This window comes from Temnothorax americanus, unplaced genomic scaffold (assembly GCF_048541705.1).
Source record: "Temnothorax americanus isolate GAGA-0224 unplaced genomic scaffold, ASM4854170v1 Scaffold23, whole genome shotgun sequence".
Classification (NCBI taxonomy): domain Eukaryota; kingdom Metazoa; phylum Arthropoda; class Insecta; order Hymenoptera; family Formicidae; genus Temnothorax; species Temnothorax americanus.
In genome coordinates this window covers 1-134,696 of record NW_027509371.1, presented here as the reverse complement: position 1 = coordinate 134,696, position 134,696 = coordinate 1, and the positions used below count along the sequence as shown (strand labels likewise).

Below are 134,696 nucleotides of genomic sequence, written 5' to 3'. Positions count from 1 at the left end.
TTTCGAACTGCTCACGGACATTGACATGGTCATGTTCATCGAACGCGGTATACGCGGTGGTCTGAGTCAATGTTCCGGCAGATACGCGCAGGCCAATAACAGGTACATGCAATCTTACGATACATCGAAACCATCGTCATACCTGATGTATTTCGACGTAAACAACTTGTAAAGCTGGGCAATGTGTCAACCATTGCCTTATGCAGACTTTCGATGGGTCAAAGACGTCTCGAATTTTGAGTTTAGCGCGATCGCTTTGGATTCGCCCACGGGTTACATTCTCGAAGTCGATCTAGAGTATCCGCAGAATAAACACGACGCGCACGCTGACCTACCGTTCTGTCCGACGCGCGATAAACCACCCGGCAAACGGCAGGACAAACTTCTCGCCACGCTGTACGATAAGAAGCGTTATGTCATACACTACCGCAACCTACAGCAATGCACGCGCCACGGTCTTCGCGTCACAAAAATTCATCGCGTATTGCAATTCGCTCAATCTCCATGGCTTTGCAATTACATCGAACTCAATACAAAATTTAGAACACTGGCCAAAAACGATTTCGAGAAAAATCTGTATAAATTGATGAACAACGCGGTTTTCGGGAAAACGATGGAGAACGTTCGAAATCACGTCGATGTAAAATTAGTGACAAAGTGGAACGGTAGATACGGCGCGGAGGCACTGATCTCGAAATCAAATTTTCACAGCAGGAGCGTTTTTTCAGAAAATCTGATAGCCGTTGAACTGCGAAAACTCGAGGTTAAATTTGACAAACCTATTTACGTCGGCATGTGCATTTTCGACATATCAAAAGTCTGTTCGTACGAATTTCATCACGAGTACATGTCTCCCCTGTATCGCGACAAGTGTAGAATTATGTATACCGATACGGACAGTCTGATATACTACATCGAGTGCGAGGATGTGTACGAGAACGTGAAACGCGATATCGCTAGATTCGACACGAGCGATTACGCGATCGACAACGCGTACGGTATAACGCTCGAGAACAAAAAAGTGCCGGGCTTGATGAAGGACGAGAATAACGGTGCGATCATGACCGAATTCGTCGGACTCAGGGCGAAAATGTATGCCTTGCGAGTGGATGGTAAGAAAGACTGTAAAAAAGCGAAAAGTGTCAAGAGCAACGTCGTAGCCAGGTCGATAACGTTCGACGATTACACGAGATGTCTGCGAGACGAAATTGAAATGAAGCGACAGCAGGCTCGCATAAGGTCCGAAAAATACGAGGTGTACACCGTATCCGAAACAAAAATTGCTCTGAGTCCGTACGACGACAAGCGATACATTATACCTAATTCGACCGATACGTTACCGTGGGGACATTATCGAATACCTTTGTAACGTGTGTATTGTATAACGTATGTATTGTATAACGTATGTATAGTATAACGTATGTATAGTATATGTATGTAACGTAATATATAATGTAGTAGTAGTATAACGTATGTATGTCGTATAACGTATGAATGTACGAATGTATGAATGTAGTATAACGTAACGTATTGTGAGTATTATATTACAGTATTGGAAAGAATAGTAATAAAGATATTACACATGTGTATTTCATATTTTTTTACGTACTTTATATGTATTTCATATTTCAAACATTTTACATGTATTACATATTAGATATTGCATTTTTTATGTTAAGAATAAAAATACAGTTTACACGAATTAAATAACATTGTTCTTGTGTATCCATGAGTTGTGCGATCCATCGAATCCCAGCCATTTAACGTAAACCTCGTCGCCCCTCCTGCGCAGTACTTTCTCCACGAGATACGTCTGGATAAGTCGCGCGATGCAACTCGTGCTCGTAGAACCTTCCAGAGACGGATTTTCCACGATAGTCCTCGAGTAGATAGGTTACGGGATTGGTACGCTGCACTTTAACGATCTTAAACACCTCGGTGGTCCAATTCGGTGTGTAGCCCTTCTCGAAAATTGTTTTGTATTTGCTAACGCGCACCGAGTCACTCACTTTGAATTTTGCCGGACTCGCGATCTTTATTATCGCGCTGTACACCGTAGCCAAGAGTCTTTCGGCTTTCGCGGGAGTAACGTCGACGGGTCGCATGCCGATGGTTCGATGCTTGCGCGCGTTGTAATCCGACACGAGTCGCGGCAACGCGTCGACCCACTTGTAATTTCTGTTGAGCGTAAACATTTTCCACATGTTGTTCTTTAACGTACGATTGAATCGCTCGACGACCGACGCCTTCAACACCGAATACGTGGAATAATGATTGATGTCGTGTTTTTTCACGAGACGTTGCACGTCGGTGTTGTAAAATTCCTTCCCCATGTCGGTTTGTAGATTATTAGGGCACCTCCCGCTGCGTCGAATTATCTCAGCGATAGCGTCGGCTGTCTCGCTGCCGCCTTTACCCTTGAGCGGCACGGCCCACGCGTACTTGCTCAACACATCGATGACAGTGAGTATGTAATGGTAGCCTCCGTTGAAACGCGAGTACGGACGCATCTCGACGATGTCAGCCTGCCACAGGTCGTCGTACCCTCGCACTATGACGTGTCTGCGGGGAAAATTTCTTCTCGCCGGAGCGTGCAGTTCGTCCACCAACCGTCGCTTTTCGATATTTTTATCCGCATCGGTCGATTTTAACGGTCTCATGTTTCGTTGTCGCCGTTTCTACTTCTAGTGCATCGTTCGTAGCAGTTTCCAAACAGTTTGTAACCGCTTCTGAACAGTTCGTAACCGCTTCTGAACCATTCGTAACCGCTTCTGAACCATTCGTGAATCGTTCGTTGTTGCTCGTCATCGTCGGCAATTAACTGCTTCTTACCACTCATCGTCGTCGTCGTCGTCGACGTTCTCTAGCCGTTTGTAGCCTTTCCTGTCCCCGCGTAGTTTGCAGCTGTTTCTAAACCGCTCGTAATTGTTTTTAAGCTGTTTTTGTACCGTTCGACAACCGTCCGACAACCGTTCTCGAACCGCTAGACAACCGTCCGACAACCGTCCTCGAGTCGTTCGTTGCCGTTCCTCGCCGTCGTTAATGAACCGTTGCTTCTCTTCATTCGACGCCTTTCGATAGTCGTTTCTGCTGAACCGTTTGTCCATTCTTGTTCGTTGTCGCGTCCGATTCAACGGTAGTCGAATGGCGAAACTTGTTTATCGCAGTCCGTAACGCTTGCAGATCCTTCTCGAACGCAGTCAGCTTCTCGTCTGATTCTTTTCGTTGATTGTTCAACATTTTAAAGAATTGATCAACGTACAGTTTGTTAACCGCGTCACCGTCAGTCTCAGGTTGCGCTACGCGACGAATCTTGCGCGACTTTGCGTCAAAGTCCGTAATGGCGCGGCACAGAGCGTTATTGCGCACGAAATTTCTCATTAATCCGCTCCACCGATAGTACGAAATGGCGTTCGTCGCGTCTCCGCTGTGCTCGAACAATCCAAATTTGTTGATCGGCATTTCGACGCTGATTGAACGGATCGCCGTCGCATGGTTTAATTTATAATAAGCCCGGCTTCGCGAAGTTCCTCGATAATCGACATGATCTCGTTGTCGTGGGCATTGTTGCCAGCTTGACGCAAAGCGTTGAGCAATCGCAGACGATCCACCAGCTCGTTGGGGTCGTCCCAGTGCACGTAGTCGATCTTATTGTCGGTTAGCGTCATTGCGCGAGGCATGGATAATCCCTTTCCGGATTTTTTCTTCTTGGATTCGGTAGACATCAACGGTGAGATTACAAATCGATACTTGAATCCCACGTTGCCCTTTAGTCGGCCGAGAGGATCATGCTTGTATTTATGAGCACTCGTTGCCAACAATATGCTCCTGTACTTGATCTTATCGTCCTCCGTGTAGATCGCGTCATCGGGTATTTTTTTAAAGATCAACTCGTAAATACCGGGTGTGCCGGCGTATCGTACGCCGTCGATATAAATGTTATCCGCTTTGTCCACGTCAAAACTTTTATTACCGAGCATCAATTTATTATTGCCGAGATAAACGCCGTACGCTATGTCCATCGTTGGACAGGCGCCCAAAACATCTGCGATGTAAATTCGGCTCAGTGGACCCAAGTGATCTTCCAACGATCCTATAAACCATTTTCGACCCTCCGACGTTTGCAACCAATCATGAACGGTCGTCCTGATCGAGTCGTCCGTGGTTTCGAAAACATTTGCGGTTTCAAGAAATTCGGGACTTGTACGTTGCACGGTTCGCGTCGGTGTAGAGGTTATCGGTGTAGAGGTTATCGGTTGTTTCGATTGATCAGATTTATACGGTGTCGATGACAGATCCGGCCAGGAATCTGATCGTTTTTTCTTTCTTTTCGGTGTAGCATCCTCCTCCTCCTCCTCCCCGCGCTGTTGAACGGATAGCAGTTCGATTTTTGCGTCAGCGTCGCTCTCCGTCGGCTCCTCTTTTTTCACCGCGATCAAGCTCAAGTTGTCAACGATCTTTTTCAACGGCCCGATGAGAGGTTTAAAGTGCGTGTCCAACTCAATGTCCTTCTCGATCTTACCGGTCTTCAAAGCGCGAAGTTTCTTGCGAATCGAATTACTCGTCTTTGCAATCTCTTTCACGACCTTCTCGCGTTCGCGAATATTCTCGCTTTCGTCGATCGCAGCCATCGCGGAAAAAAAGCAGAGTGTCGATCTCTCTCTCTGTAATAACGCTAATGTTTCACCTCCGACGAGGTATCGGCAACGACTGATCGCTTTTACGGTATCGCGAACACGTTAAATCCTTTTCTGTATCGGCCGTTCGAAAACGCGCTGTCCTTGTCTATCACTACGAATCCGTACTTTTGTTGCCAACAATCGTGGCACAACGAGCAAAATTTATCGTACGACATGTCGGTATTCACATGATCGTTGTACACGTGTTTCAAATTGGTATACCATCCTGTTTGAACAGGATCAGCAGATTCGCGTTGTCCCGTATCAGATGTTTAGGTATTCTCGCGTACGTCTGACAGAGATAGAAAGAGTCGACGCTCGAGTGCCTGCCCATTGAGAAATACTCTCTCACAGCGTCTTGCTTATCGCACGCCACGTCATCAAAGACGAAGATCGAGTTTGGACGTGCGTCGCTCGGTGGAATGACGTCACTGTTATTGGAGAACGTAAAATAGCCGATTTCGTCGATCAATGTCAACAAATTCTCCAAATATCGATATTTCGGCTGTTGCAGCGATTTCGAGTACACGTACACGTTTTCAAAACGTACACCGTGCGGACTTTCCAGCAAGCTGATCAGAACGTTGGTTTTACCGCAATTCGAAGGGCCGCAAATGATCGCGCGTATAGTAGTCGGTAACATCGTACCGCACTGAGAGAAAAAATAGGGAGCAATCCCATAGAGTTACTCTCCTAAATATCACATGGGCGCGAATCGAGCCTAAGGTCCGACTGCGCCAGTAACTGTACCGGTGGCGCCACCGATTTTCTACTGACAAATCATTGCACTAATATTTCCAGCGAGCTAACCTGAATTTTTCAGTATCGCTCATGGAATAGCTTCGGGTCGAAACAACAGTACTGCAGCAGCAGCGCGCTGAATGTTTTGCATTGTATATTGTTAAACGGTAAGTTATATATTGTTAAACGTTGATTATAGATTAAAACACTAATTTGATCTCACTTTTGTCTTTTTTGGTTATTTTGTATCTAAAACTTATTAACATGCATGCAAGCGTATTATAGACGAAAGTTATTGGATGTCTATAATGATAAATAAACATGTAGAAATTCTCGGCAAAAAATTTTCTAAAAATACTGTATTTGTTACAAATTTCAACAGTGATGGTATTCAATTTGGTGTGATAAAACGCATATTTTATTACAAAAATAAAGTCCATTTTCAAACTCAAATACTTGATAAAATCGGTTTTAACGACTTTTTTCATGCCTATGAAGTAGATTCGAATATAAATAAGAATGAAATTTTAATAGATGCTTCATATATTCCACGTTTACCACCTTGCCTATACTTAAAGAAAAATAATGTTGAATTTGTAGCGTTAAGATATGATTTATAGTATTAAACTATTAGTATATTTATTAAATAATGTACAATAAAATTACTTGTAATCAATAAAAAATAAGAATATTTGTATTTAAATTTATTATCCTGTATATATACATACGAACTTGACGACCCGAAGCTATTCCATGAGCGATACTGAAAAATTCTGGTTAGCTCGCTGGAAATATTAGTGCAATGATTTGTCAGTAGAAAATCGGTGGCGCCACCGGTACAGTTACTGGCGCAGTCGGACCTTAGGCTCGATTCGCGCCCATGTAATATTTAGGAGAGTAACTCTATGGGATTACTCCCTATTTTCTCTCTCAGTGCGTGCTTGCGTTTCTCCACGTTGCCCCCCATCGACCGTGATCTGTCGTCGCAATTTGTCACGCAAATCGCCAACGGTTGTCGCACGAATCTCATTTCTTTCCACACTGCCGACTTTCTGGCTGACTCGAACGCCTATTTATAGGCGAGCGGAACCGCGAATCGCTCAGTAGCAAAAATGTTCGTCCTACTGTCGAGATCTTCAGATATTCGCGATTTGAGCGCCGAACAGCTGCAATTTGTGCCGAAAGCCGTTCTGCTGCAAACGTGCGGCGATCACGTCCACTACGTGTGGGACAAGCTTTCGGAACATTTAAAGCCGGATTTGGATGTTCAAGCATATCGTCGCTGTTACGAACATTACAATCGACCGTGGCAGCGAACGCACATCGACGGTCCCGCGCCAATGATAAAGGATTGCGGCGAATGTCAACGAAAAAAAATGGTGGAGGCCTGTTAAATCGCGCGATAAACGCACTTCCGTTCGAATTACACATTCCCAGCTATCAATTTTGCGGTCCGGGAACTCGTTTACAAGAACGATTGGCGAGAGGCGATCAAGGTATTAATCCATTGGACGTGGCGTGTCGCGAGCACGACATAGCCTATTCGCGTAACCGCGATCTCACCGAGAGACACGCGGCGGACGAGATACTCGCTGCGGAAGCGCGAAAACGTATTACCGCGAGAGATTCGACTCTCAGAGAGAGAGCTGCCGCTACAGCCGTCTGGGCAACCATGAAGGCTAAAACGAAGCTCGGAATGGGTTTGAAAACGAAAAAATCGAAAACTGTGAAGAAAAAATATCTAACAAAAAAAAACGGATACTTTCGACAGCGAAACGAGGCGGCGTATTGCCGATTCTACCGTTGTTGGGAGTTCTCGGTTCTCTGGCCGGCGGAGCGGCGGGAGTCGTAAAGGCCGTGAACGATAACAAAGCCGCGCGGCGTCAGCTGGAAGAGATGCAACGTCACAATCGCGCCGCGGAAGGTCGCGGACTTTATCTCGCTCTGTACAAATACGGACGAGGGCTGTATCTCGGCCCGCACAAACGCGGGCGAGGAGTAGCGTCGAAAATAAAAAAAAAACGTCAAAAAGACGTTAAATATGCCCGCGGGTATTACGACTAACGTACAATTGAATCGATTGGCAAGGCGTATGCGCGTACCGTTCTTCAGAGGTGTCTTCATGCGTGATTCGTTACCGATCGGCGGTGTACGTCGAAACAAGAGCGGTATCGTGAATTTGGACGACGCAGCGGGTCCCGGTAGTCATTGGGTAGCCTACGCGAAGAAGGAAGATCAAGTCGTATATTTCGACAGCATCGGCAATCTTCGACCACCGAAAGAATTGGTGCGATATTTCGGGCCGAGCGTGACAAAGATCGAGTACAATTGCACGTCTTATCAGCGATACGATCAGAACATCTGTGGACAATTATGCCTGCGATTTCTCCGGACGATCGACGCTAATTTAAAGCCTGACGGTGCCCCGTGGTGACTCAGTATTCGTTAACGGTTTCCGCCGACATGTCTATAACGTTCACGCTGACCGGGAAGAGCAGCATTCTCGCGGAGCACTATTTTCCCGCAGTGGATCTGAGCGACGGTGACTACGAACTCGGTCTCACGTGCTTTGAGACTTATCACACGATTCCGAACGTGAATTCTTCGAACAATAAATTTTATTTTGACGAGAATTGTTGGAAATAGAGTATTTAGGCCGTTGCAGTACGAATAGGCTAACCGAAAGTTTCACTGAGCGAAAATGTTTTATTGATCTGTAAACAGGGGGCGCCCTGCTATATCGACGCCCGAGATCGCTCGGTTCTGTGTGTTGACTCTCGAGTCGGACGGTTGTTTTTTTGTTTTTGTCACTTCGTCCGTGGTATCGACCGTGAACGGACGTGTGTAGTCACGCGTTTTCTTTCATTTCTGTAACTGTACGATTTATCTAATAAATTCAGTTAATAATACCACTGTATTGGCGTACTGAACTTATTGTTACAACAGGTTATGGGCCCAGCACGCTTCCACTGCGCCTAGTCTCCGAGTTCGGTAGTGTTCCGTAGTTACGACTTTTGTGGCTCAAGAAAATGGCTGAGAAGGAAGCGTTTAACCTCACGAAACTCGACTTCATTGAGGGGACGGACACGCAGCCCGATAAAAAGACAAGCTTGAAAAAGTAGAAGGAATGGAAGAGGCGTCAATCAAAGGCGTCAGTGATTCTGCTGAGTTCAGTGAATCAGGCGCTACATGTGAATTTGATAAATTGCACAACGCCGCAGGCATTATGGCAGAAGCTGAATGGTCTGTACGGAGATACAACTGAGGATGCGAAACAGCGGTACTGGCAACAGTTTTATGAGTTTCGGATAAGTGATGGCGAGCCGGTGGCAACGCAGATAGAGAAATTCGAGACCATCTGCAGGAAGCCAGCAGACGCAGATGAAACGGTGTCGGAAGCCGCCATAATGTCGAAGCTGTTGAGTAGTTTGCCTACTTGGTATTCGGCGTTTAGAATGGCGTGGGAGTGCACTGCGAAAGCTGAGCAGAAGAAAGAGAATCTGATTGCCAGAATCATTCGTGAAGATAAACGATTGACAAGTGCGGAAGAGGAGGTGTCGTCACTCGCATTGCAGGTGAAAAATCTGCAAGTGAAATCGAAGAAGCAGTCGAAAGCGGCAGACAGTGATCAACACGGGAAGAAAAAAGTGTCTGTCAAGACGATAGAGAAACTAAAGAAGAAGCGACCGTGTAATTACTGCAAGGAGGTAGGCCACTGGTATCGCGAGTGTAAAAAACGTCTCGCTGACAAAGAAGAAAACGAGAAGAAAAAGGATAGCAACGAGAAGAAAAAGGATGAGGAATCCGGGTCGGCGTATACAAGTGACATTTCTGTGTTCTTTTTGGAAACAACAGATAAGGATGATTCTGTGTGGCTGGCAGATTCAGGTGCTAGTATGCACATGACTTCTCGACGTGATTTCTTCCGTGAGATCGGGCCCACGAAACCAGTGCGTTTCGTGAAGGTCGCGGGAGATAAAGTGCTTCCGGTGGTCGGTGTCGGTACAATAGATATTCAAGCGAGTGTAAACAAGAAACTGATAGATAGACAGTTGAAGAATGTGCTCTTCGTTCCTGATTTGAAGCGGAATTTGTTTTCAGTGGGAGCCATAACTGATAGAAAGTTCTCGTTTCATAGTTATCATAACCGTTGTGAAATTCGAGATGACAGCGGGGCTCTATCTGTAGAAGGAGTGCGTCACGGATATCTGTTCCGTATGCTATTCAATGTAAAGATTCCGGTATTCATTAAAATTATGGCACGAAAGGCTAGGCCACATTAATATAAAATCTATCAAAGAAACAGAAGAGGCTGGAGCTGTAAATGGAATGAAGATCGAAGATAAAAACGAGTTTTTTTGTGAAGCATGCATAATGGGAAAGCAGGCCCAGAAATCACATCCTTCAAGCAAACGGGAGAAGGCAGACAAACCTGGTGAAATGATCCACACAGATGTGTGTGGACCATTGAGTGTGGAATCTTATCGAGGATCAAGATATTTCGTTCTGTTTAAAGATGACTGCACTGGTTTTCGAACAGTATACTTCTTGCAACACAAAGATGAAGTCTTTGATAAATTCAAAGAATACGAGGCGTTGGTGTTTAAACAAACCAACAACAAAATTAAAGTACTTTGGTCGGACAATGGCGGGGAGTACGTGTCCAAAGAGTTTGGAGAATTCTTACGGAAAAAGGGAATTCGACATGAAAGATCAACACCGTACGTCCACCAACAAAATGGGCGTGCGGAACGTGAGATGAGGACACTAGTAGAGAGCGCCAGATCAATGTTGATCGCGAAGAATCTGCCAAAGAACTTATGGGCGGAAGCGGTGAAAACAGCAGGATACGTTTTGAATCGCACTGTCTCAAAGCAATTAGATATGACTGCTTATGAAAAATGGTTTAAGCGTAAACCAGAAGTGAGACATATGCGAGTTTTCGGGAGCGTTGCATACAAGAATGTACCGAAAGAAAAAAGGAAGAAGCTGGATCCGAAAAGTGAAAAAATGATTTTCGTTGGCTATAAAAATGAGTCAACAAATTACAGACTGTGGGATGCTGCAACACAGAAAATACATGTAAGCTGTAATGTGGACTTCAATGAGACAACAGAAGAATCAGAAGATTCCAGGGAGGAAGCAGATTTCCAGTTGTCTTTTGGAGATTATTACGGCATGGACGACGAAAAAGATGCTGATTCACAGTCAACAGCTGAAGATCATCCTGATGCTCCACAGCCAACAGTTGAAGATGCTGGCGAGCAACGAGATAATTCGGTTCCAGCGGAGAGACAATTACGCGATAGAAGTAAGCTACGTGAGCCAGACCGTTATAGTGAACACGGATACGCGTTTAATGTCTGTTCGAGATCCGTCGAACTTTCCTACGCGAAACATCGGCTCGAAAACATTATTATATTTCACATCGAGAAATACCGATGTTTATGTGGTTCGAGCTCTTTCGAACTTGTGCGAAACATACGTTCCCCGCGATTCCCGCGCCCTCGAAGCCCATCGATCGCGATCACGCGTTACGAAAGTGCTCCCTTATTTGTCGAAGCACGGAAACGGCTGTTGTGACGCGTGATATGACCATACGGACGAATAGCGATTCAGCTCTCATCGCGCGTTCGTTCCTGAAAAACAACCCTCTTGAGTAAACGGCGAATTCGCTCGCCGGACATTCAGTTGTTGCTGAGGATTCCTAGCCTCAAGTCGTGGGCCAGAACTCATAGCCGAAAATCGTCGCGTATTAATCCTCGTCTAAAGACAGCACGGCTCTCTCCCTCTAAAATCGCGGCTTGAATCGCTACTCGCTCGTTTCGTCTCAAAGTGCGGATCTAAGTTACTTATATTTCTTCATTAAGTGTATTACTTAGCGAGGGGTCCAAAAACTTCCGGTCGTGCTCCGCTCGCGATCGTTCTTCTGCCGCGCACTCAAGATTTCCGTTCGACGCGTACAAGATCTCCGCTCCGCGAGAGGCTTCGACACAAGAAGCCGAGACAAGATTTCCGTTCGCGATACCTGGCAGAAAGTACGAACGACTCAGAAGATTTCCGAATCCGCGGCGCACGATCCGTTGTTCCCCCTCGCGTCTTTTCCGTTCTTGACATAAAGATTATATATTTCTTTGTGCAATCAGTGTTCCGAGTGCTTTAATCCTCATTCCTCCCGCGAATTTACGACTCGCGTTACACACGCTTCTCGCTCAACTCTGAGCGGAATCCAGATTCAGGGCGACCGTCGAAAGCGACGCCCGAACAATGTCGAATCTGTGCCTATGTCATATGAAAGTGCGATCAATAGTGAAGATTGTGATAAGTGGCAAAAGGCAATGGCAGAGGAGATGAACGCTCTCCGGGAAAATAAAACGTGGTTACTTGAAAAACTTCCAAAAGGAAATAGAGTTCTCGGGTGTAAATGGGTATACTCCAAGAAAATGGATTCAGGCGGTAATGTAAGGCGTTAAAGCAAGACTTGTGGCACGGGGCTATGGTCAGCGTGAAGGAGTTGATTATTTTGATACTTTTGCGCCGGTAGTACGTTACGAATCTATTAGAGTCTTATTAGCAATAGCAGCCAAAGAAGATTATAATATCGCGCAATTTGATGTAAAAACAGCTTTTTTATATGGTAATTTAAAAGAGATAATTTATATGGAGCAACCACGCGGTTTTGAGGATAAAGAGAAACCAAATGCGATTTGTAGATTGCATAGGAGTTTAAACGGTCTTAAACAATCTCCCCGCTGTTGGAATACAGAATTTGTTGATTTCTTAAAATTTTTTGATTTTGTACAGTTAGAAAATGATCATTGTGTGTTCATAGGCATAGTAGATGGAGAAATTGTATACTTAGCCGTGTATGTGGATGATGGTCTTATGTTGTCAAAATCAAAAATTGCAATAGCGAAAGTTTTGAAAATTTTGCAGGAAAGTTTTCAAATAACAGTGGGAGATGCGGAGCATTTTGTCGGTATTGATATCGAGCGAAATTGTGAGAACCGTACTATTAAGACTGGGCAGAAAGCGTATATTCAGAAAATGCTTGAAAAATTCATGTTAAAAAAAGCGATTAAAATAATTTAAATCGACCTGACTGGCAATATATATAACGTCTTTCCGATATGAACATTGAAAAACTGTGAGCCAACTTGGTTTGTCGGATTCACACAGCACTTTTTTCAGATCAATATCGAGACATTATTAATTTTGACCATAATTTTGGTCCGTTGATGTAATTTCTAAATTAAATAGTTTTTAATTTTATTGCGAAAAATATTACCCCAGCCAGGGTTTGAACCTGGAACCTCCCGTATACCGTGCGGGTGTCGCGCCAATTCGACCACTGGGGCTGTGGTAATATTTATCGCAATAACAACTGTAAGATGGAGCACCGATTACTAGGTCGACGGTGTATAATAAACAGAATAATAAATTAAAAGAAGCGAATCCGGTAAGTATTCCCTCTGAACCTGGAGTACATTTGGCTCAATATCAATGTCCGAAAACTGAAGCTGAAAAAGAACAGGTGAAAAATATTCCATATCGTGAAGCAATCGGCTCCCTTTTATTTGTTGCAAGAGTTAGTAGACCACACTGAGAGAAAAATAGGGAGTAATCCCATAGAGTTACTCTCCTAAATATCACATGGGCGCGAATCGAGCCTAAGGTCCGACTGCGCCAGTAACTGTACCGGTGGCGCCACCGATTTTCTACTGACAAATCATTGCACTAATATTTCCAGCGAGCTAACCTGAATTTTTCAGTATCGCTCATGGAATAGCTTCGGGTCGAAACAACAGTACTGCAGCAGCAGCGCGCTGAACGTTTTGCATTGTATATTGTTAAACGGTAAGTTATATATTGTTAAACGTTGATTATAGATTAAAACACTAATTTGATCTCACTTTTGTCTTTTTTGGTTATTTTGTATCTAAAACTTATTAACATGCATGCAAGCGTATTATAGACAAAAGTTATTGGATGTCTATAATGATAAATAAACATGTAAAAATTCTCGGCAAAAAATTTTCTAAAAATACTGTATTTGTTACAAATTTCAACAGTGATGATATTCAATTTGGTGTGATAAAACGCATATTTTATTACAAAAATAAAGTCCATTTTCAAACTCAAATACTTGATAAAATCGGTTTTAACGACTTTTTTCATGCCTATGAAGTAGATTCGAATATAAATAAGAATGAAATTTTAATAGATGCATCATATATTCCACGATTACCACCTTGCCTATACTTAAAGAAAAATAATGTTGAATTTGTAGCGTTAAGATATGATTTATAGTATTAAACTATTAGTATATTTATTAAATAATGTACAATAAAATTACTTGTAATCAATAAAAAATAAGAATATTTGTATTTAAATTTATTATCCTGTATATATACATACGAACTTGACGACCCGAAGCTATTCCATGAGCGATACTAAAAAATTCCGGTTAGCTCGCTGGAAATATTAGTGCAATGATTTGTCAGTAGAAAATCGGTGGCGCCACCGGTACAGTTACTGGCGCAGTCGGACCTTAGGCTCGATTCGCGCCCATGTGATATTTAGGAGAGTAACTCTATGGGATTACTCCCTATTTTTTCTCTCAGTGCAGATATAGAATACGCGGTAAATCAAGCGAGTCAATTCTTAACTTGTTATGGCCACGAGCATTGGCAAGCGGTTAAAAGGATCTTTCGGTATTTAAAGGGAACTGTAGATCATGGAATTGTGTATGGAAAAAGAGGGGGTAACGACCAATTACATGGATACACTGATGCCGATTATGCTGGATGTATTGATACGCGAAGATCGACAAGCGGTTTCGTATTTTTATTAAATGGCGGACCAATAGCGTGGTCGAGCCAAAAACAACGAGTAGTTGCTCTCTCGACAACTGAGGCAGAATATATTGCGCTGTCAACAGGTACTAAAGATGCGATATGGTTGCATAAACTTACAACGGAACTAGGTTTTAAGTATGATACAGTTCCCATATATGTTGATAATCAATCTGCTATTAAACTAACAAGTAATTCTGAATATCATAAAAGAACCAAGCACATCGATATACGGTTCCATTTTGTTCGAGATGTATACGAATGTGGTGATATCGATGTAAAATATGTGGACACAAAAATGCAACTTGCTGATATTCTAACGAAGCCGTTGGCAAAACAGCAGTTTGGTTGTCTTCAAAATAAGTTAAGTATTTTAAACGGCTCTAAATAAGTGGGAGTGTTGGAAATAGAGTATTTAGGCCGTTGCAGTACGAATAGGTAACCGAAAGTTTCACTGAGCGAAAATGTTTTATCGATCTGTAAACAGGGGGCGCCCTGCTATATCGACGCCCGAGATCGCTCGGTTCTGTGTGTTGACTTTCGAGTCGGACAGTTGTTTTTTTGTTTTTGTCACTTCGTCCGTGGTATCGACCGTGAACGGACGTGTGTAGTCACGCGTTTTCTTTCATTTCTGTAACTGTACGATTTATCTAATAAATTCAGTTAATAATACCACTGTATTGGCGTGCTGATCTTATTGTTACAACAAGGATGACACGGAAATTACGATTCCCGAAGGATCGTACGAGATACGAGCCATAAATGAGTTTTTGAAACGCGAAATTTCACGAAAACGTCCGCGACGCGTAAATCGTTCCAACGATGATCGTACGTCGGTCGCGAATATCGCGCGGAGCGAGGAAGCGACCCAGCGTCTCACGTCGCGGTAAAAATAAGCACCTGGCTCGCCAAGCCTACTATCCGTGCGTCCCGACTCCTCTCAAGGGGTGTCGTCAACGGCACATGTTTCTAGTCGTCGCCATCTCCCATTAACCCACCTCCTGTTCCCTAGGTCTCCCGCTCCCTATTCGCTTCGAGGTGCAAGATCCCTACGGTTGCTGAGCTTTCCGTCCGCACCCCCTCCTGACCCGAACTTTTTGCGTGCGGATCTTCTTTTTACGGCTTTCTTCCTTCTCCGGGCCGGTCTCTTTACCTACCCTGCTAGCGGCATATGGGGTCCCTGCGTACTTGGGTACGCATTGCGGATCGTCTGCCTCTTCTCGCACTGTCAGGCACCTTCCTCACGTCGATGTGTTCTTTTACTTCACCCTTCACCCGGATCTTTTGTCTTGGCCCTTCCGGCCTTCCCCTTTTCCCGGTCAGGTGACAAGAGCCCCTCCCGCACCTTCCTTTTCGCGGCATACTACGCTAGGAGTGGCAGGCGTGCACAAAGGGAACGTCCAGGGTTTTAAAGTCTAACTTCGCGCTCTCTTCCACTTGCTTTTCGTACAAATCTCCTTTATACGTCTTTCGCTCTCTCATCGGTTCTGGTCTCCTATTTCTTTGCCTGCATCTCGTAACGGGAGCCTCTCCTCTATAGCCCTTGCTCCCTCTCGATGTGGACCTCAATTGTCACCCTCGTTTAGTCTGCTTTCGTACTCGGGTCTTCACCGTCAGATGTGCACGTACGACGGCTACAGCGATAAAAGACGCTCGGACGTATGACATGGCTCGTGTTTACACGCCATCATCACTCCACCAAATCTACTAGTCTGGGTTTCGTCTATCCTGCGACTTCCTCGCTGCTAACCACTCTCCCTCCCTCGGCCCTCGTCATTGGGATCAATGCTTTTCCCCACTTTTCATGACCTCCCACCTCATCGTAGAGTGTAGGAGTATACAATCAGGCTCGTAACCGCATTGCTCAGACGACCTTGTCACGCTTTTTGCCCCTCTCTTTTTCTTCGCGTGTTCCTCCCCACTCTTTCACCTATTCCTTTCCCTTGCTTCGCCCTACGTCAAGTGAGGATGGAGTAAGGGAGGCTTCTTACATGTAGGCTCCGGCCTATTTGTTTTTCCGAGGTATCTCACAAGTGCATATCCCTGGGGCTGTCGCACCCCTCCATGGCTGAAGCCAGTCCCATAAATGCCGCCCGTGTTCGGGGAGAGAACCTTCCCCCCGGCTTAGATGGGGGGATAGAGAGAGGCAGTTGGTGAAATAAAATATTAAAATAAAGAGTTAGGAAATGAAGGACCATCGACAAAGACCGACTTGGTCTCTTGTACTAGCGTCCACTCTCTTCCTCAGTACCCCTCAGATGGGCACCCGCGCCTACGTCTTCTCGTTGTTCTCGCGGACGACTTTTCACGTTCCATAAACCAGCAAGTGGTTTAGCTCCCCAGATATTTGCTGCTTCAACCTGAGATTCTCACTTCCTCATTTCCTTTTCCCCTGACTACCCAGATGGCCTTTGGGTCCCCGCCTCCGTCGGAAGAAGTCCTTTGTCTTTTGTTCCTCCCTCGTGTGCCGGGAGGTAACCCTCATTCTGAGGGGGTGGTCGGCAATGAGAGTGTCTCTGATTGCCTCTCATGGTCTCTCTTAATCTCCTGGCTTCAGTACTTAAGATGGTGTTGTAGTTATTTCGCCTTTGCTCCTATTTCAATAGCGCCTTTCTTTCTGCTCGAACATTCGCCCCTGTGGGGCTCTGGAGCTCGTCCCTCTCACTCCTTCCATGTCTGGTCCGTGCGTCCGGTCACCGCGCCTCTTTATCACATGTCAGTACCTCTACCTTGGCTGTGTAAACCACATAATACGCCTAACTTATACTTGTCAATTTTTTCTTATCCTCACGTCTCAACAACCCTTTCAACTAAGTCTTGCTTTTTTCTGAGGCTTCCACAACCCCAATGGGCTTTTTTCTCCACCCCGTCTTCCCTAAACATGTACTCTTTCTCTCCTCTCGCTCGCCAGTGGGCCATGAGAACGGAAATGGACGCGCGAGAGAGGTAGCTCGAGCCGGAGGCCAAACGGGTGATATATCTTACTTATACCTTCTCCACTACGGTCTGTTTCTCCTCCCACTTGATTCCCAGGCTCTTGGCGCCTCTGCCCGGGGTTGGGTCGCCTTCCGTCCCGCTTTTTCTTCTCTCTTTCCCCGAAATGCAACGGGCTTTTGGACGGGGCTTCTCGTGTGTCTATCTCCCAGCGAGGGGGGGAATTTTTCCCGCACCTACGATACTCGGGCCCAAAACCTTCTCTTCTCTCTACGTTCTTTTGTGTCCGTTTTATCCCTTATGAAAAAGCGGGCTTTTTTTTCCCCACTCTCGGAGCCCGGTTTTGCCTCCCCCCCCATGCGCCTCCGCGCTTGCGTGGGGCCATTAAGACCGCTACTCACTCGAGAAACCGCGATAACGTTCTTCTTCGACTCTTCTTCAAAACGGGTCGGAAAGAACGTCAATTGGTCCGCGGACCCTAGCCTATTCGACTAATTGCACCGTTTTACCCCACAGTCAAACTCTACCTAAACTCAAGTTAATTCTCGATCCTTACAACGTTTGCTTTGGACTTTGGTAAAAAGCCATATGGGGCGATTCTGTACGATATTTCCGCGCGTTTCTCTGCATGGCTATTACGGATACGAAAAAAATATCCTCGAGCCGAGTCTCATCTCACCGTTTTCGTCGACTTTTCTACGTAACTGCCCGTTTCGTTATCCATGCGATTGCTCTCAACCCCCCCTAATCCGTCCCAACGCCCATTTTCCTTTCCCTCCTCTCATGGTCTCACTTGTCATTGATCCCTTACCAAGTAAGTAATCCTCCTCACGCCCCATAAAATCTTACTTGTCTCCCTCCTGTACGGGCCCTCTTCTAATCTATCCTTCTATTCCACCGTAGACCTGTGATGTCACGCCCCGGTTCTTGCGAGCCCCAGTACTTTTCTTTGCGTGTTATTAGGGTTCTGTGCTCGGATTGATACCCCGAGGTACTCGTGCCGCCTTTATCGTCAGTCTCTTTACCCCCCGCGCTCAGTCACCGTTTCTGCGCGTCCCCCCCAAACTCGAGGTTCTCCTCTCTCCCCTCCGCGTGGTCTCAGCCCCTCTCGTTTCCTTCCTGTCTCCCTTCCCGCCTCGAAAAATAAGTATCCCTGCTCTTCATGTCCGCACCAACGTTCGTCGACCTGCAAGGTTTCGTCGTCGGGATGAAATTTGTCGTAAAGGAGGCGGCGGTGCTGAAAAACGGGGCCGTTCTGGCGCATTACATCTTTACATGCCCCATGCCGTGGAATCTCCTCACAAAATCCGACAAATCGTGCGCTTCCTGGTTGATTCGCAATCACCATGGATTACGATGGGAAGACGGAAACGTGCCGTACAGCAAGGTGAAGCGTTTAATTACATTGGCCGTGCTCGGTGAGGAAGAGGACGACAACGATGACGACAAGATGCCGACTCTCGTGTACGTCAAGGGATGCCAGAAACGAGAATGGCTGGTGGATCTGCTTGAGAATAAAGCGAGAAACCTAAACATCGAGACTCTGGATGCGGATTACGAAGATATCGAATCTTTAAATATTCTAGATGCTACCAATACTATGCGATGTGGAAAACACGTTAAAAATTGCGCGTTGCAAAATGTATTAAAAATATTTAACTGGTGGTCAAAACGCCAAAAAGAATTGTCATCTTTTTAAAAAATAAATTTTATATGTTTGTGTAAATTTTACAATGTTTTACTTCCTTTCCCCCATTAGTTGATAGTGTACAAAAAATTAAAAAATAAGTAGGTATCGTGACGAATTCTAACTCGATAGCTTCGAGGGGGGTATCAGTTTTAGACGAACATGTTTGAACATGTTTCGCGGTTGATGTCATGTGGAGGATGGAGGGGGGATATACGTCTTAATAAAGAAAAAAACATCTTACCTTAATACCCCCTCTCCTAAAATTCAGAGCGCTAATTGGGCGTTCCAGAAACATTAATTTCCCCCTCTTTCATCATAGTTTTGTAAGTTGCCGCGTATATTCGATTAATTTTATACGACTAGTCTCGTATCGACTGCTTGTGCGAACGGTGTTCACTTCTCATAACCGAGAGAAAGAATGTATTCCGCTGAAGGAAGCAACGGCGGTAACAGCAGTGGCAGTAGACGTATGAATTATTACGTGCCGATTCCCAATGTTGAAACTCCAACGTGTGAAAACAAGTAAGTTTTGTATAATTTATAAAGCTTTATATTTTTTTATATCTTTTTTGCGAATTGTATTATTTTGAAAGTAATCTCATTATTTTTTTCTATAGCATTTCGTTGGAGCGTCGCGCGGTTCGTATACTAGGCGGACGATACGCATTGACAGCAACAGCTTATAAATATTTGAATATTGGGATCAACGTGGGACCTATGTCCTCTGTGGATATACATATTGGCGATAACCGAGGCAATCGGATAATTCTGCCTCATGCAACGTGGGTGACGTTCATCGAAAGACGTGCGGATATTCAGCAACTCGTGCAGTCACCATCGCATGCAGGACCATCATTGCTAGCGTTTCGAGATCTGGAACTTGTTAAAATACGTGACGCAAATATTGTAAAATTGGCCTCGTGCGACACCAGCTTGTACATGAAACCGTCAACCGTACTCTTCTTGTTCGAACTAGAACATTGCGTCGAGAATGTGTATTTTCAACTATGCCAAAATGTTCATGGCGTAAGTGAAAAATTTAAACAATTTATAATCATTTTACGTCAAAATTGTATCACCGATAAATGTAATGCAGTTAGAATCTTGCGTGAATTTTATGATAAGAATTCAATTATTGATTGTGAACTGTTGGCGTATGCTGTAGATAATATTGTCATGATGCATTACATGAGAAATAAATATATATATATATATATATATATATATATATATATTAAAATGCATATCACTGTATCTAAAATTATATTTTCTTCTCCCAATTATTTATTATAATGAAAAGAAACGCGAGCGAAGGGGCGCGAGCGAGAGAGAACGCGAACGAGAGGACGGTCCTTTTCGAGAGAGACTGCGCGCGAGAGAGAACGCAAACGTGGGACGGGAGCGAGAGAGAACGCGCGCGAGAGAGAACGCGAACGAGAAGACGGTCCTTTTTCGAGAGGAAGACAAAGAAAAGAAAAAAAAAAGAAATAACGCGCAACGTCATAATCGAATGGCGCCGCAAAAACGTGATCCAGTGAACCTGTGACCCACATGTTCACCAAAAAAATAACCTCAATAAATTGCCCTAAAAGACATGTCTGAAGAGGACATTGCGGCGGTATACGTGCACAGCGGGGGTCTCCGAGAGACTCCCAGGTCAACTTTTTTTTCCGGCGTTTTTTTTCATTGTTTCTCTTTTTTTACCCCGTATATCTCGGACAGAAAAAATAAAGAGGAGAGACCGCGACGGTTAAGTCATAAAATTTTTGGTCGAGTACCTACGTCGTCGGGCCATCGACGCTCGCTTTTGAAGTGTGAAATGACATCTGTTTATAAATACTATCCCCCCTGAGATCCTCGCCTAGAACTCTTATTGATATCACTACTCACGACGGAAAAAAGTGGCATTCTGACTGCAGTCGCAGAGCAGTGCACGCGTTAGACGAGTCCGTATTTTTGTGATTTTTAATATTATTTTGTGATGCCTCCGTACGATCTTCCCCCGTATAACGCGAAATACGTAAAAATAAGTGACATTTTAAACGATTCTAATTTTAACGATTTTGATTTCGACGACTTTGCTGGTGCTGGTGATCAGGAGAAGAGGCCCGCTGCTCTCCCGCGTCTCCCGCGTTTCCCGCGTATCCCGCGGACGCTCGGTGTTGGACGCGGCCGGCTTTTCCCCCGCGGGCGGCCTGTGCTAAACGTTAGTATCGCGGAATTTTTTAATTCCGATATTGATATTGACAATTTAGAGGATAGTGATAGTAGTGATAGTGATAGTGAAATTCAAGAGGAGAGGTCCGCTGCTCCCCCGCGTCAGCCACCCGCGCCCCGGCTCCCAACAGCTCAGGTGAGCACGCCACCCGGGATCTCACGCGGGCGAGCGCTGAGGCACGCTCTCGGCCTCCCGGCTCTCGGACGCGGGCGAGCACAAATAAGTGAGATTCAAGAGGAGAGGTCCGCTGCTCCCCCGCGTCAGCCACCCGCGCCCCTGCTCCCAACAGCTCAAGTGGGCACGCCACCCGGGATCTCACGCGGGCGAGCGCTGAGGAACGCTCTCGGCCTCCCGGCTCTCGGACGCGGGCGGGCGCAATCTTACGCCGATTCCCTCGCGCAGGGTCGCGCGTATCGTCCAACACTTGAGGACGAGAGATTGGCGGACGAGCTGGTGTTCGACGTGGTTCAAATTGTGCACATCGCGGGTTCTCCTCCTCCTCCCGTCAACCGCCCTGGCCGCCAAAATCCACGGGAGGCACTATCGGCAGCATTGAGACAGATGTCGGTGGGCCGCGGCCATGGAGCCCTCCCTCGTCGAAATTAAGGTATTTTTTTTCTTTTATTTTACCTAAAAAATTGAAAATGTAAGAGCGAGAGAGAGACCGCGCGCGAGGAAGAGATAACGCGAACGGGGGGATGGGAGCGAGAGAGACAGCGGCTCTTCCTAGAAAAAAACATGGAAGAGGACTCCGCAACGGTTAAATCGTCATCGGTGAGATCATTGCGGAGTCAAGTGTCTAACTCGCTGTTTTATTTATATTCGCCGATAAAAATTCCAGCAGCCGAACGGCGCTTTTGTAATACCCCCCGCGCCGATAAAGTGACGACCCACCCCCCGGCGGTACCTCTTGTCAATACGAGATATGTTTATTAATATTTAATAAACATGTCCCGACACGCTCGCCGACCCCCCCCCGCTCCCCCTCACCAACGAGTCGTTCCCCCCTTCCCGCTCCCCCTCACCAACGAGTCGTCCCCCTCCCCCCGCTCCCCCTCACCAACGAGTCGTCCTCCCCCTCCCTTGCTACCCCTCGCCCTCGAGTCCCTTCCCGCCCCTCACCCCCCTGAGATCCCCGGCCTAGGCTCTTATTGTTTTATCTACTCAATCAAACATAGACTTCGAAATACGTAAAATATTAATTATTTTCAAGTAATATTTTTAAGTAATAATATTTTATGGATATATATATATATATATATATATATATATATATATATATATATATAAGATATTATTTTAGAAGATTTTTGCTTACTGAAAATGAGCGTCGACGTACGTGAAAAGACACCTTTAACATATGTGATTTTACAATCATTTGTATAACTGATGTAATGTTTGAGTGACGCGTCATGAAAATGGAACATAAGAAAATCGAGTAGCGTTATACGACTAAATTCTGTGTTAAATTTCACAAACTTACAGCGATCAAGTTCTATCCCAGACACAAGTTTTTAGGCGGCACAAGGCATTTTCAGATGGCCGTGAAACTATGAAAGATAAATCCCGTTCTGGATCTCCCCCCTCGCCACCAATGACATAAACAATCAGGTGATTCAAATTTAATTTAATTGATCGCTATAAAAAATTTTACGTTTTAGTGAGTTGTTACTTGATGTCTCTAGTCGCATTGTTAGGTGACTGTATCACACGAGCAGTTCAAATTAATGTGTGTTTCAAATATGCATACCAAACAAGAGCAGTGATTGAATTTCTTACCGTAGAAGAAATTAGTTCTATTGAAATCCATTAGCATTTCAAAAATGTTGTTGTCATAAACATTTCTGAGACGCAAACAGGTTTCAATGATTCAGTAGAAAAAACAATTCAGCGAGCAATCAATAATTTTTTTAAATAACTGGTCTTTGCCTTTATTTCTTCTCTGGATCCAAGTATAAAAACCAATAAAAAATTATTGCACGCTCATTGAGCTGTTTTCTCCGCTTAACATCGAATGTGTTCTCGGATACCGCCTTTGCAACTTTTTAACCTTTTCCAATTTACGAGACATTGCGCTACTGAATGTTAATTTCATCGGACTGCTCAGACATTCTTGAATTTTTGTTTTAAATTTTAAATTTAGAGATTTAATTTATTTCAGAAAATGAGTTTCTACAAATTCTATACTCTTCAGTCTTATTAATTATTAATCCATAATGTGGCCAACAGTGATTGCCAAGCTTCGGAAGAAAATCATGCAAAAATAACTTTATTAATATATTGACTATCACTCATATATAACTAACATTCAATCTTGTTGAAAAACTATTAAAGAGAGTAAACATGTGTTTTTGTAATTTATATTTTGTAATATAAAACATCGAAAAATATTTACCCTTACAAACCTTTCCTCAATGACCTTCTCCTTCACATATATTGTAAACTTTATAGACAGTACACATGTAGTAGGCGGTAGCCTCTTCCTCTGCGGCAGAGATTAATGAGGCTGAAACCTCGGTTCGCGTGAGAAGTTGAAAACCCGTACGATGCTATCCAGAGAATCATCGCGAAGCGAAGTCCATCCCACCCCTGCTTATAGAGCGAAACGAGGTCTATCATTGTACGGTTCAGGTTTTCAACTTTCCACATGAACTGAGGTCCACTCTCCCCCCTGCATGTATACTGTTTATACACACATATCAGTAAATTACTTCCCTTAGCATTGACACAAACTGTTATATTTCTTAAACTTTTTGTTCGTAACTTTTTAATAAACAACGAGTAACGGCTAAAACTTTCTGAAGTAAGTTACTCCGGAAGATAAACTCTATAATATATGTGGAGCAGAAGGTTATTCAGAGGGGGGGGGTTCGTAAAAATAAATATTTACCATAACATTATTAGACAAATGGGGTTTTTTAAATGAAAGTGTCATGCTATTCGTATTTGAATGACACAGCGGAAACGACGAATTCAATTATTTATTGGTAATGACTCGTATAATAGTCAATTTATGTTAATAATATGCGGCAGAACGTCATTTGACTAAGGCGAATAAATCAAATGTTTCTTCATAAACATAACTACTTTTCTAAAACGTAAATTCAGTGAAATAATAAGTATAGTAAATATTCAGTAAAATAATAAATTTATATCACATAGTATAGGAGACACAATTAGTAAATAATTTTATACTAGCTTCTATAGTCTTAACTTGCTTGTCAAAAAATATAAGTAACATTTTTTATTTTAAGTAATATTTCTTCTTTTCTTTTTCTCTTAAGGACGTTCTCTCGTCCTTATACTAGAGAAAATCGATTTTCTTGAAACTGTGAATATACGTTAATTTAGATGTACTTTATGCGTGGTATAAATTTCAGTACCTCTTTCGGTATAAAAAATCAAGATACTGAGCCTCAAAGTTTCAACTTTTACTAATAAAAAGGTTTTCCAGGCCAAACGGTAAGAGATACGAGGTTGGCCAAAAGGACCAAAGTTGCTCCTCTCGTCGAGTTCTATAAGGAAAAAATGCCAAAAATAAAAAAAATTAAATTTTTTTTAATAGCTTTTTTAATAGATAAAAATAGCATTTATTTCAGGCAAAAAAATGCATATTGTAGACTTATTATCTAGATCCTTCTTAAGTGAAGCAAATACAGATGATAGTTGGTTGCAAGAAGTGGTACATTCTATTGAAACGGGTCTTAGTATTACAAATGCTAAAAAACAGGAACTTCAAAAAGCCACTATGGCTGATTCAACACTATCTAAACTTAAAGATTATCATTTTAATGGATGGCCTAAAATGAAAAAAGATGTAGATGATAAAGTCAAATTTTACTTTAATCTACAAGATCAAATCACAATAGAAAATGATTTAGTATATCTTAATTTTAAATTAATAATTCCAGTTAATTTTTGACAATACATCTTAAAGGTGTTGCATGAATCACACTTTGAGATAACTAAAACTAAAGCTAGAGCAAATCAAGTAATATATTGGCCAGGTATGGGTAGAGATATAGAAGAAATGATTTCCAGGTGTACAATTTGTGAAAAATATAGTAATTCAAATGTTAAAGAAGTATTAATATCTCATGACATTCCGAAAAATCCCTTTGGAAAAGTAGCAAGTGACATTCTGCAATTTGGAGGAAAAGATTATTTGGTAATTCAAGATTACTACTCTATATATATATAAATAGCTAGAAATATTAAAACTAAAAAATAAAACAGGGACGGAAGTTATTAATAAACTAAAATCTGTATTTGCTACACATGGAATACCAAATATACTAATATGTGACAATCAACCATATAATTCAAACGAGTGTAAAGAATTTGCAAAGAAATGGTGTTTTGAGATAATAACTAGTTCTCCAAACTATCCAAGAAGTAATGGACTAGCGGAACGTGCAGTACAAACAACCAAGAAAATATTAGAAAAGAGCAAACAACAAAACATAGACTTAGAGATTGCCCTTCTAGAATATAGAAATATGCCAACGGGATTAAATGTATCACCTGCACAAATTATGTTCAATAGACGTGTTAAAACTAAAATACCAGTACACACCAAGCTACTACAACCAGCTATACCGCGAAATGTTCATAACAAGCTGATTGAGAAACAAATTCAAGCAAAGAATTATCATGACCTACACGCAAAGAAGCGTGAACAGTTTTGAGAGGGAGAAAATGTATTAGTAAGGACAGGAAAAGTATGGGAGCCGGCTAAAATAATTTCTAAACATAATACTCCCCGATCTTATATCATTATTAATAGTAAAGGTAACATGGTTAGAAGAAATTCGAGCCACTTAAAGAAAACAAAAACCGAATTTAAAAGTAATTATGATGAGGACTTTGATGACCGTACCAAGCGTAATGAGCGTAATGATTCTATTGTACCAGATAATGCGAATACTGTGAATGAGGAGCGACAACAAATGAAAGCTACTCGCAGCGGGAGAATGATTAAACCTCCAGTTAAGCTAAGAGATTATGTATTGTAGTGTTGCAATTGTCAAAATGTTTAGTTTTATTGGTCACTTGAGAAAAAAATATGATTCTGTTTAGTTTTGCGTATATAATTTCATTATAATTTATTAAAGGCTGAGTTGATATTAATGTTACGTCCTGCAGACTCCACGATATCCCTTTTTCGCGGGAATCCTTATGCGCCTAAGATAGCCCTAAGATTAGAATAAACAAGCCGAGTACGGACGGTTATCGATCGGGGTGAGGTTAGATCTCCTCGCATTCCTTTTTTTTATGATCAAACTACCTATTTGCTTGGGCAACTAAAAACAACCTCTCAGATGATAAATTACTAACAGACGGGGGATATGGTGACCAGATTCTCGTCAACCTCGTCTGGCCCATAACTATAAATCCGGCGACACAACGCGCAGAAAGGAGCCTTAACTTCAGACGAGGGATGATGGGGATCTGTATTATATCGCGCGACTCACTCAAAACTGGCCGTGCGATGTTCCGACAAACAGAAACGAAACCTAATACGTGCTTTTAGAAATCTTAAGAGCACGTGGCGGAAGTTTCTGTTTGGAATAAAACTGCACTTAAAATTGAGAAGTATGGATCGTCTGTCAACATAGAAACAGGGTCGCGAGATAAGTAAGGAACCCTAATAAAAGAGAAATCGGCGATAGCCGAAAAACAAATGCGTCACTGGAAAAAACCGATGGGTTACATTCCCAATAAGACAATGGGGCCTTAAGAGAGGACTCACCAATGGAAAACCGGAAAAATCAATAACCGTCTCTAGCTTTCTAGGATAGGCGTAAACTCAAATCTACCTCTTGGGCAAGAAACATCTCGCCCAATAAGAATTCCCTTAAATAATAATTAGAAACATCCTGCCAACCAGAAATCCTTTAAACAAAAACCAGACACATCCCACACGAAATCCACCCCTTCCATCCTTCGAACCTTCTTATTTAAATCGCGACGTCGCAGGACTAGGCACAGAGAAATTTTCTCAGTTCGAGTCTGCATTACTCGGTATTTCTGAACCTCATTCGTTTCGAGTCTCGACTCCGCGTTTAGAGTCAGTGCAGCAGATCCGACGGACCATCAGTCGCCCCGACTCACCCACCGACGAGTCCAACGTTTATTTCTGAGAGAAGGCCACTCGTTTGAACTCAAGTAATCAAGTAGTAAGTCCCGTAATTTTCTTGATCCTTCTTTTTCCGCGTTATCGCCCCCCTTCTTAAACGGTCTATCGATTGTCGGACCCCCGGAAGCTCATTATATATTTGGGGTCGGTCAGTATAGACATCAGGTTCCCAGCGGTCGTTGGCGTTGTCGTGGGCCTGACTTGCCTCCCGGCGTCTCGTCGCTGTCGTGGACTCAGCTGGTCCACTGACCTCCCTGAGCTTATGCTCGTGGGTCGGTTAGTGTAGGCATCGAGTTCCCAGCGGTCGTTGGCGTTGTGGCAGGCCTGACTTGGTTCCCGGCGTCTCGTCGTTGTCGTGGGCCCAGACTGTCCGCTGACCTCCCCCCCCTTAAGCTCGAAGATTTCCTTTTGTTCGCTTCCGACCGGGTCCGAGAGAGATCGACTAAACACGTAAATATTTTTAGTGGACCCGAAAGTCATAGCCCCTCAAGGACCGAATCTCCGCACGATCAGGCGACATAGAAATCGCCAGAACAAGCGGGCGCGGCGGGAGGTCAAACTCCCCCGGGAGCAGCTCAACGTCGGTCCTCCGCGACTCGCCACCCCACCGCCCCTACTAGCTCCTACGGAAGAACCCGGTTGTTCGAACCAGAATCGTCCCGCTACCATCCTGCCCTATTGCCCAGTCGTCCTACCCTCTCGCCCAATCGTCGAACATCGCCCTATTTGCCGCGTGGCTCCGTTTCGCGTGGTCCTCGTTAACCCCGATCCAGCCCGCTTCTTAGAACCTCCCGATTCCCCCCCTCTTCCCGAAGTCCGTCCCCAACCTCTTCGACTGCCTCGACCCTCGATCTCGAGGACATAGCCGATCCCGAGACCATAACATTAGATTAATAACTATAGAAATTAACCTTTATTTTTTTTTTTTTTCATATGTTTTAACTTCATAATTTAAATACACTTTAATTTTAAGGCCGACTTAAATTAATTTACACACATACACAACACTTCACTAAATTCATGTAATCTCACTACTGATTCCGATTGTAATAATAGCGGGCAGGATGTTCATTGTCAAGTAGGTTTTTTTCCTTGGAGATCTTGCCCGATCACCCCCGCACCTATGTGTTACCCGCGAGAAATACACACACATGTTACACCTACATTTAATACATTTACCCTTTATTTGGATTTATTTATTATTTGTACTATCGCCTGATTTTTTCTTTACTCAATGTCATTAGTAAATTCTATGTTAATTCGTAATAAATGTTCTATTTATTTCTAAGATAAACTCGAATGTTTCTTTCATTAAATTGAGACCTCATCCTACCATCCACCTCTTGAAATTGCACGAGGTCCGATCCTGAGTTAAAGGGATTAAATTCTCTGACTCGAAAAAGGACCGACGATCGCACCGCTCACGAAAGGCGTCCTAAGGTCTTTACAGACGTTGACCCTTTCTGAGTCATAAAAGTGCGTTCGGCTCGCGCCACGCGTCTCCGAGCGCGTACCTGCGAGCGACATTTGTAAGTATCTAGCTGCGCCCTCCCTTTCCCCGACCCCTCTGGCTAGCCTTTTCCTTGCTTCCCAGATTTTCATATCCTAATCCCGGGGTTGGACGTAACATTAAGTATAGTTTAATACTTTAATAAAGTTTAGTTTACTGCTTTTAAAAAAGAAAAGGGAGATGTTGTATATCTATGGTTAGCGCATGCGCAGACATGTATGTGAGCGTCAGAACATCAGCGGCGTTGCGTAACACGAGAGACTGAGAGAGTCCGTGATCCAAGACAGACTTGTAGCGTGTATCGTTCAGAGATTATTAAATATATCAGCATAACACCAGTGGTTACTATTTATACAAATCCACATATAGATACAACATTCGGTACTTGTACTGTAAATATATACGTAGGGTAGACCGGGGCACGTTGTCACACATTTTGTTCAATATTTTTTGTATTTTTTACATTCAATATTTAACAGTACTTCAATATGCCAAAATTTCGAGTGAACCCTTAGCTTCAATTAGACAGTATCGATTTTTGTGTGATTGTTACTCTACAGTTGTTACATAACAATAAATAACGACAAGTCGCTTGTGACAACGTGCCCCGTGACCGGGGCACGTTGTCACATCAAATGTAATTGCATGCAAAATGTAATCCAAACTGTATACAACGTAAATATCAATATATTATAGTGCGCTGCAATGTAAAAAAGTAAAATCCTTCACAAAAACATTTATTTTATTTCAAAAAAATACAAAAAGCACAAAGTTTTCGTCTTAATCTAAATAGGCAAGAATTCCACTCGAATGCGCAACTTATTGATAAACATTTTTTCTTTTATAATTATGTCGGTGATTAAACAAAATATTTTTGAAAATCTATTTGTAAGAAAGTACATACGTAAAATTTGATTCTTTACCATAGGAGTGATTGAAAAAATATAATATTCACCATTTTCGGCTTAGCATAACCAAAACTTTCTGGAGTTTTTGAGACGCTTTTTGGAACAAATGCCTTTGATGATTTCTCTTGACCTGAATCTCGAGGCGGAGATGGGGTTTTTGCTGTATTTTCTAGTGATGCGATTCGTTGCTGCGGTGCATCAAACTTGTCACAATATCGATAAAGTGTTCGATAGTTGATTCCATATTTTTTGGCAACAGTTCGAACTGAACCTTTTTTCTCCTTCACATCGTTAACAGCAAGACGAATTACTTCGAGATCGACTACTCTCGCAGTTTTCCGTTTGTAGGAGCGCACCATATTTCGATTGCACCTATGACATTAAAATTTTTAAATTAACGTATTATTTTTGTAGTGACAACGTGCCCCATCAAATTCGTGACAACGTGCCCCGAGGGCATTTTTTTACTTTAAACAGCCTCATGTCCGACACGTTTGAGATATTCGTAAGGTTAGGTACTGCACGCGGTAGGTAAAAGTACATACTTTAAGATAATATAAAGGTCTATTCTGAAAAAACATAAGCTTCATGTCCATTACGTTGAATATTAAACAATAAAATTTTACTTACGGTCGCAAAAAAAACTTTCAAGTTGATTTTACGTCAACAGGGCTGGCGCAATCTCAAGACTGTAAACACACCAAAAATGGGCATACACTAACACGTTTTGGGAATGACGGGTGCTGCCCCCAGGTTATTAGTTTTTTAAATAAAGCCAAAGTGACAATGTGCCTCGCGTGACAACGTGCTCCGGTCTACTCTACCGTATATAATATACTTCGAACATTTCTATAACATCTCTATTAGTATATTATTTCTCATAAATTTTCAGGAAGTACTTGTAATATTTTACAGTAGTATATTACTTTTCATAAATTCTCGTATACTACTCCTCAGAATATACAGGGGTAAGATCCAATTTTACCAACCACGGTTAGCTTAACCGACGATTAAAGTTAGCAGGGTGGATTTATTTTTATTGGTCAATCCTGCTAACTTTAACCGTCGGTTAAGCTAACCGTGGTTGGTAAAATTGGCCCTAAGTCATTAATCGACGCAAACAAATATCTCGAAAAATATGGAGAATACGGAAAAACAAACAAAAGTTGTATGGTCCAAAGAGGGACACATGATTCCGTTATGAGTTATATCGTAGATGTCATTTTCAAAAAATTTTAAAGGAGACTAATTTCTCAAATAAAACGATTTTTTCCTTGAAATAAAAGTTGTAGATTTCGTCGAGACGTTCTCAAAACACTATAATAAAGCTCTGTTTCATTAAGAATTTTTTGAGATATTTAAAATTTTGTAAAATTTATATAATATTTTTAATATAATATATATATATATATATATGTAAAATATATATATATCTCATGAAGTATTCACTTTTTGATGACTTACCTTTATACTTTTATTCGTAGAATAATAAAAAGAATCGATTGTTGTAAAAAAAGAACAAAAAAAATTATTTTGAAAAATTGCATTTTATAGACGCATTCAATTTTGCAAAATTGCAAATGTAAAAATCAATATTATTATTCTCTTTCTTTCATTATTCTACGGAGGGGCTCCTGTTTGCCTATTATACAACCCTGATTGCCAACAGCTTCGTTTGCCGACATTGCCGATTGCGTATAAGTATTATTGCGCACATGTAATAGTTAAAAATACAAACGTACGTTTGCGCACATGGCCAAACACATTGCACACAAGCAGATTGCATACATGACATTATTGCGCACACACACCTTGCACACATGACTATTGCACACATAAAATAAAAAATTATATTAACATTTTGCACACATGACATTATTGCGCACATACACTTTGCACACATGACATCATTGCGCAAATACGCATTGCACACATAAATTTATTGCGCACATAAAATAAGAAAATCATATTAGCACATTGCACACATAACGTATTGTACACATATTACACTTTGCACACATAACATTATTGTGCGTTTAACATCTTGCTTCGCGGAACAGAGCGACACTTTTTTCTGCCAGATTCTTTCGTTTCTCGAAAAACGCCATGTGTGCAATGCGTATATGCACAATAATTACGTGTGCAAAGTGTATGTGCGCAATAATTTTATGTATGCAATGTGCTAATATGATTTTCTTATCTTGTGTGCGCAATAATATTAAGTGTACAATGTCATGTGTGCAAATTGTATGTGAACAATAAGTTATGCGTGCAATACGTTATGTGTGCAATGTGCTAATATAATTTTCTTATTTTATATGCACAATAATATTATGTGCAATGTGTATGTGCGCATAATTTATTCCGATTTATACTTGGCCGATTCTGTTCCTGCTTAAATTTAACTGCTTATATTGTTAGGACTTTTAGCCTTTAAAAGGAACTTTTTGTGTTCGTTGTAGTTAATAGGATCAGTACAAAATTACCTTTTTCAAAAAAGGTAAAAAAAAGTGCCAAGTACACGCAATGTATTTTGTAAATTCAAAAATCTAACCTAAGTGATAGCTTTATATCTTTTTCACAAAATTATAATATCTAACTTAACTCAAGTGACATGTATTTCAAAAAAAAGATGTAAAATCTTTAATTTCTTCTTCACAAAATTATATTACCTAACTTAACTCAAGTGACATGTATTTCAAAAACAGATGTGAAATCTTTAAATTAAATTGCGCCAATTGTAAAGAGAATATGTATATTGCTTTGAAAGATAATTTTGTTATGCAATTACTTTAAAGAAATAAAACCCAAGTGGTATCTTTGTATTCCTATTCAAGGGTCTTTTTGTTCTAAACCCAAGTGATATAATAGCTTCTTAATTCTTTTTAACAAATTTTTAATATTACAAAAAATTATTTCAATTACAAAGAATTAAAGAAATAACAGTACAAAATAAAAATATTTAATTAAAACAAAATAAATAAGTTTTTCTTGTAAAAAAACTTGCCGCTAAACTTTGAAATTTAAACATTAAAATTTAAACATTAGTACTAAGATTTTTGATTGAATAAAAAACAATGAACATAATTTAGGGAAGAATGCGACAGGAGTAAAAAAGCAACGCCAAGTTTTTTTTTTCAAGGAAAATTTATTTATTTTGTTTTAATTAAATATTTTTATTTTGTACTATTACTTCTTTAATTCTTTGTAATTAAACTAATTCTTTGTAATATTACAAATTTGTTAAAGAGTATTAAGAAGCTATTATCACTTGGGTTTAGAATAGGAAGACCCTTGAATAGGAATACGAAGATACCACTTGGGTTTTATTTCTTTAAAGTAGTTGCATAACAATTATCTTTCAAAGCAATATACATATTTTCTTTACAATTGGCGCAATTTAATTTAAAAATTTCACTTTTTTTTTAAATACATGTCACTTGAGTTAAGTTAGGTAATATAATTTTGTGAAAAAGATATAAAGCTACCCCTTAGGTTAGATATATGTCATTTGAGTTAAATTAGGTAATATAATTTTGTGAAAAAGATATAAAGCTATCACTTAGGTTAGATATATGTCATTTGAGTTAAGTTAGGTAATACAATTTTGTGAAAAAGAAATTAAAGATTTCACATCTTTTTTTTTTTTTAAATACATGTCACTTGAGTTAAGTTAGTTAATATAATTTTGTGAAGAAGAAATAAAAGATTTCACATCTTTCTTTGAAATACATGTCACTTGAATTAAGTTAGATAATATAATTTTGTGAAAAAAATATAAAGCTACCACTTAGGTTAGATTTTTGAATTTACAAAATACTTTGCGTGTACTTGGCACTTTTTTTTACCTTCTTTAAAAAAGGTAATTTTGTACTGATATCACCTATTTTGTAGTGTTAAGCAAGGATTTGCAAAACATTTTTATTTTTTAATTATTCACAAAATTAGCAATAACAACAAATACATAAAAATTAATAATATTTAAGTAAAAGTAAATAATACATTTCTCACAAAAATTGAAGAAACACTAATGTTCGAGATTCCGTTAACGTTGCGCCGTCCGATCAGATAGCAGCATCGATCGGGTAACGACGCTCGATCACCGCGGTAGCTCGCGCCCGCACGGGCGCGCTCATCGCCAACGACTTCCTCAATTGTACAAATGGCCGCGCGGTGACTAGACGCATACGTGTGCTCTGTACGGTTCGATCATTGACTTCGGTTAATCGTGCACATCGAAGTGCTCACGCTGTTTTAGATCGTATCATAAACTGTGAAATAGACCGCTCATCAACTCTGGTGCCTCAACACGACGACTCAGGCTCACACGAGCGCGAGTGCCGACCGCCACGTGTCTCACCGGCTCACGGGCGACTCACCACACGAGGAGGGCAATTGATATAATTGTCGCTCGCCTGCAACGAACATACAAGGACTTCTCTTTTATACACCACTCATCGACTCTCAGGTCAGACTGTATATATCTCTTCTCATATTAAAGACGGCTCAGACTGTGGTCTGAGTTACACAAAAAATAAAGTGAATAATTAGTGAACACCTTCCACGCGCGTCCTTCTCATACCGCTCCCATCGCCGGAATTAATCAGCGATTTCGCGAACAACTAAAAAGTATCGGCAAAAAATGCCCGTTTTCGGTACCTCGATTTGTGAAACTTTTTTTATGCCAAATGGTTACTTATGATGACCCAATAATCCCTGCAAAATTTTAAGAGGAGCATACGCCCCGTTTAAGAAATATAGGGGGTCAAAGTTGACCATTTCCAATCAAAAAATATAGCAGCTTCACATTTATACTCCAATAATAATGTCCAAAAAATTTAGCCGAAATGGTTCTTTTAAGATTTTTGGCTGCTGATTACGAATCTGAAGTCAGATTTTAAAAATTCAAAATGGCGGATCCAATATGGCGGACTGATTTTTCTTAAATTTATCGGATTCACTTGAAACTCGTTACTCGGGGGTTTTGGGGGTCGCTGATTACGAATCTGAAGTCAGATTTTAAAAATTTAAAATGGCGGATCCAATATGGCGGACTGATTTTTCTTAAATTCATCGGATTCACTTGAAACTCGTTACTCGGGGGTTTTGGGGGTCGCTGATTACGAATCTAAAGTCAGATTTTAAAAATTCAAAATGGCGGATCCAATATATCCAACAAAGGCAAGATGTAATAATCCAACCAACGAAGGCAAGATGTAATGCATAATCCAGCCAGCAAAGGCAAGTTGTAATAATCCAACCAACGAAGGCAAGATGTAATGCATAATACAGCCAGCAAAGGCAAGATGTAATCGACAATCCAGCCAGCAAAGGCAAGTTGTAATAATCCAACCAACGAAGGCAAGATGTAATGCATAATCCAGCCAGCAAAGGCAAGATGTAATCGACAATCCAGCCAGCAAAGGCAAGTTGTAATGTAGGTTCTTTAGTTTTCTGTTTGCACGATACGTCATGCACAAGACTGATGCAATGGACTGATATAAAAAATGTAATAGCGGATCGTAACAAGGCACGCGTGCACGCGGGACGTCTCTCTCTCTCTTTCTGAGGGCGAATAGAACGGAACCGGATCTAATGAAATTAGATGGCGTATGCGTTGCCGTCTCGAGCGCTGTCGTTCCGAGCGCTGCTATCGTGCAGACCGTCCAGGGCGGCCACCTTAACACAATGGAATGTTAATAAAATGATGATCTGCTGATCGTCTTTTGTTTTCAGGGTTTCGTAACTTTAGGCCAAACTGTTTAAAACGAGACTCAGTCCGCTCGATGCTCACCGCTCCTAGGTAGAATATAGGTCCAATGTAAGGAAAAATAGGTCCATTGTAGGACAAAATAGGTTCTATGTAGATTTAATGTAGTGACAAAGAAGATTTAGTGTTGGTTAAAAGTTAGTTCACCGTTAGATTCATGATCAGCGACCCCAAAAACCCTCGAGTAACGAGTTTCAAGTAAATCCGATGAATTTTGAAAAAATCAGTCCGCCATATTAAATCCGCCATTTTGAATTTCTCTAAACTGACTTCAATTTCGTAATCAGCGACCCCAAAAACCCCCGAGTAACGAGTTTCAAGTGAATCCGATGAATTTAAGAAAAATTCGTCCGCCATATTGAATCCGCCATTTTAAATTTTTAAAATCTGACTTCAGATTTGTAATCAGCAGCCAAAAATCTTAAAAGAACCATTTCGGCTGAATTTTTTGGACATTATTATTGGAGTATAAATGTGAAGCTGCTATATTTCTTGATTGGAAAGGATCAACTTTGACCCCCTATATTTCTTAAACGGGGCGTATGCTCCTCTTAAAATTTTGCAGGGATTATTGGGTCATCATAAGTAACCATTTGGCATAAAAAAGTTTCAAAAATCAAGGTACCGAAAACGGGCATTTTTTGCAGGGGGCTTGCCGATGCTCTTTATCTTTAAAAATAGGCAAAATTCGAGCAACTGTAACTTTGTTAAAAATGAATAAAATTTAAATTTCAAGCTTAAAACCTCTACTTTCGAAAGGTTACTATTATTTGCCCAATTTTTATTATGTCTAGACATAATTTTAATTCAGCAAATTTTTATTATGTCATGACATAATTTTAATTCCGCCGCTAAGGAATTTTTAAGTCGATTTTTATGAATCAAGCTTGAATTCGATGTCCACGTGTTTCAGGTTGCCGATGATGGGTTCCAGATAATGCGCTCTATAGTTTTTAGTGTCCAGGTGTAATAATACGTTGAATTCAATGTCTAGGTGTCTCACGTTGCCGATGACGAGATCCACATAATGCGCTCCGTAGTTTTCGATATCTACGTGTCCTACATTCGGATTTAAAGTTATTAATGCACCTAGATACCAAAAACTACGAAGCGCACTATGTGGATCTTGTCATTGACAACCTGAGACACCTAGTCATCGAATTCAAGGTATTAATATACGTAGACACCGAAAACTACGGAGCTCACTATCTAGACATCGTCATCGGCAACATAGGACACCTAGACATCGCATTCAATGTATTATTACACCTAGACACCAAAAACTACGAAGCGCAGTATGTGGATCTCGTCATTGACAACCTGGGACACCTAGTCATCGAATTCAAGGTATTAATATACGTAGACACCGAAAACTACGGAGCTCACTATCTAGACATCGTCATCGGCAACCTAGGACACCTAGACATCGCATTCAATGTATTATTATACCTAGACACCAAAAACTACGAAGCGCACTATGTGGACCTCGTCATTGGCAACTTGGGACACCTAGACATCGAATTCAAGGTATTAATACACGTAGACATCGAAAACTACGGAGCTCACTATCTAGACATTGTCATCGGCAACCTGGGACACCTAGACATCGCATTCAACGTATTATTACACCTAGACACCCAAAACTACGAAGCGCACTACGTGGACCTCGTCATCGGCAACCTGCGACACCTAGACATCGAATTCAACGTACGATTACACCTGGACACCGAAAACTATGAAGCGCACTATCTGGATACCGTCATCGGCAACCTGGGACACGTGGACATCGAATTCAAGGTATTAATACACGTAGACACCAAAAACTACGGAGCGCATTGTGTGGATCTCGTCATTGGCAACCTGGGACACCTAGTCATCGAATTCAAGGTATTAATACACGTAGACACCGAAAACTATGAAGCGCATTATCTGGATCTCGTCATCGGCAACCTAGGACACGTGGACATCGAATTTAAGGTATTAACACGTAAACACCGAAAACTACGGAGCGCACTATGTGGACCTCGTCATCGGCAACCTGGGACACCTAAACATCGAATTCAACGTACGATTACACCTGGACACCGAAAACTATGAAGCGCACTATCTGGATCCCGTCGTCGGCAACCTGGGACACGTGGACATCGAATTCAAGGTATTAATACACGTAGACACCGAAAACTACGGAGCGCACTGTGTGGACCTCGTCATCGGCAACCTGGGGCACGTAGACATCGAATTCAACGTATTATTACACCTGGACACCGAAAACTATGAAGCGCACTATCTGGACCTCGTCATCGGCAACCTGGGATACCTAGACATCGAATTCGAGCTTGAATCATAAGAATCGACTTAAAAATTCCCTAGCGGCACTTTCTGCCAAGCGTAGAGAACCTTCTTTTCTCCGTTGACTCAACGTCGCGTCGCGTAAAAGAGTCACGGTCGGTCTCGCTCCGCGTGTACTTGGCGCGAGACACTACCGTGTCTCTTGATATATATTATATATATACGTAATTTACCTAAATAGAAATCTTCCTCCTGAACTCCTGACCATCGACATAGAATGGACTGAGCGTTGCGATGGGTAAACGCGCGCCCGCTGTAGAAAGAGAGGTACTACATAGGAGGCCCTATGTTTGTCTCTTTTGCTAGTATCTCATTGGTGATTTTGTCCCTCTCCAGAATTCTCGCAATAACGTAGCGTTGAATTCGGGCACCTCAGTAACTTGTGGTAACTCGTTCTGGAATTGTGTCGTTGTTGAAGTGCTTTCATCGAAATAATCCCATACTTGATCACATATATTTAAAGACAATGGTTTTAAAATGTTTTTTGTGTAAAACTACTTATAAGAACAATGAAAAGGATGTACAAATGCATAAGTAAGTATATTTTATCTTTAGTCCAGTCAAATTAGACAAAAAAAAGGCTTTTGCTCGGAAGTGAAGCGGTATCAATGAAACCTTTTTAAGGTTGTTGGGGAGATGTAGAAGAGCTTATTTCTGAGTTGTCGGGTTAATCGGACCGATAATCGGCCTTAGGACACCTGCGTTATTCTTTGACAGATGTACCGCCCCAGTCAAACTCCCCGCCTGGCAGTGTCCTCGAATCGGATCACGCGGGAGTATTAACGGCGATCGGCCGCGAGGCCTCACGCCACTCTGACACGCTTGGCTCTAGAACACCGTGACCGCCGGGGCACGAAACCCTCGGGGCACGCGCTCCGCCTAACCGAGTAAGTAAGGAAACGATGAAAGTAGTGGTATTTCACCGGCGATGTTGCCATCTCCCACTTATGCTACACCTCTCATGTCTCCTTACAGTGCCAGACTAGAGTCAAGCTCAACAGGGTCTTCTTTCCCCGCTAATTTTTCCAAGCCCGTTCCCTTGGCAGTGGTTTCGCTAGATAGTAGATAGGGACAGAATCTGTCATTTGATTTTACGTGCGGCACCTGCTCGTGGAGCCTCATCCACACGTCCCCCATGGGCGCGGGATTGGGATACGCCCAATCAGCGCGTACCGACCGAGGTCGATACTACCAGTTTTACCGCAGGATTACAGGATCCCGCGGCAACCCACTGGTCGGGGCGAGCGACTATCCACGCTCTACCAGCTAAGCAGGCTGGCACCCGAGCTGTGGGGACGCAAGCTCACCCGTCGGACACCCAAGTTCGTGAACTCGGGTATCCTAGCCAGCATTTGGCTGAACCACTGCCACCACGATGGTCCTACCCGCGACCGGCAGGAGCAAGCTCCTTGGGCGGCCGGTCCCCGTGGTACCAGTCTAGATCACTGGTCGGATCTTCGCAGCCGAGGCCACTCCCGGTTGGGTCTCCTGCAGACCCGGCCCCGGTAAGCCACATTCACACGTCTCACGCATTCTCATTCATTCTTCGCTGAAACACACAAGCCGCAAACCTGCTCAAACTCTCGTATCTTCCCTTTCGCTCCAGTACCTCGCTCACGTCCACTCTTCCATCCTCACTCACCCTGACTCCCCATTCGTCCAGGTTCCTAACATCCTCGTACTTTTCACACTCAACCATCACATGCTTCCAATCCTCGCACTCAGCACCACACGCACAACTTTCCGTCTCAGACAATCCCCTTTTATGCAGAAACTCATTCAAACTGCCGTGACCCGTCAGGATATAGCCGAGCCATAGGCTCGGCTCAAACCCCGGGCAAGCCTCGGCAAACCTCACATCCCGTATGAAGCCATGCGTCACTCGTCCTTTCGCACCGTTATCCCATTCATTCTGCCATCTTTCATACAATCTAACATTCAGCAGTTCCAAACTCTCATCCACGTCTCTCACTCTCACTTCTTCTTCGCTCACAACACCTCTTTCACCCAATCTCCAGCCATTCTTAATTCTCACAGTCATACCTCTTTTCACGCACTCCAGGTCCCACGGAAGACCACCCATCAATACCTGCATGGCCTCCGTGGAGACCGTTCTACAGACACTCAAACAGGCACTCATCGCCACTCTTTGGCACCTATTAATTGCCACTCGCGCATATTTGTACTCCATGGCTTCATACCACACGCTCGCACCATACATAACACATGCAGCAAACAAACCCTTATAGATCACACGCCATGCACTCTTTCGCAATCCCCATTCGCTCCTCATCACACGTCTCAAGTTACCTACTACACTCACACACTTTTGTCTCATACGCTCCAGGTGCGGCTTAAAACTCATTCGCTCGCCCATCCACACACCCAAATATCTCACACACTTCACACACCTCACATGCTTCCCATTCACACTAACGCTCGGGTGTCTCGCTTCCGACATATTCCCTTTCAGGAGCATCATCACAGTTTTGCTCTCTGACACTTTCACACCGACATTCGCACCCCATTCACTCACTATCCTCATCCACTCGTTCCCCTTTCTCTCCAGATCTGCCCGGCTCTGTCCTTCGACAGGCACGAACAGATCATCGGCATACGCCGTCGCCATACATCCATGTCTGCGGAGTTCCCACAGGAGCTTATCCATCTGTAGGACCCAGATTTCTGGGCCACCGATGGACCCCTGCGGTGCGCCCCGCAGCACTCTCTTCCACACTTCTTCATTCATTCCTATCATACATGCCCATCTCTCATCAAAATAACTTCTCCACAACCCAATCTCTTCACATTCTTCCTCACACAGTTTCTCAATCACACATGGCCATTCCAGGTTGTCGAATGCACCCTGGAAGTCCACAAAGATTCCCAACACATACTTGTACTCGGATCCATTCACGCACTCACGCACGCTATTCCACGCACTATCGGTCGAACGTCTCTTCACAAACCCGTGTTGTGCCTCACACATTCTCCCACTCATCAATCGCTCCAGCCTATTCACCATCATTCGCTCCAACACTTTCCCAAGCACAGACAACAGGCTGATCGGTCTGTAAGACCCGGGGTCCGACCGCACTTTCTCTGGGGACTTCAACAGTACAACCACTCTCGCTTTCTTCCACACCTTTGGAAAGCAGTTGGTACTCAGACACACATCATACACTCTCTTCAGCCATCCCGGAATTGCGCGCCAAACGGCACGCACCATTTCCGCAGTAATTCCATCCAACCCGGGTGCCTTACCCACTTTCATCGCTCTCACAGCCACATCCACTTCATTCCACTCGAACGTTCTTTCAGTCATCTCTCTCTCTGCCAATCGTACATCTTCCATTCCCGTGTCTGGGAAGAAGCGATCTAGCAGCACATTCGCACTCTCTTCCCACGTACTCGTTGTCCTGTCACCCACTTTCATAGCACTCAGTCTATCACGTCCGTACTTACCCATGCACACTTTATACACATCACCCCACGGATCCCGATTTCCCTTGTCACTCACGAACTGTCTCCAGTTCTCCTCTTTCACTCTCCATATCGCTCTCTTGTACTCTCTAAGAGCACGTTTGTACACGTTCAAACATCCTTCCACTCGACTTCGATCTCTCCCTCTCATTCGCTGGTAGGCACGCCTACGCTTCCTCACATCCTTCTTCATGCGCTCAAGCTCATTCGTCCACCACACAAGCTTCCTCGCAACCCCACACACTCGCCTTTTCATTCTATTATCATTCGCCCTCAAGATCCATGTTGTGACGCGCTCTGCCAAGCTATCCGCGTCGCAGTCATCCATCACATTCACAGCATCCTCCGACGCATACTCCGCTAGATCGCTCATGTAACCCTCCCAGTCCACGTCTTTACACACCCATCTACGCATACCTTCCATCCGCTCAGCTTTCTCACCATAGGTCATACGTATCAGCAACACATTATGGTCGCTGATACCCCAATCGCTCTTGACTCCCCATTCGTACCGGCACCCCCCAAGCGCATCGCTTACGAGAGTCACATCGATGTCGCTTTCCCCATTGGGTCCGCTAAACGTGTAACTCTCGCTCGGCTCATTCAACACAATCATACCATTCGCGACAATCCACTCCTCAAGCATTCTGCCACGCATTTCGCTTTCTCTACTGCCGCCCCTACCCTTACTGTACCATAAGGGAGAGACGGCATTCGCATCCATACCCACCAGCACACGCTTTCCTCTGGTTACCATTCGCACCCTGTCCATGTACGCCAGGTACGGCTCGATGTCCTCACCGAACCGGCAGTACACGGACACCACATACATCTCGCCGAAGTCTCCCTTCAGCCATACACACACGCCATACTCATCCGAGCACTCCCTTACACACAACACATCGAGACTGGGATCATTCACCACCACTGCTGCTTTAACATACTCGCTCTCACTCACAATCACATCCATTCGTAGCGGGAGTCCAACTACCCTTCCATCCTTCACACACGGTTCCTGCAGCAGTGCCACACTCACTCTACGTTCACACAACATTTCACCCAGATCACACATTACCGCATACGCTCTTTGACAATTGTACTGCACCACATTCATACTCGAGACACCCTGCGGGTCCTGCCTAGCCATGGTCAATGGTGCCCGCATACCTGTCCCTGGCTATCTTATACGAGGGGCACCCCACATCATTAACCGCGTGACTCGCCGGCCGCCCTCGTCTTTTGCAGACCGCGCATACTTTCGGCCCTGTCGCGTTTGGACACTTGTCCTGTCGATGGCCGTCGAGGCCGCAGTGGGAACAGGTATCATTCGCCGCTTTACAATATCTCGCGACATGACCTAGATCCAGACATCTATAGCATCTGGTCAACGACGTAAAGTCCGCGACCCTACAGCTCCTCCAACCTACATAGATACGCGACGCCTTCTTAAACCTGTCGCGCATACCAGGCGTCACTTCTACTACCCAGTTTACCGTCTCTTCGTCGCCTTTACCCAGCTTAAATCTAAATACGACCTCCTCTAAATATGTCCTCTCTCCTATCCCTTGGAGGAGCTCCGGGTTTTGCCTAGCTATCGCTTGGCGGACACCATCGACCTCCAATCCCCTGGGCACGTCATACAAAATGATACGGGGCCTTCTGGCCGTCGGCAGAGCCGCCGTAAGCCCCTTCTCCCTAATAGCCTGATTGGCGACTAACTTATCCACATCCTCTTTCGCATGTGCCTGTACAATGACTCTGCCGTCCCTGGTCTTTCTAACATTTTTTATCCTAATGTTAGACGCTACCGGATCAATCGCCTCCAGCAGTGTCTTTCTCACCTCGTCCACCGATCTACCTTTTTCGGCCTTACTGGCCACGACCACCGAGTAATCCCTATCTCGTGGCCTTGCCTTGCTCGGTTCCGGCACCGCATAGGCCCCGGCCTCAGTCCTGCGACGAGGCTCCTTCTGCCTGTTCACCACATCGGCAAACGTCGCTGGCGGTGGTCGGTTCGCCTCCGACCTCTCTGCCAGGCGACCCCTCAAGAATGTGTTTTCACACCCCAGCTGCATGACCAGCTTGTTGGTCTCGCTGAATAGCGCGGAAACCTTTTGTGCCGCTGTCTTGCTAAACTTCGCATTGGGGTCCGACAAAATGCACTCTAACCTGATTCTGATGTCATGCATCGTTTCAGCAGACATCATCTCCCTTTTCGCCGCACCGTCCTGGACAAAGACGTCGTCGTCATCAGACTCGCTGTCTTTCGCGTTCTCGTTGTTACCCAACATGAGCAAGACCGAGTTCGCCCGCTGCTGGCCGGTCTCTCTGGCCATCCCTCCTCCTACAACTTCGTTTGACTCGCTCTGCGTGTCCCTAACCGATGTCTGAGAGCCAGGCGGGCTCCTCCTCAACTTCCCACTACGTGGGAACGTACGTTGAAGGGGATCACCCACCAAACTCTCATCGTCCGTCCCTATCTCATCTAACATTTGCGTATTCGCCCACTTTCTAAGTTCGTGCGTGGGTGTCTTATCCGCGACCCTCACGTCAACTTTAGTCAGTGCCACCGACACTGCCTTCGTGATCACTTTCTGTCCAGCGACCTTGTCGCCGCCTGTCACCGTCTTTGTCACAGTCTTATCCGTATCCGTAGCCTTGTCCGTTTCCGTTTTCGCCTTTTTGTCAATAGTCTTTTGTCCGTCCGGGTTGGGTGTGTTTTTGGCGTTCTTCATAATGCATGTACTTATTTGTTTCGACGGTTCGGCCATCATGGCAGCCCATACGCGTATGGGCATCTATCCCCGCCGTTTCAAAACCCTAGTTAAACTGCATGAAAGCTGAGAAGCAGCTTGTCGGGTGATCAGCCCTATTCATGCAGACGTGACTCTATAAAAAGGTTATGTAATTTGATGCTAAAGGTTTAACGTCACCCCTACTGATTGAGCACGTATGCTCCGAGACACCGCCCACTCAAAGTTCGGGCTAGACGTTGCCAGTGTATCTTCCCACTAGCAGGATATGAGGAAATAGTGATCAGCTAATCCTCCACACATGCGCCCGGGGGGCCAACTTCAACTCCCGAATAGGCTCCGCCCGGACACGGACAGCGGTTCTCCCACATTGAACATGCGGTTTCACATGGACTTTACTGGCGCTAGGCCAGAACTTACCATTTATTACGCCGCAGAGGTCAGGTACTAACGTGACCGCATCCTACGGTCGTGGGGTCTACTACTCCCCACTTGGTTAGTCTCCGAGAAATATCCATCGACACCCGACCGCATCTCTGACACCCGACGGTTACAATTACAGACACACAAACAAACATCGACACGCACACACTCACACACCCCCCAGAACCCCCGCACCCCCTCCGGAAAGAGCCGGTAGCAACCCGAAGGCCCGCTGGCCGGGGGAAGCCCGCGTAGATAGGGGTAGTGGGAATCTCGTTAATCCATTCATGCGCGTCACTAATTAGATGACGAGGCATTTGGCTACCTTAAGAGAGTCATAGTTACTCCCGCCGTTTACCCGCGCTTGCTTGAATTTCTTCACGTTGACATTCAGAGCACTGGGCAGAAATCACATTGCGTCAACACCCGCGATCCGGGTTTTTAAGGGAGGGGAGGGGGAATGAAAAATTTCGTTTTTTCGCAATAACTCGGCGAATTTTGACCGTACATGATTTACTAACCTTTCATTTTGTAGCTTTTTTAAAGCCCTACAATTCATTTCCTGAAGACCCTAACTTAAAATCAATATTTGTCGAGTTCTAGCCGGTGAAAGTGGGAAAAAATGTATTTTGTCGCGGTTTTTTGCGTTTATCTCGTTTCCATTAATAAATAGAAATGTGCCGCCACTGACAAAGTTGTAGGGCTTAAAGAGACTTACAAAACGAGAGGTCAGTCGTTCAGATTCGTTAAAAATTGAGCCCAGGGAAGCCTCTGGAAGTCGCGCTTTTAACGCGTGGCCGATCGTCGCCGGCGGCGCGGCCGGCGGTGCGGCCGTCGCTGACGATCGGCCATGCGACGGCGCGTGTCGAGTCGAGTGCGCTCGGGACTCGCTAGAACTCGACAAATATTGATTTTAAGTTAGGGTCTTCAGGAAATGAATTGTAGGGCTTTAAAAGAGCTACAAAATGAGGGGCTAGTAAATCATTTACGGTCAAAATTCGACGTGTTATTGCAAAAAAACGAAATTTTGTATTCCTTCTCCCCCCCTTAAAAACCCATCAGTCCGATTAGCCCGACAACTCAGAAATAAGCTCTTCTACATCCCCCCAACAACCCTAAAAAAGTTTTATTGATACCGCTTCACTTCCGAGCTCAAATGTCTAATTTGACTGGACTACTTGTATAATAGAACATTGTTGTAACATACTTTTTTAACATACTCTATTATAAAGCTATAATTATATATATATATATATATATATATATATATATATATATATAATATGCATATTTTTTAATTAAATAAATAACTATGTATTATACATATGATAAGCTATATATATATATATATATATATATATATATATATATATATATGGGGCATTCTCCGTGAAATCAGACACCCCCTCTGTCCAAAAATTGGAGTCACTTAAAAAATTCTTTCGGGGCTCATTTTATAGCTACACATATGTAGTTTTAGTAGAGCTGCGGCCTTTTGAAAAATCAACATGGCGGACCCCAATATGGTGGCCGAAGTCTGCGGGTAACGAGGTACGACAGATGAAATTGTTACTTGGAAGTTATAGACTGTCATAGAAAAATGTGTTAATGTGTTTATTTAGTAGTTAGCATTGAATCCATGGAAAAAATAAATTTTTAGTTTGTCCAAAACCAATATGGCGGCCAAATTATCCGTGAAATGCTAAAAAATAACTATTTCGTTCTTTAAAACGTACAAACTGCGTTCAATTTTCATGAAAATTTATATCATGATACATTTTAAAATGTTGATCATAAATTAACAATTGGGACGTCGTATTTGAATATAACGAAACCCAATATGGCGGCTGTATATTCGAAAAATGTTAAAAAATAATGACGTCGATATTCAAATCATACAGACTCGTTCTAATTATTATTAATGGCCAGTGAAGGCAAGAGAGACAGACTGTCCAACCAGTGAAGGCAGGAGAGACAGATTGTCCGGCCAGTGAAGGCAGGAGAGACAGACTGTCCGGTCAGTGAAGGCCGGAAATACTGCAGCGCTCAATTAAGGTAGGCGTCTCGCTACGTGCTAGTCATGTGACTGTTTGTAGGTTTTCACGTTCAGAAATATATTTCAGGCAATTTTTGCTAAAAAAAAAATAATTTTATGAATTATGGTGTAAAATTTCATACGTGACAAAGTATGTTACTTTTTCCAAATTATGTGATTTTTCTCATTTGACTCCGTTTTGATCAGCTGATCGTGCGAGTCGTCGAGAAAGGTTACAAGTGAGGTTACATCTCCTTTTCGATTGAATTTTGACAATTACTGAGAAAGGGTTTCAAAACGCATGACAGGGGTGTCAATCACTATCCACGTCGGCTAAGAAAGACGAGCCCCATAACCTGCAACTACAGTGATTAACCAGCGGCGTTGCCAAGTCTTCCCAACTTCACCTCGACCAAAAAATGTCTGCTCGATTACCGCATTTTCACTAAAATAAACTAAAAAATTAGCAGCGAAATCTCCGGTAAACTATATATTTTATGGTTGCGTCGGATTCTTCGAAATCTAATGTACAAAAACAATGTTTTTTCTCACTTCATCTAATCGAAAAATGCGAAAATATGTGATTGAAACCGTGATAGAGCCTTCTTTTTCGTGCCGTCTGTATGAAGTAATGCAAAATTTGTGATTTTCGAGATCGATTTTCTAGAGTAAATAGTCGATAAGAAGCCACAGAAAAAATCGACTGCAAAGCTGATCATATAATTTGATATAAAATCCAAAATCGAAAACTTTATCTAATACATGTCCTGACGAGACGACTACCTTAAGTAATAAATAACACAAGTTTGTAAGTTTGAAAAAACGATCACTGTTTTAATCTGTTTTTTCAATATCTAGCGGCCATATTTGATCAACCACGTTCAAATTTTGTTACCGCAATAACGAAATCATAGTCAAAAATAAAAAAATAATGAAAATTCTTAAAAATTTGAAAAAGTAAAAAAAAAGCAATTAAAAAATACCGTAACACTTAAATTAATAATAATTAGAACGAGTCTATATGATTTGAATATCGACGTCATTATTTTTTAACATTTTTCGAATATACAGCCGCCATATTGGGTTTCGTTATATTCAAATACGACGTCCCAATTGTTAATTTATGATCAACATCTTAAAATGTATCATGATATAAATTTTCATGAAAATTGAACGCAGTTTGTACGTTTTAAAGAACGAAATAGTTATTTTTTAGCATTTCACGGATAATTTGGCCGCCATATTGGTTTTGGACAAACTAAAAATTTATTTTTTCCATGGATTCAATGCTAACTACTAAATAAACACATTAACACATTTTTCTATGACAGTCTATAACTTCCAAGTAACGATTTCATCTGTCGTACCTCGTTACCCGCAGACTTCGGCCACCATATTGGGGTCCGCCATGTTGATTTTTCAAAAGGCCGCAGCTCTACTAAAACTACATATGTGTAGCTATAAAATGAGCCCCGAAAGAATTTTTTAGGTGACTCCAATTTTTGGACAGAGGGGGTGTCTGATTTCACGGAGAATGCCCCATATATATATATATATATTGTGACGTTGCGGCCCGCCGCTTCGTGGCAGCGCCCCGCCGCCGTCACAAGGCGCGGAAATTTGCGCCCAGGGACGAGCCAGAGAGGCGACGACGAGATCTCCAGAGGCCAAAAATCGATATCGTTTCCGCGTTTTGATTATTCTCTTATTTTCATGTGTAATTGTAATGCGTACGGCGCCTCACCCCCACCACGGCTAATCTTCGAGGGAGTACCGAGACCGAGAGGGTTCCGGGAGGACCAAGGACCGAGGAGGGGTGGCGAAAGCGGGAGCTACATGGATCCCGGGCGGCGAGAGCAACGCGGCAGGCGTGCGGCGAATGAGACAGCGATGGACGAGGCCGCCGATAGCGGGGCCCCAGGCGCCTGGGGAAAACCCGGCCTCAGCAATCTGCCTCCACGAAGTACCGGCCCGCGGGGTGACTGATCACCGCCCCGAGGCCAAACCAGAGGCGCACCGGCTAGAACAAAGTCCAGTCCGCTGCCCAGGGACAAATTGTAGAAGTCGCTACGCCGCCGAGGGACCGTTGCGCGCCCCCGAAGGATCCACCTTACGACGATCCTGCGTGAGAATATCGCGCGAGCTTGCACGCTCGCTCTCGATTGGTTGGCACGCCCCTACGGAAGGGGGTGCCGCATCGATTCCGTTATCGAGCGAATATAGCGAGACTCTCTCTGGTCGTCCGTCAGCGAGTACGAACGTTTTACTTAAAAGCTACGCGATAGTCATCCCGAGTCCGGAAAAACCGTTGCGCTGCGACGATCCTCCGTACGAGGTGACGGCAAGGAGCCCTACGAGGAGACATCACACCGGTGAGGTTGCCCGCAGTAATTAATCGCGAAATGTAACGCCACGACGCCGCCCTCCGGTGCACGCTCTCGTCCGGGATAACGTTGTAATATCGCGACGCGTGCGGTCCCTTGAGACCGCGTACCGAATGGCGATCGACAGCGAGAGCGAAGGGCCTCGGGATGGTATCGTGGCCGCGGAATTGAAGTAAAGACGCGATTGCGAGCCTCTGGAGATCGCGATAGATTCGCGGCGAAATCGGTTACTGCGCGTCCGTTTCGCATAATGTCCGCGCTCGTGGTTGTGCCTCGCGCCTTCCGTATTCCCGGCGTATCAGATAACCAAACATCGCTCTTGCGGAGTTTCGCATGCGTCGGCACACCATTCGCGTAATCGGCCGTGTAATCGCGTGTTATTATTGCTCGCGGTAATCCCGCACATGTTCCTCGCGTTTCTCCCAGTATTTCGCGTTACGCCGATTGCCTCGGCGTCTCGTTTTCGCGTTCGGAAATTACTGAGGACAGTATTGTCTTCGTCCGAATGACTGGCGCTACCTTGGGTCATTTCTCGCGTTAGATTAAGTCTGTATTTTCGCGTTTGTTATAGTATTTCGCGCCTCCTGGCGATCGCGCCGAAATTGATCTCGCGTTATTGTATTGCGTTCGATCCTCATTACGTTGGGACGTGGCTTACGCCCCGATTCATACTTTCGTTAGGCTTAAGATAATTGGCGACAGAATTCTCGCACGACTCCCGGTGTTGCGTTCACGCGCTCTGAGCGGGAGGTATCGCCCTTTCGCGACCTTTCCTGCGAAATCTTACTTTCGAATTCCGTGATTATTTCGCGTTCACGGTTGATGTTCTATATTAATTGTAAGTTTGTCATACTGTATCTCTCAGCGCCTTCTGCGCGTTTATTATACGATCACGCCGCGCTTCGTTATTCTGGCGTCCACGCGATTACTAATTCTTTTATTTCCTTTCTGGCGCTCGCGCGACTGATGATATGATTGTCTGACCGACTGAATAAATGTTATTTCTCTTTTTGTTAATTGCTTGAGTCGTGTCCTTCCTTATGGCGTATCACCCTGCCGAAGATCGCGCCGCCCTTCATCACCCCCGCCCCAGCCCTTAGGTCGAGCTAGCCGATTCCTCGCGCATCCGCACGTCTCGCTTTGCGTCTCGTGTCGGTTCTCTTTCGCGATTTCGCGGACGCGCGTTGACGCGTCTGGCGCCCAACGGTAAATTCGTTTCGCGAAGTGCCGGAGGTGCGAGGGAATCGTCGGAGAGGCCCGTCATCCCGCTCTCCTCACTCCTTTTGATCCGACACACGTCCCGGAGTGGTCCGGGAGTGAAAAAGTCGTGACAATATATATATATATATATATATATATATATATATATAAACGTGCAATAATATTTAATATAAATTATAAAAAGTCAGGGATAAATCCCATATCGGACCAAAGTGATAAATCTCTCATTGATGCAATCCCATCAATGAATCTACAGAATGAGGATGAGAAAGATACTGGTTGTAATAGTAATAAGGAAGAGAGCATACAGGACACACAACACTGCAACATGAAACGTATACCTTTGAAAAGGTAATATTAGTTTACAAATAAGACATTGAATAATAAATATTGTTTACATATTATTTTCATGTTAATTGTATATGTTATAGATCCTTATCAACAGTCAGCCGAAGAAAAAGTGCCTCTAAAAAATATAAGAAGAATTAATGATACAGACATCAAAAAGGTTTCACAATCACCGTTAGAAGCAGAAGCATGTTTAGAAGTACTGATTGAAAAAGTACATGAAAAACGGAAGGAAGTGAAACTGCAGAAAACAGTGAAGGATTTACGCTCATTGATGAAGACTTTAAAAGATAACAAGTTAATAACAAGTACAGCTAGAAATACATTAAAAGTAAGTTAAAAGTTTCAAATAGGGTAACTCCGGTATTTACGCCGCGCAGGGTTTCACACCGCAGATATCAGAAAAAATAGAAGGAATGAAGAAGCGCGATCTTGTGTCACGTAAAATGATTACTGTAGGGAATGTAAAAGGTTTAATGATTATTTCATGATTTTATGATACATAAGTATAGAAGGATATTAAATGACGGAATACAGCAAAACACAAGTGCATAGCTCTTGTATTTTTTGTTTAACAATATCTTGTACATATATCCCTCCTGTGTTTAAGATATACCGGAGTTACTCTACAAATCACACATATATATTAGTATATATTTTACTACGTTACAACGTTAATTATATATCAATCTATAGTATGGACTGCGCGACGCAAGTCGAAAGTGTGTATCAATGTGCAAGGACGGCAGGCCATTGCTGCCATTATCTGTTTCATTCTATACGACACTGTAATACTGGTCGAAAAGAGACAGAGATTGGCCGCACACGCGCTCTATCTCACTCATATTTTAGGATGTGTTTCGTATACGAGTAGAGTAGGGATCGCGCAATCCATACTATAGATCCGATGGTTAATTACAATATACATATACCTATAGCAAACATACGCTCTTAAGAGACAGTTGTATTTTGTCATGATTATTGTAAATTCAACGTAGATTTATTACACTGTTGGAAAATTTGTGTTAAATATAACATAAATTACATGTCCAAAACGGTCCACTCAAATTTTTGCGTCAGTTTAACATAATGGATGTTTTAAATGGTAACATCAATACTATTATATTAAAATAATATTTTATCAGGAAGAAAATGTTATTCTGATTGTAATTTGAGGTTAATTATGTGTACAATTAACATAATTTTTATGTTAAAGTTAAGATTGTAAGATAAAATTAACATTCTTCTTCTGCAAATTTTTATTCTTACTTCTGTTATAAAGTAAAATCAACACTCTTTTTCTATAAATTTTAACACATTTAATAAATACGTTTAAATATATTGTGTTACTTTAATATATTTTTTAAATTATTTTAATAATTTTTTTTACATTTTAAATTTGTAAAGTTCAATTAACATAGAAAGCATATGTTAAATCTACACACGTATGTGTGTGTGTATGTGTGTGTTGATTATTTTACACAAAAATTTTAACAAGAACCTTTTTTAACACAAAACTACAAAAATTTTCCAACGGTGTATGTACGTATCAAATTTCTTATTTTTTTTTAGTCGATAGAATCTCCAGCACTTGTAGCAGTAGTACAAAAAGTACTTTCAGGCAAACATAGATTTAATGCTTTTCCTTCAGAATTAAAAACCTTCGCAACATACATTACACTTTTACTCTCCTAAAGCTTATGACTTTGTCCGGAGAATATTTATAAATATTTTACCACATCCTTCGACAATTCGGAAATGGTACTATTCCATTGACGGATCACCTGGAATTTCACAACCTGCACTAGATTGTTTAACGAAAAAAGCACACGAAGCTAATGAAAAGAAACGCACTATTCTTTGCGGTTTGCAAATTGATGATATATCTATTAGAAAACAACTTCACTTTAATGGAAAAGAATACATAGGTGTTTTATCAACTTTGGGACAAAAATAGATAACGATAAAGTACCCTTAGAACTAAGCTTAGGGTGCGTTCCACTTATCGCTCGCAACGCTCGTGGAATCATTTCATCCTTGTTGTTTGTCAAATGTTAAACAAGGACGAAATGATGCTCGCGAGCGTTGTGAGCGATAAGTGGAACCCAGCCTATGTAGCATTCACACGACTCTCTAAGAGTACATACATGCCCTTATATCACTCTGTATTCGACCATCGACTCGATACGATCAAAGCCTACTTCTATCACGTGAATCAATTAATAAAACAGGAATCGTGCATAAAACACGCATCTCGAGGTTTGTCGTATACCTTTGAAACCACTTCCAATAACTACTGGCGATATTCAACAGGTTATGGGCCCAGAAGCCTTATTCTGTAACTCTAACGACAGTGTCGGTATCATTATATCGTCGTTGCGCAGCATTTTTTCCATATAGTATACCTGCGCAACGACAACGTAACGATATCGACACTGTCGTTACGAGTTACAGAATAGGGGTCCAGGAGCGTTTATTTTGGGAAGTTAAAGCGATCTTCGATTTCAATGTTAAAAGTCACCACGTGTTGAATTATATTAACTGAGACATGTCTGGTGTTACGATTAACGGGACTCGATCGAGCCTTTATCAAAAAATAATTATGACACATGGAGAATGCAGATTGAGGCATTATTGATAAAAGGTGATTTGTGGGAATATGTCAACGGTGATACGGCTCTTCCAGTAGTAGCTCCAAATGCGGATACGGCATCTGTTTCAGCCAATGCGGTAGCTCGAGAAATGTGGAAGAGAGCTGACAGGAAAGCTAGATCGGAATTAATATTATCGATCCATCCTTCTCAACTTCCTCAGGTACGCAATTTGAAAACTTCTCGCGAGGTTTGGCTTAAATTAGAATCTATTTATGCGTCTCGAGGTCCAGCCAAAAAAACAAATACTTCTTAAGCAGCTAATTCTGCAACGTATGTCTGATGGCGAGGATGTCAGGGACCACATGGCCAAATTCTTTGATGCTGTCGATAAGTTATCTGCCATGGAGGTCGAGATAAATGGTGATTTATACTATCCATAATGCTTTTGTACAGCTTGCCACCTACATTTGACAATTTCAGGGTCGCTATATTGAGTCACGAAACGAGCTTCCGCCTGTTGATGCTCTTAAGGTTAAGATACAAGAAGAATATGATATTCGAGCTCAGTCATCTGTCGGTAATGTCGTTGGAGGACTGGCAGTAAAGCAAGGAGAGAAGCCTCGTACGAAACGGAAGAAGGTGAGAAGTCAGTTATCTGTCGGTAATAAAGATAAAGACTCAGAGAATAAATCAGGAATTCACTGTTACAAATGTGGTTTGCCTGGTTACAAGTTTACAAGTTGTCCAACCTGTAATAGCTTTGAGATGCCTGATAAATCTAAGAAAAACTTAGCTGTAATGCTTACAAATAAGCCAAGTGCCCATGCTGTGGATGATTCATACTTGGCTTGTCATACTGTTTTTCATGGAAGTCATCAGATTTCGAGCCACCCTACGAAGTCACGTGGTTGGATCCTGGATAGCGGGTGTACAGCTCATTTGTGCGAAGATAAGAGTCTTTTCAGTTCACTTGATTCGTCGAGGAGAGGCAGACTCAGTTTAGCGAGTAAAGCTTCAACTACTGTTGAAAGAAAGAGAGCAGTAAAACTGCCTGTTTCAAACACTCATATGGTCATAGATTAATTGAACTTCAAAATACTTTATTTGTTCCAGATCTAAGAACCAATCTAATGTCTGTTGCAAAAATTGTAGATAAAGGTGGATCGATAATTTTTAGAAACGATTCTGCCGTGGTTGTAGATCAAAAGAGAACAATTAAAATGGAGGCAGTACGTCAAGGCGACTTGTACATAATCAAAGAAGATAATGATTACACCGGTATTTCAGAAGAATCTCAGACTACCTCTGCTATCTGGATTTGGCACAATCGTCTTGGACATTTGAATGCCAAGGATTTGTTCAAGGTTATGACCGATCAAGAACTGTCTTTACCATCAAAGGTGGAAATTGATGGTTTGAAGCGATGTGAAATATGCTTAAAGGGGAAGATGACTGCCTTACCATTCCCTAAAGGAAATCCTAAGTGCACAGAATTATTAAAAATAGTGCACAGCGACGTTGTTGGCCCACTACGTGTACAGTCTCTAAACGGTGCTAGATGGTTTGTTACTTTTATAAACGAAAGCTCTCAATGGTGCGAGGTATATTTCCTCAAACAGAAGAGTGGAGTAACCGAGGCATTTAACATGTACAAACATTTAGTGGAGAATCAGACTAGAATAAAGATAAAAGTCATGCAATCTGACAGAAGCAAGGAATATTGCAATACTGGATTGGAATCGCTGGTGGCAATCAATGGGATTGAACGGAGATATTCTGTTGCTCGCACGCCGCAACAAAATGGCTTAGCGGAGCGCATGAATCGCACCCTATTGGATATGGCGCGATGCCTTTTAATTAAGGAGGTTCGATGGCTTCATCGGAGGGAGTAGTGGGACGCGGGGGTTCTGGAAACAGCGCACTAGCGTTTGAAGTAGTGGGAATGAAGGGGATTGCTCTGATTGGTCGCCGCGTGCGTATAATGCGTGCTGCTGTTCACGTCGTTCACGACCGTGGCAGTCTAGCAGACGAAAAATCAAGCAATTTATGCTTTAATAATTAATTTTTCTACGAAATGTGCGGTAACCTTCCCCTTTTTTTCGCTCATTTATTTGTAAATTATTAAGTTACATGTGCATATTTTTCTTTTCTTATCATTTGCATTTTTTCTTGCACTTATTTCATTCTAAAGGTATATGCAATGTATCAATTCCCATAAAAACCTATGTTAAAAATGCAGCCAGTTTCATGAAATTTTAATATGTTGTTCTGGAATGTAAAATAAAATTATGTGAATTTTTTGGGAATTTTTCACCGTCCCGTTTTGAAAAGAATCTAATCCAAAAATTGTACTTTTTAAATTCTTTGAGAAAATTTTTTTTAAAACGGGACGGTGAAAAATTCTTAAAAAATTCACATAATTCTATTTTGCATTCCAGAACAACATATTAAAATTTCATGAAACCCTCTGCATTTTGTTGTAGCCATCGAACCTCCTTAAGTCTGGATTGCCTGCAAGTTTTTGGTCTGACGCTATAGTAACTGTCCCTTATATAAGAAATCGCTGCCCAACGAGTACCTTGAACGGTATGTCTCCATATGAGAAATAGACAAGCGATTCTATGGACATTACTCATTTAAGGACTTTTGGAGCAGAAGTTTTTGTCCTTGATAAAACCCCTAACAAAGATAAGTTTGCGCCTAGATCTATGAAGGGTATATTTATTGGTTATCCGCGTGAGACGAAAGGTTACATAGTTTGGTTACCTAATGAGAAGAAGGCTATAATTAGCAGAAATATTAAATTCTTGGAAGATTCACGTGTAGATTCAACTGATAAACAAGAGATTTGTGAGTTACTCCAAATACCTGAGTATTCAAAGAAAGTCGTGGTAGATTCAAGTACACCTAAAGTAGATGATACTCTCCTTGTAAATCCAGGTGAAGAAGAGACGGATATTGAAGCTGCACCGCAGGATTGGCAAGGAAGTGTGCTGAGAACACCATGTACGCCAGTACAGAGAGGAACTCCAATTCAAGAGAACAATGCTGTTAGAGACGAGTTCTTTAAACGTGCTCCAGGTCGACCACGTTTATTACGTACAGGTAGACCAGGAAGACCCAGAAAACTTTATAGAACAAGTACCATTGATCACGATGATGCTGGTTTGCCGGATGAGGTCGAAGGTGATGATGACGTCTTCGTTGATTCACAATCTGACCCAGAGGCCAGCTTTGCTGGAGTTGCTGAGATGTCCCTTGATGATGCCTTGTCCAGTGATGAGAAATCTGAATGGATTAATGCCATTGTAGCTGAAGTAGAAAGCTTAATCAAGAATGATACCTTTAAAATCATCAAAAAGCAGGAAGATCAGAAGACAATCGGTTGTCGAGTTATGCTGACAAATAAATATAATCCAGATGGATCTATTTCTCGCCGAAAGGCTCGTATCGTTACAATAGGATATAGTCAAAAATATGGTATTGATTATTATCATCAGACCTTTGCACCTGTTGCACGAATGAAATCCATCAAACTCTTATTGGCTCTGTCTGCAGAATATGACTCAAAGGTTTGGCAGTTCGATGTCGTTACTGCTTTTCAAAATGGCTATTTGGATGAAGAGGTAATTATTGACGTGCCGGATATGCTGAAGATCTCACTTGAAAGGTTAGTGACCGAGAAAGCCACCAACCCTGTTGTGAAGAGACGAGCTGAGAGATTGTTGAGTGAATTAAAATTAGGTGGTAATGCCTGTAGACTCAATAAAGCTTTATACGGATTACGTCAAGCAGGCAGGCAATGGAATAAACGCCTGAATAACAAGTTGAAGAAGATGGGTTTGGTTTCCACCAAAGGAGAACCATGTTTATATCAAGCACATTGTAATGGAAAGATATTGTTGCTGTTGATTTATGTAGATGACATTTTAATTGCTTCCAGTGATGATGACTGAGTAAGTGAGATAAAGCAACAATTAATGGACGAGTTTCAGATAAAGAATCTTGGCTTGGCCAAGAACTGCCTTGACTTGGAAATTTATCAAAAGAAGAATGAAATAACCGTTTCTCAGAAGAAATACACCATTGACTTATTTACAAGATATGGCATGGAAGCTTCTAATCCAGTGACTACCCCTTCAGAGATCAACTCAAAGAGACCAAAGGAAGAATTATCCACCCCGATTAAGGAGTTTTACCCCTATCGTAAATTGATAGGTGCTCTAATGTACATGTCTACTTGTACAAGGCCTGACATAGCCAACACTGTGTCGAAATTGGCTCAATTTAATATAAATCCTAGTAAGGAGAATTGGATCTCCGCAAGGCGAGTATTGAGATACCTTGCCAGTACATTTGATCTCGGATTGTCGTATAAGAGAACCAACAAAAACTTGATTGGATACTCGGATGCCGACTGGGGTGGATGCAGTGTGGACAGACGATCTTATACGGGATATGTTTATCTACTCAGAGACGGTGCCATTTCTTGGAAATCACAAAAGCAACGGACCGTTGCACTTTCGTCGACCGAGGCTGAGTACATCAGCATGACAGAGGCTGTTAAAAAAGGTATATTTCTGCAGAGTTTACTCAAGGAGTTAGGTCTTTTTCAGATGGCTGATGGCACACTTCAGATGGCACACTTCAGATGGCACACTTCAGATGGCACACTTTATGTTGATAATCGTGGAGCTCAATACCTGGCCAATGACCACATGTACCACCTGGGCACGAACAAAATATATTGACATAAGGTATCACTTCATAAGGGAAGTGATCGCAAATGGTCTCATGAAGCGGGAGCATGAACCTACAAATCAGATGGTGGCCGACTACCTCACCAAGGCTCTGCCAAAGGATGGACATTGGAACTGTGCATGGGAATGCAGGCTTACATGGATCTAAGGATTTCCCTTGCCTTTTTGTTTGCCAAAAATTGTTAGTAGCGTTCAAATTGAGAGGGCGTGTTAAGATATTCAATTTTTCCGCCTATTGATCCACCATATTGTTCTACCATATTGATCATATACTATGTAGCATTCACACGACTCTCTAAAAGTACATTATACATGCCCTTATATCACTCTGTATTCGACCATCGACTCGATACGATCAAAGCCTACTTCTGTCACGTGAATCAATTAATAAAACAGGAATCGTGCATAAAACACGCATCTCGAGGTTTGTCGTATACCTTTGAAACCACTTCCAATAACTACTGGCGATATTCAACAGATTTCAATACATATTTCTTTATGAATATTAAGGAATTTAATATTAAGAGTTAGATAATGACCTTCTAATCAACAATTATTTCTTAAAACTAACATATTAAAATACATTTATTTGTATAAATAAGACGTTCAAAATAATATTTCGAAAGATTAAAGTTTCACATCTTTTAACGTAAATAATTAGTATCCTTTTCATATATATGCAAATTTCATGACTACTTGACAGCTCTTTAAGTATTTAGTCAAACCTTTATTAAAGTATTAAAATATTAATATATCTGAATGCAAAATCCATTAGCTATGACTTGATGAAATCAAGAATTATACAAGAAGTCTTTTGAGAATCAATTGAGAGAGTAATCTTATTTGGAAGTTATTGTGAGTATTATTTAAGACGCTTCTATCAAAGTATGAGTATCTTGACAACATGATTTGAGTTTCTTCAGATGAAAGATCTTTCAAGATGGCGGTTGTAGACGATGATATAACAAGATTCTACAGACAGGGCTTGATGTAAAGAAATCTGATGTGATAAATCCCCGGAAAATGGAGATAACATACCTTGTTATTATTACGTAGGTTCCTAGAAATAATAGGTTAAGGATTTCCTTGATCCAAGATATCCTTTTAATTAATATATTTAGAGTCTTTTCAGTAGAGATATTCTCTCGCGGAAATCGTAACATACAATCCCGCTATCCAGAGTTATTAACCAGAGATAAGAAACCAAGAGAGAATCGTGTATTTCCAGCACGTCCTTGCTATTGTATCCTTCAAGAGATTCTAGACATATCTGTCACCAGTATGAAAAAGATAGCAGGACGAGAATAGACCAGGCCGGAAATACCCCAAAGAATTACATACCAATATTTCAGAAAGAGTAACCAGAGAAATATCTGTCTGTTGGATAGAAATAAAAGAATGAGTATGACTGTTCCTCTAATGGGTATTGTTCCACGTTTCCAATCCTTTCCAGTGAATTGTAATTCGTTCTTTAGTGGTTTTCTCGAACTTATTTGTATTTCGTCACAGTATGCGTTTTCACATCCAATAAATACCGAATACTTTATGAGAATGAAAATGCACCATAAAAATGAATACTGTTTAATTGAAATTATAGCGTCGTCATGGTAAAACGCTTCAGAAAAAATATGAAACTCGCGCGATCGTTCGGACCATGCCGATTGAAACAGAATAACGTGTGTCTGCGCGTACGCAACTTCAACCGATAGAAATGCCTCACATAATACCCGCTCGTACTCTCGCTCGACTTCTCGATATAGTTTTTGATTACTTGACTCTCTCTATTTCTCTTTCTCTTAATATTTAAACAGTAGACATTCTAAAAACCTTTTGAAGGACAAAATCACTAAATGTGTTGATATGACTAAAATTGAAACTAGAACGCAAAAAATATTATTTTTTACGTAATCGAAATTTCGGAATTAACTGCACTAATTTTATTCGGACTGGTTAAACAGCTTGCAATTGACAGCTTATATCGATATTATGTCAGAAAAATGCCCTTAAATTATCAGAAAGCTGGTTAAGTTTCAAAGATATTTTACTCAAAAGCTTGACAGAAAGTTCCAGACAAACTTGGTATACATAGCACTTTAACATTTATGCATTGACGTAGTTAGTTGATCTTCCTGTTTACTTGATATTGCTTGATAATTGACAATGATTTTACATGTGCATCAGATATCAAAGTTTAGCGGATATTATTCCTATTGTGAATGCGTAAATGCATGAATACATTATGCAAAGTAGACATGACAATGTCTAAAATTAAAATCAATACTCATTTATACATATACTAGCATGCCCCGCCGAACTTCGCCCCGGAGAACATGTGTATTAAAACACGCAAATAGTCTCTCTCTCTCTCTCTCTCTCTCTCTCTCTCTCTCTCTCTCTCTCTCTCTCTCTCTCTCTCTCTCTCTCTCTCTCCCGTTCCAAAAAAATCGGCAACAAAAAATTATATACTTTATAGCAGTCCCGGGGAAATTCTACCCCTACTTCATGTATAATTTTGAGATTCAATCAATTATTTCCCGAAAAATTGGAAAAATTAAAAAAACCGGGGCGCTCCTCGTAAAATTCTACCCCTACTTCTTTAAGATTTAGTCAATAAATTCCCGAAAAATTGAAAAAATTTCCGTACCGGTTTCCAAAAAAATCGGTAACAAAAAATTATACACTTTATAGCACTCCCCGGAAAATTCTGCCCCTGTTTGATCTATAAATCTTTGAGATTCAGTGAATTATTTCTCGAAAAATTAGAAAAATTAGAAAAACCGGTTTTCAGAAAATCGGCAACAAAAAACTATACACATAGTGGCACTCCCCGGAAAATTCTACCCCTATTTCATATACTTTTTTTTAAATTTGGTTCAGGGGTTTAGGCTGGGCGTTGATGAGTGAGTGAGTCAGTGAGTCAGTCAGGACATCTTCCTTTATATATATTAGATTGTACGCGTGAATTATGTATATGTGTTTAAATAAAATTTGAACAAAAATATTCCAATGTGTTAGGTCAGTACACGATAGCATGCGCAGAATACGATGCAAAATAATTATAATATATTTATATTAAAATAAATGGATAAGTAATTAAGAACTCGATAATGAAATTAACAAGTAGCAAGTAAAAAGATTTGGGACACGGTCAACAGTGCGTAAGTTAACGTTATATCAACCTTTAATAACTAAGAAGATACATAATTATAATACATCGGACGTTTCGGTTCTGTTTTAAGTCGTCTTCAGCTATGTGCTAACAGTCAAAATCAAAGAATAATTAGCAGTGAAACTTTCCACGAAAAAATGTAAGTAAAACTTGATTAATAATCACAGTTTGTGATATAATCAAAACAGAAATAACAGTCAGGACAAAGAGAAGTAAAGTCACACACTCACCAGAGTTTGAGAACGCGAGAATAAAAAACGTATATTTGTATCTTCGAATTAGTTTTAAAGTTTAGTTTATTATTTAGGCAGGCTATAACTTGTAAGTTAATATATTGAATATTTAATTAGTGAAAAAAATCCAAATAAAATCAAAATTAGGACAAATACAATGTGTGCGTGTATGCGTGCAAGTTTCGTACAATAAGTAAATTTACGCTTGCCAGCATATATTCTAGCTTATATATCTCTATAAAATTGAAAATAATTGATGTAAAATATATAAAGAACAATTTCTTTCAATAAACTTAGAATGTTTTAACTATGTTAGTTCATACACTTACGTGAAGATATCTTGTATAATAATATAAATAATAATTATATCTTACATATCAAATATTAAAATAACAATTGTTTTATTTTTTTAATTAAATCATTTCACAACATATCTAAAACTCACACAATAATAATACTCACAAACACAAAATGGTAACACAGTAATTTTTTTATATTCTCTTTCTGAATTCATTCTGTTACGTATCGACAAACTTCTCAATAATTTCCACGATTGTATGGTAAATATATCGTAACGGAAGCGTCTGCTATTCAAATATTACAATTTCAATTGGCTTCATCATTATCATGTATGTAGAAGTATATGATAAATATACATGTAACACAAAAGCAATAAATAGAGGATTGGAGATATTTAGTTTCGACTTTACTCTTGAGTGTTTCAATTGCCACGGTGCTTCCACATTCTATTAGTACGTATATGTAATTTTAAATTGTATTTGATTAGTTTCTTTATTTTACATTTATGTCTGTTTTCTCAAAAAATAAATAATGATATGTTGTTGTAAAATTTGTCTGCTTCAAAAAAATAAAGATACTATAAATCGACCGATCTCGTATATCAGCGTCGATACTGAAAAAGAAATCGTAATCTCTGGTATTGCTGGCCGATTTCCTAATAGCGACAATTTAAGAGAATTTCAAGAAAATCTTTTTAACAAGGCGGATCTTGGTTCGAGCGATCATGGACGGTGGAATAATTGTAATAATTTTTTTTTTACGTTAAGGAGATTGGTTGTTCAAATCAATATGATAAGATTTAGTTCAAATTTATGGAGGATATTCGTCTATATGGGAATCTGTCGTCCATGGCAAAGTTGAAGACAATTGTCTGCATGGTTGTCGAGCAATTAATTATTGAAGATAAACTTTTATAGAAATAAACAATTTCGTAACTTGCTAACGATGATTAACAAATATATTTCAATTGTTTTGACTTTAACTGGCCACAATTCAGTACAAAATCACGACGTTTCAGCCCTTGGTTTGGGTCCTTATCAAATGTAAACTATAACATGACATATCATAAAATAATAAAAAGTCAATCTAACCATACGTAATGGAAGTGACCAAAAAATAAATAGTACCTAAATCATCTGTAAGAATCATCGTCGTTGAAATTACAAGTCATCCGTAATGTATGAATTAAATTATTCCAAAAAGGTCATAAAAGCTAAAAAGTAATATGTGTTAATAGTGATTAGATATAATGAAAAAAATAAAAATAAAAATAAAAAATCATTACATGTCTTGTGTGTCCAATAATAAAATGTATAGTAAATTACAAAAATAGCCGAATGTGACATGTTCGTACGACAGCGATCGACCGATCGACCGACTGACAATAAGTAACGCACATTTTTACAATCAAAAACAATATGAGACCGTGAAATGAAAGGTTGTTGAAATAAACAACTATAAGAGCGAGTTCAAGTTGACATAATGAACCTATCACATATATAGAACTGAGATTCTCTGTATCTTTCTGCAAATTTATATTGTTATTAAATTTCTTTATATAGAAGATACATTTCCGCAATTTTCCCCTTTCTTATGTTCTTTTTTTTATGTAGAAACTCTGGGTCCACTTGAAATCGTTTCCCTGTGATACGCGGTGTTTGATAACTACGGAGTGATTACGATCGTGTTTAGTAATAATTGCTTCCCTATTGACATAATTATTAAACAAATAAGAAACAGATTGTTTGCACTAAAAAATCGCAAAGACTCTACAGAATCAAATAAGAATACTGGTGCACAGTAAAAAATCGTGCGTCTAAATGTTAAAATTTTCTTGTGTTACCAAGATTTGACTATTATTTCAATGTAAAATTAACATACAACAGCTATGTTATTATTTTCGTAACATTTTCATGTGTTATATTAATGTCAACGTGATAACTTAACAATTTATGTATGTCATTTATAGAAATTGAATATTATTTTGAGTTCTTTTAACATAATTATTTCAAAATATCAACACGCCTTAAAGTTATTTTAACATAAACAAAAGTTAAAGTAAATCTTCTCAAATAATCGTAAACTTTGACATACAAAATAATCAAATTTACTACAATCAAATGTTCAAAACAACATTTCTCTTAAGTTAAAATAACTATTGTTTATTCAAATATGTTATATCGACATTTTTTACAAGTTATTTTTACATTATACTTAAAGTTAAAAAAGAACATATATAAAAATGTAAAATATAGTGTCAATAAGTTAACATTTCTAATTTGTCAACAAGTAACACACGATGAATGAGTTATTTTAACTCAAAATTTAGAGTGGACTTCCTGGGACATTTGAAAAATGTTACAATTAACATTTTATTTTTTACTGTGTGATAGCGCATTCGAAGCATCGAGACACATTGTCTTGCCGTATATTAAGGGCGTGAGTGAAGATTTAGGTCGGGTTGTTAATAATGTCGCTCTGAATATTCTGCATACAATTCCCAAAAAGCTGAACAGCATTATCAAAAGAGGTAAAGATAAACTAACTATTACCAGGAACACAGAAATCGTATACAAAATAAACTGCAATAATTGTAATACATCTTACATTGGACAGACTAAACGTCATCTCGAAACCAGAGTTAAAGAACACAGGAGAGATATTACTAAACACGATAGTAATCACTAATCACTCCGTCAGCAAACACCGCGTGTCACAAGGACACGATTTCAAATGGACGGAACCAGAGATTCTACATAAAAAAAAGAACATAAGAAAGAGGAAAATTGCGGAAATGTTCTATATAATTAAGAAATTTAATATACCAGAAAATCTCAGTCCTATATATGTGATAGGCTCATTATGTCAACTTAAAATCACTCTTATAATTGTTCATTCCAACAACCTTTCATTTCACGGTCTCATTGTTTTTGGTTCTAAAAATGTGCGTTACTCAGTTGGTCAATCGCTGTCGTACGAACAACATGTCACATTCGGAGTTTTTGAAAGTTACTAATACATCTTATTATTGGACACACAAGCCATGTAATAATTTTTTATTTTTATTTTAATTTTTGTCATTATATCTAATCACTATTAAACACACATTACTTTTTAGCTTTTATGACCTTTTTGGAATAATTTCATACATTACGGGTGTCTTGTGATTTCAACGACGATTCTTACAGATGATTTAGGTACTATTTATTTTTTCATTTTTTTGTTATTTCTATTACGTATGGTTAGATTGACTTTTTAATATTTTATGATATGTCATGTTATAGTTTACACTTGATAAGAGCCCAAACCAAGGGCTGAAACGTCGTAATTTTGTACTGAATTGTGGCCAGTTAAGTCGATACAATTGAATATATTCGATCTCGAAAAAATCTAAGCAGTAGTATATTTATTTCCGAAAAATTATAACCCAAGTGATACACGTCACAAAATTATGTCACCTTATCAAAAAGAAGAGTCGCGCTTCAAGTGATCTATTACAATTACAAAAAAAAAATGATATCTCTTTAAATTAGAGCGCCAATTACAGAAAGAACATGTATATTGCCTCAAAAAATAATTGTTGCACTACTTTGAAAAATCTTTACATTGTGTCAATTAGAAAAGAATGTATAATAACAATTTTATAAGATTAAAAAATTTTATTTAAATTTAACAAGAGAATACAAGATATTTAAATACAAAGTTATTTACATGTGTATTTTTTAATGGCCACAAAGAATTACAGAGGTAACAGTACAAAATAAAAATATTTTATTAAAATACATAAATTTTTCTTGTAAAAAAAACTTGGCGCTGCTAAACCTCGAAATTTTAAATAAATAAATAAACTTATTCTATACTTAATTATAAGCCGCATTATCCGCCGTCCGCGTAGTCACGCACACCCATATCACTCACTCCCACATCCACGCTGATAATTATTTAATATTACTCCCATTGCATTCTTCTCTGAATTATTTTTATTTATTGTTGTCCTTATTTATTTAAAAAGTCTAGCAGCGCCAAGTTTTTTTACAAGAAAAATTTATGTATTTTAATAAAATATTTTTATTTTGTACTGTTACCTCTGTAATTCTTTGTGGCCATTAAAAAATACACATGTAAATAACTTTGTATTTAAATATCTTGTATTCCCTTGTTAAATTTAAATAAAATTTTTTAATCTTATAAAATTGTTATTATACATTCTTTTCTAATTGACACAATGTAAAGATTTTTCAAAGTAGTGCAACAATTATTTTTTGAGGCAATATACATGTTCTTTCTGTAATTGGCGCTCTAATTTAAAGAGATATCATTTCTTTTTTGTAATTGTAATAGATCACTTGAAGCGCGACTCTTCTTTTTGATAAGGTGACATAATTTTGTGACGTGTATCACTTGGGTTATAATTTTTCGGAAATAAAGATACTACTGCTTAGATTTTTTCGAGATTTTTCGAGATATAAAGATCTAAAACTTGTTACTTAGGTTTTTTCGAGGTATAATACTACCACTTTCTTTTTTTTTTAGGTAACAACATATACACTACTATACGTGTACTTGGCGCCTTTTTTTTTACCTTTTTTTAAAAAAGGTAATTTTGTGCGGATATCACGCCTTTTTGTAGTATATTACGCATTGTATAAACAGTATGTACAGGATAAAGCTATTTGGAGGTATAATACTACCACTTTGTTTTTTTCGAGGTAACAACATAACAGGGTAACAACATAATACATATACACTATTATGCGTGTACTTGGCGCTCTTTTTTACCTTTTTTTTAAAAAGGTAATTTTGTACGGATCAACAGCTACGTCTAAAAATAAAATAATGTATCAATATGATATTATGGCTACGATCAACGTGACACTACAAATGCTTCGAAGCATTCCTCTTCTCTTTTCTTTCAATGAAGAAAGAAGGAGAAGAAGAACGCTCCAGAGCATTTGTATCACGTTGACCGTAGCCTATATATCAAGATATATATAAAATATCAACAACCTGTTCACCGTTCTGTGGATAGAATTGTAACACTGCTCTTGCGCTTCTTGACAGACATGCATACAACGTTGATAAGAAACGATATAAACGTTTTGTAGGATTGTGCAAAGTTTTGCTTGCATAGCACAACCACAAGCGCAGAAATACTGACAGCCCCATCAAACGTACCAGCTTTAAATGGCAATCCTTGACCTATATCTAAAAATAAAATAATGTATTAATATGATATTATGGCTACGGTCAACGTGACACTACAAATGCTTCGAAGCATTCCTCTTCTCTTTTCTTTCAATGAAGAAAGAAGAAGAAGAAGAACGCTCCAGAGCATTTGTATCACGTTGACCGTAGCCTATATATCAAGATATATATAATATCAACAACCTGTTCTCACCGTTCTCTGGATAGAATTGTAACACTGCTCTTGCGCTTCTTGACAGACATGCATACAACGTTGATAAGAAACGATATAAACGTCTTGTAGGATTGTGCAAAGTTTTGCTTGCATAGCACAACCACAAGCGCAGAAATACTGACAGCCCCATCAAACGTACCAGCTTTAAATGGCAATCCTTGACCTAAAAAATAAAATAATGTATTAATATGATATTATGGCTACGGTCAACGTGACACTACAAATGCTTCGAAGCATTCCTCTTCTCTTTTCTTTCAATGAAGAAAGAAGGAGAAGAAGAACGCTCCAGAGCATTTGTATTACGTTGACCGTAGCCTATATATCAAGATATATATAATATCAACAACCTGTTCTCACCGTTCTCTGGATAGAATTGTAACACTGCTCTTGCGCTTCTTGACAGACATGCATACAACGTTGATAAGAAACGATATAAACGTCTTGTAGGATTGTGCAAAGTTTTGCTTGCATAGCACAACCACAAGCGCAAAAATACTGACAGCCCCATCAAACGTACCAGCTTTAAATGGCAATCCTTGACCTAAAAAATAAAATAATGTATTAATATGATATTATGGCTACGGTCAACGTGACACTACAAATGCTTCGAAGCATTCCTCTTCTCTTTTCTTTCAATGAAGAAAGAAGGAGAAGAAGAACGCTCCAGAGCATTTGTATCACGTTGACCGTAGCCTATATATCAAGATATATATAATATCAACAACCTGTTCTCACCGTTCTCTGGATAGAATTGTAACATTGCTCTTGCGCTTCTTGACAGACATGCATACAACGTTGATAAGAAACGATATAAACGTCTTGTAGGATTGTGCAAAGTTTTGCTTGCATAGCACAACCACAAGCGCAGAAATACTGACAGCCCCATCAAACGTACCAGCTTTAAATGGCAATCCTTGACCTAAAAAGTAAGACGAGGAGGTAATATGATATTATGGCTACGGTCAACGTGACACTACAAATGCTTCGAAGCATTCCTCTTCTCTTTTCTTTCAATGAAGAAAGAAGGAGAAGAAGAACGCTCCAGAGCATTTGTATCACGTTGACCGTAGCCTATATATCAAGATATATATAATATCAACAACCTGTTCACCGTTCTCTGGATAGAATTGTAACACTGCTCTTGCGCTTCTTGACAGACATGCATACAACGTTGATAAGAAACGATATAAACGTCTTGTAGGATTGTGCAAAGAACGCTCCAGAGCATTTGTATCACGTTGACCGTAGCCTATATATCAAGATATATATAATATCAACAACCTGTTCTCACCGTTCTCTGGATAGAATTGTAACACTGCTCTTGCGCTTCTTGACAGACATGCATACAACGTTGATAAGAAACGATATAAACGTCTTGTAGGATTGTGCAAAGTATTGCTTGCATAGCACAACCACAAGCGCAGAAATACTGACAGCCCCATCAAACGTACCAGCTTTAAATGGCAATCCTTGACCTAAAAAATAAAATAATGTATTAATATGATATTATGGCTACGGTCAATGTGACACTACAAATGCTTCGAAGCATTCCTCTTCTCTTTTCTTTCAATGAAGAAAGAAGGAGAAGAAGAACGCTCCAAAGCATTTGTATCACGTTGACCGTAGCCTATATATCATTCATCGCACAAAATTTTTTAATTGCAAATCGGAAACGTACCTCGAGTTGAGCTCTTCTGCGATCAACGAAATCGGGATCGAACGTGTCAGTCGTCACTTTCTGCCAAGCGTAGAGAACCTTCTTTTCCGGCAGCGATAGTAGATGGGTGCGTTCAGCCGATACTCCGCTAGCCTAGCAATCGTGAGCAGTCGCTCGTTTCCTCTCCTTTTAATCCATTGGGTCAAAGGAGAGGAATCGAGCGAAAACGAGCGACTACTCACGATTGCTAGGCTAGCGAAGTATCGGCTGAACGCACCCAATGTAGGGATACGAAATCTTTAGATAAGCACAAAGCAATTCAATTCAGTATATCGCCGGCACGATTACGGTGTTACTGCCGTTTCGCGTACGCGCGTATGCGCGCGTTGTCGCACCTTACCTCGCGACGCGTAATAAAGAGTCACACGATCGGTCTCGCTCCGCGCGTACTACCGTGTCTCTCGATCGATCGAGATAGGTTAACTGATCAGATGATGAACTGACTGACAGGATAGCGCTTTAAACGAACGCACTGTCTGCACTGCACTGCACTGCGACACTAACGCCGCTAGCCGCCAGTGTCGAAAAAGTGAAAGTGACGTTCTCTGTTTGTTACATGTATGTTATAAAGAAAAACGGTTGACGGAGACGACGTATCTTAAAAATAAATTTTCGCATTTGGACTTTGCGTCGCAATATCTCCGCTCGTAGGGCACGTAGCGGAATATTATGAGAGAAACCCCCCCCTAATTGGACCCCAAGCTATCGATCAAGCCTACTTAGAACTTGATCCGTTCACTCGTTATCGAGATCTCAACATCTCGGGTACTCGCAACCCGTCGCGTCGCGTAAAAGAGTCACGGTCGGTCTCGCTCCGCGTGTACTTGGCGCGAGACACTACCGTGTCTCTTGATAAACTCTCATCTCTCTCTTATACACGGGTGACGTAGCAAAAATGTTATGACACCTGTAATGTAACTCTCGAAAGCCTATCAAAAATTACAAGAATTTAATGAGAATAAATGCAACTAATTCTTTACATATTTAGGAAAGACTTTTATGAAGACTGATATAGTTATCAAGAAATTGTAAAAATAAAACAGCATCCCTTACAAAAAAGTATTACTAGCTGGTTAGTAATAAATACTTATTTTGTGTATTAATAATACTAAAATTAAGTATTTATTAGTACTTGAATCACTGTGGTCCAAGTATTGCATAGTATTTTATTACTGGTCAGTAATTTATGAAAGTAGTATTTAATACAGGACGAGTATTGAATACTTAGTATTAAATTTCTGATGAGAAAGCATTTAATACTAGGTGAAAAATACTTGTGTAATAAATACTTGTGTTGAATTACTGATGAGTATTTCAATGTTAGTACTGAAGTACTGAACTAAGGATTCCATGTAAAATTAATCACTGACCAGTACTACAATTTGTATAGAAACATTATAATGGGTGTGTGTGTGTAATTCCTGATAATATTAAAGAAAAGAAATAAAAGTAAGGCACAAATACATTTTATATGAAGGTCTGTACTAATTCGTCGTGATAAAAGTGTACAAGTTTTGAAATTGAAAAGATATCATTTAAATATCCAATTCAAAATTTTATTACTCTTTTTAAACTGAATTTGTTTCTTAAGATGATTTTTGAAAAATTATATATTTGTGCTGGTTATGACACATGTAGACTATTTATAACACTTACATCAAATTAAGAAGTAGTCTACCACGTAAGGCAGTTGGCTCACGATCCAGAGGTCCCGAGTTCGATCCCACCAAGGTAAGTGTGTTATTTTAAATACGAGAAAATATTTATAATTATAGGACTGCATCTTAAGAAACAAATTTAGTTATAAAATAGTAATAAAATTTTGAAAAAAAAAATAATTTTTTTTTATGCCGGTTAAATATCGCCGGAAATCGAAATATCGGTGAGTAATTCAATACTAAGCACCAGTAGTTCTGTGTAGTATTAATCACTACCTATAATATCACTACCAGTATTTTCCCAGTATTTCCCAAATAAATATTGACAATATTAAATCACTGAGATTTTAAGTATTTAGTCAGTAATACTTTTTTGTAAATATTGCCACATTTCAACGTATTTTGATTTTAATTATACAAACAACGATTTAAAACCTTAAAAAACAGCTAATTAAATACATTCCTCATATTTATTTGCTAAAACTCGTTTATTTCACGCGTCGAAAAATATGCTTTTTAGAGTTGGCAATCATTCTCTCTCGCCGCCATATCTCGCCAGCCCTGCAATAATGTGATGGCAACTAACCTTTTTAAGATATATTTTCATATTAAGAAAAATATTTGGTTTATATTATCGTATATATATTAATCGTAATTAAAGAGATTTGCAATATATAATCCAATAATTTTTAAAAACGATATATCAGAATCCAAGAAAATTGTGTAACCCTACATATATATGTAGGTCCAGAGGTATGTTCCGGGACTGTTTACGTTTTTTGAAATGTACAGTCCTGGAATATATAACGCATATATATGTAATCAGATTCAAAAAACTGTCCCGAAAATTGCCGTAGAACATCAATTTTTTCCAGGACAGTCCTGGAAACTGCCAAATGTCCCGGAATATACCGATATCAAAAATAAAAGTCCCGGAACATACTTCCGGATCTACATATATACGTACATAATATTATACATATATAACGAAAACATTCCTCGTAATTTATGTCAAAAATTATAAATTATTTTTCATTAATTCAAACATTTTCATGGCTTTGTTATTTTTAATATCATATAATTGAAAACGATCCAGATGCATATTATAAATCCTTAAAAACATTATTCTTTTTTATGTAGAAATAAGTATATTACACTGATCAACAAAATTTTATCGTTTTCAGATGTTTTTAAGGGCATATAGTCCAAGAGTCGGCTGCACAAAACCCTCCCTCATCAAACATCTGGCTGAATTTTACTCGAATAGATAGCTTTTTTAGTGGTTAACCCTGTGCCGGGTTTTATATGCCCTGAAACTTGACTGAAGTGTTAAAAAAAGGGCCACTTCCGGTATGATTTTTTGAGATAAAACCCCCTTAAAGAACATCCGGCTGAAACTTGTGCCAATCGATTCAGGATGTCAAGCACTTTAATAAAAAAATAGGCTGCCACCCCCCACCTTGACAGGAACCATGGCAGCAACCTTTAAACGTGACATATTTTCGTACCGTACCTTCCTCACAGAACATCCGATTTTTTTTTTGGAAATGTAGCTCGAACATTACTGAACATAAAAAAACAATGCTGCCATCGCTGGCCTTGACCAAAAATTTTTGTGCCACCCGTAAGTCGCGCGACTTTTGGCTGCCAATTTGTAACGGGTCAATACTTCCCTCACAGAACATACGGGTAATCTCTTGCCATGTATTTAAATAGAAAATAAAAAAATCTTTGACGGGAACGATCTTAAGAACCGACTATGAATACCGTCCATACTAGCGCAAAAATTCCCATCGAATATTTTGTGGAAAAAATAGTTTGTGATAAACAAACTGCGCGTACATTGGTAGAGATATAGAATGAAACAAGGAAACAAGGTAAGTTCATATAACATTCACGTATTTTTATTTCTTTATTCTTTATATTCTTATTTTTTTGTATTTAAAATCTTAAAAGTAAAATATAAAACATAAATATAAATCACGAGAATTTTTTTAATCGCTATTGCTGTTGGAACTATCGACAATATAGTCCTCGTCGTCACTATCATTATGCTCTATGACTAATTATGCTCTTATGCTCTATGCTCTATGAAGATTCAACTCTTAATGGAATTGGATCTTCGTGGAACCATAGCTCTACTGGCCCTGGCTGAGGTAATATTTTTCGCCATAAATTTAATTATTTAAATGATATATAAGTATCAAAGATTACATGACGATAATCGAACCAAATCGTGGTCGTATTGTCTTGGCGATTATAATGGCCAGTAGAGTCGATTAATATTTCCATTGTTGTTTATCATTTAACTGGCGAAGTAAAAGTAATTTATTCCATTTATATATATTTATGTTTTATATCCTATTTTTAAAATTTTAAATACACAAAAAAATAAGAATAAAGAATAAAGAAATAAAAATACGTGAATGTTATATGAACTTACCTTGTTTTCTTGTTTCATTCCATACCTCTACCAATGTACGCGCAGCTTGTTTATCACCAACTATTTTTTCCACAAAATATTCAATGAGAATTTTCGCGCTAGTATGGACGGTATTCATAGTCGGTTCTTAAGATAGTTCTCGTCAAAGATTGTCTTATTTTCTATTTAAATACATATGGCAAGAGATTACCCGTTTGTTCTGTGAGGGAAGTATTGACCCGTACAAATTGGCATTGCAGCCAAAAGTCGTGCGACTTACGGGTGGCACAAAAATTTTTGGTCAAGGCCAGCGATAGCAGCATTGTTTTTTTATGATCGGTAATGTTCGAGCTACATTTCAAAAAAAAATTGTATATTCTGTGAAGGAAGTATTGACCCGTTACAAATCTGAAATTGGCAGCTAAAAGTCGCGCGACTTACGGGTGGCACAAAAATTGTTGGTCATGGCCAGCGATGGCAGCATTGTTTTTTTATGTTCAGGAATGTTCGAGCTACATTTCCAAAAAAAAATCGGATGTTCTGTGAGAGAGGCACGGTACAAAAATATGTCACGTTTAAGGGTTGCTGCCAATGGTTCGTGTCAAGGTGGAGGGTGGCAGCATATTTTTTTATCAAAGTGCTTGACATCCTGAATCGATTGGCATAAGTTTCAGCCGGATGTTCTTTAAGGGGGTTTCATCTCAAAAAATCATACCGGAAGTGGCCCTTTTTGCTTCCTCATAGAAGAAGCTTCGGCTTCGTAAAAAAAAATTTTTTTTTGTTTTTCTGAATGTGTTTAGAATGTTCTAAAACGTCGAAAAATTGCAGTTTTAAAAAATGTCTGTATGTATGTATGTGTGTGTGTGTGTATGCATGTATGTATGTATGTGCCAAATTTACCCAAATTTCTATAACTCCAGAACTAATCAACCAAATCTTAACGAATTATATATGAAATAGGGGTAGAAAAAACTGAAGAATATAATAGAATTAATAAAAATTGCTAATAATCAAGGGGTTCTTTTTTAATAAAATTTTGAATTTGCAGAAATGTTTGTTTATGCTTTAATTTTCTCAAATTTGGAGATATCGATCTATTTCTAATTTTATTATATTTTTCAGTCTTTTCTACCCCTATTTCATATATAATTCGTTAAGATTTGGTTGATTAGTTCTGGAGTTATAGAATTTTCGGTAAATTTGAATTTGGAGATATCAATCTATTTCTAATTTTATTATATTTTTCAGTCTTTTCTACCCCTATATTTCATACATAATTCGTTAAAATTTGGTTGATTAGTTCTGGAGTTATAGAAATTTCGGTAAATTTGCTCTAACTTCCGCAAATATTGAGAAATTGCACATTGCTTCTTTATAGTTTTTAAGTGTGCAAGTAAAACCCTTTGCTCACAAAGCTTCCTCTATGAGGAAGCCAAAAAAATAAATACTAATAATTATACATTAAATAAAATAAAAGCTTCCTCAAGAAGCTTTATATGCGAAATAAAATAAGAGCAATGGTAGCGAGCTGTAATAATAAAGAAGCAATGTGCAAGTTTGTAATTTGCACCCTTTTTTAACACTTCGGTCAAGTTTCAGGGCATATAAAACCCGGCACAGGGTTAACCACTAAAAAAGCTATTTATTCGAATAAAATTCAGCCGAATGTTCGATGAGGGAGGGTTTTGTGCAGCCAGCTCTCCTACTAGATGCGATACGAATGTCGACGCACATTGCACTCAAATGTTGCAATATGATAAATATTAAAATTATCGAATTTGTCGATGATAGTGACAAAATGATACCAGAAGATTTAAACTCTCTACTTATTAGTGAAATCTTAAATGATTTACCGCAGATTTGACACCACACTAAACTCGTGACGATCCACGAGAAATTCCCAAATATTTCTTTGTTCGACAACGTTTCTACAACGGAAATTACTAAGTTATCGAAGGAGGAGAATTGTTTGATAGTCCTTGGTTTCGATATTTTGACAAAAAATAGCAAAAAATTATATAAACAGTTGCTGTCTCTGTTAATGCCACAGGGTTTTCTACTGACTTTGGAGGAATCCGGAGCGGTCTACGATTATTCGTGCCTGAAAACGTATGAGTTGGATATCATACTGGAAAAACAAATAAATGACAAGAAGCTTTTGTTATTAAAAAAAACGCGAAATATTGCGAGAAACCAGCGGATTGTACATGTAAACAATTACGAATTTTCATGGCGGGTAGATGAACTGAAATCAATCATGAATGTGCAAAACGAGACTGGTGTAGATACGGAGATAATTCTTGTCTCGGAAGAAGACTTCGAATGCGGGCTACTCGGTTTTATTAATTGTTTGCGAAAAGAACTAGGCGGCGAATTAATTAGAAGCGTATTTATTCAAGATAACAAAGCGCCTACATTTTCTTTGCAAGAACCATTGTACACGAAGCAGCTACAGTTGAACCTACCCATCAACGTTATACGTTCCGTTAACGTTTGGGGATCCTATACAGGCATTTTCCATTACCATCGTTGGAATCAAAACTTGTTCAGAGTGCTTACGTTACGCAGATGGTATGTTAAGGTGTTCTATTACATTTTATTATAAATAATAATAACTATAATAATAATAATTACTTTATAATAGGTACAAGGAGATCTGAGTACTATCTGCTGGGCACAGAGCAGAATGTCTCGCATTAACCATGAAAACCTCATTAATGTAATTTATACGTCTGTTAATTTTAAAGATATCATGGTAGCTACTGGCAGACTCAACGCTGAAATTATGGCACCGTACGAACGCAGTAACGACTGTTTTATTGGCTTGGAATTTGTTGGTTTTAATACGCATAAACAAAGGATAATGGGATTATGTTCACACGGGTAAGATATAGAGTATTAATACATATAAATATACGATAAAAAGAACTCTTTGCAATTGACAGAATTAACTTCTATTTTATATGAGTACCGTTAATTAGTATTAATAATGTTTTAATTTAAGCAGCATTAATTTAAATTTAATATCAAATTAAAAATATGCAAGATATACGTCATTTTAAAGTAACGTTTAAATAAATAAATACAGTTTCAAAATTTTTATGCATTAGAGAAATGACGAACATTCTTGTGGCCGATAAATATCTCAGTTGGATTATACCTGACAAGTGGACAATGGAAGACGCAGCAACTGTTCCGTGTGTGTACAGCACGTGTTACCATGCATGAAATGTTAACACGTGCTGTACGCACACGGAACGGTTGCTTTAAAATGAAAAAGGGAGACAAAATCTTAATCCATTCTGGTACTGGAGGCATTGGTCAAGCTGCGATCCATCTTGCGCTTCACGAAGGTTGCGAAGTGTTTACGACAGTTGGAACTGTCGAGAAACGACAGTTTATAAGAGAAACGTTTCCTTCCATTCCCGAAGATAATATCGGAAACTCTCAAGATACAACCCAAGCAGCATTTTGACGTCCGCCCGACGTTAAGATAAACACACTTAACGTTGGTATCCAACGTTTTTGCTACGTCGTTTCAACCCTCTTTTGCACTAATTTGGGGAATCAAATTTAGGTTGTACCAACGTTGGAATCCGACTTATATAAGTTAAATTGAGGTTACATTTTTTCCACCCCAGTTTTAACGTTGGTATGTAAACTTTGATTTTGTACACTCTGCTAGACCTGAGGTTATTTTTTCACAACGTACATTTTAGGTGTAGTTCTCGTGCTTCTATTCAAACCATATGACGGCATTGGTGTAATAAATGTATCATAATACGTACTTATCAATTTGGCACAAATAAAATGGCTTTATAGGAAAAATATAGTTTGCGCAGTCTTTGATACTATTGTAATTTTGCCATAAATACACGAACCCAGCACTGAAATTGTATAACAAAACCCACTTTATTGATAAATGTGGAAATGATAGGTCAAAATTAGACGAATCTTTTCTAAAATATTCCAATTTACTAAATATTCTAATAAATAACTAAAATTTTCCAAAGTGTAGATTTTAATTTTTTTTCATCAAAATTACTTTTAAGATAAATATGTTGTCAAAACTTTAACAACAGATATTATATAAATGCTTTAAATTGTTAATAAAATGCGTTAAAAAATTTAAATCTATAATAAATATACTGGAAAATGGCGGATTATTTGCCTTCCTCTTTGAGGAATGAAAATGGCGAAGTCAGCGTTCCACACTATATCAAACTTTACGTAGTAAAAGGTGCGATAAATTCTACTAAAATTTGTCTTTTCGTATAAAATAATTAACTTTTTCCGACTTTTCCAAACTAAGTAGTATACCACTGTAGGCAAAATTGTACCTATATTGACTAAAAGTCTTAACAAGGTCGCCAAACTGACTTAACATGTCGATAAAGTATTAATTAGTTGAAAATTCTATACTAGATTTGCGAATGAGTCGTATATCTTAACCAAATCCGACCTATGCAATACCATCTATATGGTGATCTAGAGCATGGTTATGGCAGCCGTGCAGCCGAGCGAACGCGCTCTCGAGCTGTGAACCGCGCGACGCGCGCGCGTTGTTTCCCGACGACGCGACGATAACCGCGTGAGATGAAATGGACCGGTTCGGCCGTGGATCGTCAACATTCGTCGCATAGTCCTCATAGCTCACGCACGACGCCGCGAATTGCCGTCGACGATGCCCGCTTGACGCAGCAGTAATCTGCTCTACATTTTTTTAGGCAGAATTTGTTACCATTTCTCGCGATTTCTTAACGTCAGTCAGAAATGACCACAGGCGACGTTTCACAACGTTAGCGTTTTACAACGTTTGATAACAAAACGTTGGTTTACGTTGGGAATTACGTATTGAAGTCGCTCGAAAAGTGTAGTGCAGAGTATAACGTCAGGCGAACGTTAAATATCTTAACGTCGGGTAATAGGACTTAAACTGTTTCGAATTTGACGTTGGGAAAGTGATAAAAAAAGCACGTCGTAATTTTAACGTTTAGACAACGTCCAAAAAACGTTAGTAATTATAAGTTACATTTTATAACTTTCTTGAACCGCTTACAACGTTGTGATTAGTATAAAAGTAGTCCTTAGTCGGAAAGTTAACCGAAAAATGCTGCTTGGGAAGCTTTGAACAAATGATTATGCAGTGTACAAAAGGTCGTGGGGTGGATATTGTATTGAATTCCTTAGCCGAAGAGAAATTACAAGCATCTGTTTGCTGTTTAGCAAATGGTGGCCGTTTTCTGAAAATTGGAAAATTTGATGTTTTCTAATATTTCCTTGGATATATCTATTTTTTTTACAGATATCAGCTTTTATGGCATTAATATTAGACAACTTATTTTATTTAAAAGCAAAACAAAAGTCAAAGTTGTGGAAAACAATAACAGAAGGTTTAAAAGACGGTGCTATTAAACCACTATGCAAAAGAGTCTTCGAAAGAAATGAAATAGAAGCTGCCTTTAGATACATGGCCGCTGGAAAACATATTGGCAAGGTACAATTATTTTTTAATATACACAGAAATATGTAATTATGATACAGAATATTTTATCATATTAAATTATAAACAATTCTTTGTTTTAATTTAATGCTATAAAGGTAGTACAAATGTAGGTTTATTTAAATTATATTTGACCAAGAAACTTTTTGTATTTACATTAATAAATAACGTTAATTATTAATTAATTAAAATTAATAATAAAATTAATAATAAAATGCAAAACAATATCAATAATAAAATAAAATATAAAATCTTTGTTATTTATAATTTATTGCTTTATAAACAGTTGTTTCTTAATTGCTTATTCGCAGATAATTATCAGAATTCACAAAAAGGAAGAGCCTTTGGATGCTCCACTACTCGCTCATCCACGATATTATTGTTTGGAGCATAAATGCTATTATACGTTATTTTGAGTGGACTTGGCGGATTTGGTTTAGAGCTAGCAGATTGGTTAACTCTTCGAGGTGCTAAAATCTGTTATTAACATCACAAACCGGGATCAGAACAGGGATCAGTAAAGTCTTTACTCTTGATTACTGATAACCTGTTCTGATTTTGGTTCGTGATGTTAATACCAAATTTTTTGCAGTAAAGTTATGGCGATCTTTACGGTGTGGATGTACAGATTTTTACAGTCGATGATAATTTGAAACATGAAAATTGTGAATCCCTATTAAAATTTGCTGAAGAAAGAGCACCAGTGGATGCCATATTTAATCTTGCAGTTGTTTTAAAAGATTGTATATTTCAAAATCAATCACCTCAAAAACGTTCGAGAATTCAAAGCAAAAGCATGGATGACAACAAAAATGGACGAATTGTCGAGGAAGATCTGTCTGCAACTTCGACATTTTGTCGTTTTTTCCTCCGTGTCGTGTGGAAGAGGAAACACAGGCCAGACAAATTATGGGATGGCTAATTCCGTAATGGAGAGAATTTGTGAGAAAAAGATGGAAAAAGGATTACACGGTTTAGCGATACAATGGGGTGCTGTTGGTGATGTCGGACTCGTAGCAGATATGCAAGAAGAAAATAAGGAATTGGTTATTGGAAGTACATTGCAACAACGAATATCTTCATGTTTGGAGAAATAGAAATGTTTCTGTTATAAGATTGACCTGTTGTAAGCAGTATGGTTGTTGCTGAAAAAGCAAAAATTGGCGGATCAATGAATATTTATGAAACAGTTGCTCATATAATGGGTAAGCAGTTTTATGCAAAGTTAAATAAAGAAAAATACTAAATACATATAATAGCCATGAAATAGAAGTGAAATCAAAATGTTATTCCAAGTATATTTATTGAAATAAGTAAAATATTTCAAAAAATGTATAATATATATTTTTTTGCACAAAATTACAGGAATACTTATAATATTTGAAAAATTATCTTACAATTACTGCAGACTTAACACTTTAAGTCTTAGGAGGCCTCTACGCGTTTCTCTCGTTTGAATTATTGTATAATTCAGGCCCTAATCAAAATTTTTAGATTAAAATTAATATATATTTAGAAAAAAGTTGTTTTTTCTGAAAATCTAGTCAGCGATAAAATAAGATTTCTGAAAGAAAAAAGAAAGAGAAGGTAAAACACAGAAAGGTAAAGCAAAAAAAATTAATGGCCCTTGTCTTTTAACACAAAAGTATTCAACTAATAAATAATTTTGTCTAGAATTTTTGTTGCGGATTACTCAAATAATAATTATATCGATTTATTCTACTGTTGTTTGTCACATAGTTTCCTTTGTACATGTAATTGTATTTAATAACGAATTCAGTTGATGGTTGCACTGTGCACTGGCGCATTCAAATGTTCAACCGAATACGCTATAAAAGTGACATCCATTGGTTGTCTACATCTCAAGCAGTTTTAACAGTATCAGAGCGATGAACAAAGTAAAAGTTATTTTAACAAGTTTAAGAGCTATAATTGTTACACTTTTTAATAGTTATTACACTTTTTTTGATAGTTATTTCTACAATTATTTGTAAAAAAATACACACATAAAAAAAGGAAATTATACAGAAAAAGGGCAACCTCATCGATTTTAATGATCCCGCATGCAGGGTGGGTGGGGGTGGACCTCGGTTCGCGTGGAAAATTGAAAACTTAAATCGTACAATGATATAGACCTTGCTTTGCCCTATAAGCAGAGTGGAGTAAGGTGAACTTCAATGTAATCAAAGATCTGACCCAAACCAATTGTTGTTTGGGTGAGAAACTTTTCACGCGAACCAAGGTCCACCCCCGCATCCACTCCTGCTTGCGGAGAAGAGGCGATAGCCCCTTTCCGCCTACACGTGTACTGTCTATGCACACATATCAACAAATTACTTCTCTTAGAACTAATGTTACTTTATAATACTTTATAATAAAAAAAAGTAATAAAATTGTGAAACTTCAATTTGCTATTTCTTCTAAACCAATGATAAAATCGGTGAGTGCTGACTTTTTATGCATATTTGCCAAGAAATGTAATAATTTAATTCTTAATTAAAATTTTTTTTATATATTCAATTTTAAAAAATTAACTAGAATAACATAAAATTGATTTTATTATACAATTCTTACTTCATTTCAAAATAGGATTAAAGAACATACCCGCGGTGCCATCAAATATGCCATTGGTCGAAATGGGTATGGATTCGATGAGTAGAAATGAAGCAAATATTGGAGAAAGAGAGTTCGATATTTCCTTGACAGCGCAAGACATTAGAACTCTAAGAACGCTTGAACATCCTTTGATTCCTGGTAAGAGAAATATATTGCCTCGATCAACCTTTTTCTTGGCAATAAATTCTACAAGAATATCAGGAACAAAATCTGCATCTTTCACTTTCCGAATTAACATGTCAAAGCCATCCAAATTACCCGTCACAATTAAAAGGGAAGAACAAATTGCTCGCTCGCGGCACGTTGCAGAACCGCGAGCTCATTCACCATAACAAGATCTCGGGAAGCACATCTCCGCACTCGTACTCACTCGAACCTCCTCCGGGAGGCCTTTAGTGCTCGCTACTCCGAGAGTGCAATCTCGCCTGCTTTGCTATCTGCCTTGCCTGCACTGCCTGTCTTGCCTGCTCTGTCTGCTTTGCCTGTCCTTGCTTGCTTGCCGCCTCCGCACGTGCCTGCTTGCGCCTGCCTTAAGAAGGACGAATCCCTCCAGGAGACGACGGCCGATCGAAAGGTGAGTCGCTTGCTTTCGTTTTTTATTTCGCTTAAATTTCGCATTGAGGAGACGCAACACACCTTTTCTGGTCCTTTGAACTATAGACCAACTTGCAGCCGGGTACACCATGTTGCAAACACAAGAACTACAAGAATAAAAATAATTATTTTGTTAAACCTCGAAAAATGACAATTACAACCGAACAAGGAAAGATACACGATACAAATAAAATTGATCCAAGTGCATGGCTTTGACTACAAGAATATCTGGAACAAATCTGCATCCTTCATTTTTCGAATCAACATGTCAAAGCCATATATATCTTCAAAGGACCAGAAAAGGTGTGTTGCGTCTCCTCAATGCGAAATTTAAGCGAAATAAAAAACGAAAGCAAGCGACTCACCTTTCGATCGGCCGTCGTCTCCTGGAGGGATTCGTCCTTCTTAAGGCAGGCGCAAGCAGGCACGTGCGGAGGCGGCAAGCAAGCAAGGACAGGCAAAGCAGACAGAGCAGGCAAGACAGGCAGTGCAGGCAAGGCAGATAGCAAAGCAGGCGAGATCGCACTCTCGGAGTAGCGAGCACTAAAGGCCTCCCGGAGGAGGTTCGAGTGAGTACGAGTGCGGAGATGTGCTTCCCGAGATCTTGTTATGATGAATGAGCTCGCGGTTCTGCAACGTGCCGCGAGCGAGCAATTTGTTCTTCCCTTTTAATTGTGACGGGTGCCCTCGTAGGGTGCGCCGATTGGTGAGTCGCGGGAATATCGATACCGATCCGCGATCTGCCGACGTTTCGCGCGAGTCACCCAAATTAAAATAATGTACCGAGTCGATAATACCAATACTAACGAAGATAACTAATACTAACACTAATATTAATAATGACGAAACTATTTACAGTAGCGAGCGCCAAACAATATCATGCAAAGTAAATATAACAGTGAGATTGAATCAATGCACATTCATATGTCACGCGCGTGAATTATATGTTATAAATTTATCAAATTACACGCGGAGCGAGACCGACCGTGACTCTTTTACGCGACGCGACGGGTTGCGAGTACCCGAGATGTTGAGATCTCGATAACGAGTGAACGGATCAAGTTCTAAGTAGGCTTGATCGATAGCTTGGGGTCCAATTAGGGGGGGGGGGTTTCTCTCATAATATTCCGCTACGTGCCCTACGAGCGGAGATATTGCGACGCAAAGCCCAAATGTGAAAATTTTTTATTAAGATACTTCCTCCTCCTCCTAACGCAAATGTCTTATATGATGACGTCATAATCAGAAACGTCACTTTCACTTTTTCGACACTGGCGGCGCAGGTATCGCCAGTTTCGATATCGCGCGCGTATTTCGAAATTAGGTCGATAGACTTGAGGGGTTGGTTTATAATAGCCGTAACCGTTGATTTAAGCCGTAATCTTTAAGAAATTGACCAATCACAGTGGAATGTGAGAAGAATAATCGACTGTGATTGGTCAATTTCTTAAAGATTACGGCTTAAATCAACGGTTACGGCTATTATAAACCAACCCTTTTTTATCGGTCAGGAAGAAGATTTCTATTTAGGTAAATTAGGTAATAATATATATTTTGAGTCAACGGAAAAAAAGGTTCTCTACGCTTGGCAAAAAATGCCGCTAAGGAATTTTTAAGTCGATTCTTATGAATCAAGCTTGAATTCAATGTCTAGGTATCCCAGGTTGCCGATGACGAGGTCCAGATAGTGCGCTTCATAGTTTTTGGTGTCCAGATGTAATAATACGTTGAATTCGATGTCTACGTGTCCCAGGTTGCCGATGACGAGGTCCACATAGTGCGCTTCATAGTTTTCGGTGTCCAAGTGTAATAATACGTTGAATTCGATGTCTACGTGTCCCAGGTTGCCGATGACGAGGTCCTCATAGTGCGCTCCGCAGTTTTCGGTGTCTACGTGTATTAATACCTCGAATTCGATGTCCACGTGTCCCAGGTTGCCGATGACGGGATCCAGATAATGCGCTTCATAGTTTTCGGTGTCCAGGTATAATCGTACGTTGAATTCGATGTCTAGGTGTCCCAGGTTGCCGATGACAAGGTCCACATAGTGCGCTTCATAGTTTTCGGTGTCCAGGTGTAATCGTACGTTGAATTCGATGTCTAGGTGTCCCAGGTTGCCGATGACGATGTCTAGATATTGAGTTCCGTAGTTTTCGGTGTTTACGTGTATTAATACCTTGAATTCAATGTTTAGGTATCCCAGGTTGCCGATGACGAGGTCCACATAGTGCGCTCCGTAGTTTTCGGTGTCTACGTGTATTAATACCTTGAAATTGATGTCTAGGTGTCCCTGGTTGCTGATGACGAGGTCCAGATAGCGCGCTCCTTAGTTTTCGGTGTCTAGGTGTAATAATACCTCGAATTCGATGTCTACGTGTTCCAGGTTGCCAATGACGAGGTCCACATAGTGCGCTTCATAGTTTTTAGCGTCTAGGTGTATTAATAACTTTAAATTTGAATGGGTGCGTTCAGCCGATTCTTCGCTAGCCTAGCAATCGTGAGCAGTTGCTCGTTTTCGCTCGTTTCCTCTCCTTTTAATCCATTAGGTCAAAAGAGAGGAAACGAGCGAAAACGAGCGACTGCTCACGATTGCTAGGCTAGCGGAGTATCGGCTGAACGCACCCAATGTAGGACACGTAGATACCGAATTCGAGGTATTAATACATGTAGACACCGAAAACTACAAAGCGCACTATGTGGACCTTGTCATCGGCAACTTGGAACACGTGGCCATCAAATTCAAGGTATTAATACACCTAGACACCGAAAACTATAGAGCGCACTATGTGGACTTCGTCATCGGCAACCTGGGACACCTAGACATTGAATTCAAGCTTGATTCATAAGAATCGACTTAAAATTTCCTTAGCGGCAGAATTAAAATTATGTCATGACATAATAAAAGTCGCTGAATTAAAATTATGTCTAGACATAATAAAAATTGGATGAAAATTATGTCTAGACATAATAAAAATTGGATGAATTAAAATTATGTCTGACGTAAAAATAATTATCAAAAATATCGATACCTGAAGATATCGGTACATATACAGTTGCGAACAACATTCAGTAAGACACGCAAATGAAAATAAATAAAGAATTTTACAGTTAACGACTTAATAACATTAATCATGCTTTATTGCGATTATGTTTTATGTTGAAATTGAAAAATATATACAAGGTGTACAACTAAAAGGGTTACAGATTATTATTTTAAAAAAACTAAGCAAAATATTAAATTGTTGTTTTCTTTAGAAATTATAGTCGGTAACACTTTTAGCTTCATACCTTGTATTATATACTGTTCATAAAATTATAAGATATATTGTTTATAAGATTAAGATGCGTAACACTACAAAAAAGCGTGATATCCGTACAAAATTACCTTTTTAAAAAAAAGGTAAAAAAGAGCGCCAAGTATACACGCATAGTAGTGTATATGTATTATGTTGTTACTCTGTTATGTTGTTACCTCAAAAAAAAACAAAGTGGTAGTATTTTACTTTTAAATAGAGCTTTATCCTGTACATACTGTTTATAAAATGCGTAATATACTACAAAAAGGCGTGATATCCGCACAAAATTACCTTTTTTAAAAAAAGGTAAAAAAAGGCGCCAAGTACACGTAAGTGTATATGTTGTTACCTAAAAAAAAAAAAGTGGTAGTATTATACCTCGAAAAAACCTAAGTAACAAGTGGTAGATCTTTATATCTCGAAAAATCTCGACAAAATCTAAGCATTAGTATCTTTATTTCTGAAAAATTATAACCCAAGTGATCACGTCACAAAATTATGTTACCTTACCAAAAGAAGAGTCGCGCTTCAAATGATTTATTACCATTACAAAAAAGAAATGATATCTCTTTAAATTAGAATGCCAATTACAGAGAGAACATGTATTGCCTCAAAAAATAATTGTTGCCATACTTTGAAAAATCTTTACATTGTGTCAATTAGAAAAGAATGTATGATAACAATTTTATAAAATTAAAAAATTTTATTTAAATTTAACAAGGGAATACAAGATATTTAAATACAAAGTTTACATGTGTATTTTTTAATGGTCACAAAGAATTACAGAGGTAACAGTACAAAATACAAATATCTTATTAAAATATTTAATCCAACGAGGGAATACAATTTGTATATTTAAATATAAAGTTTATATATGTATTTTTCAATAGAATAAAAGATTTAATCACAAAGAATTACAGAGGTAACAGTACAAATTACAAATATTTTATTAAAATACATAAATTTTTCTTGTAAAAAAACTTGGCGCTGTTAGATATCATTTCTTTTTTGTAATGGTAATAGATCACTTGAAACGCGACTCTTCTTTTTGATAAGGTAACATAATTTGGTGACGTGTATCACTTGGGTTATAATTTTTCGGAAATAAAGATACTACTGCTTAGATTTTGTCGAGATTTTTCGAGATATAAAGATCTACCACTTGTTACTTAGGTTTTTTCGAGGAATAATACTACCACTTTTTTTTTTTAGGTAAAACTTACCTTTTTAAAAGAAGGTACGAAAATGGCACCAAGTATATGCGCCTGTCTATTTACAAAAGATATGATATCAGAAAATGTCCTTAAGTAGAAATAAATTTTTGAAAAGAAACTGTGTATATTTTAATCTTTGAAAAGAAGCTGTTATATATTTTTAAAAAATGTAATAAAAATTTAAAAATCATTTAATGCAAAAAAATTTGACGCTGCTACACCTGAAAATATTCGAAAACAACTAAAATGTGTGTGTATGTATGTCATGTATGTGGGATGAACATAATAATTTAATTTAATATATTATATATTAATATTAAATCTATATATATATATATATATATATATATATATATATATATATATATAAGTACCGTCCGTCTGTCTGTCTGTCTGTCTGTCTGTCTGTATGTACGCGTACTACTCATTCGTTAGTGGACCGAATTTTTACCAAAAGTATATGAAACAGGGGTAGAATTTCCCGGGGATGAAAATGTCGTGGCCATTTTTTTGCTACCGATTTTCTGGAAACCGATTTTTCTAATTCTTCTAATTTTTCGGGAAATAATTGACTAAATTTAAAAGAATTATATATGAAACAGGGGTAGAATTTCCCGGGGAGTGCCATAAAGTGTATAGTTTTTTGTTAACAACCTTTTAGAAACTAATTTTTTTAATTTTTTTAGAGAAAGAGAGAGCAAGAGAGAGAGAGAGAGGGACCGAATTTTTACTACGAGTACATGAAATAGGGGTAGAATTTCCCGGGGAGTGCCATAAAGTGTATAGTTTTTTGTAATTTCTTTAATTTTTTTAGAGAAAGAGAGAGCAAGAGAGAGAGACCCAAGCAGCATTTTTCGGTTAACTTTCCGACTAAGGACTACTTTTCTACTAATCACAACGTTGTAAGCGGTTCAAGAAAGTTATAAAATGTAACTTATAATTACTAACGTTTTTTGGACGTTGTCTAAACGTTAAAATTACGACGTGCTTTTTTTATCACTTTCCCAACGTCAAATTCGAAACAGTTTAAGTCATATTACCCGACGTTAAGATATTTAACGTTCGCCTGACGTTATAATCTGCACTACACTTTTCGAGCGACTTCAATACGTAATTCCCAACGTAAACCAACGTTTTGTTATCAAACGTTGTAAAACGCTAACGTTGTGAAACGTCGCCTGTGGTCATTTCTGACTGACGTTAAGAAATCGCGAGAAATGGTAACAAATTCTGCCTAAAAAAATGTAGAGCAGATTACTGCTGCGTCAAGCGGGCATCGTCGACGGCAATTCGCGGCGTCGTGCGTGAGCTATGAGGACTATGCGACGAATGTTGACGATCCACGGCCGAACCGGTCCATTTCATCTCACGCGGTTATCGTCGCGTCGTCGGGAAACAACGCGCGCGCGTCGCGCGGTTCACAGCTCGAGAGCGCGTTCGCTCGGCTGCACGGCTGCCATAACCATGCTCTAGATCACCATATAGATGGTATTGCATAGGTCGGATTTGGTTAAGATATACGACTCATTCGCAAATCTAGTATAGAATTTTCAACTAATTAATACTTTATCGACATGTTAAGTTAGTTTGGCGACCTTGTTAAGACTTTTAGTCAATATAGGTACAATTTTGCCTACAGTGGTATACTACTTAGTTTGGAAAAGTCGGAAAAAGTTAATTATTTTATACGAAAAGACAAATTTTAGTAGAATTTATCGCACCTTTTACTACGTAAAGTTTGATATAGTGTGGAACGCTGACTTCGCCATTTTCATTCCTCAAAGAGGAAGGCAAATAATCCGCCATTTTCCAGTATATTTAGATTTAAATTTTTTAACGCATTTTATTAACAATTTAAAGCATTTATTTATATAATATCTGTTGTTAAAGTTTTGACAACATATTTATCTTAAAAGTAATTTTGATGAAAAAAATATAAAATCTACACTTTGGAAAATTTTAGTTAATTATTAGAATATTTAGTAAATTGGAATATTTTAGAAAGGATTCGTCTAATTTTGACCTATCATTTCCACATTTATCAATAAAGTGGGTTTTGTTATACAATTTCAGTGCTGGGTTCGTGTATTTATGGCAAAATTACAATAGTATCAAAGACTGCGCAAACTATATTTTTCCTATAAAGCCATTTTATTTGTGCCAAATTGATAAGTACGTATTATGATACATTTATTACACCAATGCCGTCATATGGTTTGAATGGAAGCACGAAAACTACACCTAAAATGTACGTTGTGAAAAAATAACCTCAGGTCTAGCAGAGTGTACAAAATCAAAGTTTACATACCAACGTTAAAACTGGTGGAAAAAATGTAACCTCAATTTAACTTATATAAGTCGGATTCCAACGTTGGTACAACCTAAATTTGATTCCCCAAATTAGTGCAAAAGAGGGTTGAAACGACGTAGCAAAAACGTTGGATACCAACGTTAAGTGTGTTTATCTTAACGTCGGGCGGACGTCAAAATGCTGCTTGGGGAGAGAGAGAGAGAGAGAGAGAATCAAATTTATTAATTTAAAATCAAATGGGATGAATATAATTTATTTAACACAAAATTGTAATAATTTATGTTTTAACATGTAATAATTTATAATAAACATGTAATAATTTATGTTTTATTATGTTAACATGTAATAATATGTAATAATTTATGTAAATTAATGTAACATGAGAACTGCGGATGAAAAGGAATTTGCAAATTGGCTAATGCAATTAGGAGATGGTAAATTGTCAAGTACAGATGGATTACATCTTGATACAATTGAAATCCCCCAGGATTTTATATCAAAAGAATCTATTATTACTGAGATTTTTGGTGATAGAATCACCATGGAACAGATTAGAGAAAATCCAGATCGAGCGATTCTTTGTCCTAAAAATGAAGATACTTTCAAAATTAATGACGAAATCCTTCGTTTAATGGAAGGAGAAGAAAAGGAATATCTATCAATTGACTCTATTGTAAGTGATGATCCACAAGAGCAATTGAATTATCCGACTGAGTTTTTAAATTCTATGACACCTTCTGGAATGCAGTGAGAAAAAGGGGGGGAAAAGAGAAGGGAAAAAGCCTTTGCGTGTTTTAACACCATGTTCTCCGGGGCGAAGCCCGGCGGGGCATGCATCTTATATAAAAGGAAGATGTCCTGATGACTCACTCACTCACCTCAAACGCCCAGCCCAAACCCCGAACCGAATTTTTACCAAAAGTATATGAAATGGGGGTAGAATTTTCCGGGGAGTGCATTATGTGTATAGTTTTTTGTTACCGGTTTTTTTTGAAACCAAGTTTTTTTAATTCTTCTAATTTTTCGGGGAAAAAATTCACCGAATTTTAAAGAATTGTAGATTAAACAAGAGTAGAATTTTCCGGGGAGTGCTATAAAGTGTATAATTTTTTGTTACCGATTTTTTTGGAAACCGGTACGGAAATTTTTTCAATTTTTCGGGAAATAATTGACTGAATCTAAAAGAATTGTATATGAAGTAGGTAATTTCACTCAGTATATGTCAGTTGTTAGTAAATGTCAAAAGAAATATATGGAAAAAGGAGAGAGAGATTATTTGCGTGTTTTACTACATATGTCCTCCGGGGCGAAGCCCGGGTAACCAGCTAGTATAACATAAATAATATCTATTAATATGTTATAAATTCAAGCTATTCGATGTAGCAGCACCAAGTTTTTTTTGCATTACATATTTTTTAAAATTTTTCTTTAAATATACAACAGTTTCTTTCTAAAAATTTATTCCTACTTGGTGCAATTTTTTTATATCACACTTTTTGTAAGTCGATAATTGCGTATACGCGTTTTTTTGTATCTTTTTCATAAAAAAGTAAATAAATTTTTATAGATTATTAATAACACAGTTTAATTTATTTGGTAAAAAACGATCACAGAGCCGTAACATTGTAAACTGAAGATGGCCTGGTTCTAGGCCGAAACATATGTATGGTCTTCAACCTAATTAAAAAAGTTTTTTAAACAATGTTTAAGAAAGAAAGAATTAGCTCGTAGAACAGAGCTCCCGACTCCGTAAACACACCTACATCCACATACACATGCACCCACCCACGCGCGCTAGAAGCACACACAAGAGAGAGATAGAGAGAGAGAGTGAGAGAGAGAAGCTAAGGGCCGTGCCCTACGCCGGGCCGTAGAACAGCCCACCGCCGCCGCACGGCTAGAAGACCGATGCGCACTAATCACTGCGCATAACACTAGATTATTACGCGCTATCGCTGCTGGTAGACGGCGCCTGGCAGAGACAGAAGTCGTCGAGTCTCCTTCACGATAAAACGTTTCGAGTGAAGCTTCCGAAATATCTTATAACGACACTACGAATATATACGGATTGTAAATGTCCTCGAGTCGTACAACCAAGAGATCAGAATACATCAAATACACGGAACATTACATACCACGAGAGGGGATCTCTTGTAAATGAACGAAGGAAGGAAGGAAAGAAGGAAGGACTTTCTATATCACGGCCATTACCAAACTACGTGATTGTCCATTCCGTGCCGGCCAATTACGTGATTAAAGGATATTACGCATGTAATATTCTACTGTAACACAAGTCGTTGTTACTTTGCAAGGTAAGTCATCGTATTCTGAATTACATCCATAGATCATTCGACTGAGCTTTACGACGACTGTAATATCGTTACAGTCATTCTCGATCTTTGGTTGCAGAACTGCGATGACCGAAAAATCATCTTGCCTTCTGAAGGCGTTTAAATAACGAATTGTCTTTAACATTTCTTGCATTGTTTATATTACCATTAAGAAGTCCTCGAGGCGTTAAAATGTTAACTTCCTAGATAATTAATCCTAAACAATCAATTTCATATTAATTCGGTGCACCAGATTTTACCTTAATTCAATATACGATCGTACTATAAAGAGTACTTTTAAGTATATAAGCATATTATCGCCTTGTAAATATAAGTTCTCTTGGATAGCTATGTATAAGCACCATTATGTTTTACGAGGATTAATGCGTAAACAACGTATTTCTAGTCCACCTTATATATACGATTATTCTTAAAATCCAGTATTCATTTATGTTTAGTTAATTAAAAGACTATATTTTTAAACGTTGTTTGAAGGAACATTCCTCCTCTATAACATTCGATAATAATCATTTATTACTATAAATATATTTACGCATTGATCTAACCTATATTCACATATTACTTGTCTGAATATCATAAGTGTTTCGTCATTTTTCTATGGTAATCCGATATGTTTAACGAAGTTCTTACCGAGTTTATATTATGAGAATACAGTCCACTTAACCTAACGAGAGTTCCAGCGTTTTTCTTTTCAGACATTTTACCATTTTTAAACAAACAATAACACTCTGTTACGGCTCTGTGCCACTTTTTTATTAATATTGATTTTTAATCATTTGAGCCTTCTAAAATTAATTTATTTAGCTTTCATGCAACTTGTTATATTTTACTAATTATACTAATGAGTATCTACTGTCAATTTTGATGCTTGGCTAGCTTCAACATGCGATTGTTTGTATGTATGTACTTATGTAAATTGTACATATATTTTTGAAACAATGGAAAAAGTGGCAATCATTGTTTTTATGCCTTGCAATATCTTATGCAATAATAAAATAATAAAATAATTTAACACTAAATTAGCAATTGATATACATATTTTATAAAAGCAATTGTTTCCTTTTTGGCATATTGTAAACTGAAGTAAATAAATGATTCTATTCTATATATTTATTCATAAAAACACTCGTTTATCTTTGTTTGTTAATGATTCATAAAATATTCTTATACGCGGTACTTCAGAGAAGCGACATAAAGACTCGCGCACCGTGCAAGCGTATTGTGATATGAGCCGGCATTAAGAATTAATAAGATACATTTGCAATCGGGAATCTGATATACTGAAGCTGTTTAACTTATAAAGTACTAGTGATTAAAAATAAATAACATTATAATAATGTTACTAAGTAATAACTTTTAGCGTTTTCTATTCTAATTCGCGGAAAACTAGTTTTACCATAAATAAGAAAATATGTTTGCACAAGCTCGCGCACAAGCTTGATCTCGAGAATCAGATGAAGAAGGAACAAATGAAAAGAATCCGTTTATTGAAAGAGAGATTGCGTTTCGTGATTTATATGTAATTCAAAAAAAAAAAAGTTTAAAGTGGGCAGAACTATACAAAGAATTCCAACATTTGTTGCATAAAAGAAGGGAAACTGCCCTAAAACCTTCCCAGTATTCGTGAACAAAATTATACATCGGTAATATAAAAATACATATAAGTACAATAAATGTCTCAAATGCATAAAAGAAACAAATAAATGGTTATCATAGAACAGTCCTTTCTTTAAATATGTATCATAATATACTTTGAGGTTTTACTGAGGTATTTCTTTATCATATGAAATCTTCATTATAAGAAGAATTGTCATAGTATGTTCTCGTATAATTTCTCTTGACGTAGTCAAGCTTAGAATTAGTTGTTCTTCTCTAAAGAAATGATCGTTTCAAACATAAACATAAATCAATTAATACAAAAATATCACTTCAGATAGAATTTATATAATCTGGGAAATAATGCATCAATCTTTTATTTTAAATAACGAATTATTATCATCAGTCTATTAAATAATGTTATTTGTAATTTCAATACTGATTAAGTATTACCAAACTAGTATCTAAATCTCGGCAAAGCATTATACTATATCATGAGCGATTACTACAACATAAGCTATATACATGACATGAGCAACAACAGAAACATAAGCGATAAGTTTCTCACTGAGTTTACTGAACTAAATCTTGTACTAGGCAGTCTTTGATTGACACATTAATTCACCACAGCATGAACGTAATACTAGATAACTAATAATTCGCAAGATATTTATTAGAAGATTATAAAGTAAATGAATAAGAACTTATATAGCAACGCACGGAAACGGTTATTCGATAGTTTTATTACAATGCCAGGAACAATTTATATATTTCGCAAAGAACGCATTCTCATTTAGTACGTAATACAAGTGAATGTAACGAATGTCCGCAAATTAAAGTAATAAACAATAAAGAATATGATATAATCAATGATAATGAAACAATCGCATAAAAGAAAGAAATAAAGTTTTTTTGTAACTAAAATGGTTGCAACCGAAGGATTAATTATTTAATATACTTTAGACTGAGCTCAGTGTTACAATTAGACTCGAAATGAACTTTTAATCTCTTTTCAAAAGACGAGGAAGTCTTCCTCTCGCTTGCTCTCGTGATCTCTGCGAATTGTAACTGCAAAGGGTAACCTTGAGAGGATTGATTATCTCTCTCGTAACGGTAGACGAATGTCTAACGTTCCCACTCAAGTATATTTAAACAGGTTACCTTTTGTTTGATGATAGCATCACGTACTTAGGATGTTCACACACGAGTATATATCGAAAGTACCAAGCCAAAATCTCGTTTATCCAAGACTTCAAAAGGGCGTTTTATTTCATGCCGAAAAGGCTCTCTCGAACGTTCCAGAAAATGGCTGCCTTCCTCGAGCCTTCCACGTGCCGGCATGACTCGCCAGGACGTATCTCACTGGCTTCCTCTCGGTGACGATCGTGTTGTTCTTATTTAATTCGTATATGTTTCACAATTATCCTGTTTATTGCACACGGATAGGCCGATCTCGGATACTTTACAACTTAACTGCGAAAAGATGATGCAATTATTCGACTCGAACTTATGTATCACACACGATGTATCACGCACGATGTCTGGGAGACAAATGCTCGCTCGCCCGGGCTGCGCGCCCCTCCTAACATGCTCACGCAAGCGCGCGGGAAGCCCGCGCTCGGCCGTTCTCGAACGCCTGGGTTACTACGCGGTCGGGACCTATTTCGCGCGCGCGCACAAGCATTTGCGCGTTCCGACCTACCGCAAGATGAACGCCATAGATAGCTGCACCAACACAATCTCTCTCTCTCTCTCTCTCTCTCTCTCTCTCTCTCTCTCTCTCTCTCTCTCTCTCTCTCTTTATACGTTGATTTCAAACAAAATATTTTATAATTTTTTTAATATTTATATTTTTTATTTAATTGACAATTATATAAAAATACTTTACAATATACTGTTACATAAAAAAAATGACACACACACACACATACACAACGTTTACGCGAGCGTTACTTCTGTAGTAACTTACGATAATTCCTTGGTGTAAACGGGATTTTGTAATAACTTACGATAATTTACTCCACGTAAACAAGTGAATTATCGTAAATTACTACAGAAGTAATGCTCGCGTAAACGTAGTAACACACACTCTTGTACACAAGCTAAGTACGCTTCGACGAATTTAACAATTGAAAAAAAGTGTCCATATGCAATGTGTCACGTGGATTGTACGGATCCCAGACAATTCGTTTTTGAAACGCTTTAACGAAATTTGCATCGACTTCAACTGGCCTGTTGTTTATTTTATCTTGAGTTTCATATTGGGTTTGTTTCGTATTAAAATTATAAACATAATACTCTCTGGTCTTTCGGCTAATATGACGTGCCCATGGAAAAGCAATTAAATGCCGCGTACACAGGTTTCTTGCCATTAGTCTCGTTGTCGTATTCCATCGGACTCTTTGCTAATTCGTGTACAGAAGTGGGCAGCTTCACGTGCAACTGTGCGCTCTGTGCAACTTGCAATCTCTTGCGTATATCTGGTGTTAGCAAGAACTTTTCTTTGGCACGAATGCAAATATAATCGGAGCTGGCTTCCATAACGCGTCGCAAAATTTCTTCGTGAGGTCATACCTGAAATATCAAATATTACACATCAAAATATTAGTTAAAAATGAACATTTTTATTCACAGTATTTAAACTTTATTCATCTATTTAAGTTTAAATCAATCTACTCGACGGTATGTTATATTTAATTTCCGAAAAATTATAACCCAAGTGATACACGTCACAAAATTATGTTACCTTATCAAAAAGAAGAGTCGCGCTTCAAGTGACCTATTACAATTACAAAAAAGAAATGATATCTCTTTAAATTAGAGCGCCAATTACAGAGAGAACATGTATATTGCCTCAAAAAATAATTGTTGCACTACTTTGAAAAATCTTTACATTGTGTCAATTAGAAAAGAATGTATAATAACAATTTTATAAGATTAAAAAATTTTATTTAAATTTAACAAGGGAATACAAGATATTTAAATACAAAGTTATTTACATGTGTATTTTTTAATGGCCACAAAGAATTACAGAGGTAACAGTACAAAAGAAATATTTTATTAAAATACATAAATTTTTCTTGTAAAAAAACTTGGCGCTGCTAGACCTTTTAAATAAATAAGGACAACAATAAATAAAAATAATTCAGAGAAGAATGCAATGGGAGTAATATTAAATGATTATCAGCGTGGATGTGGGAGTGAGTGATATGGGTGTGCGTGACTACGCGGACGGCGGATAATGCGGCTTATAATTAAGTATAGAATAAGTTTATTTATTTATTTAAAATTTCGAGGTCTAGCAGCGCCAAGTTTTTTTACAAGAAAAATTTATGTATTTTAATAAAATATTTTTACTTTGTACTGTTACCTCTGTAATTCTTTGTGGCCATTAAAAAATACACATGTAAATAACTTTGTATTTAAATATCTTGTATTCCCTTGTTAAATTTAAATAAAATTTTTTAATCTTATAAAATTGTTATTATACATTCTTTTCTAATTGACACAATGTAAAGATTTTTCAAAGTAGTGCAACAATTATTTTTTGAGGCAATATACATGTTCTCTCTGTAATTGGCGCTCTAATTTAAAGAGATATCATTTCTTTTTTGTAATTGTAATAGATCACTTGAAGCGCGACTCTTCTTTTTGATAAGGTAACATAATTTTGTGACGTGTATCACTTGGGTTATAATTTTTCGGAAATTAAATATAACATACCGTCGAGTAGATTGATTTAAACTTAAATAGATGAATAAAGTTTAAATACTGTGAATAAAAATGTTCATTTTTAACTAATATTTTGATGTGTAATATTTGATATTTCAGGTATGACCTCACGAAGAAATTTTGCGACGCGATATGGAAGCCAGCTCCGATTATATTTGCATTCGTGCCAAAGAAAAGTTCTTGCTAACACCAGATATACGCAAGAGATTGCAAGTTGCACAGAGCGCACAGTTGCACGTGAAGCTGCCCACTTCTGTACACGAATTAGCAAAGAGTCCGATGGAATACGACAACGAGACTAATGGCAAGAAACCTGTGTACGCGGCATTTAATTGCTTTTCCATGGGCACGTCATATTAGCCGAAAGACCAGAGAGTATTATGTTTATAATTTTAATACGAAACAAACCCAATATGAAACTCAAGATAAAATAAACAACAGGCCAGTTGAAGTCGATGCAAATTTCGTTAAAGCGTTTCAAAAACGAATTGTCTGGGATCCGTACAATCCACGTGACACATTGCATATGGACACTTTTTTTCAATTGTTAAATTCGTCGAAGCGTACTTAGCTTGTGTACAAGAGTGTGTGTTACTACGTTTACGCGAGCATTACTTCTGTAGTAATTTACGATAATTCACTTGTTTACGTGGAGTAAATTATCGTAAGTTATTACAAAATCCCGTTTACACCAAGGAATTATCGTAAGTTACTACAGAAGTAACGCTCGCGTAAACGTTGTGTATGTGTGTGTGTGTGTCATTTTTTTTATGTAACAGTATATTGTAAAGTATTTTTATATAATTGTCAATTAAATAAAAAATATAAATATTAAAAAAATTATAAAATATTTTGTTTGAAATCAACGTATAAAGAGAGAGAGAGAGAGAGAGAGAGAGAGAGAGAGAGAGAGAGAGAGAGAGAGAGAGAGATTGTGTTGGTGCAGCTATCTATGGCGTTCATCTTGCGGTAGGTCGGAACGCGCAAATGCTTGTGCGCGCGCGCGAAATAGGTCCCGACCGCGTAGTAACCCAGGCGTTCGAGAACGGCCGAGCGCGGGCTTCCCGCGCGCTTGCGTGAGCATGTTAGGAGGGGCGCGCAGCCCGGGCGAGCGAGCATTTGTCTCCCAGACATCGTGCGTGATACATCGTGTGTGATACATAAGTTCGAGTCGAATAATTGCATCATCTTTTTCGCAGTTAAGTTGTAAAGTATCCGAGATCGGCCTATCCGTGTGCAATAAACAGGATAATTGTGAAACATATACGAATTAAATAAGAACAACACGATCGTCACCGAGAGGAAGCCAGTGAGATACGTCCTGGCGAGTCATGCCGGCACGTGGAAGGCTCGAGGAAGGCAGCCATTTTCTGGAACGTTCGAGAGAGCCTTTTCGGCATGAAATAAAACGCCCTTTTGAAGTCTTGTATAAACGAGATTTTGGCTTGGTACTTTCGATATATACTCGTGTGTGAACATCCTAAGTACGTGATGCTATCATCAAACAAAAGGTAACCTGTTTAAATATACTTGAGTGGGAACGTTAGACATTCGTCTACCGTTACGAGAGAGATAATCAATCCTCTCAAGGTTACCCTTTGCAGTTACAATTCGCAGAGATCACGAGAGCAAGCGAGAGGAAGACTTCCTCGTCTTTTGAAAAGAGATTAAAAGTTCATTTCGAGTCTAATTGTAACACTGAGCTCAGTCTAAAGTATATTAAATAATTAATCCTTCGGTTGCAACCATTTTAGTTACAAAAAAACTTTATTTCTTTCTTTTATGCGATTGTTTCATTATCATTGATTATATCATATTCTTTATTGTTTATTACTTTAATTTGCGGACATTCGTTACATTCACTTGTATTACGTACTAAATGAGAATGCGTTCTTTGCGAAATATATAAATTGTTCCTGGCATTGTAATAAAACTATCGAATAACCGTTTCCGTGCGTTGCTATATAAGTTCTTATTCATTTACTTTATAATCTTCTAATAAATATCTTGCGAATTATTAGTTATCTAGTATTACGTTCATGCTGTGGTGAATTAATGTGTCAATCAAAGACTGCCTAGTACAAGATTTAGTTCAGTAAACTCAGTGAGAAACTTATCGCTTATGTTTCTGTTGTTGCTCATGTCATGTATATAGCTTATGTTGTAGTAATCGCTCATGATATAGTATAATGCTTTGCCGAGATTTAGATACTAGTTTGGTAATACTTAATCAGTATTGAAATTACAAATAACATTATTTAATAGACTGATGATAATAATTCGTTATTTAAAATAAAAGATTGATGCATTATTTCCCAGATTATATAAATTCTATCTGAAGTGATATTTTTGTATTAATTGATTTATGTTTATGTTTGAAACGATCATTTCTTTAGAGAAGAACAACTAATTCTAAGCTTGACTACGTCAAGAGAAATTATACGAGAACATACTATGACAATTCTTCTTATAATGAAGATTTCATATGATAAAGAAATACCTCAGTAAAACCTCAAAGTATATTATGATACATATTTAAAGAAAGGACTGTTCTATGATAACCATTTATTTGTTTCTTTTATGCATTTGAGACATTTATTGTACTTATATGTATTTTTATATTACCGATGTATAATTTTGTTCACGAATACTGGGAAGGTTTTAGGGCAGTTTCCCTTCTTTTATGCAACAAATGTTGGAATTCTTTGTATAGTTCTGCCCACTTTAAACTTTTTTTTTTTTGAATTACATATAAATCACGAAACGCAATCTCTCTTTCAATAAACGGATTCTTTTCATTTGTTCCTTCTTCATCTGATTCTCGAGATCAAGCTTGTGCGCGAGCTTGTGCAAACATATTTTCTTATTTATGGTAAAACTAGTTTTCCGCGAATTAGAATAGAAAACGCTAAAAGTTATTACTTAGTAACATTATTATAATGTTATTTATTTTTAATCACTAGTACTTTATAAGTTAAACAGCTTCAGTATATCAGATTCCCAGTGCAAATGTATCTTATTAATTCTTAATGCCGGCTCATATCACAATACGCTTGCACGGTGCGCGAGTCTTTATGTCGCTTCTCTAAGTACCGCGTATAAGAATATTTTATGAATCATAACAAACAAAGATAAAACGAGTGTTTTTATGAATAAATATATAGAATAGAATCATTTATTTACTTCAGTTTTACAATATGCCAAGAGGAAACAATTGCTTTTATAAAATATGTATATCAATTGCTAATTTAGTGTTAAATTATTTTATTATTTTATTATTGCATAAGATATTGCAGGCATAAAAACAATGATTGCCACTTTTTCCATTGTTTCAAAAATATATGTACAATTTACATAAGTACATACATACAAACAATCAGCATGTTGAAGCTAGCCAAGCATCAAATTGACAGTGATACTCATTAGTATAATTAGTAAATATAACAAGTTGCATGAAGCTAAATAAATTAATTTTAGAAGGCTCAATGATTAAAAATCAATATTAATAAAAAAGTGGCACAGAGCCGTAACAGAGTGTTATTGTTTGTTTAAAAAATGGTAAAATGTCTGGAAAAGAAAAACGCTGGAACTCTCGTTAGGTTAAGTGGACTGTATTCTCATAATATAAACTCGGTAAGAACTTCGTAAACATATCGGATTACCATAGAAAAATGACGAAACACTTATGATATTCAGACAAGTAATATGTGAATATAGGTTAGATCAATGCGTAAATATATTTATAGTAATAAATGATTATTATCGAATGTTATAGAGGAGGAATGTTCCTTCAAACAACGTTTAAAAATATAGTCTTTTAATTAACTAAACATAAATGAATACTGGATTTTAAGAATACTCGTATAGATAAGGTGGACTAGAAATACGTTGTTTACGCTTAATCCTCGTAAAACATAATGGTGCTTATACATAGCTATCCAAGAGAACTTATATTTACAAGGCGATAATATGCTTATATACTTAAAAGTACTCTTTATAGTACGATCGTATATTGATTAGGTAAATCTGGTGCACCGAATGAATATGAAATTGATTGTTTTAGGATTACTTATTAGGAAGTAGTTAACATTATTTAACGCCTCGAGGACTTCTTAATGGTAATATAAAACAATGCAAGAAATGTTAAAGACAATTTCGTTATTTAAACGCCTTCAGAAGGCAAAGATGATTTTTCGGTCATCGCAGTTCTGCACCAAAGATCGAGAATGACTGTAACGATATTACAGTCGTCGTAAAGCTCAGTCGAATGATCTATGGATGTAATCAGAATACGATGACTTACCTTGCAAAGTAACAACGACTTGTGTTACAGTAGAATATTACATGCGTAATATCCTTTAATCACGTAATTGGCCGGCACGGAATGGACAATCACGTAGTTTGGTAATGGCCGTGATATAGAAAGTCCTTCCTTCTTTCCTTCCTTCCTTCGTTCATTTACAAGAGATCCCCTCTCGTGGTATGTAATGTTCCGTGTATTTGATGGATTCTGATCTCTTGGTTGTACGACTCGAGGACATTTACAATCCGTATATATTCGTAGTGTCGTTATAAGATATTTCGGAAGCTTCACTCGAAACGTTTTATCGTGAAGGAGACTCGACGACTTCTGTCTCTGCCAGGCGCCGTCTACCAGCAGCGGTAGCGCGTAATAATCTAGTGTTATGCGCAGTGATTAGTGCGCATCGGTCTTCTAGCCGTGCGGCGGCGGTGGGCTGTTCTACGGCCCGGCGTAGGGCACGGCCCTTAGCTTCTCTCTCTCACTCTCTCTCTCTATCTCTCTCTTGTGTGTGCTTCTAGCGCGCGTGGGTGGGTGCATGTGTATGTGGATGTAGGTGTGTTTACGGAGTCGGGAGCTCTGTTCTACGAGCTAATTCTTTCTTTCTTAAACATTGTTTAAAAAACTTTTTAATTAGGTTGAAGACCATACATATGTTTCGGCCTAGAACCAGGCCATCTTCAGTTTACAATGTTACGGCTCTGTGATCGTTTTTTACCAAATAAATTAAACTGTGTTATTAATAATCTATAAAAATTTATTTACTTTTTTATGAAAAAGATACAAAAAAACGCGTATACGCAATTATCTACTTACAAAAAGTGTGATATAAAAAAATTGCACCAAGTAGGAATAAATTTTTAGAAAGAAACTGTTGTATATTTAAAGAAAAATTTTAAAAAATATGTAATGCAAAAAAAACTTGGTGCTGCTACATCGAATAGCTTGAATTTATAACATATTAATAGATATTATTTATGTTATACTAGCTGGTTACCCGGGCTTCGCCCCGGAGGACATATGTAGTAAAACACGCAAATAATCTCTCTCTCCTTTTTCCATATATTTCTTTTGACATTTACTAACAACTGACATATACTGAGTGAAATTACCTACTTCATATACAATTCTTTTAGATTCAGTCAATTATTTCCCGAAAAATTGAAAAAATTTCCGTACCGGTTTCCAAAAAAATCGGTAACAAAAAATTATACACTTTATAGCACTCCCCGGAAAATTCTACTCTTGTTTAATCTACAATTCTTTAAAATTCGGTGAATTATTTCCCGAAAAATTAGAAGAATTAGAAAAACTGGTTTCAAAAAAACCGGTAACAAAAAACTATACACATAATGGCACTCCCCGGAAAATTCTACCCCCATTTCATATACTTTTGGTAACAATTCGGTTCAGGGGTTTGGGCTGGGCGTTGATGAGTGAGTGAGTGAGTCAGTCAGGACATCTTCCTTTATATATATAGATGCATGCCCCGCCGGGCTTCGCCCCGGAGAACATGTGTATTAAAACACGCAAATAGTCTCTCTCTCTCTCTCTCTCTCTCTCTCTCTCTCTCTCTCTCTCTCTCTCTTTCCCTCCCCCTCTCTCTCTCTCTCTCTCTCTCTCTCTCTCTCTCTCCCCCTCCCTCTCCCTCTCCCTCTTTTTCTCTCTCTCTCCCACTTCTTCTCTCTCTCTCTCTCTCTCTCTCTCTCTCTCTCTCTCTCTCTCTCTCTTTCTCTCTCTCTTTCTCTCTCCCCCGATTCCCAAAAAAATCGGTAACGAAAAACTATACAGTTTATAGCACTCCCCGGGAAATTCTACCCCTATTTCATATATAATTTTTTGCAATTCGGTCAATTAATTCCCGAAAAATTGAAAAAATTTCCGTACCGGTTTCCAAAAAAATGGTAACAAAAAATTATACATTTTATAACATTCCCCGGAAAATTCTACCCCTATTTGATCTACAATTCTTTGAGATTCGGTCGATTATTTCCCGAAAATTAGAAAATTTAAAAAAATTGGTTGCCAGAAAATTGGTAGCAAAAAACTATACACTTTATGGCACTTCCCGGAAAATTCTACCCCTATTTCATGTACCCTTGGTAAAAATTCGGCCCACCAACAAATGAGATTCGGTCAATTATTACCCGAAAATTAGAAAAATTAAAAAAATCGGTTTCCAAAAATTCGGTAGCGAAAAAAAGCCGCGACATTTTCAACCCCGAAAAATTTGCGAGATTTTGAGACCAATTTCGTGAGAATCGGTCCATAAATGTGGAAGTAGTTTGCGTACATACAGACAGACAGACGACGTGACTTATATATATACTAGCTTCCCCCGCCAATCAGCTTTTCGGCCCGCGCTTTGCGCGGGCCTCAAAGCTAATCCCCCCGCTGACTCACTATATTATTAGCTCTGATACAATTTTTTATTTGTTTAATTTATAAAACTTCTTTGTATACGATATTTTTTGTATAAGATTCTGGATTTTCTTCAATGAGATGTCCTTGATTGCTTGTTTCATCAATCTTAATTTTGACATTTTCCTTTTTGGTTGCTCTAGAAAATGCCACATAGAGTTGACCATGAGCAAATACAGGATGTGGCAGATAAATCCCAACTTTTTGTAAAGTTTGTCCTTGAGATTTATTTATTGTCATAGCAAATGATACTCGAATAGGAAACTGTCTCCGTTTAAGCTTGAATGGAACTTCCGAGTCATTTGTAATGAAATCGATTTTTGGGATGAAGACAATCTGGCCTCGAGCAGGACCAGTTAGAACCTCCGCATAAATAAGATTATGTTTCAAATCTGTAACAATAAATCTTGTGCCATTGCAAAGTCCTTTCTTAGTATTTAAATTTCTTAATAAGATAATTGTAACACTGACTTTTATTTTAAGTCGATGAACTGGCATTCCAGAAGGTGTCATAGAATTTAAAAACTCAGTCGGATAATTCAATTGCTCTTGTGGATCATCACTTACAATAGAGTCAATTGATAGATATTCCTTTTCTTCTCCTTCCATTAAACGAAGGATTTCGTCATTAATTTTGAAAGTATCTTCATTTTTAGGACAAAGAATCGCTCGATCTGGATTTTCTCTAATCTGTTCCATGGTGATTCTATCACCAAAAATCTCAGTAATAATAGATTCTTTTGATATAAAATCCTGGGGGATTTCAATTGTATCAAGATGTAATCCATCTGTACTTGACAATTTACCATCTCCTAATTGCATTAGCCAATTTGCAAATTCCTTTTCATCCGCAGTTCTCATGTTACATTAATTTACATAAATTATTACATATTATTACATGTTAACATAATAAAACATAAATTATTACATGTTTATTATAAATTATTACATGTTAAAACATAAATTATTACAATTTTGTGTTAAATAAATTATATTCATCCCATTTGATTTTAAATTAATAAATTTGATTCTCTCTCTCTCTCTCTCTCTCTCTCTCTCTTGCTCTCTCTTTCTTTAAAAAAATTAAAGAAATTACAAAAAACTATACACTTTATGGCACTCCCCGGGAAATTCTACCCCTATTTCATGTACTCGTAGTAAAAATTCGGTCCCTCTCTCTCTCTCTCTCTTGCTCTCTCTTTCTCTAAAAAAATTAAAAAAATTAGTTTCTAAAAGGTTGTTAACAAAAAACTATACACTTTATGGCACTCCCCGGGAAATTCTACCCCTGTTTCATATATAATTCTTTTAAATTTAGTCAATTATTTCCCGAAAAATTAGAAGAATTAGAAAAATCGGTTTCCAGAAAATCGGTAGCAAAAAAATGGCCACGACATTTTCATCCCCGGGAAATTCTACCCCTGTTTCATATACTTTTGGTAAAAATTCGGTCCACTAACGAATGAGTAGTTCGCGTACATACAGACAGACAGACAGACAGACAGACAGACGGACGGTACTTATATATATAGATATATATATTTGGATTAAATATTTTAATAAGATATTTGTATTTTGTACTGTTACCTCTGTAATTCTTTGTGACCATTAAAAAATACACATGTAAACTTTGTATTTAAATATCTTGTATTCCCTTGTTAAATTTAAATAAAATTTTTTAATTTTATAAAATTGTTATCATACATTCTTTTCTAATTGACACAATGTAAAGATTTTTCAAAGTATAGCAACAATTATTTTTTGAGGCAATACATGTTCTCTCTGTAATTGGCATTCTAATTTAAAGAGATATCATTTCTTTTTTGTAATGGTAATAAATCATTTGAAGCGCGACTCTTCTTTTTGATAAGGTAACATAATTTTGTGACGTGATCACTTGGGTTATAATTTTTCGGAAATAAAGATACTAATGCTTAGATTTTGTCGAGATTTTTCGAGATATAAAGATCTACCACTTGTTACTTAGGTTTTTTCGAGGTATAATACTACATTCTTTTTTTTTTAGGTAACAACATATACACTACTATACGTGTACTTGGCGCCTTTTTTTTACCTTTTTTTAAAAAAGGTAATTTTGTGCGGATATCACGCCTTTTTGTAGTATATTACGCATTGTATAAACAGTATGTACAGGATAAAGCTATTTGGAGGTATAATACTACCACTTTGTTTTTTTCGAGGTAACAACATAACAGGGTAACAACATAATACATATACACTATTATGCGTGTACTTGGCGCTCTTTTTTACCTTTTTTTTACAAAGGTAATTTTGTACGGATCAACAGCTACGTCTAAAAATAAAATAATGTATCAATATGATATTATGGCTACGATCAACGTGACACTACAAATGCTTCGAAGCATTCCTCTTCTTTTTTCTTTCAATGAAGAAAGAAGGAGAAGAAGAACGCTCCAGAGCATTTGTATCACGTTGACCGTAGCCTATATATCAAGATATATATATATATATATATATATATATATATATATATATCTTTCAGCAACGTGCACAACTTCATTTGAGGTTATAATTGGGTACAACATTCATCGCACGATACTTTTATAATTGCAAATCGGAAACGTACCTCGAGTTCAGCTCTTCTGCGATCAACGAAGTCGAGATCGAACGTGTCAGTCGTCACTTTCTGCCAAGCGTAGAGAACCTTCTTTTCCGGCAGTGATAGTAACACGATGGGTGCCTTCAGCCGATACTCCGCTAGCCTAGCAATCGTGAGCAGTCGCTCGTTTCCTCTCCTTTTAATCCATTGGGTCAAAGGAGAGGAAACGAGCGAAAACGAGCGACTGCTCACGATTGCTAGGCTAGCGGAGTATCGGCTGAACGCACCCAATGTAGGGATATGAAATCTTTAGATAAGCACGAAGCAATTCAATTCAGTATATCGCCGGCACGATTACGGTGTTACTGCTGTTTCGCGTACGCGCGTATGCGCGCGTTGTCGCACCTTACCTCGCGACACGTAATAAAGAGTCACACGGTCGGTCTCGCTCCGCGCGTACTACGTGCGGTCCACTTGATACTACAAATGTTTTGGAGCGTTCAGAGTACGGTCCAGTTGACGCTTCAAAACACTCCAGCCATATGTATGACATCATGAATACGTCACGGATTTTCGCTCCCAGCTCGCTCCCAACGCCTCAGCCCAGAGAGGTAGTACGATTGAAGCGTTACGTTTGAATGTGTAAAGCGCGGTAAATAGTAAAAGTAATCTCGTGTGATCAATTTTATTAAGATCAATTTTTGTGTGTTAAACATACAAAATGAAGACAATAAAGTTGTACGATCCTGAAACGGACAATACTTATATTTTAGAAGTAAATGAAGAAGAGGCCGAAAGAGCTAACGATGGTAAGAGTTACATAACCTATACATCTGTTATTATAAGCCGATTTCATCAGCTCTATTTAAACTAATTGGCGATTAACTTAAGAGAATTATCCAATAATTGTTGATTATTAAAAATATAATTAACAGCTGTTGGATAATTCTTTTAAGTGCATGGCCGATAAGTTAATTAATTAATGAAACTGGGCCTATATTCTTTTTTATAATAATTTCAAAAATGAAAGTTTTTTTATACTTGCATCTCTTTTTCTTAAATAGATCTGGTGTTTGCGACACAACTATTAAAACAGAGACTGCGGGACCAAACGCAGTCGGTTGCTGAAACAAGTAATAATCCAAGTATTACACTCTATTAAATTCTGTTATTAAACACAGTATTTATAAACTTTACATTAACTATTTTAATAGTAGAAATATATTTAATATTTTAATACATTATATGATTTATATTACACACATACACATACTTTTATTTATTGAATTTGCAGCATGTTCTTCGAATAGCACATGCCATGACAGAGAAGAAAAAATGCAAGAATCCTCTGATAATTCTGAAGAGAAAGGTATATATTATTAATAAAACTTGCCAGTCAGGCCGTTTAACTTTACCTAAGTATATATTATTATATTGTAAAATATAAAGAAAGATAAATTTATATTAGTATATTTTAATACTACTTTCGGATAAATGTATATTGAAGGTATATTGTTTTCAGATGGTTTCCGTTGGCCACACGAAGCAGTTCTTCTGCTTCTTGAAGTTTTTAAAGAACGTGAGACTAAACTTACATCTGGTAAAATGTCTGTGAAAAAGTTTTGGGACATGGTTGCCTCTGTGTTACGTGAAAAAGATTATAATGTTACCGGCTCGCAATGCAAGAGTAAAATGACAGGATTAAAAAATACATATAAGAGCGTAAAGGATCACAATGCAAAAAGTGGAAACAATAAACGAACATGGCGATATTTTGACGTAAATATAATGAATAAATTATACATGAAACAGTTTCTTTTTTTTTTTTTTACTAAAATGTTTATATTACATTTATTGTATACAATTTTTACCTTTTTTTAAATTAATATTTCTTAAATATTGTAGATTATGGACGAACAGTTTAATAAAAAACCATGGGTAGCTCCAATTCGTACATTAGATAGCAATAATCCAACTATTCCAACTTCTAATGATAATAACAGCGATACAAAAAAAGTTGTATGCGAAAGTAAAGTGCCTTCTAAGCGTAAGTATTTCTTCTACTTATGTACATTTTATATGTGTATGTGTTATTACAACTAATGTATATGCGTACGTTTCCATTAATTACATTAATTTGTATATTGAATTACTGTAATATTATATATTTATAAACATAGTACATAACATATATTATGGTCTGTAATAGCTTTGAAATTAGAAGCCATAAAAAATGCATTTTGTTAGTTACAGCTAGTACTAAAACTGTATAGTTCACGTTATATGTATACTATAAACGTTTAGTACTATTTAACACTGTTTAATAGCGGTGAAATAACGAAATGCAGTTACTATATGTTATTGCATCACAAGATATATTATGATTACAGGCAAAAACAATGTCAACATAGAAAAGTTACTTGAGGACAATATGATTGAGCGTAAAAGAATGCATACAGAAGCAATGTCACGTCAAGATGACCTGTTGGGTATTCTACGACAATTAGTTGCTAAAAATAATAATACGGATATGGATTAATTGTTATTTTTAAGAGTTCTGTGATATTATATATAATATTTCTTATGATTCTTTATCACTTTAATATCATCACAGATTTCTTTTTCTAAGTGCAAAAATTATGTTCGTAAGTTTATTTCTTTTAATGCACTACCAAAGATAACTTTTTTATAAATAATATCGCAGTTTTTTATTTTTTTTATCTACTACCAAAAATAATTTTAATAGAAACGAAAAATAGTTGAGAAAACATTACATGAATTGTTATTTGTAAGAGTTCTGTGATATTATATATATTTTTTAGGATTTTATCATTTTAATATCATCAAAGATTATTTTTTTATAAGTGCAAAAATGTGTTCCTAATTTTTTTTCTTTTATTGCAATACCAAAGATGATAACTTTTTTATGAATAATATCGCAGCTATTATTTTTGTATTCACTAAAAATAATTTTAATAGAATTATTAAAATGTTTTTAAGTCTTTGTTTTTTTAATTACAAATAATATAAATTTTTTTATTTTTAGTCATATAGATTTGCTTCCTACAAAAAGACTGTTAATGTAGACTGAATAATATAGACTACTTAATATTTATGTCATCGAAATAAAAAATTGTTCGTACGTATTATATATAATATATTTATTTACTTGTGTATTTATATTATAATACATTTGTAAAATGGTATAATTTCCATATACATTATAAATACATATATATCTGAGCATTTCTTATATTTTTTTTAAATGTATATTTCTTACGCATTTCTCATACGAAGATTTGCACATATATTGTTTCTCTTTAATTCTGCAATGTATCTATTATTATCATTAATTCTTTCTTCTCGCAATATAACTTCTTCTCTATCTACAATAAATATTTCTTCTAACTCTAGTTCGTCCTTCTGCAGTAAACAAATATTGTGCAATACGCAGCATGCCAATATGTCATAAGGAACAAACTCTATGTCATTTACTGCTAAAACGTGTAAAAGACTCCTCCAGCGTCCTTTCAAAAGAGCAAACGCTCTTTCAATGACCATTCTAGCAGAAGAATGACAAAAATTGTAATTTTTTTGTCGCTGTGTAAGATGACCGTTATCAACATAGGGGACCAAAAGATGTTGATGTAACGTGTAAGCCGCATCTCCAATTATATGTGTATCATTTGGGAACTTGTTGGGATCATTGATGTATTCCTGGAGAGATGATAAACGGAACACACGAGCGTCATGAACCGAACCTACGTTTCCGACATAAATGTGTGTGAATAGTCTTGCGTGATCACAAACAGCCTACAAAAAATGCAAAAGACTTTATTTATTATCAATAAGTGACTAATTCTTAGCAAGCATTAAATTATTGATACAGAAAAAAACGCAAATAATTATATAAAAATATTATAAAATTACTTGGAGATGAATTGAATGACGTCCTTTACGATTTACGTAGGCTTCTGGATTTTCTGTGGGTGCAGGAATATTTATGTGACTGCCATCTATGGCACCAATAACATTAGGAAAGCCACTCGGACGAGAAAAATTATATATAATATCTTGTATTTTATTTTCTGTAGGCCATGTTATATATCTTGGTGATAATTCACACAGTGCCTTAGCAACACGACGCACTGCTTTTACACCTGTAGCTTTGCCAACACCAAATCGTTCAATTATTGATCTACAAAAAATATTTATCTATAGAATTACAGTAATTAAAATGTAATAGTATTTATACGTAACAATAATAAATATTATACTCTTACCTATATGAATCTGGAGTTGCAAATCGCCATAGACTTAACAGAAATTGTTTGTCCGCAGGTATCATTTCATTACCATCTGATGTACGACAAAGTTTATCTCCAATTTCATTCAAAATGTATTCAAATGTTGAAGGCTTCATCCTGATTATTAAACAATTTACATTACAATCAAAATAGAATTAAATCATAATCTCAAACACACACAACACACGCGTGCACACACATTTATTTGCACAGAATTATACATATAATTATATATATTTATATATTACTATAAAAAAATTACAAATTAGCAATGATTTATACATACCGAAAATGCATTTTAAAATATTCACTGCTAAGTGATGGAATTACATGTTCCACATAACCTCCAATTTTCGGAATACGGACACGATCTTTTGGAAGTAAAACAGTGCTCACCACAATGTCCACTTCTTCATCATCGTAAAGATAATTAGTATAATCTAAAAAAGTTTTTACGGTATATATTAACAGAGCATCCATGATCTCTCTCTCTCTATAAACTCGTTCAGGCTGCGTTCCGTATTCTGCTGCGGTCCATTTGCACATACGTGACGTAAACTTCGTTTCAGAATGGTCCACTTGCATAGCGTTTATAACATTGGTAGCACTAATGGACCGGGTTTATGGGAGCATAGAAAGCGAAAGTATTTGGAGCGTTTGAAGCTTGAACTGGACCGCACCCGATCGATCGAGATAGGTTAACTGATCAGATGATGAACTGACTGACAGGATAGCGCTCTAAACGAACGCACTGTCTGCACTGCACTGCACTGCGATACTAACGCCGCTAGCCGCCAGTGTCGAAAAAGTGAAAGTGACGTTCTCTGTTTGTTATATGTTATAAAGAAGAGCGGTCAACGTAGACGACGTATCTTAAAAATAAATTTTCGCATTTGGACTTAGCGTCGTAATATCTCCGCTCGTAGGGCACGTAGCAGAATATTATGAGAGAAACCCCCCCCCCCCTAATTGGACCCCAAGCTATCGATCAAGCCTACTTAGAACTTGATCCGTTCACTCGTTATCGAGATCTCAACATCTCGGGTACTCGCAACCCGTCGCGTCGCGTAAAAGAGTCACGGTCGGTCTCGCTCCGCGTGTACTTGGCGCGAGACACTACCGTGTCTCTTGATTTTAGTCAAATTTATAGATTACGGAATGAAAAATACATTTTGTGACAAAAAAAACCGTTAAAAACTTTTAAGGTGCTTATACGTGTCTGTTTAAAAATATTATTTTTAATAATGTACATTTTGAAAATAAATGTGTCTGCTGAGAAATAAACAATAATATATGGAACGCCGTTTTACTTTTTAATAGCATAAATAATATTCTACATAATATAAAAGTTTCAAAAAATAATGTCTTGAGAAAAATAGCTATTCGTACTAATGAATTAAATTTATGTCAAACATAATAAAAATCGGATAAATTAAAATTATGTCAGGACATAATAAAAATTCGGAATTATTTTTATGTCCTGACATAATTTTAATTTCACGAATTAAAATTATGTCTGGACATATATAAAATATAATTTAATTTCAAATTTTTATCACGTCCCGACATAATTTTAATACATCCAATTTCTATTATGTTTGACATAATTTTAATTTGATGAATTAAAATTATGTCGAAACATAATAAAAATTGTATGAATTAAAATTATGTCGACATCATAAAAATTGTATGAATTAAAATTATGTCGATACGTAAAAATAATTCCGAATTTTTATGATGTGTCGACATAATTTTAATTCATTCAATTTTTATGATGTCTTGACATAATTTTAATTTATTCAATTTTTATGATGTTTCAATTTTTATATGACATCTCGACATAATTTTAATTCATTCAATTTTTATGATGTCTCGACATAATTTTAACTCATTCAATTTTTATGATGTCTGAATTTTTATGTCTCAATTTTTATGGTGTCCGAATTTTTATGATGTTTGAATTTTTATGATGTCTCAATTTTTATGATGTCTCAATTTTTATGATGTCTGAATTTTTATGATGTCTCAATTTTTATGATGTCTTAATTTTTATGATGTTGCGACATAATTTTGATTCCGGAGCTGATGATTTTCATTCCACAATATTGGCAGCATTGTGTAAGTAGCGCCAACAGTTCTTACAGCTTGAAATCGATGTCTACGTGTCCCAGGTCGGCGATGACGACGTCCAGATAATGCGCTCCGTAGTTTTTGGTGTCTAAGTGTATTCATACTTTGAATTCGATGCCTACGTGTCCCAGGTTTCCGATGACGACGTCCAAATAATGCGCTCCGTAGTTTTCGGTGTCTAGGTGTATTAATACCTTGAATTCGATGTCTGCGTGTCCCAGGTTGCCGACGACGAGGTCCAGATAGTGCGCTCCGTAGTTTTCAGTGTCTAGGTGTATTAATACCTTGAATTCGATGTCTGCGTGTCCCAGGTTGCCGACGACGAGGTCCAGATAGTGCGCTCCGTAGTTTTCAGTGTCTAGATGTATTAATACCTTGAATTCGATGTCTGCGTGTCCCAGGTTGCCGACGACGAGGTCCAGATAGTGCGCTCCGTAGTTTTCGGTGTCTAGATGTATTCATACTTTGAATTTTATGCCTACGTGTCCCAGGTTTCCGATGACGACGTCCAAATAATGCGGTCCGTAGTTTTTGGTGTCTAGGTGTATTAATATTTTGAATTCGATGTCTACGTGTCCCAGGTTGCCGACGACGAGGTCCAGATAATGCCACATAAACACCGAAAACTACGGAGCGCACTATCTGAACCTCGTTGTCGGGAACTTGGGACACATAGACATCAAATTCAAGGTATCAATACACCTAGACACCGAAAACTACGGAGCGCATTATCTGGACGTTGTCGTCGGCAACCTGGGACACGTAGACATTGAATTCAAAATATTAATACACCTAGACACCGAAAACTACGAAACGCATTATCTAGACGTCGTCATCGGCAACCTGGGACACGTAGACATCGAATTCAAAGTATGAATACACCTGGACACCGAAAACTACGGAGCGCACTATCTGGACCTCGTCGTCGGCAACCTGGGACACGTAGACATCAAATTAAAGGTATTAATACACCTAGACACCAAAAACTACGGAGCGCATTATCTGGACGCCGTCATAGGCAACCTGGGACACGTGACATCGAATTCAAGGTATTAATACACCTAGACACCGAAAACTACGGAGCGCACTTTCTGGACCTCGTCGTCGACAACCTGGGACACGTAAACATCGAATTCAAAGTATTAATACATTTAGACACCGAAAACTACGGAGCGCATTATCTGGACGTCGTAATCGGCGACCTGGGACGAGTGGCATTCACTTGGACACCGTTCAGATGGACACGGTGCTAAAGGACACAGAGATATTGGACACGACACTTTGCGCACGGTTCAATCGGACACGGTGCTTTTGGACACAGGAATTATTGGCCAAATGTCTTTTGCACACAGAAAGTAAATTATTAAAAAATTCGCTCTGTTCAGTTGCGCACGGAAATATGCGCACCAGTCTTTTGCACACGAAAATATGCCCACCGTGCATTTGGACACGCAAAATTTGCGCACCGTTCATTTGCACACGGAAAAGATGCACACGAGAAGAAACGCACCGTGCATTTGCACACCGAAAGAAGGACACCGTGCATTTGCACACGGAAAAGATGCACACGAAAAAAAGCGCACCGTGCATTTGCACACCGAAAGAAGGACACTGTGCATTTGCGCACGAATGTCGCGAAAGAGATAAGTTGTATAAAATATTGAATAATTTTATTTCTTGGAGTTATTCAACGTCAGGAAGTTTTCGCAGGCTTAGCGGTAAACGCGCGATGAGCAGACGGCCTGACGACGTGTAATCTTGGGAGATCGAAATTATGGTGAGGTTATGTTCTCCTTGTGCGTTTGACAGGTGTGTAACGCGTGGTGTCAAACGCGAGAAATCTACGAGAGGAATGCAAGGCGAGGAAAAAGCAAGGTGAATAGAATCTAATAATAATAAAATAATCGTATTTTTCATTAATTCATAATAGCTTTTATTTCTCTCTCTTCAGGTTCACTACGTCGGGTACTCTGGCGGTCGGAAGAGTGACGGCGACGAAGCGAGAGGAGACGATGTGTGGGACATCGCGGTGACCGGAAGGTCCGGTGACTGGCTCCGTGATCGTCGTGTGACGCGAAGAGTCAGGAACAGCGGTCCTGAAGGAGAGGAGACTGGCGGGGTAAGTGAAGAGACTTATTATCAAAGAATAAATTTAATCCGCAATAATATTGAAAATGGAACAGATAATCCGTTGATTTATTAATCTGTCTATTGAAAGAGCTAACAGTGCTGTCATTAACTATCTTTAGTAATTTGTTTATCTATTTATTGACGAATCGTGCAACTATTAATTCACTTTTGTTTTAGAGCGAGGACTGGCAGAGAGCGATGAGCGTTTCAGGTGAATATCTACGTCCGAACAATGCACTGAGAGAGATGTGCAGCGACCTGGTTCACTCCTGATGTCCTGAGCATCCTGAGGGAGGCGTCCCGGAAAGTGAAAGTCTCATACGTCCTGAGAGAGGCCCGCAAGGAATAAGATGGTACAGGCACCCTTGATCGGAAGGATAGTCAAGAGAATAATTTGTTGTACAATCAGATAAGTGTCTTTTAAATCTATTTCCTGAATCACATTAACTGATTATGCTACTAATTATATGAAGAACAGAGTAAAGGCTTGTAAAAACTTTCTGTTTCAGAATGGAGTAACTGCTGGGATATATGCGCCTGAGGGGCTGGGATACAAGGATAATGGATACTATGCATCGTGGGATAGAATAAATACACCATAAAATTTAAGGTAATCACTTTGCTTTAATTGCAATAACTGTAGCGAAGTATTAATGGTTTCTATTTTTGAGTCCCTTTTTATAATAACTTGTAATTCACGCGGTTTAAAATAAAGAAAAGTATAGAAGAATTTAATATGATAAAAGTCGAAACGAGATATTTGCAAGAAAGTCGTTAAGTCAAAAGTTCGTAAATAATAGTGATCACTAATACCGAGGAAAGTAAGCAAAATAATCGAATAATTCTCTTATTTTTATTTCAGATAGAGAGGAGGAGGATATCTTTAGAGCAAGCAGAGAACTTTAAAAGCTACAAGAATATCGTTCTGGATAATCCGATGGAGCAGGACTCTGTAAGGACACGCGTGGTGCTAACGGGTTGCAAGTAGTAAACAGGAATTTAGGAGCGTTTTTGTTTGCGTATGAAAAAGCGTCGAGTAGTTTCCATTAAATTGTAGAACCGTGTTATGATCTCTATTTATTGCGACTTATTTGTAGAACGTAGTATGTTATGCGAAAATAATGATTATTTATAAGTAACAACGTTAATTTGCAATATTAATTGTAACTGTATTAAATGTTATTCTATTTAATTGATCGTTATTATTTGTATTTCAGCGAGTAGATTGTAATTATTATATAGTTGTAAAATTACTTTATAAATAATTCAATATAGAGATAAAGAATATATTCATATGTGTAACCAATATATACATGTTATTTTTAATATTTCCTTCTAAATTTCCGTAATAGTTGTTCCTTTATAAAAAGTTCAATTTCGAATTGCTGTGAATTATATAATAGTAATGTAATTATTATAAAACTGTTTGATTTATTAAATAGTTATTTAACATAGAAATTTGCTATTGAAATTTTATTAGATAATTGATTGACACTGATATCATCTATTTGTGTTTAGAGATTATTCTAGCTTGTTCAGCAGGATAGGAAACTAAATGTTTGTAATACTGTACGTAAAATATTTTAATATTTATACCAACATTAGAAAAACTACATTTGTATCAACACTAGACTCTAAATGAAAATGTAAATAAAATCACAGCGCTTAGTATCATACTTAACAATATTACGAAAGAACTGAAGTACCTTTGGCGCGTCATACATTTGTAGAAATAAAATATCTATATTTAAAATAAATAATATTGTAACTCTTACAACTGCAGTTTCTACGTGTTTAGAGACAGAGAACAGAACAGGGTTATCAAATGTTTGTAATACTGTACGTTGAATCAATATTTTATAATATTTATATCAACCCTAGAATCTAAATAAAAATGTAAATAAAGTCACAGCACTTAGTACTACACTTAAAATTTCACGAAAAAACTTAAATATCTTTGGCACGACATTCATTTGTGCAAATTAAATATCGATGTCTCAAATGAGTGATATTGTAACCGTAATAATGACATATTGCTGCATTTTAACTTATCTATGTCATACGTGTATAAACTTATTTTAAAGTCTATTAAAGATTTCATTTTGTAGTTTTGATTAGAATAAATGAATTAAAAACGAAAAAGACTAAAAATAAATGAAATTGCGCACATTTTATCTTTGTCTCTAATAGTAAACGTTAGTAATTAAGTAATCAATAAGGAATATTTGTTTCGAATTAAGTAATTGTTAAAGAGATTATTTTACTTAATGTCCATTTCTACAACTTCCTAGAGCTAGACGAAGATAAAAACTATTTTAAACCGAGATCAAAATAAGTCTGTATTTATCGAAGTATGGCTAGAAATGGACATTAGACGGCGATCTATTTTTACATAAAGACCTTTTTCAATTATGCATTAATAATTCTTATACAGCTGCTTTATGTTGCAAATTGAACATCGAGTACTTTCTAAACATTCAATACACAGATGACAACAAGCGAGATGATCACAGGGTATGAAAACATATGTGCGCTCGTTAGCAAGACACACCGTATAAGTGTCTATAGAAGATACTTCTTTTGAAGTATTTTGATTATCCTTGAGATTCCAATTTACAGCGTAGTATGGAAGATCTTCTGTAGAAGCGCTATTGTCAATTAAAGGCAAATATTCATTTTTGGACACTTCATAAATGGATTTGTCATCTGTAAAGAAAATAATGAAAATATATATAGAAATTCACTGAATTGTCTTATTTTCCTATCATTCTGCTACATTAGTATTTTATAGTTTAATTACCTTTAGCAATTAAATTATTTTCTTATCATTTTTTTTTGGTTTCTTTGTTTCTTTGATAATTTATTTGTTTTAGTAACTTTTTTGTTTGATGTTTCATCTATCTTATGTAGTACCACGTATAAGTTTGGTAATTTTGGAAAATTATTATTTTGCTCCAGTGCAGTTTTATGTTCTCTATTTAAATTTTCTGTTAAGAAATAGAAATATGTTAGTAATTTTAATTTGTACATAATATAAGAACATTATAGTACAATAAAAAATTTAACTTTAAAATATCTTTTTTAAAATTAATCAATTAGTACAATAAAACATTTAATTTACATAAAAATATCTTTTTTAAAATTAATCAATACATTTTATAAAATATAAAAATAAATTGATTTTATGATTTCTGAATCTAAATTTTGATAAATATACAGGGTGTCCCAAAACTACCGTATATTCTCTTAACAGTGGATTTTTTTGGAATATTCTAAGACGAAAATCTTAATATTAAAATATTGTGGCTATAATAGTTTTTAAATAATTTGCAATTAAAGTTTACAAATCGTAGAACTGATATTTTGCACGTTCAGGCACAGTGTTATGACAAATGATAAAAGTGATACCATGAACAATGTCGAGATCCTTGAACATCAAGATTTTTTTACAAATATGTAATATTTTTATTAAGAAGTTATTTCTGCTTCTATTCGGAACATCTATTTGTACATTACATACGTATAATTAATATTGGATCACATTATAAAATATTAATTCAAGCTAGATATTACGATAAGTGTCAAAATAAATTTAAACTATGTTCACATTTGTCATAACACCATGCCTAAGTGCGCGAAATGTCAGGTGTATGATTCGTTAACTTTAATCGTGAATAATCTAAAAACTACTTAGCCCCAACATTTTCGTATTAGGATTTTCGTTTTAGAATATTCCATAGAACCTACTGTTATAAAGGACATTCTGTGCTTTTGGAACACCCTGTATATGAGAACATAAATAAAGAAAATGAGGTTACACATTTTCATAAAAAAAGAGAGGATAATATTGATATTAACGAAAACCCCTAGGCCACAAAATTCAAAATTCTGCATGTTAGTGACACCGTGTAAGTAATAATCTGTCAGTTAGCGGAACCTTTTTGACATATGCGCGCACAAATATAAAATAATCAAACCTTTTTGAAAAAAAATTAAATTAAGTTAAATTATAATAAGTTAATTTGTAACGTTGCGTATATAAAAGCTAATAATAAAATACTGTTGCTCAATAATTATTACTTTTGTACAAGAAATTACTAAACAAAAATAATTAATCAGTAGCTAATGTTTTACAACCAGCAATTTACTATAAGAGTATTGTTCATGTAACATTGTACATATTACATATGTAACATTATATAATATTAAATTTTATCCCCTTTTTTTCTGAAAAATATGTGTAACCAAAAATGACAATTAAATAATAAATTTAAATGTAAAAGAATAAAAATGTATTATAAAATTTTTCATAATATGTAGACTGAATTGTAAAAATAATAATAATAATAATAATAATAATAATAGCTGTGTTCAGCGGAGAAAGTAGATCAATGAGTAATTAGTTATTCTTTATTATGATTGGTTTCTGCATTTAAATTTAGCAAAGATCTAAAGGCAAGAATGAATTATATTAACAAAATACTAAGCACTCACTAATCTGCCTTTTCTACTAAACACAGACATTAAGATTTGCATGATTACCCTTATCAGTATTTAATAAGTCCCATTTTCTTTTGCAGCACTTTGCATGTGAAGTATTCGTCTCTTTAAGATTTAATTCTTGTAAGGGCGTTTGCCGTTTTATATTAATTTTTGCTTCATTTTCTGTATTGCATAATGTGTTTGAATTTGTTTCAGGATGCACATAATTATATCTTTGATCAAATATTGGATTATTATTATTTCCTGTAAAAATGCAATTTATATTAATATCTAATAAAAAATATATATTCGTGAAATGTGTTGTTTAAAATGTTAATTTAATTTTTAATATAGATATTTAATATTTTTTAATGATATTATATCTCTGCAAGATATTTTTAATGATATAACATCTTTGAAATTTCTGTGTATACAGGATGTTTCTTAAAGACTGCCCACTAATAGCTTTATTTCTTATCTAAAATTAAGTCAAAAAGTCCTAAATTATTTATAATGCTTATTGTTTAATAAAGCAGTAATTATTAAATAAAGTTAATACAATCAGCATCGTTCTTTAAACATACACGTGTCAGTGAACCACACACTTGGTAGTGTATGTAAGCGTTTTGTTGCTAAATTCGCTACACATACTATTAAACGCGTACATCAGAGAGAGAAGAAAGAAGGCGGCGAGAGTAATGAGGGAAGTCTGGGGGATAGGGAAAAGAATGTGGAGAAAGGATTGGAAAAGAAGGATCTGGCTATTCGACACTTTGATATGGACTGTGATGGGATACGGGGCGGAAGTATGGGGATGGAAGGAAAGAATGGAGGTAGAAAGTATACATGAAAGATATCTCAGATGGATATTTGGACTAAATTGGAGGACGCCTGGTTATATGGTGAGAGATGAAGTGGAGAGGGAGAAGATGAGAGGCAGAGCAAGTAAGAGAGCATGGAAATTCAAAAAGAAACTGGAGGAGGGCAAGGGAGGGGGAATAGCGAGGAAATGTCTGGAAGAGATGAAGGAGAGATGGAAGAAGGGGAAGATAATAGGAAAATGGGAGCAGGAAAGAAAGAGCTATCTAGAAAAATTAGGGGTGAGAGTTGAAGAGGAGGAAGAATTGGAAGTTGAAAGTTTAGAGAGTAGAGAGAAATTGAAACAAAAGCAAGAAAAGAGAGAGGAGATCGCAGACTCGAGTTACAACCGGTGGTATAAGTTTATAAGGAAGGAAGGGATCCCGGAATACTTAGAGAAGGACTGGGAGGAAACAAGGTGGAGTAGGATTGCAAGATTTAGACTAGGTAATGAAATTAGGGAAGGGCTATATTGGGAAAAGGAAGAGAATAGAAGGTGTAGGATGTGTGGGAGGAAAGAGGAAACATGGGAACACATATGGGAAAAGTGTACGAGATGGGAGAAGTGGGATGGAGAGGTGTGGCAGGAGGTAGTGGGGAGGTTACTGGAAGAGAAGGGAGAGGGAGAGGAATGGATGAAAGCGATAGAGGAAATGAGAGGGAGGGAGGAGAATGGAAGTGGTGGATGAGAGAATGGTATAAATGGAAGAATGCAAAGGAAACGGAGGTCCAACCTTAGAGATAAGTTAGAGATAAGCTAGATATTAAGCGTAAACATAAGGCGAGCGATGGGCGAACGAGCGAGAAGGGCAAGGGAGCGAGTAGAAGAAAAAAGAATAAGGACACGGTGTACGAAACGTGTATGTGTGTACAGGCAAAAGTAGATTAAGTAGGTTTTGTAATATATTTGTACAAGGTTGGGTACGTCCTTTCAAAACGCCAATGTGATATGATGGAAGATGCCGGAAAAGATGGTGTAAAACTGTACAGGGTTGGGTACGTCCCTACAAAACGCCCTTTTAGACCCCTTGGGGTAATAAAGTATCCATTATCTACTATTAAACGCGTAGCTCACTGATATATGTTCATCTAAAAAATGATGCTGATTGGATTAACTGAATTTAATAATTATTGATAATTTATTGCACACGGAAACGTAAACTATACCGAACGTGATCTGATGTGTTCGTTTTAATTGCACTGCACTAGTGTCATAAGTTAAAGTGAGACAAGTATATTTTTTTTTACTCTAACTTATTACACTAGTTCAGTAGTGCAACTAAAACAAAAACAGACCTGAGATCACGGCTTTTATGAGATTAAATGGTCGCGACAGACTTTTGCATAACGCATAATACATAACGCATAAGGAAATCAACCAGAGTTTTTTATTTCCACCCTGGAGAGATAAATGAAGGATTTGAATTGGTTGATTTCCTTATGCATTATGTATTATGCACTGTGCAAAAGTTTGTGTCGCGGTCTTAACAGAACGGCGCATAAGCTACGTGTAGACTCTATTGAAAATATGTATGTACACACGACGTCATTAATGCCTGCATCTCTGAAGTTGGCCGTATTCAGAGTTTATCTTTCTCCTTCTACTGCTTTCCACAAGAGAAAGATAAACTTTAAACGCAGCCAACTTTATATGGGTAGTCATTAAATGACGTCGTGTGTACATATTAAATGCGCTAAAGAATTGAAAAAGGTTTCGGAAGAGTGTAAAAGATGTACTATAGTATTTCCAAATCCGAATATGACATAAACACATGACATATATATATATATATATATATATATATATGAAAATTATGTAAGTTTTTATAATAGTTAAACATACGTAATATATATTATTATTTTCAGTATTTACTTAGACATTGATCAAATTTACATTATTAACTTTTTTTATTCTTTTTATTTCATCAGTTTTATTTTCTGTTGCAGTATGGAAAAGATAGTTCTAAAATAAGATGTAGGAAAAACAATATATCAAAGTAATAAGGTTGAGTCAAAATTCCAATTCTTTTAAATAAGTTATTTATGTCATAAAGTGTTAATTTTTGCCAACCCCTTAATCAATAAGTAAATTTTATAAAATAAATATTATAAAATAAAATGTCTGTAGTATTCACTCAATGTTACATATGAATGTTTCATTTAGATGCGCTTCATGTTAACAACGTATGAATTAATTCAATTGAAATAAAAAAAACTACTTTATTTATGTTTAAATATTACGTCTAATCAAATTGTTTTTATTTTTCTATTTGAATATAGTAAACGTTTACTTAATTGATTTTGACTACTTTCAATTTTGAAAAAAATATATAAGTCTCTTTCTATTTAATGTATGTATAAAAACACATGTTTAAAGGACACTGTAAAAATAGCGACTAAACATTAAAGTTAAAGTTTCTTGGAAAATCGAAAACTGGTCACATCAATGCAAATCATTAATTAGATTTTACACTCTTTAAGAAGCATCAAATTTAACACCTATTTAATATTTTAATATATACGATATCATGTATGAAAACTTTACTCATAAAATATTGATTTCTTTCTACAAAGTTAAAATTATATTGGCAGGATTATAAATGCATGTATTTTACATAATAAAGTATGTAAAAAAAATTTGGGACAATGCTTAATATGTGATTAAGAATTAAAAATTGTTATCTCTAGTTGTTAGTGTAAATATTTAAGAAATATAAATAGAAATTTTGTATATTTTATATACATTTAAAGTGTCAATATTCCAATTAGATATATGTTGTCAAAATCATAAACTTATATGCACACATAGACTAATAATAAGCGCTTTCAAATTAAAAGGCTGTATGTTACTAGCATGTATACATATACAAGAGAGAGAAAGAGAGAGAAAAAAAAGAGCATGTTAATTAAACTTTTGTTATAAGATATATGTACTTAAAATAATTGTATTTTTACCAAAAGTTAAAATTTATGTGCTTTAAATAACTATTCATTATTGTTAATGAACATACCTTCTAAGAGTAAATCATTTTTCAAAATATCCTCACATGTGTCGTTGAAGGAACGTAGAAAACTATTGAGATGCAGTCTATAAAAAATGAAAAGTACAACTTTGTTGTATATTACATCTATAAAAATATGGAAAACAGTAATAAAATGTATAATACAAAATGCAGAAAAGATAGATATTAATACAAATATTTTTAAATAAAAGTTGTTTTGCGATAAATTCATTAATTTCAACAATTGATCTAAAGGAAAATATAGAAAAACAAGAATCGTATATAACTAATAGCAAAAAAGAATGGCACAATAGTAACAATAAATAATTTTGAATAACATTGAATTTTGTGTAAATAAAGCGATTTACTTATATTAATCAACTCTTTTTTTTTAATTTTTTTGAATTTTTGATTCATTAAAAAAGTCAAAAAACGAGATAGTGTATATATGTACACACAGCAAGAATAAAATCTATATAAATATAATAAAAATTATGTTTTAAGATATTTAATATTTAATAATTTAATATATGTATAGCAGACAATACATCGTAAAAAATTTACTTTTTAAATTTAAGCAGGATTACAAGAAAAGTACATTTATGGAAAGTGATATGCCTGCTTATGATATTGTATTTGTTATTGAAAATAAAGTCAAAGTCTAATTAATATTTAATTACTTTTTAAAATGTAAATTTTATATATTATAAATTATAACGTAACATAATGTTTCACAAATTTATATCATGCAAAATATAATATTTTTATATTATTTACCTAATCTTCATATTTTTTATAAAATTATTTTTTCAAGATGCAATAATTTTTTTATTTCAATTGTGTAAAATTATCTATTTAATTTCTGTATAAGAAATTTTTTAACAAGCAACAAGCAAGAAGGAAAAAATAGGAAGAAAAATTTTGATGAAGCCAAAGGGGAAAAGTTATAAAATGTTTAAATATACGGAAATATTAGAAATGAAAAAATATAAATGCAAATTTAGTACATTTATAAAGATAAAAAATGTAAGGATGAGTGTGTTAAGAAATTGTCTATGTAAACTGTATTAAATGATAAGGATACATGATATAAAAATGTACAATATTATGATATAAAATAATTGTAAAATTACCAAATTATAAATAAATATAGAAACAAAAATATAAAAAACATCTTTTTTGACAAAAAATAATATAATAAATAATATATATATATTTATTTATTATAATATATATTACTTATTATATTATTTTTTGTCAAAAAAGATATAAGTCATAAAAGATAAGATAAGTTTATATATATATATATATATATATATATATATATATATACTAACCTGCCCGTTGCAAAATATTTTTGAAGTTTCAGTATTTTATTGTCTCGGATTTTGCTTTTAATACTTGTATAATGCCCACTTATTTCAGTACTCTTTAAACGTTTAAGCTTCAGTTCCTCATCAATAATTAATTTTCGTAAGTTATCTATGAATAAAATAATTTTTACTTTGTTCATTTTGTATATTTTGTATAACATAAAAAAGTGTTATAGAAGCATTACCTAAAAAACTCCAAATGTTTTGGGATTTGCCGAATTTTCTTCCTACTATACTGTGAAAGCATTCTGTTATATTATTTGTCCTTGCAGGACAATCATAAACACTGACTTTTGAGGCTAATGGTAACCAAGTTTTGCGTACATATGCTAAAAAATCGTTAACTGCAGGGTATTCCTGAGAAATTTGATCCACTTCCAGTTGTATAAAAGAAAGCGCTTCTTCAAAACAATCAGAAGGAATCAATGCCATAGTCATGATCATCGATAAAACACTTCTTGGTGCATCCATTAATCCCAATCGTCGCCATTGACGCAAAAGTGCCTGGTAAGTAAACATTGATATATTTATGTATTTGAATGACTTTGATTTTTATATTAATTTTTATATAAAATGAAAACAAGATATAAATTATTATGTAAAATGATAATACTTGATTATAGTGAAACCAGCATCCATGTATTTCTGCTGTTGGAAATTGTTCATTTATCACCTTCATGGCTGCCATCTCATAATCGCTCATTATAAACTTTAAATTTTGTTGAAGCACTGGTGCTAACTCTATAATTCTGTTCTAAATAGCTCTGTACATATTACTGGAACGACTTTCGCACAGAATAAAGATCATAGCAATACCCTAAAAATATAATATATATAAACAGTAGTAAACTTCATATTAAAATTAAACAATACATTTAAATATATAATGGTATAACAAATAATCTAATTTGTTAGTTTTAAGTTAATTTAAAATTTTAAGATTTTATTATTTTTAAGTAATTTAAAAAAGTAGACATTTAAAAAATATATAAATTTATTATAAAAAATAAAAAATGTTTTTTTATATAATATCCAATTTTATGGTGTATGTATGTACATACATAAAATCATATTATCTTTTTAAATTATTTTAAAATTTGTATATGTTTCTTAAATGAGATCAATATTAAAATAATATATATATATATATATATATATATATATATATATATATAGGGGGGAGTCCGGGAGACTTGACCATAGAGGAGAGTTGAACCACTTCAAATATCTCGTTCAAATTTTGAACAAAGAGCTCAATCCGAGCACGTTAAAACACGTTTGTCTCAATCACAGTCGAAACGCACTACCAATCGTCATGTTGTCACGTGCTCGGATTGAGCTCTTTGTTCAAAATTTGAACGAGATATTTGAAGCGATTCAATTCTCCTCTATGGTTAAGTCTCCCAGACTTCCCCTATATATATTATACATATAAAATAATATATTTAAAAAAATAATTAAAAAATAAACTTTTATTATAACTTTTACAGATTCAATTTCAACAAACTGTAATTATGACATAATATGCAATGTTATTATATACCCTCATACTTACTACATTCATATGTCGGGTATGTATTGTATACATTTGACTCATCAATGGTACACGTGGAACAATCTAAAAAGTTAACATTGTTTTAAATATGTTTATATTTTTGATACATAAATATAATAGAAAAATGTAAAAATAGTATAATTTTAGAAGAAATGCGAACTTACATGAAATGTTCCATCCACATAAAGTTCTGTTGATTTTTGTAACTCTTGCAATAGCTCATTACTTGTAAATATTAATGCCTTTTTTCCATCGCTGCAAATGACGTGCCCTTTGTAAAATTGTTCAAGAGGTTCATACGTTGATAAAGTTCTAATAAAAGTCTCCATATCTCTTGGTAAACTTGGGCGAAGTTTTAATCTTTCACGATACAATGAATACTTTAACGTTCCGTATGACAATGTTGCAGCAGTTTCAGGATACCTGTGTTAAAAGCCATAAATATAAGCTACAACTAAGAATTACAGTTAAAAAAAATATAAAATTTGAAATATACTTACTTTCTGCAGACACTATCAAATATTTCTTTCAAAGGTAAAGATGTATCTCTGCAAAGTTGCAACATTTCTTGTTTCATGGCAAATTGTTTTGCTTTCCATTGTACTTTAAGATGATTATGATCTTGAACTATATGTATTTTGCCATCCTTATCAATTTTAAGAGTGCCAGGACATTTTGTAGATCGACGAGTGTTACACCGTAGAATATTTGTATTTCGCGAATCTTTGTTGTAAGTGTAATCATCGTAAACATAAATAATGCTACCAGGTTTTTTTCCACATATTTCTTCCATCTGGAAAACAATAAATAAATAAATATATATCTTAATTTTTAAAAAATAATAAAAATGTAAAGAATGAAGTTAGATAAAGAATGAACCACTTTTTGCAAAATATATAAAATTTCACGATTATGTAAGTAAAATAGAAATACAGCATAAACATAATTATTATAATACAATAAAAATGCTATTATAACACACATATACGAAGCACCACAAAAGCAGCAGTTAGATAAAAAATTATGTAACGTAAAAATCGAGGGAAATATGCATACGTACGCACTTTTAAAAGTTTTTATTATGTTCTATTTCAATTATGAAATTTCATAATTGCTTATAGCGAATTCGACCAATCGAGTTCGCTATTAGAGATACAACACGAGCACATAATTACAACAAAAGGGCTATTACAACATGCGCATTTTAGGCAGATAACGAGCAGAGGTTAAATTAGTATAATGCACGTTTCAGTATACAACAAGCGGAAAATTTTTTTCTTATCGTCGGTTACTTACGTCGAGATGTAGGCAGTCAAGGAATGCGTCCAATGTATGAAAAAATACGTTGCTACTTGTCGCAACGTCTTTCAGTATATTTCTCTCTAAATATACAGCTAGCTACTTGAACTTACACCACGAGCATTACAACAAAGGCGTTATTACAACAAAGGCATTATTAAAACAAGCATTTAGGCGATTAACGACCCAAGCAGAGGTTAAAGTTTTAGATCACGATGAATCGGAAGCAATCTTAAAAGATTCTTTTCATGTATGTTATCTCTAATCATATAGATACTTGAAAATACAGCACGTAATTACGAGAAAAGCTCTCCAACACGAACAGATTTACGACGAAAGGCTATACGATAAATTGCTATTACAACACGAGCGTTATATGAACGACACGATGTATCCCGCCAAAAAGTGCGAGAAGCATGCATAATTGCATAAACATGAACTACATTTATGGAGGATTCACACTGCGTCCGATGTTCGACGATCCGACATCCAATAACAGAATTTATTATTAGAGATAAAAATTTCCTATTGGATGTCGGATCGTCGTACGTCAAACATCGGACGCAGTGTGAATCCTCCATATTCATGTGATATACCGCCTCGGCACAATAGCGTGAAGCTAATGCTGGGTCTACAATGCGAGTCGCAAAGTCGTGAGTCGCAAGAATTGACCAATCACAGTCGATTATTCTCCTCAAATTCGATTGTGATTGGTCAATTCTTGCGACTCACGGCTTTGCGACTCGCATTGTAGACCTAGCATAAAGGTACCTTTTCATGCAGACGCTCGACGCTCATTTTCAGCGTCAAAAGACGTCACGTGATAAAAAATGACGAATCAGTATCATTGGCTGCGTTTAGCAGAAGTGCTGAATTTGCAACTGCTGTAAAATTTGTAAATCTGATTGGTATATGCTTATAGATTTAGCCAAGATTAATGCTAGGTCTACAATGCGAGTCGTAAAGTCGTGAGTCGTAAGAATTGACCAATCACAAGCGAATTTGAGAAGAATAATCGACTGTGATTGGTCAATTCTTACGACTCACGACTTTACGACTTGCATTGTAGACCTAGCATAAGAGCATATACCAATCAGATTTACGAATTTTACAACAGTTGCGAATACAGCTCTTCTACTGAACGCAGCTATTATTTTCGGCCCTTGCCCAACATACAACATTTCCGAAATTACGATTATTGGATATCACACGTCACGCATCGCGTTGAAGTACCGAGGTATTCGTTGCCTATTATTAAGGGTCGACAGGAGTAACACTACCGACCTCTATCGGGTTGCTTAGCTGCGAGTCCGTATTTTATTTATTATAAATTTTTTAAGAGCCAAAATGGAAAATCCGGCTCTGTACCAGCTTGCGGCTAATATTACTGATTAAAACGAGCATAAGTTTAATGAGATTCGTTAATTAATTTGGCTAAAATTTGGGAAAAGCCGTTCCTAAGCAGCTTTGCAGGCTTGCTTAGAGCTGCAAAGCTGCTTAGGAATGGCTTTTCCCAAATTTTAGCCAAATTAATTAAAGAATCTCATTAAACTTATGCTCGTTTTAATCAGTAATATCAGCCGCAAGCTGGTACAGAGCCGGATTTTCCATTTTGGCTCTTAAAAAATTTATAATAAATAAAATACGAACTCGCAGCTAAGCAACCCGACAGAGGTCGGTAGTGTTACTCCTGTCGACCCTTAAGGGACATTTTCACGTGCTGATGAAAGTAATTATTTAAACGATAAAAAGGATTACGTGACGACTTATGTCGTTGAATATTACAGCGGTGATGACTCCTGCACAACGTAACTTGCGCCGATTAATCACATTATCTGTCCGCTGATATTCAAATAAAGGCCATTTTACAATTGCGTAAATGTAGTTGTAAATATAAGGCTTAAGAAAATGATCAATCATATAGCGTTTTCGACTGAAGCAGGGTTAACCCAACTCAGGTTATTTTTGGCCAATCACAGTTATTCTTCTAAAGAATGGAATAACCGTGATTGGCCAGTTATAAAAGAAGAATAACTGTGATTGGCCGAATATAACCTGAGTTGGGTAAACCTCGCTCAGGCGAAAATGCTAATAGTCGAATATTCTTGCGATCAAAGAATAATCAACTACGATTGGTCATTTTTTTACAACCTTACGTTTACAGCCATGCTTACGCAATTGTAGAATGGCCTTAAGATGTTGTGATTGGACGGCGCAAATTACGCTTACGCAAATTACGCCCCATGTGAAGGCACCCTCACGCTAGTGTGCCGAGGCGGCATGGTGTAAAAAACAAGGTGAAGCATTGCGCATAATGGCGGCAGCTTTGGCGGTTGAACCAATCAGGAGGCGACCCATTTTGTTGCGCTCACTTTAAGGTGAAGTTCGCTTATAAGAAATAAAAATGTGTAAATCATGTAAAATTTTAGATAAAACCTTAAATAAATAAATAAACTAATGACAATTAAACTTACATTTATTAGTTTATTTATTAAACTTCTGTTTTAATTCTGTTCTAGTTTGGTTACGTAATTTGATTAGTCAATTAACCGCACGTCCACAGTGTAGATTCTGAATTATAGTGTGAGGAAGAAGGGTTGAAACCTCGGTTGAAACGCAATTTACTTAAATAATAATAAAAAGACATGTAACGAAAAAAATAAATATTTTATTCAAACAGAATAAAATTAGGTAACGTTTTTTATAATTTTAACCTCCCTGATTTCGTGAAGAGCGTCTGAGGTAATATTTTTCGCAATAAATTCTTTAATTTTTTAAAATAATTAAAAACACATTTTTTTAATGTTAAAAAAACGTTTTTTTTACAATGTTAAAATAAATACAGCAAAAATAAGAATTTAAATCGCCAGTGAATAATAAAAAAATCAATAAAATAAATACTTTTTTAATAAGAAAAAAAGGATCTGTTCTATTAATTTAAACGTTTTTTAAATATTTTTTTTATTACTAAAAATGTTTTTAAAAACGTTGAAAAATATTTTTTTGCTACTTGGGTTATTTAGCAAATATCAACCAATATAAATGCCTCTCAACATTAATTATATTTACTACTTACTGCGTATGTTTTATTAAAGTCGCAAAAGTTGAACACAAAATATTTCCCGCACAACAGACGCACGCGACGGATAACGGACGTAACGGACTATGAATTGATGGAAGCAGCCATATTGCTTTTCTCGCAAAAAAGGTCGCGCGCTGATTGGTTCAAAAACTGAACGAGTGCGCAGCATCGGGAATGCTTCACCTGTCTATTTACACCATGCCGAGGCGGTATATCACATGAGGTTTGTTCTTTTCAGCAGAACTTTCTGCACTAGTTCAAAAAGTGTACACTGAAGCGTTCTTTTTACCAGAAGTGACGTCAAGAGTTACTGTTCTTTTCAGTAGTACAACAGAACTTAGTTCAACAGTTCACTGAACTGCTTGCCCCAGGTCTTGAGCAAGTGCAAGCAGTGCAAAGGTGGAAAGTCTGAAATGGCCTGGTTCTTTTCAACTGAACTGCTGCACTAGTTTAGAGGTTAGTTTACTGCCGTAACTTAAAAGGGTAAATATAAAGGATAAATATATGTTTGATATGTATTTTATATTTTAAAGTTTTACTTTTTATAGCGCTATATTAGATCCGAAGGGTGTTAATAGTCAAATTAAGGAGGCTATATTGAGTCCTGGTCAAGGAGATAACGATTCCCCACCAACGCAATCAGGTATATGATTATCAGATGTATAGTGAGAGCTTTATAGAATTTTAATTTTTTAGAATATTAAAAAATGAATATTTTTTAGAATATTAAAAAATGGAAACAACGGGAAATGCATACATTAAAAGGGATGCAGCTGAAAATATTTTGGTTGATGGAAATGGAAATGTTACTTGTGAATCCAAAGGTACGTCAAAATTTATCTAAATATATAAATGAGACAAATAATAAAACGTCAAGCCTAATCTAAAATCTGCAGTAATTAATTTTGTTAAAAGTAATGTGTAAATATATAATAAGTATCCAAATCTACGTTACATTTACTTTATTTATGTTAATACAGTAATTACTGTGGATATTTTCGATTAGGCTTGATGTTTCATTATCTTATTTTGTTTTTTTGTGATTTATAATTCTACCTAATTATATGCGTTTATACGATGCATGTTTATATCCTTTTATCGTGTCTTTTATGTTACTTATTTATTTATTTATTCTTTCAGATGGTGTAATATTTTATTTAAAATATAAAGATATTGACTTTACCTGTGATACGTTGCAATGTTATGTTGATGATAAATTAATGTCTATTACATTACGTCAAAATGTGGAACAGAACGAACAAACAAATGATATAAATAGTTATGATGGAAATTGTAGTCAAGAAAATAATGGTAACGATGAAAATAATGCTAATTATGAAAATAATGCTAATAGAATAAACCAAGATAGAAGAGAGACATTTTTTTGGGATGATGCAACAACTAAACTGTTTTTGGAATTATATGAGAAAAACAGTGATCTCTTAGTGAACAGAAAAATTAAAACCAAGAAAATATTATGGCAAAAAATAACAGAAAGTATGCAAAAACATGGATACAACGTGACACTTGTACAAGTCGAAAATAAATATAAGTCTTTAGAGAGATCGTTCAAAAATATGATTTTAAATAATAATAAAACAGGCAGAGCTCGCATGTCATGTCCATATGAACAGTAAATATTAAATTTATTTCAAACTTAATGTAACTTTATGGATAACATGCAATGAAGTACAATGCGTTGATAATATTTACAGACAGTTAACTAAACTTCTGGGTCATAAGCACAACATTCGACCATTGGCAATATCTGGAAAGCAAGGTCTACTTTTAAGGGATGATGTCCAAATTAGCACAGCTTTGCAAGTTCCTAATCTTGAGGTTCAGACTGATAAGTACGAAATATTATTTAAAAAGATATATTAAATTCTACATATTTATAATTTATATTTATTATTACTTTAATGATAAGACATAACTGTTTTATTTATCCATTGTATACATATTACAGAGCTAATACCTGTGATATGAATAATCAAAATGGAGTTAATTTAAATACAGATGTAAATGTAGAATCAACATCAAATTCAAGGAACACTACATCGGAAATAAATGCAAGCCACACTGAAAATGATTGTTCAAATCAAGTAAGTGTGCTATACATCCTCTCTATTGATATAACTAATATTAATGTAATCTGTAGAACATATATGTATTGTAGACATTGTCACATAGTACGCACAGAAAACAAACGGTTAGAACGACAAGACTTACAGAAATTTTTCACAAAACGATCGAAAAACTTTTAAGCGATATTCAACATGAAAAGGAGATAAAAAATGAAATACAAACACAGTTAGTAACGGAATATAAAGCAATGAGAAATACATATGAACAATCAGTGAAAAATATAGAGGAACAACTAATAAAGGCAAATCAATTGAGAGAAGAAAGAAATGAATTGTTAAGAGAAATTTATCTGAAAACAAACATTAACATAAATAAGCATTAAAAAAGTTAGAAAGTTAAAAATGTATAATTCAGCAAGAGTACAATTTACAATTTGTCCAAGAGTTCAACGCAGTAAATAAATGCGTGAAATTTTATTTTAATTTAATTTTATTTTTTCGGATTCAGGGAAATTGTCCCACACAAGTTCCTTGCTTTAAGAGCAATCTTATAAATAAAACGTTATTAATGGTTAAGAAATGTTTTGTTTTACATATATATACGCATATATTAATATGCATGTACAAAATACATATAATAAATTACAAATGTTGCATTAAGCGTTTGACTTTTATTTACTCTATTTTTTGATTTGTTTATTTTTTATTTAATTTTATGAACCTTCTCCTTTTTATTGTTAAAATAATATATTTGTATTATAAAAGATAGAAATAAAATAGAGGATAGAATAACAAGAAAAGCAATTGTTTATTTTTTTACATTAATTTAATTGCTGAGATTATTACATTTAATTTTATTGAGATAGTAAATGACATAATTCGTCTCGGATATGCACTCCAGTTTCATGTTCTCTTACTGCTTCATCAAAATTAACACGCAAGTTTTGTGCTTCCATGTCAGGATACTGGTCATTTATTGGCGCTTCAAGATATTGCAAATCTTCAATTTTTGCAATATTATGAAGTACGCAACACGCATGTATCACGCGTACCATACGCACCATATCGCGCAATTTGAAATGATATAGTTGTCTAAAACGTTGCTTGAGACACCCAAATGCGTTTTCAATTATTACCCTGCAGGAACTTAGTTTCTGATTAAATATTCTCTGTGCACGTGTCAGATGTCCGTTATCCCTGTATGGTACAATTAATTCTTTCAAACATGGGTATGCGCTATCTCCAAGCAAAAAATAATTATCTATAAGAAAATGTCTAATGTTAAAATATCAATTTTTTATTATTAGCCTACTTATATTATTTATATAATTTTTCAACTAGCCTGTACACAATTCATGTAAATCGTTACGCAATGAAGAATTTTTGAAAACCCTTGCGTCGTGGACAGAACCAGGATATCCAATGAAAACATCAATAAACTGCATTTTATGATTTACTGTTCCTTGAATATGCAAGGAAAAGTATTGCTTTCGATTAATATAAGAATCTGGATCTTCTCTGGGTTTATCTATTCTAATTTGTGAACCGTCAATAGCACCTGAAAAAAAGAAACATTAGAGCTCAGACACAATGAGAAGAATAAAGAATAAGAAAAAGGAATAAGAAACAAAGAATAAAAGTTTATAGTATCTTATTTCAATACACGTATATTGAAGTAAGATGCGACTATGAATTCCTATTCTTTGTTCCTTATTCCTTTATTCTATTCCTTATTCCTCTCACTGTGTTTAAGTCTTTAAAGTATTCAACATCTTATAGCTTCTGCACACAGGACGTGGAAATGCTTGCCATTCGGTTAGAAGTAACGCAGTAGCCAATAATTTTTTGCTCTTACAGAAAAGCGAAAAAAAAATTTAGCTGCGTTGTAAGCGTTTCTGCGTCCTGTATGCAGAAGCTATTACATGCATAAATATAAACATAATCAATGATATGAGGAAATCTTTTTACGTTACATTACCAATTATACGAGGGAATCCTTTTCTTTCTCTATAATATGTTGCAGTTTCTTCTTTTTCAGCTAATGTTGGATATTTAATGATGTCAGGTGCTAGTAACATTATAAAATTTGTTACTCTCGTTATTATATTGTACAAAGTACTCAGTGTTATTCCAAATCGATCAGCTACATCACGATATGATGCAGTTTGATGTCCTACGAACCACAGGTAACACAATAAATGTTTTTCAGCCGTTATGTTAAGACGTCCAGCATCATCTAAATGTAAAGTTAAATGTCAATTTCCTTCATGTCCAAAATAACACATTCTTGTTATAACACCCACACACGTGCGCGCGCACACAACAGACATATTTTTTATATACATACAAATATTATTATATAAAATTTTATATATACATATAATATACATACCTTGTAAAGAAACAAATATCTCAGATATTCTGAATCGATTTATCAGTTCATACGTCTTTTCTCTTGATATCCGAAAGTGCATAATAAAATCTATCTCATTATAATTCCGAACAATATCTTCTACGTAATTTTGTATTTTTACATGCTCAATTCTTTGAATCATTCCAAAAATTGGATGTATTATCCGTAACTCGTTATGATCTGAAATATAATTATATTAGGTTAGATTGTAGATGATATTTATCTTGTTAACATTAATCAATTTTGCCACATGAAATAATAGTAATTACCATCATCATCTTCATCCCAGATAGGTTCTGCGTACAATAACAGTGGTGGTGGTGGTAAAACAAAATCTTCTTCGTCTGATAAATCAACGTCTTCAATTACGTGTTGCGCCATGTTGATTCTTGCACTGTGGCGTTCTTTTCCTTCCTCTCAGTATTCTTGCACTAGAAAAATTTCTGCTGTACTCGCCAGTTCTAGTTCAGAACCAGTGCAGTACCAGTGCAACTGAAAAGAACAAACCTATGAATAAATGTAGTTCATGTTCATGCACGCTTTCCGCGCTTTTTTCGGAATACATCGTGTCGTTCATATAACGTGTTGTGATTGCAATTTGTTATACAGCCTTTTGTCGTAAATCTGCTTGTCTTAGAGAGCTTTTCTCGTAATTACGTGCTGTATTTTCATGTATCTATATAATCAGAGATAACATACATGAAAGGAATCTTTTAAGATTGCTTCCTATTCATCGTGATCTAAAACTTTA

General features: G+C 37.1%; 7 protein-coding genes, 1 long non-coding RNA gene and 1 pseudogene across 16 annotated transcripts; 5 read left to right on the top strand and 4 right to left on the bottom strand.

The window, feature by feature from the left end:
* The first annotated feature begins 7,883 nt into the window (after positions 1-7,883).
* On the top strand, positions 7,884-9,703 carry LOC143898304 (uncharacterized). The gene is made up of 2 exons (XM_077407683.1): positions 7,884-8,015; positions 8,642-9,703. The coding sequence occupies exons 1-2, from the start codon at positions 7,884-7,886 to the stop codon at positions 9,701-9,703; spliced, it is 1,194 nt and encodes a 397-aa protein (XP_077263809.1).
* Positions 9,704-19,202: 9,499 nt separating this feature from the next.
* On the top strand, positions 19,203-21,723 carry LOC143898303 (uncharacterized). Its single transcript, XM_077407682.1, has 3 exons — positions 19,203-19,421; positions 19,517-20,150; positions 21,157-21,723. Exons 1-3 carry the CDS (start codon positions 19,318-19,320, stop codon positions 21,721-21,723), a joined length of 1,305 nt encoding a protein of 434 aa, XP_077263808.1. The 5' UTR covers positions 19,203-19,317.
* A 2,789-nt stretch (positions 21,724-24,512) lies between these two features.
* LOC143898436 (uncharacterized) lies at positions 24,513-38,173 on the bottom strand. Its single transcript, XM_077407913.1, has 3 exons — positions 37,967-38,173; positions 29,722-30,046; positions 24,513-24,632 (listed from the first exon to the last, which is right to left on the bottom strand). The coding sequence occupies exons 1-3, from the start codon at positions 38,005-38,007 to the stop codon at positions 24,552-24,554; spliced, it is 447 nt and encodes a 148-aa protein (XP_077264039.1). The 5' UTR covers positions 38,008-38,173; the 3' UTR covers positions 24,513-24,551.
* Positions 38,174-65,195: 27,022 nt separating this feature from the next.
* Positions 65,196-69,509, bottom strand: LOC143898435 (uncharacterized). Of its 7 annotated transcripts, XM_077407907.1 has the most exons (7): positions 68,973-69,509; positions 68,594-68,674; positions 68,197-68,390; positions 67,651-67,834; positions 67,273-67,456; positions 66,895-67,078; positions 65,736-66,701 (listed from the first exon to the last, which is right to left on the bottom strand). In XM_077407907.1, exons 4-7 carry the CDS (start codon positions 67,762-67,764, stop codon positions 66,677-66,679), a joined length of 507 nt encoding a protein of 168 aa, XP_077264033.1. In that variant the 5' UTR covers positions 67,765-67,834; positions 68,197-68,390; positions 68,594-68,674; positions 68,973-69,509; the 3' UTR covers positions 65,736-66,676. The 7 variants fall into 7 exon arrangements, 5 of the variants coding, with proteins under 5 accessions (XP_077264035.1, XP_077264036.1, XP_077264034.1 ...); XR_013257204.1 differs by lacking the exons at positions 68,197-68,390; positions 68,594-68,674; positions 68,973-69,509 and adding an exon at positions 68,027-68,158 and having other exon boundaries at positions 65,730-66,695; positions 66,885-67,078; XR_013257203.1 differs by lacking the exons at positions 68,197-68,390; positions 68,594-68,674; positions 68,973-69,509 and adding an exon at positions 68,027-68,158 and having other exon boundaries at positions 65,734-66,695.
* Positions 69,510-74,446: 4,937 nt separating this feature from the next.
* Positions 74,447-96,664, top strand: LOC143898438 (fatty acid synthase-like; annotated as a pseudogene). Its single transcript, XR_013257205.1, has 8 exons — positions 74,447-75,283; positions 75,357-75,595; positions 75,823-76,168; positions 77,835-78,209; positions 78,527-78,737; positions 78,808-79,420; positions 80,805-80,969; positions 96,025-96,664. The product of XR_013257205.1 is annotated as a fatty acid synthase-like (transcript).
* On the bottom strand, positions 79,586-105,386 carry LOC143898441 (uncharacterized). The gene is made up of 4 exons (XR_013257207.1): positions 105,255-105,386; positions 81,202-81,532; positions 80,820-80,966; positions 79,586-79,779 (listed from the first exon to the last, which is right to left on the bottom strand). It is a non-coding gene; the product is annotated as an uncharacterized LOC143898441 (long non-coding RNA).
* Positions 105,355-108,133, top strand: LOC143898433 (uncharacterized). The gene is made up of 6 exons (XM_077407905.1): positions 105,355-106,036; positions 106,292-106,360; positions 106,522-106,596; positions 106,750-107,006; positions 107,133-107,274; positions 107,618-108,133. Exons 1-6 carry the CDS (start codon positions 105,949-105,951, stop codon positions 107,764-107,766), a joined length of 780 nt encoding a protein of 259 aa, XP_077264031.1. The 5' UTR covers positions 105,355-105,948; the 3' UTR covers positions 107,767-108,133.
* Positions 108,134-115,359: 7,226 nt separating this feature from the next.
* Positions 115,360-125,127, bottom strand: LOC143898430 (uncharacterized). 2 transcript variants are annotated; one of them, XM_077407901.1, is made up of 8 exons: positions 125,065-125,127; positions 124,123-124,326; positions 123,695-124,013; positions 123,474-123,618; positions 122,146-122,222; positions 118,337-118,540; positions 116,595-116,781; positions 116,362-116,500 (listed from the first exon to the last, which is right to left on the bottom strand). In XM_077407901.1, exons 2-7 carry the CDS (start codon positions 124,210-124,212, stop codon positions 116,609-116,611), a joined length of 1,008 nt encoding a protein of 335 aa, XP_077264027.1. In that variant the 5' UTR covers positions 124,213-124,326; positions 125,065-125,127; the 3' UTR covers positions 116,362-116,500; positions 116,595-116,608. The 2 variants fall into 2 exon arrangements, with proteins under 2 accessions (XP_077264026.1, XP_077264027.1); XM_077407900.1 differs by lacking the exon at positions 116,595-116,781 and having other exon boundaries at positions 115,360-116,500.
* A 4,561-nt stretch (positions 125,128-129,688) lies between these two features.
* LOC143898428 (uncharacterized) lies at positions 129,689-132,193 on the top strand. Its single transcript, XM_077407897.1, has 7 exons — positions 129,689-129,901; positions 129,994-130,088; positions 130,168-130,269; positions 130,586-131,078; positions 131,161-131,298; positions 131,415-131,550; positions 131,625-132,193. Exons 3-7 carry the CDS (start codon positions 130,179-130,181, stop codon positions 131,913-131,915), a joined length of 1,149 nt encoding a protein of 382 aa, XP_077264023.1. The 5' UTR covers positions 129,689-129,901; positions 129,994-130,088; positions 130,168-130,178; the 3' UTR covers positions 131,916-132,193.
* Positions 132,194-134,696: the final 2,503 nt, after the last annotated feature.

What these genes read in the sequence shown, in the direction of transcription:
- LOC143898304 (XM_077407683.1), top strand. Translation starts at nt 7,884, where the DNA reads ATGTCTATAACGTTCACGCTGACCGGGAAGAGCAGCATTCTCGCGGAG. An exon ending in CTTATCACACGATTCCGAAC is followed by an intron (nt 8,016 to 8,641) that starts GTGAATTCTTCG and finishes ACAACGCCGCAG; the next exon opens with GCATTATGGCAGAAGCTGAA.
- LOC143898303 (XM_077407682.1), top strand. Translation starts at nt 19,318, where the DNA reads ATGTATTCCGCTGAAGGAAGCAACGGCGGTAACAGCAGTGGCAGTAGA. An exon ending in ACTCCAACGTGTGAAAACAA is followed by an intron (nt 19,422 to 19,516) that starts GTAAGTTTTGTA and finishes TTTTTTCTATAG; the next exon opens with CATTTCGTTGGAGCGTCGCG. An exon ending in ATATTAAAATGCATATCACT is followed by an intron (nt 20,151 to 21,156) that starts GTATCTAAAATT and finishes GACAATTTAGAG; the next exon opens with GATAGTGATAGTAGTGATAG.
- LOC143898436 (XM_077407913.1), bottom strand. Translation starts at nt 38,007, where the DNA reads ATGTCGATGGTCAGGAGTTCAGGAGGAAGATTTCTATTTAG. An exon ending in GGAGGAAGATTTCTATTTAG is followed by an intron (nt 30,047 to 37,966) that starts GTAAATTACGTA and finishes TTAATGTCATAG; the next exon opens with GTGCAATCGAAATATGGTGC. An exon ending in GTTATGCTAAGCCGAAAATG is followed by an intron (nt 24,633 to 29,721) that starts GTGAATATTATA and finishes TTTTCCTTATAG; the next exon opens with AACTCGACGAGAGGAGCAAC.
- LOC143898435 (XM_077407907.1), bottom strand. Translation starts at nt 67,764, where the DNA reads ATGCAAGCAAAACTTTGCACAATCCTACAAGACGTTTATATCGTTTCT. An exon ending in ACAATTCTATCCAGAGAACG is followed by an intron (nt 67,079 to 67,272) that starts GTGAGAACAGGT and finishes TTTATTTTTTAG; the next exon opens with GTCAAGGATTGCCATTTAAA. An exon ending in ACAATTCTATCCAGAGAACG is followed by an intron (nt 66,702 to 66,894) that starts GTGAGAACAGGT and finishes TTTTATTTTTAG; the next exon opens with ATATAGGTCAAGGATTGCCA.
- LOC143898433 (XM_077407905.1), top strand. Translation starts at nt 105,949, where the DNA reads ATGAAGACAATAAAGTTGTACGATCCTGAAACGGACAATACTTATATT. An exon ending in GGCCGAAAGAGCTAACGATG is followed by an intron (nt 106,037 to 106,291) that starts GTAAGAGTTACA and finishes TTTCTTAAATAG; the next exon opens with ATCTGGTGTTTGCGACACAA. An exon ending in GCAGTCGGTTGCTGAAACAA is followed by an intron (nt 106,361 to 106,521) that starts GTAATAATCCAA and finishes TTGAATTTGCAG; the next exon opens with CATGTTCTTCGAATAGCACA.
- LOC143898430 (XM_077407900.1), bottom strand. Translation starts at nt 124,212, where the DNA reads ATGAGCGATTATGAGATGGCAGCCATGAAGGTGATAAATGAACAATTT. An exon ending in GCTGGTTTCACTATAATCAA is followed by an intron (nt 124,014 to 124,122) that starts GTATTATCATTT and finishes TTTACTTACCAG; the next exon opens with GCACTTTTGCGTCAATGGCG. An exon ending in CTTATTAAATACTGATAAGG is followed by an intron (nt 116,501 to 118,336) that starts GTAATCATGCAA and finishes TTTTCTTTACAG; the next exon opens with ATGACAAATCCATTTATGAA.
- LOC143898428 (XM_077407897.1), top strand. Translation starts at nt 130,179, where the DNA reads ATGGAAACAACGGGAAATGCATACATTAAAAGGGATGCAGCTGAAAAT. An exon ending in ATGTCATGTCCATATGAACA is followed by an intron (nt 131,079 to 131,160) that starts GTAAATATTAAA and finishes TAATATTTACAG; the next exon opens with ACAGTTAACTAAACTTCTGG. An exon ending in CTTGAGGTTCAGACTGATAA is followed by an intron (nt 131,299 to 131,414) that starts GTACGAAATATT and finishes TACATATTACAG; the next exon opens with AGCTAATACCTGTGATATGA.